We start from the raw sequence: 132,667 nt of genomic DNA on the forward strand, positions 1-132,667 counted from the left end.
TAAATATATATGGCTAAATCCAGTTGAGTATGAAAATAGGTTTTGAATATTTGGTAACATATGATGAACTCACCCCATGCAAGAGCTCAGTTTGTAAGTGTGTGTGAACAGCACCCAGCAGAGCTGCCCAAAGGAAGATTTGTTGCTCTGTTGTCACTAGGTAAGGATCACTAATAGCACATAGACAATGTGAGGTAAAAGTCAGTCAATTTTGCAAATCCAGGTAAGATTACCTTTCTGTTAACAAACTGTGCAAAATTACTCAGTTTGTCTAACCTTGAATTCCTCCTGGTTTCTGGGGAGATTATGTCCCAAATTCCTTGAACTATATAATGATTGCTATTGTATTTTATTTTGGTTGTGTGAACGTGAAGTAGGGCGGACTTGTAATACACCAGGGACTGAGTGGAGCAGCAGCTGTTACACTTTCAAAGAGCATTACTGAGCTTTTTATAGTTGGCTGCAGTTGACATCACGGCTAAATAGAGTCTTGCTCTAAAATATATTCCACCCAGCCTATGCAACAAGAAATCTGTGCATTGCTGGGAGGAGAGAGGGTCACAGGAAGCAATGCAATACCAGCAGAGAAATAAAAGCCTGGGAATGTGTTTGCTTGTTTTTCCTGCATCCATTACAAATGTCCATGAATATTTTTTTCCAGGAAGAGCAGAAACCTCTGGAGAAGAATGACAGAGTGAAATCTCTCATCTCAGGATTGGCAATCGAATCTGGCCCAGGTCAGCAGTGACCAAGAGCTGTAGTACCTCACTGTAGGTAGCTCTCTTAGTGCCTCCTGGATGACTGTCCACACCAAAAGAGGCCAAATGCTTTTACACTGTTATCACTGGTGCCACCAGGATGCTGCTGGGACCTGGGTAAAAGCTACTGTGCAGTAAAACTCATTGGAGAGGAGCATCACACACCCAGCCCGCTTCCTGGACTGGACCAGCAGCTTCCAAAGCTTTTGGGAGAAAGCTCTGCACTGTACTCATTTCAAGAAAAATAACAAAGCTGAGTTAGTTGAAACAAAGCTGAAGCTTATGCAGGACTCAAGTCCAAAATATCTAAATCCACACTGTCTTTGTGTGTGTCAGTATCTCTATTATTCTATAGCTGGACATACCCCATGTGAATGGCCTGGGTTTCCTGAGGTACTTTCACAGCTTTACATGCACTGCACCTCCTCTCTGTCTGTGACTGAGGACTCTGGTTTTCAGGTACAGTTTCTTCTGGGATCCTAAATGACCTCATGGGGAAATGTCAATATCTTACTCTTTGCCTGACTTCTGTTTCATCTTACAGAGACCCACTGTCCTGGCAAGAAGGGGCCAAGCCAGGGATATCTAGCCTACCTTCACCAGGAAAGACTGCAAAAGGAGGAGGTGGTGCGTCACCAGTTTGTGAGTCTTCCCTGGGTGTTGGTTAGATGGCCTGCCAAAAACGTCACAGGTGAGATGTACTGGCACAAGCCCTTTCACAATCTGACACTGTTTACAGTTTGTAGGGTGTGATGGCACAATCCCCCTTGAAAACTGCACAGACACAAGCCTCCTTTCTGCTGCAAAATGCATTACCCTCATAGCCAAATGAATCAGCATGTACCCAGTGCAGCAGCCAGGACTGACCAGCACTGTCTTCCCCTTCCAAAATGTCAAATTAATTTCTGCTTCAGCATATGACACCAGCAACCACACAAGTCTCCCAGCCTCAGGGTTGTTGCTGTCCTCTTTATGTTATGCTCCCCTTCCTATTCATATCAATGTTCAATGATCAACTCCCAAATGGCTCAAGAGTAAAAAAAAAAAGCCATTATCTAAATTATGGCTATTCTGCAAGTGCTCCAAAGAGCATTTCATCACCCTTTTTTTCACAATTCATGATTTTTACATGCCTACATGGAGAAAAACAGCAACCTGGACCCACAGAGCTGGAGAGGATTTTGCAGGAGTGGCTCTCCTTTTGTTGTGGAAAAAAAAGTAAGTATTTACTTTTGTGTGATATGGTCAATGGTTTCTCCAACTGCTGAAAACATGGGCCAGAGTTTGAGAAATGACCCTGGGAAGTGTGGACAGGGAAAGAATTCAGTGAGGCCTGGAATGAATGACCTGGTCTTTTGAAGCTTTTTGTGCCTACACATTTTACATAGTCCTAAGTAAAATTCCCACCTGAAAATAGCTTTTGCACTTTGGTTAGACAAAGGAATCTGGCAAAGCTGCATTGCTTCAAGATTAGATAAAGGGCTGGAGAGCAGGAAGCAGGAGTTCCAATCCAGCTTTGGAACAGGCATCTTCTAGGAACAACCCTGTGTATCTCTGCCAGTGTGCCATGCACCTTCTCTTCAGCAGTGGGGTCACAGGCAAGTTGCACTGGCATTTGATGGGTGTGTTTGGACAGCCCAGACTTGGTTATACACTGTTAATGTCAACTTGCTGCTGTGGAAATCTGAAACGCAAAGACTTACTTGGAATAAGGGAGGTCAGGTTGGGTAGATGATGAAAAAGTGCAACATTTCAGGGAGGATTTGCTTGGTTGGACACCTGCATGGCTCTTAGGAATTATCCTGGTCCCTAAAGCAGGAGTCTCCTCCATGCAGCCAGAGGAAAGATCACCATTTGGCTGAAGAGATGCAAAATCAAGCTCAGTGGGCAGGTAGGATCAGTCCTCGGTTTGTTAGGATTTTTAGTGGCAGCAGGTTCCCTGTTTATCCTGGACTGCTTTGTACATGCCAGGACTCTTGCTGCCTTAGTTGATAAAAATACAAAACCCAGAGAAAGGAGAGCTCAACCAAGAGAGATTTATAAAAGAAAATTCCTTATCTTCTCACTTCTGCCTTTATCCTGGCAAAATTTGAGAGAAATACAATGTTTTTGAAATGTTAGAAAATCATGAACACTGCTATGCTGGTGATGTAAAGCACCCAGGTGATGCTGTGATTGATGTGATATCCTGCCCAGCTGCACAATTTCCAGTCACTGTCATAAATATTTTGTCTTTAGCCATATTTCAGGCATTGTCAGTGAGTGACAAAAGAGGCCAGCAGCAGTGGAACTGAAAATAGAAACCTACACTATGATGCTGCTGCACCCTTTTTTGATCACTCAGATCTGCAGCAAACTCTCAGCATTCCCTTAAACCTTCTCTTACCTCAAATACCTTAAGTAAGCGGTATCTCAGCTGCAAAGATGTGACTGCAAAAGAGGAAAAACATTCTTGTAAAAATATGGGGGATGGCTAAGATGACAGTAGAGAGCTGCTGAGATCAACCCAGCCCAGAGTCACTCTCCATCTTGGATTGCAGTTGTCCCATCTGGAGTAATAAATGTATTTGCTCTTTGCCATGTGTCCAGCAGCACCGAGAACCTTCCAGGGGCTAGGGAAGAAAAGCTGTCAAGGAGAAAAGTCTAAAATCCCCCAAGTAACATGTAAAACAAACTTGGTCATATGCAAAAGAGAGGGGTAAGAATCAAGGGGACTAAAAGATAATGGAGAAAGAGATAAAAGTACCAATAAAAGGAAGGAGGGGAAGACCTTTAGTCATCAAAGGAGAGGATCGGATTTAGGAGGTGACAAGGGTGTGGCCTTGGCAAACAGACAAAGTCAAATAGAAAAATAACTCTGCCAGAAATAAAAGCAGAGGAGTTGAGCTTGAATAAAAGGGGAAGATAAACAGCTGTCATGTAAAATGGGAGGGAGAGAATGAGCAGAGCAGCTCAGGGGGGCAATGGTGCAGGCTGGAGGCTGGGACGTGCCTCAGAGAGAGCCTTTGCCAGAGGAGTGAGCCAAAAAACAGGATGCTATTGGACAATTTATCTGGGATGGGTAAGGCAGGGGGACGGGATAGTGGGGGAGGAGGATGGAGACACTGTTCTGCGCAAATACGTGGAGCTTCTGTGTGAGTCAGGCACCAGAAAACTGTGCTGTGGGCTTAAAAAGTCGAGATAACCCACAGAAATAATGCCTACTGAGTGTGTTGTGTGGCACTTCTTTTTAATTTGATTTTAAATAGCAAAGAAATATGAGTCAATTCATGCACAGAAGAGAATGACTTCATCAAATGGCATAGTAACCACTGCTCTTCCCAGCTATGATCATGTGGTACTGCTGATTTAATGATCAACTGCAAAACCCCAGCTCAGGTGAAACTTCCCACATTCCGTGCTCATGTTAAACCTGAAAATTTTCCAAACTTTACAGAGTCTTGAAAACCTTTGAAATTAAAGAGCCCAGAAAAAAATGCAAGAACAAAACCAAAATGGTTTTGTTGTAAATGTTATGATACATAAGACTAAAAGTCCCTCACCTCCAAAACTAATCAGAAAAGAAGGTGGGAAATATTTAGAATGAATGATTAGACTGAAGCCAGAGCACTGACCTTGGCACATGCCTGAGAAGAAGCAGGGAAGCACAGGGAAGCCAGGTGGAGGATTCTCCACGCAGTACCACTCAGAAAGGGAAAACTTGGTGGATTTTAATAGCACCAAGGTAGTGCAAAGAAAGACTGTGGGTCCATGTTCATATGGTAAGAGGCATCCAACCACATTGGGGCAGTTCTGGTTCTACGTATTGTCTTCTGGTTTTGAACCATCGAAGTAAAACTTGCTTCACATTTGGATCCTTTTCTCAATAACCGTGAGACACAAGCTGTAACAAACAAACAAAAATAATAACACTTACATAAAAATCCATCAATTTCAGCAGCTCATGCTCTCAGATACCAAACACTGCAAGACAGAAACAGAGAATCTTGTGACTCATTTATTAAGTTGGAGTAGAAGGAAGAGCTTACCACATGCAGGGGATGATGATAAGGGTTTAAGAGCCTGCCAAGAAAAGGTAGAAAACAATGCCCTGACAATGCTTGCTAAAGCTAAGGAGCCTGAAAAGGGAAGAGAGGGGACTGGTTTTTTTGCTGTTATCCAGTGCTGTTAGAGAAGGATGTGGCTTCTATGCAATCCATCACCCTGCCTTCCCCACTCTGTGTGTATATTCTGGCTGCACCCTGGCAGGCGGCCTCTCCCAAGTAGGTACTGAATGAAAAGGAAGAAAACATGGTCCTGTCTTTTTCTTAGCTCTTGTGTTCTTATCTTCTTCCTTCTTTCTTTTTTTGTTCATCTGCAGATATGTTCCTTTGCTTTCACAGCAAAATAATTAAACATTATTGGGAGTTTGGATAACGCAGTTATTTTGTACCCACAATCATCTGCACCAACAGTTCTCAGCAAATCCTCATTAAGGAAAATATCTTTAAGAGTTGGGTATGACCTTGTTCAGAGCATGTGAGTAAGCAAAGCAATACAGTAAATTCCATTAAAAAGAAGCTTTAGGTTCTCTCACAAAAGCACATGCTAGAAAATCAGAGGACACAGAGAGAAATTGCAGTAACAATTTGTTTAAGCCTAGGGTTTGCTGCACAGAAAACTTGGTGGGACTGCCCTCTCACTGCAGAAGCACCAGCAAGGGTCAGGTACATGTACTCTGCCATTCTTGGGAAGTCTCAAAACCCAAAGGCAAACTGAGGTTTAAGTATATTTAAATTCAACATTAAACATCCTCTGCTCTTTCAACCAGCCCCTCCTATCTCCAGGTAGCTTCCTCCCTATTGCTCTTTCCCTCTTCCCACTCCCACCATTTGCTCTTATCTCCCTCCCACTCTCAAATCCTGAATCTTCCTCTCCCTCGGATGGTAGGGAGACAGCTGCCAGCCATCAGGCATACTCTGCTCTTGCCCTGTTGCTGTGTCTGGGTCCTCTCTGAACCTGGGCATCTTGCCCCAAATCTGTTCCTGTTGGGATTTAGCAAATACAGCCCCTTGATCTTTTCATATGCATTTGCTGAGTTTTTACGCCTCCCTGCTGCCCCCACCGCTTCCTTCAAGGCTCTCTGTGTGTCTGAAGCTCTTATCAACTCCTCGGAGCAGAATACACGAATGGCACCACCAGGTCTTGAAGTCACGTCTCACACCTCTCAGGAAATGGCTCACCCCACCAAGTCACATCCCCCTCCTAAGCACAGGGCTAAAGTCACAAGATACTATTAGTTCCTCATGGCCTAAACCAAGGAGACACGGCAGCTGAATTTTCAAAGGAAAATAGATTGTACTTATATAGAGGTAATCAGGTCTGAGCCAAGCAAGGCAGGCGTCTTTCAGAGAGAACATAACCTCTTGTCACAGTGCATTTATTTTAAACCTCTGTCTGTGCACAGAGCTGCTGGGCAAGCCTGGTGATCTGAAATAAGCTGTGTTGCGGATTGATGTCACTAGGCTCTGACATCATTCTGACATCCCCCCAAGGCCATGGGCTTCATCACACTGGAGATATGCCCAAAGTACCTTCTGTACCCCTATCAGTACAAAACCACTGAAAGGGGTTCAGCCCAGCCCCTTGGTCACAGGTCACACTCAGGACACTGTGACAGCACCATCTCCTTTTTACTCCCCAGCACCCAAGCTGGAGAGTCCCAGTCCCCCCACTGGGACAGCCTGGAGCATGGCCAAGTCCCATTTCTGACCTTGCACTGAGACACTGGCTGTATGTACCTCACTGTGTCCCAGCTGGAGGGGAACACATTCCCTGGTGCTGACCAAAAACGCAAGCCCCCTCTTCCCTGTAGAGGACTCTGGCAAGGAGGGGCTCTCAGGGACACAGTTGAATATTCACAATGGACAGGCACCTTAGGCCTTTCAAGAATATATTTCAAGGTGTCTGCAAACCACACCAGAGTGAGGACTATACACAGCCCACCCTGCTCAAGCTCTTCCTTGTTAAAGCCGTGAGGACTAGAAAAATGACAGGTCTAAATTAACAACATGACATCATTGTAAGATCTCGGAACTCTACCTAAAAGCCTGGATGGGCCTCAATATATAGATCTTGTGTCTGTACATTGGGAAGACCTGATAAACCTCTAAAAGCATTTGGAGGTTGTAAAGAGCTTTGTCACAATGACCAGAAGCAATCAAAGAGAAATTAAGTATTCATATAAAGATTTCCTCTTAGGCAGAATGAAAAAACCTCAAAACCTAAGCCTAGCATGCATTAACAATTTTTGCTATCAGGGCCCTGCTAGAGAAGCTGTAAATTATATAGTATTTTCCTGCCAGCAGAAACTCTGGAGAATATGTAGTTATATAAGAAACCATAAAAATGTGTCTGGACTACAATTAATTTACTTTGTGAGCTAATTATCCAGGGATTGCTTCTTCAGGGACAAGCTTTCTAGGGATAGCTTAAACTTAAGTCTTACCAGCAAAAATGTGGTTTTATTTTTTTCTTAAACTTTCTCTAAATTAATGAAATCAGGTTTGTGTGACCACTGTCCCTTCTTTTGGTCAGTCTCCTAATACATGGAGATGGACTTTTTACAAGGGCATGTCATGATATGCCAAGGGTAAATGGCTTCAAACTGAGAGTAGGTTTAGATTAGATATTAGGAAGAAATTCTTTACTGTGAGGGTGGTGAGGCACTGGCACAGGTTGTCCAGGGAAGTTGTGGATGCCCCATACCTGGAAATGTTCAGGGTCATGTTGGATTGGGCTCTGAGCAATCTGGCCTGGTGGAAGGTGACCCTGCTCATGGCTGTGGGGCTGGAACTGGATGATCTTTAAGGTCTCTCCCAACTTAAACCTTTCTATGATTCTGTGATAAGATTTGAACCTTTTGGCCAATTTAAATTAAAACTGATGTAGAAATTGAGATCGCCAAGATACCAAATCTTTGCAAATTTAGTCAGGTTGACAAGAGACTGCTAAATCTCCTGAAAAAACCTGAACCTTGGGTTTAGTGGCCAGAAAATTCATGTTGAAGACAGCCACCAAAATGAAAAAAACAATAAACCTTGCTGGAATGACAAAAGACTGTGCACAATCTATGTCCTTGTAGAGTCCTAGAAGGAACAGGGTGATGTGACATCTGACAAGCCAGAGGAGTTTGAACACAGCCAAGGCTGTACAGCTGGTTACAAATCACTGCATGGCAAAACCCCTGGTGTCCCATTCCCTCCAGGACTGAGCAGCAGAACTTCTCACGTGTTAGTTATTTAAAGGGGTGTGTTTGTCTTGTCAGCAAAGCCATGACTGTGTGTCACACTGCTACCTACTCTTGCCATGCATTCTGGGATGCTTCCCAAGCTCCAGTTCCTCAAGTTACATAAGGCAGGATCTTAAGCTGCACATTTAAAAGATGACTCTGTAGCCCCAAGAGCCTGAGAGAACCTCCCCAGCTTGACAAGCAAAAGGCTGAAGAGCCAGCTAGCTGGAAGACTCACCACAGAGCCTATCTCCCCCTGCTTCTCCACCATCTTCATGTTTCACAGCCTGTCTTACCCTTGCTGGATGCTCAGAGCTGGCAGCAGTGATGTGAGAGTGTGTTCTCCAGCTGAAGCTTAAAACTGTTTTACTGCAGACACAGGCACATTTTGTATTGTGAGTCCTCTTGGCACAGATTCCTCAGTGTTGAAGCACTCCCAGCACAGACAAAAGCACAAGAAGTTTCTCTCCTGACAAATAAAGTGAAGATGAATGTAAACAGCTTCTGAAGCAGCCTGTAATTTTTGATATCAACACAAGGCAGTCTGCTTTTCCCTTAGAGATAGCTCTTTCAGTTTTAGCCATCTTAATTTCAAAAAGCAAGCCACTTCTGGACTTCTGCTTCTTGAGGGAAGACATAAAATCCACCTTTGTGCCCTGGTGGCACAAATAAAAGCAAGTCTGCAAAACAGGAAGGGACAAAATTGAATGTCTTCTAAATGCTTCCAGCCCTTACCAGAGTATGACTCCATGCAAATGCTGGCACCTACAAGGCATCAGAAACTTCCTTGTCAGACTGCAAGGCACACAAGAGGATGGAAAACTACTTGTCAGGCAATGGAAACTCCGCTGAATCCAGACACAGCACTTCTTTCTTGCTGCAGGAGGCACACTGCACTACCCCACAGGCACAGCTTTTAGGACATCAGTGGGATGATACTCTGTGGGAGCTGTGGAGAAGTATGCCAGCCTTGGGAGGGGAGAGAACTGCCAGAAGGAAGCAAGGAGCTGTCTTTCATGCCACTCTGCTTGCCTGGGAGGAGGCAGAAACCTCCTATTCTGATGTCCACCTAAGAGCACACTCCTTTACAGTTGGCCCACCATGGTTTTATTCAACCTTAGATCTGTTTCAGACCAAGCCAATACAGAAGGGTGACCACAAGGATCCCATGGATAAAATTACTGTGTGATGCTCTGAGCAATAGGAAAGGGAAAATATGAATCCTGGGCTCTGGTCTTGCTCCAGAATTGCTTTGCTTTTGCAAAGGTAAGCAGAAAAGAACTCATCACCAAGATATATGAACATGCTGGTAATAGCCAGCCAGCCCAGACATGGAAACTGAGGCAGACTAAACAGAACTCAGCACCTGCAGACAGGCAGCACAGCCTGACCTGCTCACAGCGGTCTCATCTACTCGCAGGTATGTCTGCTAGAAAATATGATTGTCTGCAGCCAGATAATGAAGAGACTGAGTGTGAGCCCCACACCCTGGGGCCCGTGTGTGTAATCCTGGGCTGCACCAAGGGCACCGGCTGTTTTGCCCACAATTCAGTCACAAAGGGTTTTCTATTCCACATGGCAGAACCACTGGTCACACTGCATCCACGGACAACATGGAAAGCCACAAAATGTAGCATGTGAAAGTTATTTTACTTCCTTTGTAACAATGTAGACTTTTAAAAAGTGTATAATTGTTACATCTCTGTCTCCTAATATAAGTTTTCAGGCCTGGGAAGCCTCACCGTTCTCTTCCTCACCAAGGGAAGCTTGTCAGCTGCTGTCACAAGACAGTATTGGAACACCTCTGGAACCATAAAGGGCAAGGAACCGAGGAGGCTTTTGGCCTGAAGGATGTCACAGCAGTCAGAGATCAAAGAGTCAGCCCATTTCCAGATTTATGAGTTGGGAATAGGTCTATTAACTCCCAGTACTCACTCTTTCCTGAGTATCTGTTCAATATACATTGATAGTTGTTGTAATGGGAAGTCTGACACTGAAAAACACCATGCTCCTGGGCAGTCTGTCTCAGTTTTGTCCTCAGCTAGCTCAGAATCAGATCCAGGTGGGGCAGTCCTAGAAGCACCCCAGATGGGACCCCCTCATTTCCCTCCTGCTCCATCTGGCAGTGTCCTCTCGCTTGTACAGCCATCCTGGGGATATTGGTAACCCACAGGTAGGAATCCTAGATCTGGATTGAAAAAACCCAACCAACAAACCTCAACTGTTGTTACTGTACAGTTAATTTAACTTGGGTATTCCCTGATCACACTGTGTGGACTGACACATGCTCAGCTAAAGGGAGGGCATCAGGACAGGGGTGAACAGTGGGGGGGCTGTGGTGCTAGCAGCTCCTTAAGCCTGGGCTGCTGCTGAAAGAAAAACACATGTATGTGTGTGAAAAAATACATTTCCTCAAAAATCTGCTCTGTCTGGCAGACTTAATCAAATCCTAGAAACTATGTCCTTATAATGGCATAATTCCAGAAGCAGAATTAAATCCTTCAAAAAAGAAACCTCTGCTATGTTTTCCAGGAATATTATTTGATGTAAAATACAACAAAACATTCATCATGTAAATGTAATCTGGAATAATTCTCCTTTGCTGCCACCTGTGGCATCTTCTAAATCTGCATGGAATCTACAGAGCGATTCAACACTTCGTGAGTTTGTTCACTATAGACCCTAAATAATGCTGACTGTGCCTTCTGGATCACCACTCACTTGTGCCCTTTCTCACCACCCTGACCTCTCATTACACTGCTAATTGAGAACGTTGTACAAATCTCATGACTCTGCTGTCTGCAGATTACAGCCCATGATTCTGGGAACAACCTAGAAACCTCAGGTATGAAAGCACCTGGATTGCTGCACATGTGAAAGCACAAAGGTACAAATGTTTTAGGAACAAAACTTCCAAGAACAGCTTTTAACAATTTAAACATGATTTTCTGTACAAAGTAACTTTTCTTGGGAGACAGTTGTAAAAAGTAAAATGAGGACAAACCATTTTAAATGCATTGGTGCTGTTGGGGTGTGCAGGTAGCGTTTCAGCACGAGATCTCTCTGTCTGGGAATCAGTTATTGCAGCAGCACTAGTGTGATGTGTAAAGGCATTAACAAGTGGTGGAAAAGGTGATGACACCAATGTCTGCCTCTGCCCTCTCTGAGCTGCTGTGGCTCTCCAGGTGCATTTAACTTGCATCTTAAAAAGAAAGATGTTTTTGCAGCAGCAGGCACATCAGGCAGCTGCACACCACCCGCACAGCTGGCAGCGAAGCACTGCAAGCGGAGCAGTAGCGGCCACTGGAAGAGATAACTTGTGTTTGCTTTATGTCTCACACCATGCACCATCCATTACTCGCCAAAGCAGTCAGTTGCTTGAGAGCATCTACCCCCATACCAATAGCTGGAGGGAGTGAACTTCATAACCCTATCAGCCCAGATGTTGTATCACCTATAACCCAGCCGCTGCTCTGGGTCCTCTCCGGGGTGCCAAACTCCCAACACCCAGCTGTTTTGCGTGCGGATGCAAAGCCCGCTCCCCTCTCCCTCCTGCTGTCCATGTTTCGGGCGGGGAGTCGAGGGCTGCCAGCCATCACCCACCCCCGTCAGGCACGCATAGGGCATCACTGTGTCCTCTGGGCTGAGCAAGGCAGGGGCCGCCCCAGTCGAGCACCCCACCGGCAGCCTGGGGCGCGGGGCCCGGCGGGGTGCCCGGAGCTCACCTTCCCCGCGGGGCCGTGCCGCCCCTTCGAACCCCCGCCCCTGCCGAGCCCCCTCCCCGGCTATAAAGCGCGGTGGGCAGGCCGGGCCCCCTCCTCGCCGCTGCCATGGCCGCGCTGCGCTTCGGGGAGCCCCCGGCGGAGCCGCCCGCCTTCCCCTCAGGCAGGTGGGCGGGGGGCGGCGGGCCCGGCCCGGCCTCGCCCGCCCTCAGGGCGCTTCCCGCGGCGGAGCCGTCGGAGGGGGCGCCGGCGGCCTCGCAGCGTCGGAAGCGGACCAGCTTCACGGCGGCGCAGCTGGAGACGCTGGAGCTGGTTTTCCAGGACACCATGTACCCCGACATCTACCTGCGGGAGAAACTGGCCGACGCCACGCAGATCCCCGAGTCCCGCATCCAGGTGAGGGGCGCCGGCCGTGCCGCGCCCGCCGCGCCGGGGCCGCCCCGCCGCGCTCACCGCCGCCCTCTCTCCCCAGGTCTGGTTCCAGAACCGCCGAGCCAAGTCCCGCCGCCAGCGGGGCCCGGCCCGCCCCGGCCCCGCCGCGCCGCCGCCGGGCTGCCCGCGGCCGCCCCGCTTCGCCGCCCTGCGAGCCCCGGAGCGGCCCCGCTGCGCCCTCTCCGGGGTGGCTCGGACGGAGGACGGCTCCGCTCCCTACACGTGGCCGCCGGCCGCCGGCTTCTCCCCTGGCCCCGGCTTCGAGGGCTTCCCGCCCGGCCAGCCCGGCGGGGCCGAGCCCGCCCCGTTCGCGGGGAGCGCCGCCGGCCCCTTCCCGCCGGCCCGCGCCTTCTGCGGGCAGTACTCGCCCGTGTCGGACGCCGAGGACACCAGCGGCTACTCGGAGTCGGGCTCGGAGTGGGAGGAGAACGCGCTCGGCGCCTTCCGCGCCCTCTGAGCGCCGCCGCGGCGGGACGCGGCCCGGGCGGGCACAGGTTAAATGCGCAGCCCTCCCGCCGGACCCCGTCCCGCACCGCGCTGCCCGGGCGGGGAGCAGTCACACACCGCGCTACCTCACCACTGCTGCTCTGCCACTGTTGCACTTTATCCGGTAGTAACTGATTTTACATATTTATTTAAGAAAGATACGGGTCGGCTCCATTAGCTGAGGGCATATTTTTACACTGTATTTAAAGCTTTCTTTTATCATGTTTAGTATATCTATTTCCCTTCTTTAGCCAAAAAGCTAACCTAAATCTACTGTGTTTTGGGGGTGGGTGCTGGTCTTAGAAAAGAGTGATGGTCTGTCAGGGTTTTTTGATCGAGGAAAATATAATAAAGGTTTACATTTTTGATCTGCTTGTGTGTGTACCTGGTGCAGGGGCAAGGTTCCTTACCTTGCCTGATGGTGGGGTAGAGAAGCAGTAGATATCCCATCTGCAGGTTCTTTTCCCAGGTCCTGGAGAGCTACGGCTGCAGTTTAGATGTCGATAAGAGACCAGAGGGGCATGAAGGACAGGTTACAGAAACTGCCTTAAACCTTCGCTGTCAGTATTTGTCTTAAATCTGCTCTAAACAAACACCCCCATCCCTAAAATGTCTGGCCTAAATAATACAAACCCCCAGATCTCAAATGCCCAGACTAAAGCCTCCAGTCTGCCACTTAAACCAAGGTTAATGTTAAACTAAGAGAAATGGGAGTATTTTGTGGATGCTGTAAGGGTACTTTCGCTGTAGGCAGGAACTACACAGAAGCTGTTCACATGAACAGTTGTAGGCTGAATGGCTCTGCACTGAGAATGGCAAAATCAGTAGCAACAGAAGTCTCTCCTCTAATTCAATTTATTGAGGAAGGACACATTATTCTGTACATATTTTGAGGATAAGGCCAATTCTTCCTTCTTACAAAATAGTACTTTAGAACCTAGCAGAGCAAGTTTTAAGTTATGGAAAAGCATTCGAATGCAAGAAGCACAGGAAAAATGATCCATGTACTGGTGGCAGAAATACTCTATATCAGGAATCATGCCCCACAGAATAAGGTTACTAATGAACAAAATCCCTCAGCACCACCCCATAAACATACCTGTGCTTGTGAGATCGGGACAGCTGAACGCTGGTTGGACTGCAAGCTTGCAAGGTGAAGTGGCATGGCAGGGCTGCTGACTATTATTCTCCATCAAAAAAACCCCAGAGCTATTATTGAAAAAAGCATGGACTTGGGTGCTGTGCTGGGGATCAGGAAAACCCCAGAAAAGAAGCACTTGCAGGAAGAGACAGCAAATGAGACCATGGTTTCTTGGGCACTCAGGGTAAATTCAAGTTTATGATCATAATAAATAAAAGTAACTTGTTCTGCTCCTGCAGACTTCAGGTAGGGTAGTTGCAGTGAGCTCTTGATACTTCCTGCTATGCTTGGAGCACACTCAGAAAAAGCAATTGTATTTGTTACTATTGCCAAAATTCAACATTAGCTCTGATCCAACACATCAGTACCCAAGGAGAAATGCAGCCTTTCGAAGAAAATAAAAGGTGTGTATATTCACACTGCCTACATAAGCGGGACAAATGACATATGGAAATATATGGCTTATCACAAATGACAGATCTTTCTATGATATATTACCCTGCAATAATTAAAAAAAAAACCAAACCCTACATCCACAGAAAATATGCTGGAGAGTATAAGTATCCACATGTAAAAACCATCATACTTAAGGAATCAGAGTTGAGATTGGAGTGTGCTGATTATTGCAATGTATTTTGTATCCAGTAGGATAAAAAGCTGTCATGAAAAGCAGGTTCCCAACTCCTCTGGTATCTACTAGTGTCTACAACTTGTCTCCTTCTCAGTTTGGGATATTTGCTACCAAGAAGGCCAAATTACCCTCCTGGTGTTTCGTACTGTGAAGTCCTGCTCCTCAAAAGCATTCAGTGCACGTGCTGAGCTTGAGTCCCAACAGAGCAGGACGGGATCAGAGCAGAGGTGTGCAGAGGGAGTAGCAGGCACGTGAGTGTACAGGTGCAGGGGGATGGTTCCTCTTTCCTGAGTTAGCTGTAGAGCAGATTACTTCCTAAGACTAAACTTATGTACCTTAAATTAGGCTTTGGCACCGTTCTCTGTTTACGTGAAAAGGGTGGTAGGAGAGGACTCCTTTCCGTCTTCTTTATCAAACAGATGGTAACACCACAAAATAATGAGTGGCATAATTACAAACGTAATTGCAGGGACCACTACAATGTTCTATTGCATTATGAGAGGTAAGTTTGCCTGGATAACTCAGCTAAACTACTCTTTACCATTATTTTATAGTACCACTTGCAAAATTTTTAAATACCTTTTAAAACAGCTACTCACCTTGTCCTCATAACATTTTATTTTCAGCAATTAGCTTCTCTTAAAAAATGACCTGAGACATCTGCAAAAAATTTTGCATTTTTTTGAAATATATCAACTCTCATAGGTCAATTTATTCAGTTACAAATTTCATTGAGAATAAAAGATTTATGCATTTCTCTTAATTAACGGAACAAATTTAGCTAAATATAAACTCTGCACTAAAGTTTTGCAGTGGCACAATACCAACACGGAATACAGAAGCATCTTTAAACTATACAAAATTTTAAAATTGAAAATAATCCTGTTTACATATTCTTTATACAATAACATATAAAAGACCTTATTTAATGAGGCATCTAAAAGAATCAAAAACATCTCTACAGCTATCTCTGAAAATCCATATCTGGAAACAATTCATTACACAGAAGCTTTACAAGACTATTTAAACAAACCAATACACACTTTTTACAAGATTAACATTCCAAAAGGTATAGGCAGGTTATCACTTCTTATTTTTGCAGTTTACCTCACTGGTTGTCTTCAATTATAAAAATCTTCATATTTATATATAGTTGGTATTGTTGAATAACCAGTAATCTAATTTAAAACTTGTGCAAAACAAACAAGAATTTGGAAAAACATTACGTTTAACCACTCACTAATATAAAATACCACCTAAAGCACTTCTTTTGCCCTGTGTGAAGGGAAAAAGCCATAACCAATATCTTTCTGGAAAGTTAACAGTTACATTTTTATATTCCTTCATTAGACTCCTTCCATAAGTTATGATAAATTAAGAGTTCCAACAAGACATTGACTGATTGATAGACCTGCCCAACATCCTCCATTTTACAGTTTATGTTTGCTGACTGAATCCTGATGCTGCTTCTTTAGATCAGGAAGGCTCAGGCTTCCCAAAGGCTGACCTGGCAGCTCTGAAGAGCTACACAGAGGCGTAGCTTTACACAACAAAGACCTGCCATGCGGCTACTAACTCCAGCCATTTCCTCTTCGGCACTTCTAACATACCAGGAGATCCAACAACAAGGTGTGCAGAATCAATCTGAACTTTTAAAAACTAAGTTCAAATTATATGAAAGTATGCTTTCAAGTTTACTATAATCAATGCGATAACTAAGCGATTACCAGTTAGCAAAACTACTGCATGTGATTAACAAATGGAGAAATCTAATGTAACGCTGGCCAGTAATGCTGGTTTCCTTAAGAAGCAGATATAATATATTTAAAAGGGTCCTTTTTGAGAGGTTTTCTCTTCCCTTGTCTTCTGGCAGTTAGGGTATTTGGTGAAGCATATAGAAAGGAAGAAGATTTTCCAGAATTACTTGCTGTACACTTGAAGTTTTCAGTCTCTGTTGGTGTTATTAGCTGCAAAAGCATGTAAGTTTCCCATCTGGCTCAGACCACTCTGAATATGTGCAACATGGATCTCAACATTATTCTGAAAACAACTATGGGAAGAAAAATAAAAGGAAAGAAAGAAATGTTAAACCCCATATGTAAGAGTTATATCTGAATACCTCTACAGTGAAAAATCAAATGTGAATGTAGCCAGTGCAAAAATTCAGATGAACTGGAGAGCAGTACATACAAATGCAACTTGACAGAGAAATATGGGAAAACACAGCTTGCACAAATAGCTGCAAGAAATCAAGAGTCACTGACTTGGGCACTTAAAGTAAAATTTTAATATGACCAGAGTTAGTGAAATTAAAGTATTATGAATAGATGCTAAAATGGCCAATAAGTACCATGAAATGGAAACATTATCACTTTCTTTGTTGGGTACAACCTTTACTTGAATTCCAATATGCAATTTGCAGGGTTGATTATAAAGAAGTTTCACTAATGTTTGAGGTTTGTTTTTGTTTTTTCTAATGAAAAATGCTATAAACCAGCATTTCTCAATAATTATATTGAAATCAAAAGGCCATCCTACTATCTTTGGAAAAAAATTTAAAAACTTAAAAATTTATGTGTACAGCCTCCCATTATTATGTAGAAATACAAGCAATAAGGATATAAAAAATTACTTAGCATTTAGGTTTATTTTCTAAATGGCACAACTTAGCAGCATAAAATGCTGGTCACAAATTGCTGGAGGCTGCAGGGTACTCTAGACAAGTATCACTATGCTCTTGCTATCACATTCTTGCTAATTTTTGCTATTTTTATGATGCCTCTGGCAGCTGCTGGTGACAGCTGTTGAAAAATGAGACTATCTAGAGTAGATTGGCCTTTGATCTGGCATGATATGGCTTTTCTTCTGTTTCTTGGCTTAAAATCTTGCCAATGGAAGCTGCTCAGAACCTCTAATTGTTTCACATGCCACCTTTTGATATTTACAGACAAGAGGTTGAGTATGCTAAAATAATACTGAAATTGTACTGTTCTCTGGTTTAAAAAACTTGTATTACCAGTGGGACTTCAACATCTGACAATGTTCTAAAATAAGTTTTTAGTTGTCATAAATTACTAAAGAACAAGAAAAGTTCTTAAGAAGAAGCAAGAAGAAAATCTAGCTATTGCTGCATCAATTTGGCACTTTTAAACTTTTTTTTAACACATTACTTCACTGATATGTTCAAACAGAAAACTGCTCATTTCATATTCCCTTTAAGAAGCCCCCCCCTTTTAGATGGGACCCTTAGTATAAGTAGAAGTTACCAGATTAAATCCCTTAATTATAATCAACGTTCACCTCTAAAATATAGTAAGAACTATCACGAAGTGTGTAATTAAAAATTAAATATTCAAAAAATAATACCTGATATTTGAGGAGTCTATTGAATTCTTAATGTCATTTAGTGAATCTGTTAGTGACTTAAATTCAAAGGAATTCAGATCGCCTCCTTCTGCTAGACACTGTAGAAGAAGAAAACAAAAGTGTTCTTACAGTTCAGCACAAAAACTGGCAGAGAAGCTACTTTGTGCAAACTTTTTACCTTAATTTGCAGTAATATTGCTGTAAGTCTAGAGATAAGATCAGTTAAATTTTCACTGCCCACACAGAGTTGTCCTGTTGACAAGGTATTTGCTTGTCTGACGACCTCCTGAGCTTCCTCTTCACATCTGCGCCTCAGATCCGTGGGCTGGTCAGCAGGCTGGAGGCCCTGGTCAGGAGCAAGCTGCGGAGATGTGAAGGGGAGAAATTAAGAATGAAGCTGTCCTTTGCATTTGATGGATATGTGAAATGAGATGATTTCAAAGACAGTTTGTGTGTGTACAGTACACAGCGTTTCTTTATGTATGTTTACTTCAGAACAGGCCACTGGTATCAGGAAAAGTGCTGCTCAAAAGGAGACAGAAGGAATCCAACACAGCTACCATCAGTTTCATTTCAGAGTGACTCTCACCCACTCCCTATTCCTAGGAAATTCTGTTTTCTACTTAGGTTAAGTAAAGCTACCAAGTACACAGAAATTCCAGCACAATCTTACCTCATAGCAATACTGTTGAACTTTATGCAAAACTTTATTTAAGTCTTTGTTTAGTTGTTCTAGATCTAGAACAATAGTTGCATATCTCCTCTGAAACTCAATGCCGATTGGCATGGAATAGGATTTCTGTGGAAAACACAAAGCATATTAAAATTAATGCAATACTGTACAGTTACAGATTTTGAACTCACCAAAAGCAGTTTTTACTTGAAAATAATACTGAGATGTTTGAAATACTGGTGTCAAATAGAAAAACATTACAATACAGAATATTAAAATGCAGTATTACCATTTATTACTGCAAGTAGAACTGTGTAGGTAACAGCCATGCTTTTATTCCCTTCTTGAAATGCTACAATAATCTGTGGTGGTAAATGCTACAGAAGATGACTGTGGTCTGACTTGCTTATTCCTCCAGTGGCTGGGCATGGCTTTTCCATACTGGTTGAGCAGAAACCCATCCTGCCAGCAGAGGAACCGTACAGGACAATATGGCCTCAACCACCTCTGCTGCAGGATGGGAGGCACATTTGACTAGTAAGTTATTGGTCATTTGAAGATGACTCAGTGCTACACACCTTTTGTTACAACTAACAGTTCTGCCAAAAAAGAAAGTCACTAGAGCTTGTATTTGGTAACAGTATTTTCTAAGCATGATTTTACACAAAAATAATAAATACCAAAATACAGTACCTTTTTTCTTATACTCTTTTCAGAATACAGCTTGACATTGTTTGGGTGATATTTATGAAATTGAAACAAAACATACAATATATTATACAATTTCCTCTCCGAATTGCCTTTTGCAAGAGAAGCTAGAGGTAGTTCCAGCCATAAGACTGAGATACAGGCACCTCCTACAATCAAAACTTGTAGCTATAGATTTCACACACAAGATAAAGCAAATTGCAAAGTCAAGAGCATCCATCAGGATAATCCTGGTCAAAAACTCAGAAGGTTTAAAACAGAGCTTTAAACTAATACCATAATTTCAGAATTCACTGGAAAGTAGCAAAAATTTGCCATACTTTCTGTAACATAAAAAATCAAATCTTTCAGACCTTCTCCAGTGACCAGTTCCCTTAGAGCAAACTGAACTGCTCCAGCTTAGCTGTGAAAGCTGCAGACAATTATGAATTCCCTGTCAGAGAGGAAAGGCTAAGGGCATTCTATGCTAGTGATAGCAAAAGAAATATCCCAGTACCAGCACTATTTCTGACCTGGGCACAACCCAAGACCTGGAAACACTGATGAACAGCTAAACTGACAAAAAATGGATGGCTTTCAGTAGATGGAAGCAGGTAACACCTCTGCTACCAAGGATCTAGAAGCTTCTCTAAGACAATCAGCATTACCTTTACCTTATTTTTATTGCAGGTCCTTTCAATTTATACTTGTTTATCCAAATGTTTATTGTTTTATGTACACAGTAATTTGTTTATAGGCTGCAACCCAGACTAGTACACTGATGTCAAGAAAAATTAGGCAAAAAATGTACAGTTGTACACATTAATAGCTCCTCTGAAAGCATCCCCTGACTCATGTCAGATAATAATGGCCTAAATTCAGTACCATTTCTGATTTTGGTCAGTTCCATTTATTTCTGTATTGTATCAGTCATTAAACAGGAGTCTTCATAAAAGGATTACTTTAAACTAAACAGCAGTGGTATTCTAAGAATTATCAAATGACAAATGTATGAATTATTACCAAAGTCTGACAACTAAAGTACACCCAAATGAACTCAAAGGATTCAATTCTATTCAAGGTCAGGGATGTTATTGATGTTGAAGTGAACTGGGGTCAGAAAAAGATCCTCGTTCAAAGAAAATATATTTTAAAGGAGAAGCAACACATACTCAGTGTCACAAACATGGATGGGATTGCCAAGGAACAAAGAGGATTAGAAGATGGGCTAAGAATATGGCCCAATAGGAAGGTTTCACATCTTCTATTTTTATCAGGACAGCCTTGAGAAGTAATGGAGGGTGCTTTATGATTGCTGGTTTACAAAGGAAATAGACAAAGGAAGAATTTCAAAGTATCTCAGAGTCCTTAGCCAGGTTACAATTGAGCTAAAATGTATCAAATTTAGCATCTATTTCTAGACTTCCCTTTTGCTTTTTTGCTCTTTCAATTTTGTGGAATAAGGAGACCAAGAAAAGTAACACTACAGGTAACTTCTGACTTAATAGCTGAGCTAACATTCAGGTTCTTTCTAGAGCAAAGATACTGTCATTCCTATAGATCTCCTTATCTATGCAAAAATACGAATATCTCAGAAAAAAAAATTAAGAGTTGGTAATTTTTCTTTATCAGAGTTGCAGGTCACAATGACATTTTAATCTTACTTCTCTTTGCATCTAATTTGTTACTAACACACAAAATTAAAAGACAAAACATTTGGTGTACAGGAAAAATAGTACAGTAACTGAAATGATAAAAAAGGTTTTGAAGAACAACACGGCACAGAAGAAGAAAATTACAGAGACACAGTGATGGGGCAGTAGGAAGCTGAGTAAGAGAATGTACCTAGCACATGATCATTGGAAGGCAGAAAGAGAAATCTCAACACAATAAATCACATCTTTCAACATTCAAATATTTTACCTGGAAAAAAAAATTAACTCTTTTGATTCAAGAAATATAAGGGACCCTTCTTCTCCACAAACCTTTAGCCTTCTGTACAGTGCAGAGACAACAGCTTAGATGGATGCTGGCAGAAGGCTGAGACTGAGAGTTTTCTTAATTTATAGCCATGAGTGGTAGAAGAGCCACTCTTAAAATCTTGATTTACTGATCGCTGATTAGATAAAGTTAGCAAGAAAAACTATTCTGCTGCTGCTAATTATGCTGTAGCTGCTGTGGTACTCTAACTTTAAATGCCAGTCAAGGGCTTTACACTAAAATCTCTGAAATAAGTAATTGCTTTAACCAGAAAGCTGAGGTAATAAGTATCTACCATCTGCAAAACAGTTTTAGCATAAATATCTTATAATATAAACTTGTACGCCAAATTCTCAAGGTACAAAGTATTTCCTTACTTTATGTGTTAAATGACATGTGCTATCCCGACGTTAACATTAATCAAAATGCACAAAGCATTCCAAAGCACATTGCTTTCAAAGGAGAATCATGTTTGAAACTACTGACCTCTCTGACTTGTCTTTAAAAATAATAAAGACATTTCATGTCATAGAAAGCAATAAAATACAGGTTTCATTTAGAGTAATTTTAATTACTAATTAAATTTATTTGCATTAGCAGTTAAAGTACATAATGTTTTAATAACTGAAAAGCGAACATTCTCACCAGCTTTTCTGCTTCTGTATTCATCTCTCTCAACTGTTTGATGTGTTCCTTCTTGATCATAAGGATTTTCGATAACCTGGTCTAAAACAAAGGAAATACTTTTAGAAAGAATAGGTCCTTAAGCAGTTTTGAAATGCTATAGAAATTCAAGACAAAAAACCATAACTGTTTCCTTCATAATTTAAAACGTATTTGTCAGTTGATCAAGTTAAAAAGCAGAAATTAAAGTTAATTAAAAATAAATGATGGATTTTCCAGAGATTTTTAAAGCGATTCCAAGTGCCCTAAATTGATGAGTGCTAAAATCCATCAGCTGAAATTCCCTATAGGAAGAATAACATGATTTATGGCCAGCTAGAGGCTGAAGAACCATTTTTTTTATAGGCTGAAGGAGAGTGAAGGGTGTTATGGTCATGATACCACAATTAGTATCACTCACCTTACTACACTTTTTTTCCCCACACAATTCTCAGCTGTGGCCTCCACCGAGCACCAGCCCTTTCTGTAAACTCCTGCAGTAAACCCTGGTATAGAGATTGGATCAATTTTATACAGAACAACTCTGGGCTTTCCATTTCCCTCTTTTGTAATAGGAATACCCTGTGTCTCCTGACCTGGGGACCTAGCAGGCTGAAGTGGAAATCACTGGGAGCATTTTCAACACACTCATCATTCTTAAAACTATTCATACTCTAGGGCCCTGAGAGAAATCTTAACTTCACTACAACCAGCAACGTTTTTATTACTGGAGTAAACAGAGCAAGAATTTCAGGTTTTATAACTTCCAGAGGGGTTAACTGCATCCTAGCAGTGAAACACGTGACTGGGAGAAATAGGAACTCCTAGTTCAACACACATCTGATTTACACATAAACCCTTTTGTGACAATTTTAAGTTCAGTCTTAATGCAGCCAGGTTGCTTGTCCTCACAAACTGTAATTAGAAAATTGTTCCAGGATCTCTTTCAGCTAATGAGGAATATTCTGGGAATTTCCATGCTAAATGCATTCTTTTTCACGTCATTGCAATTTGTTCAAAATTGCCAAACAGCCAAAGCTGTATTTCAGCTAAATATAGGTGTTCCCTCCTTATTCAGAGACAATAAAAGCATCTCCACTGTTCTTCCACCAGATTTATCACAACCCAACCCTTTTCAGTCTCCACTCACTTAAAGGGCCCTTCATCTCTTAAACTTTTTGGCCCTTTTTGTATCTTTTTCCATTCACTGCCATCTTTCCTGTGTGTGAGCATAGGAAGCCTTAACAGTATTCTGAACGACACATGTGGAAGCTAAACCTATAAAATGGCATCAATACTTCTCTCCACTTCAAATATTTTGCCAGATGCATCTTAAGAATGGATGGTGAGCCATGGTCAGAGGTACAGAGGCAATACTGCATGGGTTATCAGCTACTCATTTCTGTCCTTGTGCTGTCCCCCAGTGCCAGCACTTGCATTTTTGCTCTTTGCATTTTTCATGAAGAACCCAATCACAGAAGAGATAATGACAAGAAAGTAAATTCAGAAATGGCAAGAAAGAAAAGTAAAATTGTTACTTGTGAGCTGGATTGTCTCTCTGATCAAGTTTCTAACACACCACACAAGTGTTCATGTTGCCAATAAAACACCTGGGAGGAAGAGAAGCACTGTACACCATCTGCCACTGCTGCCAAAAAGTTACTTGTCAAGCTGTGCTGTCATCGCCATCCAGCAACTGCCTAACACATTCTTCTCTTTCATGAAGTTGATGAGTCCCCAAATTAATGCAGAATATATAATTTGTTCCCCGAATTTGCAAGGCATTTGATTCTTAACTTCTACTTTGACATGCAGACATATGTGAGGATGCACAGCGCTAGCTCTCCATTCGATGAGCTTGGATTTTCTATTATATTCATCCTATTCCAAGACATATTCCAATGATCAGGATAATCTGATTCTAAGATAGTATTTTCACTGTATCTCTCATGTCCACCAACTTACTTTCAGGGGTACATTTTATTACACAGATTGCTAGTGAATGCTACAGTTCAGTCCAGTCCTATTTATCTTGAGAAATTCTTGCCTAACAGCTCTATTTTCACCATAACTCATCCTGTTTACTGTTGCAATTTATAGTTCTCAGTACACTGGAAACAAATTTTTAGTACAATGGTTTTCCCCAGTAAAAGAAATGAAGGAACAACCCAACCAGAATGTTTAGATTTTCATTTCTGACTTCGTTTGTTACTCATAAGAGATGAGCATTTCAAAATGGAGTGTGTGATAACTTACTATGCAATATTTTCAAAATTTTCATAAGGAGAAAACAGTCAAAAATCGAGTACCCATTTTCAGATTGTTCTTCCTGCTTTTAAGCTGGGAAGATCCCTTCTTTCCTCACATGCAGACACCAGGTCACTGCTGTGCCCGTGCTGCATCACCACACTCCCTCTACCGGGCATGAAGAGACCCTGCCAACATCTGCTTTGTCTTACAGCGCTGCCTCCCAATCCAATTTTTTACCCCAAAACAAGAGAGGAAGCAGGGAGGAAGGAAAATAAAAAAAGCTGTATCTGAATACTTGGAAAAACGTTCTCCAAATCCTGGCTAGAATGTACAAACGCAATCTACTGATTTTGACCTGCCATATACCATATGAAATATTTAAGGATACATTACATAATGAATTGAGCATGCAGGACTTCTTAAAAAGAATATTACTCATTTATTGCTGACTTAATTCTTAATATCATGTTAATTTTTGAGTCAGTCTTCTAATACATTAGTCCACAGTCTCAGATGTCAAAAGATTTAGAAAAACTGATGACAGTGTAGAACAATGATTAAAATAGTTGTTACAAGTCCCAATGCTTGCTTACAACTTCAAGTTATAGGTAGAGAGAATATCCATAATATTTATTTGTTGTTGTATACATACAATCTTGGATTCACTTCCTCTTCTTCAAAGCTAATTTTAAGATAAGGGAAATAAGGGGCTGGGTTGAAACCTTATGAAAAGTGTGCTCTGTGTTTTCTGTTTTGTCCAAAATTCTTCCCATAAAATTGTTTCTTTGCAGTCTTAAAAATAACTGCTTGGCAATAGTTTCCCAGAAAGTTTTCTTGGAATCAAATGGTTTTTGACCATTTACTTCCTGAATCAACATCAAATCAGAAAAAGGGATTTGACTTTTTTTAAGTACCAGTCTATCAGAAAGGTCAAAACATCCTGAGCAGCAGTCCTTAACATAACAATACACCTGGACTAGTGAATACAGCACAAGCAATAATCAGCATTCACCATTCTCATGTATTTTACAGCACCAAATTTCAGTACCTCCTTAAACATCTAATTAAAAAATTAATTCTTAAAAGTAATGCTTCAAGTCCTTCCATAAATGTTTAAGCCCTGTGATTCATTCAAATAGACAAACACCAAAAATCTGTGGATTGATTTTGTTCAAAGTATTTTGAAAATCTTCAAGCAAAAATACCTATAAATGCGGTATCTTTGTAAAATGCTGCCATTTGCAATATAAGCAAGAGACCTATACTTGTAAAACTCAGATTTCCTTACACTGAGTAGTAATACACAGCCAAATGTGACTGACAAATCACACATTTTCATATTTAAAACACAGAAACAATATCATAAACAGATTAATTTGATGTACTAAGATGATGTAAAGCTCAATACACTTTAGTTATTTAGTCTCACTGATCATAGTCCCTGACTCCAAAAGGACAGCTGCAGATACAGTTTAGCTGCATAAAGACTGTATCTTTTGTGTACTTCAATTTTACCACAATTAATCTTATAGCAACTACATCTATTTTAAATTTTCTTAGCTAAGCTAGATGGCATGCCACCCTTTTCAAAATCAGCTTCATACAAGTTTCCTCTAAAGAAGCTGAATAGATGATTCTGTCAAACAAAATTCATAATGTTGAATGGCCCAAATGTTAGTGTGCCATGTGAACTACTGACATAAACTTATTCTTTTGACCAATTACACAAACTTTTAAAATTGAAGGCATTTTATTTCTCAGTTCTTGCTAAGCCAACATGAACAATTACATTCTTCCATCATCCTGGAAAATGCTTCAATGTGTTTTAATATTCAGTGAACCTTGGCTTCCTAACAGTCTGTGCTCTTCCTAACAGTCTGTGCTCTTCTGAACTGGTGCACAAAAACCACTGAGGAATTATTTCATAAAAGTGAGGACAAAAAAGTATTTTCTGTGTAGTGTTATCTATAAAATGAATGTTTGCTTGCATGGAAATGAGTGCTGCTTTTCTTCTCCAAGGACGTAGAACATTATATAACATAAAAATATGTATGATAATGCATATAGGCAAATGTTCTTTGCACAATGCAGGTATATATTAAGTAAATAAATTAGTCTTAAGGTCTGCATGTAGAAACAATTCTTTTTTTAAAAAGATAAAATGGTAGAGCTGGGTAGATAAGACACTTTTGATGACCTCTGTGGCCTGAAAAGCAGCATATTTCAAAGGTTATAAACAAGTGAGAAAATTTAGAAGGGAGGAATAAAAACATCACTTCATCATGGACATCTCTTCAAAAGTTAATTTGGCTATTACCACATCTGTCATAAATTAACAGAAGGTCACTGAACTGCAGAAGAATTGGCAGAATAAATACAAAAGGACAACAAACAACAAAATGAAGAGCTGCAGTTAACACTTACCACTTGAATGAGGAATTCTACTGGAAAGCCTCCTAGTGTTTCACTATCTGTGCCTGAAATTTTGTTTTTCCATGAAGATTGTCCTAATAAAGGATCACTGTCCTATAAAGGATAAAATATCTAAATTAATAGCTTCTTTTTAGAGTGTTTTGCTAAAATTTGATCTTGCTAAATAACATCAGAAAATTCATCTCAAAAACTTTTTAATGTAACAGCTTCAACACATATCAAAAATACTATGATTAATACCACTTGAAAGAAGTAACTTACTGTGATTGGAGACTGGAGTGAAGGTGTGTATGGCAATCGGGGAGGAGTCATGAAGAAGCGTGAAGGCCGTTGTTTCTGTCCAAAGGCAGCGATTGGCATGGTTTCATGAGGCTCATTACTCTGCCAGACAGGAAAAGGGAAAGGGAGGATGTACTTCAGGGTCTGATTAAGTTTTTATTTTTAACACATAATTTATTTCTGGGATATGGAGTAGCTGTGCCTATCCACACCCCAACCCATTCAGATAGAAAGATTAACATTTTGCTTCTGGTCTAGGCAGGAGCTTCAAAATCCTAAAGTGTTGCCGGAGTTTTCAAAGTGTTCTGGCATCACATCAAATAAAATCTGCATGAATATTTCCAAAACTGCTATTGGCAGACAAATCACAACAGGAGTTCAGCAGAGGCTACAAACTCAGACCATGACAGAGACTAGAATTATGTAGATCCAACACTACATACAAAAGGAAGTGAGGTCCTCCAGAAATCTTGCAGTCTAGGCTGGATTGTCTGGCAGGAACAAAGCCCAGGAGCTGGGAGATAATCTCCAGTTGTTTGACCAAAGCAACATCCCTCCCAGGTAGCTTCATTAGCACAAGTAATTTCAAAATCAAGTCCAGTCAACCCATAATGCTACCTTGCAACTTCCACAGGCCTTTCCTGACTTTGGCATATCACAAAGGGCCAGGTTTTGTTGAACATGGGTCCCATTGCAGAATTCTATTTAGGATCTTATACTACTCATTGTATTTATTCATATTGAACTCAGGCTATTGTAACTGCTTACAATAGTTGGTCTAGTAAATTATTCCACCCTGAGCCATTATGCTTTAATCACAGAGGGTTATCCTGTTCCGTAAAACCATAAACAGTAAAAGTTTATCATCCTGGAATTTCCCATTAATCTCTTACGCGTGTTTCTACTTTATGCCAATACCACCTGGATGCAATATTTTCTATTTTCTTATTTTTGATTAAAGCTTATCATTGTGGATTTTTTAAATTTCATTTTCTTATTATAGCTACTTTCAGAATGTGTAATTAGTACTTACAAGAACTTCATAATCTGGGACTGTGTGTGTTCCAAGGCCTGCCCTATCAAAAGTCACTCTGTAGGTAGCATTAAGAGTGTCTACAGCATCTATTTGTCCTGTGAACAGGCCATCATGGACACCTCGCAAACGGGCTGAAAAAAACAACAGGAGAACCAAGAATCCAAACATTACAATGCTATGATACAAATAAAAATATCTTTTAGAAGTAATTCTTTATATGTATACTTAAAGGATATAGATTAAATGGAAAAATAAAAAAAAGCAAACCCAGAAAAAAAAAGTATGTAATAGAAATATTACCAAATTTTGGACAAAATTTAAGTTTGAAGGTCAAATATTTGCCAAATAATCCTTAGCACTACACTTATGTCTAAGAAACTCCTACTATTTCATACCCAAGACCTTCTGACAGATCGATTTTGCAGGCAAAAGTCAATTTCCAGATGATTTTGCACAGCATTTCTCTCTGAACACCTCCTCTGATGACTGCATATTTAGCAAAAAACAGTGTGGAAGACAGCTCAAGGATACAGGTCTAGGAGAGAGGAGAGGCAGTGTGGTGCACACCTGCTCTTCAGCAAGAGCTAAGGGCAGTGGTGTTCAACACAAAAAATGCAATGAACAGCAGTGGCTTGAATAGGAGATGCTGAAGTGAAAAGCACCTGGACCAAAATCAGACAGGAGGAAGAAATTAAAATTTTCACAAAACCTGTGGAATGCTTCCAACAATATTCCTTCCTCAGTTATGGGTAAATTCTTTTAGTAAGGCAATGTCATGTTTAGCATACATGTCCAGATACACTGCAATATCAATTGTTTATCTGTTTCAAAACAGGTAGTTTTATATTTATGGAAAAATAAAGTTCAAGTTTCATATTAGGTCAGATTTTAAAATCAGACAACAGTCAATATTTTGAAATTAAGCATCTCCCTCTCACCAAAATTTGTTAGCTATATAAAAAACTAGACATGTAAAGAACCCTACAATTTGAACAGCAGAAATAATAAACCCAATTTTTTTGCACCTCAAAACCTTATCACTGTTTTAAAAATACCACTCCCAATGAACTAACAAAAAACAATATAATTTTTATGTTTTACATTTACTATAATTATGTGCACTAAGTGTATTATGACTTACTAAAATCTTTGCAAAATTCACTTGGCTGATTATTTTGTTTGTTTTTAATAAATTACCTGTAACTTTTGTTCCTATTACAAGCGGTAATGGAATTTCTTCTGGAAGATCTTTGAACTGTGAAAGATCTGCAACTTTCCGCTGCTGCAAAAGTCTGATTTTCTGCCGTTTCTGTTTTAATGCTGACCTCTCTTCCTCAAAGAATGCAGAGGAACACCTGTAATATTATTAGACAAAATTATATTTGAATTCATCATTGAAAACAAATATATATGTGAAGCCACATCAAATACATAGGCACAGTTTAAAAAATCAGTGAGAGAAAAAGAAAAAGCTTGCGGTGATGTGCTCAAGAGAAAAAAAGTCTTGTTTAATGTGTTCAGTCAATCTTACTCCTCAGAATTCTCACCCTTAAAATAAGAGTCTATTTAAAAATAATACTCAGGAATACTAGCTGTTGCTTTGGGATATCTAAAGAGTACAACTTTTTAGGATTTTTTCTGCTTATAAGGATCCATCTAGGATGGTCACAACAAAGCTGAAGCTGACCCCAGTCCACTCTGGATGCCAGTTCAATGCACCTGAGGAGGGCATCCTGTGAGCCCCTGGCTGCCAGCACTTATTGATACACAGGAGATCCCTTTCACAACGTGTGCTTATTAGCTCAATTAAACTAACTGAGTATGAAAGGGCACCAGACACAGTTCATAAAAGGGCACTTCTCTGTCTCATCTCCTTGCACCTGTGCACAGCACAGCTCAGTCCCAAAACCTCTGTTACACAGCTGAACTGTTCTGAGATTGATCATAGAAGTTTATTTGATCTTGGACTACTGTGTAAAATCAGATCATCTGTAGTAGTTCTTTTCCCTATTTTTGGGGGTAGGGTTGTTCTTAAAATGCAATCTAAAAGGTGGAAGGCTCACTCTCAAAGTGCTTATTTTTTATTAATTTTAATTTCTAACCTACTGAAGAGGTAAGATACATGAGGGAGATAAACACAAAGCACAAAGGCATTAAGGACTCAATCCTGTCTTTCATTTCTCACTAAAAAAAGTTTCTTCATTCCTGTGTCAATGAAAGAAGTAATTTTAAAAAGGTGCACAAATGCTATTCTAAGTCTGCCTGATTGCAGAAAGTTATTTATCAAACAATTTGCCACCTTTGTTAATTGCTTTACTGCAGTCAAATGCAGATTAAACATTTTCTGTGGAACTCATGCAGTTATATACTGATTACTGATCAAAAAGAAATTCTATTTTATAAAGTTATTTTAGAATGCTTGTCAACTCTGCTGCTGGTTCCCTCTACTACATTACAATTTTCTGATTTAAATCCCTTCAAGATATTCCTCAGTCATCTCCAACCCAGTACTAAGAAGTCAGCTCCTTCTTCCAAGTCTGCTTCTACTACTCTCCTATTATATGCTGACACAAACATTCTTAGGTTTTCTTCTGTATATCCCTCACTGGGAGAGGTATTTTCACGTTTCCCTTTCACGTTTTTCCGTGATTCCTCTTTCTGGCATTGTGTACAAGAAGACTGTAAGCACTAAGCTGCCAGGATGCTGAGACCATTTTGTTTCACACTGACCAGCAGTTTCACACTCTATATGCACACAGCAGTTGCCTTTTATCTTATACATGTTTTCTAAGTTATTATAAGGGGCATAGGTCACCTGTTTTCTCCCAGTGTTAATATAACGAGATCTTAGTCCTAAGTAAGACATGGGAAAAGAACATAAGAATGAACTGAAGCTGTGAGGTACTTTTGTCCAGTAATGCAGAAGTGCACTGCACTGAAGGTTCCCATATGAGGCTTTCCAACCACTATCAGCACAAAAATTACCACTCGTCTTTGTATAGCCTAGAAATTCTGTTGTAGATTGAGGCTGTAGGTGTGTGTGTCCCACTCAGAAGTTTACCACTGAAGAGCAGAATGTGTTTACCTGGAATTATGTACTATTCCAGTGGTTCTCATTAGGAATTTAAAATATCTGGACAGGGATGTGGCAGACATAGAGAGGGATGGTGGTTGGGAAAGCTATGAAGAGTTTACTTGGATTTTCTCATTTATTGATGCTACTGACTTCATATTTACTACTGGGGAGGAACAGGTGTAAAATAATGCTTGCAGTGGGCTGTGTATATCAAGTTGCAAAATGTAGGTCAAAACTTTTCAACTCCATTAAGGAGAAGAATGGCTAACCACAGCAAGACCACAAAATAGGCAAAAAAAAAAAAAAAAGAAAGAAAGAAAAGAAAAAGCAATACAGACTTTGTATTAGTCCTTTTAATCATGTCCAGGATCTTGCATCAGGAACAGCAAATATCACCTGATGTTTTTTGACTCTTGTTCTCAGAAATACAAATTCAAATGCTGATATACTAACCACTGACCTTGGAAGGTCCCTACAACAGCAACTACTGTTTTACTGATAGCTCAGATGGTCTTAAAAAGTCTCTTTCCCAAATGCTGTAACTATGGATGTAGAAAGTATTTGCAATATATTTCTGGCTTCTGTTAAAGGAAACCTCCACCCTAATGTTCCCCAAATAAAGGTCATCCCATCTTCATGCTATCCTGTGAAAAACTGAAGATGAAAACTATGGTACAGATCAAAATTGCAAACTCATTAGTTTTCCGTAAAGACTTCTTAAGAGGTTGAACATTCTTTTCAGTTTTTACCTTACTTGTGAGAATTTGAACTAACATAGGAATCACCACCATTATGTAGTGGCAGGACAAGCAGATCTAAGCTTAATTCATATCCACTGCTATTTCACAAGCCAAATTGAGTTTACACAGCATACACAAAACTATTACCTCTTCCTTTTTCTGGAGCATATCTTTCCCCACAGTCTACAGGAATCTTAAAAGCTTTGCAGGCTCTCATGAAGAATACTGCTGTGCCAATCAAACATACTATTGATGTGTGATAGGACATTTAAGGTAGCAGCAGACATAAGAAAATACTACAACATATTTAAACAAAAAAAATAGATGACAACCATGTGCGTAACTATCACAGAGACAATATTATCCTCTGCCATGAACACTGGGTGCAAAAGGTCTTAATTATTTTTTTAATCCCTCATGGGGAGATATCAGTGTTGACATGGTATATAGCTCTCTTCCATATGATGAGGATAGACAGAAGAAATTTCTAACAGAATGGTAAAAAAAAAAATATTTGCTCTAGAAATAGATGAAAATTGTCTTGAAAAAGCATTTAAACGACTTACAATAATTCAAAGTCTTTTTAAACTTAGGCCAAAGCCCACTCTTGAGATCTTGAAAGAGACTACCAGTAATTAAAAAAAAATATTAGTAAAGAAATTAAAAGCAAACAGGAATGCTTATTTTACGTTGCTATAAAGCAGCAACTCAAAGTTTGCATTAAGAAACCATCAGACTGTTTATGCAGTCAAATACTTTTACTTCAGAATTCAGGTAAAATGATTTCCTGCACATTTAGACCTTTGGTTCCTTTGGCATGAGTCTCTCTTTTTTAAAAAAATAACTCTATGATAGCTGAACTGAAAGCTCCCAAATGAAACCCAAAACCACTCTCCCCATGGCTCAAAAAAATAAAAGCAAAGAACCAACCCAAAGAACTCCTGAAAAACAAAAGGAAGTCTGCAACCCACCAGGTTGGATGGGGTTCTGCAATCTGATGCAGACAAGGTTCCCTGCCCAGGGCATCCCCTGACCCCAACTCCTGCTGGAATCAGACAATCTTTAACCTTCCAACCCAAACCATTCTAAGCCTTTGAAGTTTTATGGTCCACCAGGCTGCTGAATGAGGCAAGCTGATCTTTTAGAGAGGTAACCACTTTTGGCAAAAGTCAAATGAGAAGTTAATGACTTAACCTCCAAATAAACCATTTCTCTCTCAGTAGGAATCATGACAACAAAGGAAAGAAAAGCTAGCTAAGTTAAGCTCAAATCACAACAAGAACATATTTTCAACAGGAGCTATTTTCAAGCTGGCTCTGCTGCCTTTCCTTGACTGATGATTTTTACTCATGTTGTCTGCAGGTACAGAAGATGAAATGGTCTCCATCAGGCAAAATATAATCTGACTCAGTGATCTCTGAAGAAATGGATTCAGTGCCTTAGTGTTTGCATTTACAGAAATAAAAGGCTGATTGATTTATGAAACACTACTTATACAATGACATGGTGATCAAGTTTGGAAGGACCTCTGAAGGTTATCTCCTTCAACCCCTCCAGCAGAATCACCTCCAGAAGGCTTCCCAGGATGATGTCCAGAGAGCCTTTGAGTACATCTAAGTATGAAGATTCCACCATTTCACTTGTGCCCATTTCCTCTTTTCCTGTCTCCAGATAATGCTGGAAAAAAACCTGGCCCTACCTTCTCTATACCTTCCCTATACCTTCCCTTCAAATATTTGTACACAAAAATGGGATCCTCCCATAGCCTTCTCTAGACTAAATTGTGTAGGTTTTGTGAAAAGGCTGAGCTGAATCAGAGGGTTTAAGAATTGAAAACTCTAAATTAGAAAAAAGCCCAATGTCCTTCATTAAATTCTGGCTTCTTCTCTGCAATGTATAATATTTTTAATGGGTGAGTTCATCTTTTATCTGTCTTGATAGTCAATCTAGGAAAAGTTGAGGATCTATAAAATGATTTAAAAACAATAATAAAATAAACAAGGTGAAAATGTGCACTCATTTTCCCCATGAAAAGCTAGCTATAGACAAAAAAAAACCACTTAGTGAAAAATCGGCCAGTTCTTCCAGGCCAGGAAGCCCTGCAGTACAGAAGACACAATAACAACTTCAACACATCCTAGCTTGGACACACAGTTATCAGGAGTGGGAAGAGAATATTTCAAGCATAGGCTCATGAGAACTACACAGACACATGCAATTAAGGAATAGGGTGTGTGGGGGAAAGAGATGCTCAGAGAACATCTCAATAAAATGAGTTTTACTACTCTTAAGATATTGTTTTGTTCTACTATGTGAATGCAAATTTTTTTAAAAGGAACAATTCCAGTAACATCAAAACTACATGTAAGTAATAGCTGAAAGAAAAGAAAGAAAAAATTACCTCCGTGGTTTTCCCATTAATCGCCTGATTTTCCCCCATTCTACTCTTGTCAATTTTCTGGTTTTCAAAGTTGGAAAAGATTCTTTCAGGCATATACAGAAATCATTATCTCCTTCAAATAGTGGCCTGTTGAAACATAATTAGTCCTATGTTAACCACACTAAGTAAACTTTTGTCACAAGATTCCAAAAAACATCCATCATCAGAAACACATTAAAAAAAATTACTGTAAGTTAGTCACATGAACAAAATATTCCTATTCAAAGAACAATTTTAATTCAGCCAAAAACATCATCAGGCAATTTCCAGGACTATTGTTGTTTGATTCTTACTATCACTGACATTTAAAAATGCTCCATTCTCTAGTTACTACAGAGAAATACACGTAATTCATCCTGCTCTCTAATGTATACAAAGGCACCAGATGAAACTTCAGCAGAGTCAGCTCAGTGTCAAGAGGATACTGCAACACACTGAAGGAAATCAGAGAGTGAAATATTGAGAATAAAAGGAAGGACAATGTGGCACTGAGAAACAGACAGAAAGTACCTTTTTTCATCAATTTATTCACCTGTAACTCAGGCTCTCAACAGAGGTTTCCAAAATACAGGAAATTGAACCAACTCATCATTCTCCACAGCTGTACAGGTGAGACTTTTATTGTATCGTCCCATGACTCCATAGTGAAACACAGGATCAGTATGAAAGAAGTGACAGTTCAGAGAACAGACCTGCACAGCCCAGGAATTTCTCTCTGATGCTATGACCCATCTCTATCTCTGTTTTATGACTGCCTTTTTCTTTGTAGTACCACATCCTTCTTAGGCAGAGGAGACAAGGGAGCAGCAACAGATATGCCCATCTAATAGAAGGTTAATCATAAAAGACTATGTGCAACTGAAATAGACCCCCGCTGGTGAGAACAAAATGATAACTACATCCTAGAAAGCTGCTTTTCTCCACTCTTTGCAGGGCACTGGGATTTGGAGAGGAATATACCCAACCACAGAATAAAGAGGACCTTGGAAGCAACACTGCTTTCAACTGAGTGTCTGGGGTGGCAGGAGAGAGGAAAGGTGCACAGATATAAGGAGACTCAGGCAAGCGTGGAAGAGAATAGTTTTACAGTAGGAGGATCTGCAGCTGTGGCATGAAGTGAAAAGGAAAACAAAAAAGAATGAGCAATGAGGCTCAGGAAACAGACACAGAAGAGTATACAACAGTATAATTTAATCCATATTTACTATTGCTAACATAAGATATCTATATAAAGAATATTCAGCTTGGGTTTTTTAGTTTGTTGTTTTCTGGGTTTTTTTGAGAGAGATAATTTGTATTTGATTGTTCTTATTAACACTTGTCCTTAAGCAGGCAAACTCTAAACCTACAGCATCCACAGGATTAGAAGCTCTGGAAAATGGTGCAAGCAAGTTACAGGTGCATCTGCTTCTCAGGGCTTGTGATCACTGTAGTAGTAAGCAGCAGTTCAGAAGTCTCTGCATGCCCAAAATCAGTGGGACTTCATAGAAAACAGTCCACTGCCGTAGTATATAGAGAATCCAACTGGAACAGCTTCAATAACGTAATAACCACAGTTGTAGAAATAAAAACATTCCAAAAACTTACAGCAGACATGGCATTTTATTTGATTATTTCAATTTTGGATGCAATAATTTGATTAAAATATTTGGAGACTTGTACAGTGAGCCATACATACTTTGTCTGTTGATAGTTCTATGTTTCGAACTTTTTTAAGCTTCTCATTAAGCCTGGATCCTATGACTCTGAACAAAATATATCAAAGTTTTCCTTCCAAAGATATGCAGTCTCTTAGTAAAGTATGCTGTAATATCTTAACATGGTCCTATCTTATGAGCATTACAAGCTGTATTTGATTTGGAAGGCAAGGTTTTGGCAGAGGGGGGGCTGCAGGGGTAGCTTCTTTAAGAAGCTGCTGGAAGCTCCTCCCATATCCCACAGAACCAACGCCAGTGGGCTCCAAGGTGGAACCACCCTTGGCCAAGGCTGAACCAACTGGCGATGGTGATTGTGCCTCTGAAATAACAGGAAGGGGAAAAAAAATCCTGTGCAATTGCAGCAGGACAGAGATGTAAGAGTATCTGAAAGGGCTCTGCAGACACCAAGCCAAGGTCAGAGAAGGAGGTGCTCCATCCACCAGAGCAGATTCCTCTGCAGACCATGGTGAAGCAGCTCTGCCTCTGCATTCCATGGAGGGACCCATGTTGGTGCAGGTGGATGCCCAAAGGAGGCTGTGAACCCATGGGAAGCCCCCGCTAGGGCAGGCTCCTGGCAGGACTGCGGACTCATGGAGAAGAGCCCATACTGGAGCAAGTTTCCTGCCAGGGCTTGTGACCTCATGGAGGACCCACACTGGAGCAGTCTATTCCTGAAGAAGAGCATCTCCTGGAAGGGGTCTACACTGGAGCAGTTTGTGAAGAACTGCAGCCTGTGTGAAGAACTCATGTTGGAGAACTTTGTAAAGGACTGGCTCCCATGGGAATGGGAGGATTCCTCCCATGGAAGAAGGAGCAGCAGAGACAGACAAGAGGTGATGAACTGATCACAACCCTCATTCCCTGTCCCCCTGTGCTTATGCGGGGTTGGACATAGAGAAGAGAGAACTGGGAATAAAGCTCAAGAAGAAGAGAGGTGTTTTTAAGATTTGGTTTTACTTCTTATTATCCTACTTTGATTTGATTGGTAATACATTAATTTCCCAAAGTTGGGTCTGTTTTGCCCATGACAGTAAGTGGTGTGGTCTCTCCCTGTGCTTATCTTAGCCTTTGACCCTCTTGTTAGATTTTCTCACCTGTGTCCAGCTAAGGAGTGATAGAGCAGTTTTGATGAGCACCTGGTCTAACCAAGGAGAACCCACCACACCTGCATACATGGATAACTATCAAAAAGGATTTCAGAATTACCTGCTAAACTCAAATTCTAGTCTGCTGATAGACCTAAAGTTTCGTAGACAATCATTTAAGAATAAACTAACAGTTCTTGGTCTGTTGTAAAAATCATTATTAAAAATGTTACATATTAAAATTACTCCTAGAAATAAGTAGGGTTGGGGTTTTTTATTTTGTTCTTTTTTTTTTTTTCAAGTAAGGGGGGAAGAAGCATGAAAAGACTACTTCTTTCAAAGGAATTAAATCCTAGAGATGATGAATTTAAAACTAACTAAAATGGACATGAAATTTTTCCACTTCTGATGAATATATGCCAAAATGTTTCTCTGTTGCTATGACTGCCTTCTCAGTTAAAGAAAAAAAAAGCTGCAGCAATTGTGATTAAAATAGGGAGGAAAAACAGTAATTATTTTGTTTGTACATTCTGGAAAATAATGCTTGTTAACTCTGAAGCCATTCTTTAGAATATTAAATACTTGTGTTGCATCTATTAGTCAAACAGTATAGATTTTAAGATTCCATTCATCAATAATGTTTTTAACATTTTAGAAATTAAATTGTTTCTTTTAAACAATTCACACCACTGTGCTAGTGTCATTAAGAGAAAAAGTGCCAAAGACACTGAGGAACAAACTGCAGAAACAGTCCATGAAATACATTAGGAGACCCAAGAAGGATGCTGATATCTGGACAAGAGCTGAACAGTCACAGCCTGAAGCTCTGTTAGTGATCACAATTAAAAAAAGGATAATCAGCAAAAATATTTAATACCAACATTTACACCTTTTAGGAAAGCAGCACTTTATGAATAAGCAATATCCTTCCTATCTCCGCTGTATAACACAGATGCAATGGTTCAGAAAAGTCTAAGTGATCTGATATCTTCATGTTTCAGATGCTAAAAGCATTATGAATAAAACCTGGTAGAAGCAGAGGTCATAAAAAGAAAATTATATCCATGAAGGAAGGGTTTCCATAGAAGACTTTCTAAAGTTGGTAGTTACAAAGAGCACATACATTGCTCATTAGAAAAAAGAGAAACACCCACCACCACCAAACAAAATAGTTTTCAGTAACTAGTAATTTTACGAATAAATTGGAGTATCTAACCAATATATACGGAACTATGCAGCCCAATTTCAGAAAATTACTTGTTTCTATACTAATAAGAGATAATTATAAAACCAAACGTACTTATCTATATTTGAATAGAACCATTCGTATATGCACCACTTGTGAGCTTTGGGCAGTTTGAGCAGGTTACGAAGCCGCAAACCAATCTTCTGTGATACTTTCTTTTCTGGTGTGGACATTGTTGTACTAAACTTCTGTGTAGTAAAAAAAAAAAAGAAACAGTTAAACAGAATCTAATAATTTTCAGTATTCAAATAAACCAGATTTTCCTGGATAAAAGTCTGCAATATTGTTTCATGGCAATGTTTTTCTTGAAGATCTGTAACAACTCTTACTGCATTATATCAGCAATGCAATCAAACAGGACAGCAAATTTTAACAGGATCAATACCATTATCTCCAGACAAAGCTCTTTTAACAGAAACGTTTTCCAGCACTGAAAACTACATTATTGGTAACAACAGCATGGCAGTAAAATACATACAGACTTCAAAACTCTGAGGCCCCACCGACTGTCCCAGGTGAGTATAACCAGTGTCGCAGCTCAGATGCCAGCAACAGCACCCACCTGATTTGCACTAGAGCTTCTACTTTTGCTCACTCTTCTTAAGCTGAAGATGAAGCTAGGACAGGAATATAACATAACCAATGCTTTGAACACAGTATCTGCTTAGAAAATTGCAAGAGAAATGAGCAATCAAGTTTTAACTACATTTGAAAGCTATTTGATAAATCACAGAAAAGACACTATCTTAGATTGCTTGCATAATAGATAGACCTGTGTTTAAACAAGACCATAAAAAAATCATTCTGTGATTTTGTTCCAAGGATGGCTGTCTTAGCTGACAGAAAAAAAACCAACAAAACCTTTTCTGCAAAAAATAACAGCTTTTTGAGGCTATAGATTTGACTGGGTCTCCATCAATTGTTATCCCTCCCCAAACATTCAAAGGATTTTGGACTTTAGTAGCAGCAATAATAGGACAAAGCATACTGTAGGCAACTTGTTGGCTGCTGCTGCACTAGGTACAGGTCCCCTTTCTCCCACTGGAACTCCAGGAAACAAAACCCGGTGGGACAGCAAGATCTGTGAACTACAACAGCTGCAGTCCCTCGCAAATATTTATCTGGTAATCACTGGACCTCCAGAATGAGACACTGAAGCACAAAACAACTGGGTTTAGAACATTACCAAATCCTTCTACTCTTAAGAAATTATGGTAATGAAGAGAAATGTCATGGTTCTCACCTCTGGCAGAACAGACCCAGCTAAATGGTAAGTGCCAAGCTTTTCACATCAGACACTGCACAGCACAGCTCAGAAGACAAACCAGAGCAGTATTCAAATAGTACTTTTCCAGTGAGGTAAATTCAGCCTCGTAAGGTGATGGCACAGAGAAGTGATGTGGATGACAAAGGTACTACAGAGCCAATTCACTGAGACTAAGAGGTGCTCCCCTTTCTATCATAGCAAATAAAGGCTGACAAATTACATCTGCTTTTTTGTGCTGTATCAAGGAGTGGACAATCAAGTGGGAGACAGAAAAACAACCTCTTTGAACTGAGGACTTTAGCATTACAGGATCAAGAAGGTAAAGCTGGCCATGAACACAGGCTACAAACCCAGAGCAAGTCTCTAGCTTGCTGGGAAACATTAAATTCTATAGCAGCCTTCTCAATTATGTAATCAGTGCAAGAATTTGGCAGTTTTAAACAGAAGTTGAATAAATTTATGCTGACTACAGGAGATGAGTTTTTGCAGAAGCATGACGGACAGTTAGTCTGGAATCCCTTCTGGCTCTGTGTATTCATGTCCAAGATCACAAAGAACAGGTACTCCCATAAACAATCTGAGGAAACCAGTTGTAAGAAAGAAAGATATTAATCTCTTTTGAATTGTGGCTAACATCTAGCAACTGTTTTCTTCACAAGAAGATTCATAAACCAAAAATGCAACTTGAAAAGAAAATACATTCTAATTTTTAATTAAAAGAAATAGGCTTGTTCCCCTTTCTGGTAAAAGTATCTCCATACATGTATGTAGGTACCTGTGGAACCATTGCAACCTTCTGATTTCTTTTGGGTGACCTTGTGTTTATTTGTCTGTCATCTTCTTCACTGAAGAGTCGGCTCCGTTTTGAATTTCTGAAGGGCTGTATGGAACAAAAATAAAGAATTACAAGTAAGAAACCTGATTTGTCTGTTCATGCACAGAATTCACAGTGAGACAAATGAAATGCCTCTTCTCTTGTCACCTGTTGGTTTTCAGGCACACAGTACACAATAAAGAGTGCCTCCTAGCACTTAAGAGATCTAAGGACTGAGAGAAGGAGTTCAAGATTCCAGGCTTTTCCAGTGCTAACTATAACCATTACTATACTGCTGGCCCAATTTCACAGAAGTATTTAGAGCCTAACTCCCACTTGTTTCCATTAGAGTTAGGTGTCTAAACACTTGTGTATCTTAGCTTGCCTTGGTTATAAGTAGTACATCTGTTAAACAATTTGTTTTGAATTTTGGATCAAAAAAAAAGGTTTATTCAAATACTGTAATTTTTTTATATTCTCAGCTACACAGAATTTTAGCAAAAAATTTGTAATAAAGTGATGTGTGTTTGTTGGTTTTTTAACTCATTGAAAGTATCTACATAGCAAAATGCTAAGAAGATTGAATCTGAAGAAACTAAATCTTGAACAAGTTATGTGACAATCTCAGAAAAAAGAACTTAGAATTTATGCTAAATGAAATTTACTTGTGTACTGCTATAGCCCAGAAAGAATTAGAAGGCTGACTGAAAACAAGAAATGATATTTCAAGTGTGTCATGAAAAAAATTTATTTAGTTATTCCTTAACATCTGACCCTATAACAAAAGACTCCTGCTTTCACTGAGAACAAAAGAGCAACCTATGACTGGCTGTTAGCACTGAGGGGAAGCAGCTTTTCCTTTTCCTTCCATGAAGATCCTGTGGCCCAGCACAAGAGACAGACAAAATAAATCAACACAGTTAAAAAAAAAACTTCATTAACAAGCATTTGCACTTTAGAAAGAAATGTAATGCACTTGTGTCTGGTTCACTGCTTGAAAAGAGATATTTTCTATTATATTAATCAGTGGTAACTAAAATTCTGTCTGTTCCATGCCATCTGAACATGGGGCTTTAAAGGAAATGTCCCTCCCTTACTCTAATTATATATATATATATTTTATAAAAAGAACTACATTTAAGTAGTATTTAAGTAACAGAAGTGCTCTGTATGTGCTAGACACCTAAGCATATGCAGCACACAGAAGAAAACATTAATTCCTGGTAGATATTACAAACCAGGAAAGACACACGCTGTACAGAGGAATTATATACTGACAAGGTAACCAAATCATCCTGATCCAGACCAAGCAACCCTCAACAGAAACTGCCAAACTCTGCTCCAAAGAACTATCCAAAATGAGAAAAGTATTTCATCACCCTGGGCTGTCTGTGCCTCACACCAGAGCTAAACAACAAGTGTTGCAAGGAGGTATCTTCCACAGTGGCTAAATAGGTCAGGCATTTTCGGAAAGATTTTTCAACCAACAGTAAAATATGTCTTCAAAACTTTCAACATTCAGTAAACTCAAACTACTCCGTTACATCTTAGCAACATGGGTCGCTGCCAACATGTCAGATTATGCTCTGATCTTTCCCCCAGCTTTCTACAGGACACTGAGCTACATTCAAAGTTTGACTCGATGGCTTTACCACCTACAGCCACCACACCTAATGATTGACAAAGTATTTATACAGATGTTACAGCCAGTCACTTTGGGTCTTTAGCACATGTGATCTTGTAAGTTTGCAGTAAGGCTTGTTTCTGTGAGATGATGGGCATTCCTGGGAAGCAGCTAGAAACTGTGACATGAACTGCAGGAACTAAAGGGCTTCACAAAGTTCTCGTCTCTGTCTGGAACTGCATTTTCTAGACCTTATGCTCTCTAGCATAAACACATAGCAACATGTGTGTATTATGCATCTGTATGAATCCTACCAAAATAAATACCAGGGAGAAGATCACAGGACAATAAACAAACAGTTAAGCAAAAACAAACCACAAGACTGAAATGGTAAACACCAAACATCCCATTGGAAGCTGCAAGCTCATTTCATATCCCCAACCCAAGGTTCTTTAATGTAAGGCCTCCTCTGAAAGTTCTCAGAATACATAAATTTCACCGACAGTCCTTTACTTTTATTAGAATCTGCCCCCCAGAAGGCACAATGGTGGAAGTGCATTATGACATTTTCCCTTCCTTTCCTTTATCCTTCAGTTCTCAGCCATAATTAGAAGTGAGATATTTAATGAGATACAAAAATAATTGATCAGAATTGATGATTCCTAAGCTCAAGGTGGTAGATGCAGTACAAATACTTTACACAGCACTTGCTTTACAAAAAAAATACAGAGAGGAAAATATTTTGACCTATCTTGAAAGAGGTCAGCAATTTAATGTGTTTGATTATTAATTTATAAAATATGTTTTCATCCCTTATGCAAGTTATGCAAAGTGCTTGTGAAGGATTTGGACATTACAAAACTATAAATCTCAGTCTTTTCTTGTGATCCTTACATTTGATTCACTGTATGGTATTTTACTAATCCTGAAGCTTTTTATTGCTTCTTACCATTTCCACAGCAGAACCAGCATTCTTGTTTTTCCAACTGTGTGTTTTCTGCAGAGAATTATACTTTTCATTCCACGAACTGGATAAACTTCCCTCTGTTGTGAAGCAAGTACATCATTAATGTACATATGTGTATGTTTTAACATAACATAACCACGGTCCAAAACCAAGTATAACATCAGCAACTTCTGAAATATTTACTTGCAACATCCTTGAATTCAGTAACAAAAATTTTAGATTTCAGTATTTTTATTAAATAGTTCTTAACACTAATTAATAAAAAAAAAAAGGAGATTTTCACTACAAGGAGAAAGATAAACAATTATGTTTTACTTATGACAAGGTTTAGGTTTCTTGAAACCTCCTTTGCTGGAATCAATTACTTCCACAGTCAGGTCAACAAAAATCAACAGCTGAACTGTGGCTGTAACTGAAACCTGGGCAAAGCAAAGCTCTGCAAGCCACAGACACCATCTAGTTCTAGAAAATTATTAAGTGGGTGTACACCAATAAGTAAGTAAGATTTTATTGCAACAAATCTGCATTAGTTACAACATAAGGCCATACCCTCTTATTTGTGTAACAAAAGCCCTGTAATACATAAAGAAGCTTTAATTACTGGGCATATTAGAAATATTCAAAACCTGTATGAACGTTCATGAAGACAATTTCAAAGAAAAAAATATAAGCAGTAGGTTTTTGATTTAGCCCACAACTTGCTGACAGAGAACACCATAAAATTGTGAAATGCCTTCCTAATGTAAATTTTGTCACATGTACAGGTCTCACTAAGAATCCTTCCTGTATCTCATCCTCAAGAGATGAAAGATTACCCCAATCTTCTCATCAAACTTGATGCCTAAGCAGTACTTTTGAAGAAAAAACACATTTCAGGAACTTCACTCAGAAGAGCAGTGTCTAAATACACCACAATATATGTAGTTTCAACTGCCAAGGATTATTATTCTACAGAACTACAAATACCTACAATAAACCAAATCATATTTCAACAAAAAAGCCTGTGATTTTCTTGAACTTTCTGAAGCCAGAAACTAAATAAACAGATAAAAAATATCTATAGAATTTAGATATTAGATTAAATTTCTAATAATAGAAATAAATATCTGACCTGAAAGTCAGACTGGGTACAAGTAAAGAGCATGTTAATTTCTTACCTTTCAAGCTCACAAGTGCTTTTGCTGAAGAACCTGCAATATAGCAAAAGGTTCATATAAATCACAAGCTATTTCAAACCATACAACCTATGCAGAGCCTACTAAATCTTAATTAATTTTCAGGCAGAAAGTGGAATTTAATATTAAAATCTTTCACTGCTCAATGAATGAACCCAGCACATACTCCATGGCATTGAGCATAGAATTACACATTTATTACCAATAAATCTTGAAAGCATATTCACATTTTGGTTTTTCCCTTTAGTTTAATGCCTACAAAACAACTTTAGACATTATACACTTGGGTTTAACACAGCAAATTCTCAACAGGCTTTATGTCCAAACTACATTCTCTCATGTGGCTGCTTGTTTGATGCAGTTGCAAATGTATTTTACAACTGACAAGAAAACTAATAAACACTTCTTTATTTTTCCTTTTTCTTCCCACCATTTCAAAACTCTTCAGTGCCCAAGATTTCCAGGAAAGGAGTAGTTTATGCTCAAAAGGAAGAAGATGGATAGCTAGTTGCCCCCTGGTGGTTCCCCTTTATTTAGAAAGGCATCAGACTCAGATCTCAAATGCAGATAGGATTGTTACTTTGTTAAACTGTTCAAACAGTGTGATAAAAACAAAAATTTCACCGCTCCCCCTCCACTGCATCTGTAGAACCTCTGCAATGCTCCTGGGCCAGGAAAAACAAAACTAGGCCTGACTGCAGTGGGCCCTCATGCTCAAGAATTTTCGAATGTGTCTCTAAGAACGAGCTGTTTGAAGAAACTACATTAGCATAGGGCAAGGTATTTCTGCATTACAATGCGTCCCCAGATTAATGTTTTTCTCTCAAATCAACTTCATCTTTCCAGTTATGTTCCTGTGTGACAACCACTTTTCCCTCTCACTTTCTCTGCTCTCTCCTTCATCTCCTCTTCGCAACTGCTGCTTCAAGAACTTTCTGACTCCAAAGATCCAGAAATTCCTTGCAGCTGCTATTTATCTAGCTCCTTACCTCACGAACTTCACAGTGCCAGAGATACTTGCCTCTAAGAGAATACATTACAGGGAGTATCACAGAGCCAAAATAATTATTGTGCCTTTCCAAGGAACTGAGCATTTTGGATTAGGCTGGGCCATTGGAGAGAATACAGGTGCAGCAAAAAAAAAACCTAATCCCTTATGTTTTCATCATAGTGTTTTGTTTGCTGCCATCTTATTATGCCATCTGTTAAAAAAAAAAAATTAAAATTTCAATAAAAAAAAAGAAAGGAAAAAGAAACAAAGTTTCTTTTCCCCAAAAAGCTTAAAAAAAGTTTAAGTTATGAAACAGAACTAGCTTTGACTCAATGGGGATTTAGAGAGCTTCCACCCCAGTATCTCCCAAGCTATTCAAATCCACAACAGCAACCACATCTGGGATTACATGTCAAAACCATGCTGACACAGCTGGGCTGTACTGTCACACCTCTTGCACATTTCTTTTCTGACGCATCACCTTTGTTGTGTTGGAGATCTATCAGTGACTGGTACAGGAACACGATTCTGTGATGATCTGAGTCACAGGGAATTCAGCTCTTGAAACTAAGCTGTATGTTCAAGGTATCACAATTTTTTTTAACATTTTATGCTAAAAAATCCAATACCACACATTGTGCTTGCATAAATACACAAGTAGTCTGCTATCAACCAGCAGCTAATAAACAGCTGTGAAATAAACAGCTCTGAAAGGTAACATTAAGAACAGTGAAGAACTACTGTGTCCCAAAATTACATAAGGGATGGTGGGAAATGTGTGCAAGGGTAAGTACACACAGTTTAACAACATGTCATTGGGGATGGAGACACGGGAGCCGAGTCATCAGGACTGTCAAATGGAGGAGATGCTGCCTTTGCAGAACGGATCACCAGTCTGAGAGATCTCAGGCACTTCATCTGAACATACAAGCATTTTCCTTTTTTTTCCTCAATATCTTGTTGGTATGAATCAAGTTCAACCAATCCAATCCAGGGTGAGTATGAAAACTGTTAACAATGGAAAAGAAGCACTCAGCAAGAGGCAGCAAAGCTTTATCAGGGGCAGTGTCAATCTCAAAGCTGAAGTACCTGAGATGCTTTGCTAACCATGGGATGCTTCACCTGTGAGGGGGATGATGGGCCAGCAGAAGGTTACTGTGCTACTTCCTAGCTTTACAAGATTAGCACTCCAAAACAGCATTAGTTGCCAAGGAGTTTTCCACATGGGATAGTTAAGCCTCCATAAATGCATGTTAGAATAGGGCTGCTCATTTGTTTTCACTTGACCGTAATTAGCGGATCCAGGGCATCTTTCTTTAGGAATATAAGTGTTCAAAAAAATACTCCTGATCTATGGAAGTTCAAAAGTTAAACTAAACTATTTTACTGCAACAAAGTGCAGAAAATTAACATCAACACTTCTGTAGCTTAAAGCTTTAGAGTACATGTAGGATACCAAAATGACAATGAAGATGTCCATAAGCTTCAGTTTACCTCAAAGGTAAACAATATGACACAACATGGCTTTTCTTGTCAAGTTCTTCTACTGATTTTAGGGGCTACCTGCAGCAACACCAAACTCCAAGGAATATGGTACATGTCCCCACTTTTTCCATTTAGTTGGGCAGTACTGTCAATACTACCAGGGCCACAAAACCAGAAACTAGGATGATTATCTAAGCAATACTGTGTTACAATAAAATCCAACCAACATTTAATACAGATAGAAGTGTTTTAACAACTATAAAAACTGCCAAGTGATGCAGGATAGGTTAAGTTTATTAAAACTATATAAAACTTTATTTACAATAATGATTAGATTTATAATATACTAGCCTCACACTAAATGCCAGTAATCTTGTATACTCCTGTTCTGAATAACAAATATATAATCAGAGGCAGTCTTTTTAACCTGCATTTTAATTATAAGCAGAGATTAAAGTAGAATACACACATTTGAATGTAAATACCTATTATGACAATGACACAGACTTCATTTCCAGAAACACTTAAAAAACAAATGGGTGGAAAGCAAGAAATAAGACCTGTGAATCATACAGGCTATTACAACCAAAATCTACTTCCAGCTCCTCCAGGTTCAGAGGATCTCTAAGGTGACTTTCTTAATACTGAGAGTAAATAAAAACCTTTAGCTAGGGAGGAAGCACAGGCAGCTCAGCACAGCAGTGGCTCAGGAATTTGAAGGCCTGCTTTCAGGAGGATACACTGGCACACTGCTCCAGTGCAAACTGAAAATTACCTTAGCTTTGTCTTACTATCCTACTGAGTATGCTCTGCATATGTTGTTTAGTAAATTAATTACCTGAACACAGTGCTCACACTTGACTAAGTCTGTAAAATTAGGAAAAGATTCAGCAGAGATCTGAGCGATAAATGAGACATGCCCTATTGTTAAGAAAGTTAAGGCACCCCTATCTTGCTCTTCCCAAAGGTCATGATCTGCACTGACCAAGAGTATCTACAAAGCAAGATAATTCAGATGGATAAGTAGCTCTGCAGCCTTTTTTTTTTTTTTTTTAAGGAAAGGCATAACTAGACCTATTTTGTGAAAGATTACATTGGATAATTCATTAGCAATGAATGCAAAGTTTAGCAAATTTTATGTAACTATACCAAGAAAAGGCATGTTGAGCTCCTTGTAACTAAAAATCTTAAACCAAGTTCAATACATTTTTAAAGAGAGAACTGTAGCTAAAAAGGAAGCTTGAAACTGATGCACAGAAACTCCAAACAAGTATACCAGCATGTTTAATGAAGAATCTAAGATTATTATAATGGCCTTTCCTAGCTCTGGGAAAAACCCCCAATGATTCCATAAAGTATGTACACCACAGATGTGCAATAAAAATAACCGTGTTCTAGATTATGAGGTATTAAATAGTATCATAACAGGAAGCTCATCAGTAACTAAGAGTCAGGAATAAGTGTATTTATGTGTCTTGTAACACTTGTAAGAAATGTTTTTCAGGAAGTCCAGATAAAACTAAATTGATAAAAAGCCACCAAGGTTAAAATCACCCCAGGTCTGCCAAGCCTGGCATGCCAAGTGCACTGATGTTTTCATGTCTGGCTGGCTTAGAAACCCACAGGCTACAGTGGTGGCCAGCGTGGGTCCCTACATGTGGACAGCTCCTCCAGTCCTGAACTGCTTCTCCCTCTGAGCACACAGTCCCCAGGAATCCTTCCTCCAGCCCCAACCTCCTGCTCCCAGCTCAGGGGAGGACACACAGAGCATTGCAATAAAGACAACTTAAAAAAAACCTCCTCTATCTGCTCTAGGGGCCATATGAACTCTCTCAAAAGTATTTCAGATGTGGAGATAGGCTTTGAGGCATGGGAGAATAGTGCAAAAGCTTTCACCCTTTTCAAAAACAAAAGACAGGTTTAAAACCAAGCACCTACTGCCTCATTTGAAAGCACTACAACTGAACAAAAGAGTTTGACCACAATTCAATATGGGCAGCTGTGAATGCCCTGATGAACATTCTCAGTACTAAGATGAAGCAAAGCAGTTTAAATGTGGCTTCTCAACTGCTGATTTGAAAATCTAAACAGGAACACACACAAGCATATTATCTTTGTGAAAGTGTTCTCAGTTCAATAATGAATTTATAACAGCTAATAATTTTGAAAATAAATGTTACAAGTAACCACAGGGATGTTCTATAGCTACTGATTTCACTAATGTGTGGGCACAAAGGGGCATATCTAAATCAATACAGAAAATTCTAGGATCCAGATCAGCAATTATATGATGTAAAGCCTTTAGTCTCCAGATTATTACACTATTTTGTCTAAATTTGCACAGGTGAGCAGTTATTTTAACACTGGTTGCATGACTACCTCAAAAAGCTATGTAATTAATCTGCACTGCTGGCTCTAAAAATGGTGTGACAGAAGAAAGTCATGGAGAAGAAGGGCAAAACATGAGCCTTTATTATAGACTGAGTCATTAATCCTCCAAGAGATCATTCATCTACACAAGCACAGCACAAGTTGTTTCAGCAGAGGAAGCATCTCAAACAATTGGCCACTGCAAGGAAAGCTTATTCAGGAGAACTCTGAAAGTAAAAAAACACACATCAGAGGGAAAAGTGGCTTTGGGGAGTTTTTAAAGCTTCTCCCAAACTTTGGGCTCATTGAGGAGGTAAATAGATAAATAAATAAACACTAACTTTTCACTTCAAGCATGAGTCAGTATTTTCCTCATGTTATAAGCCCACTAATAAATTGACATATGTATATTTCCAAATCCTAATTTAACTACTGGATGGAAGTAGGTTTTCCAGCCATGTGAACCGTTCTACAGGACTTTTGTAGACAATAACCACAATAACAAAGCCCTCTTTTTGAAACCGTGTTCTCATAATGGACAATATGCTGACACCATGGTAACATACAATTTTAAAGGTAGGCAGCACAAATAATCCCAAAAATTATTAGTTGTGAGTACTGAATAGCAGCCACAAAGCTAACCCTGAGCCTTCTCCCAGATACTGCAATCTCACACACTTCTGCTGACTTTTTGTCTCAAACATCCAGACCACAGCAGTGCTGGGCTCATGGTCCCTTGGGGGTGGAAAACTGAAGTGCCAGAGGTGTGCCACAACCTCCTGCAGCTGTCTAGGAAACCAGTAGAGCAGAGGACCCATGAGATACAGCAAAAGGTTGTGTTGGGGTAAAGACAACAATTTCTGCTTGAAGTGCTGCCCTTATGCTGCAGCCTCCCCCCATATGATAAAAACCCATACAGAAAGATTCTTACCTCCCTTCCCTTCTGCTTGTCCTAAAACACAAGCCCCTAACCATTTCTGCCCCTATGAACTGTAACAACCATGTCTATCAATACATGGTATTTGGCATAACACTGACTTGGAATCTTATTGTAAAAGTTGAACCCTGACACCCATCACCCCTGGAGTCTGCCTTCTTTCTCCGATTCACCTGCTACCTGTTGGAGTTTGCCCAGGACGCAGCAGCACAGGAACACTGCACTCTGGTGCTTCACTGCTGGCAATGGCCCTGTGCCCCTCATCCCTGAGTTATCACCCTCCTGATAGAAATGGCAACTCCCTCTCCCTTTTACAGTGCAAGTCCCAGCATCCTCCTCCCTCAGACCAGCTTGTGCCAAAGGACCCACCAAGAAGCGCCTTTGCCTGTGCTGTTCTCAGCCTCCAGTGGGACCAGGACAATCTTTGGTCACAACTGCACGTGCTGCCTGTTTTATCAGAGCCTCACCTCAGCAGAAAGTTCACTTCACATCAGAGCCTCCCCTCAGCTTCACTGCACAAGCTTTAGAACCACGCAACCCACAAATCAGATTGCCATTACCAGTAGCAGGAGACAGGGCAGCATTATGTATGCTCCAATACAATCCACTGTTTCCCTCTTCTGAGACACAGAGAAAAAGCCATCTGGTCTACAGCACCAAGGCTGCCCACCATTTACCTCCACTGCAAAGTTACCAGGAGATAAGAACAAGGAAAAAAAGGCATTGACTAAAATTAGTCACTCATTGGGCACCAACCCAACAGCCTGCAGAAACAACTTTTTTTTGTCTTCAAAATATAAATCAAATTATTAGTATTTGAAGTATTTCTGCAATTGGGACTTTTAATAGTCTAGACTTTTTCAGCTAGAGGATTTGTTCTTTCTTCACCTTCATCCCAAATTACTATATGGCTCTCCCCTGGCAGCACAGGAAAGGCCTCAAACTACAAGAAATGAATGTAAACTTATGCATCATTTCAGGCTGTCAGCCTGAACCCTGTCACTGTTTTATATGGACAGAATAGCAGCTTTAGTGAAGAACAGAATAGTAACTTTAGCAGACAAAACAAGCACATATCATGGACACAAGTGTGTGCATTACATTCATCTCACTCCTGGGTTAAGGAACAGTCACTGCCCAGCTGCATTACAGAACCTGCCAGAGGGCCAGTAGGTGCTATTAGAATACTCTGGGACAAATTCCACTTCATCCAATCTGAATGTAAAACTGTGTGGTTCTTAACATACAGCAAAATGTCAGTTTTCTTATCAGCAAGTACGCTGTGTTTACCTATAATCCTTTTTATGTGAAAACTCAGTTATGGTCTGCTACTTTACTATAAACTGTGTTGGAGAAAATTCACAGGGGTGATGCATAAATCTCAAAGTTTCTTAGTCATAAACTATTCCAACTTTTCTTGAAACTTATTTTTATACCATAAGAATATTCCAAAACCAACTTTGCAATGCTTACTGCTATTATCCTTTATATATTAAGCTGCAGACTGAGGGCTGCATGAAGACAGTCTTAAATCAGTCAGGACTAAGTTTACATCTTCCTTTTAAGTATAGGAGTAGAAATGAAAGAACTATGTGTGGCAGTAATTAGTGTAATTTGAATACATCCAGGTCACCAAAACGGAATAGAATAGCAATAGAAGCACAAGGCAGCCACTCCTCGAAACTTTCACAGTTCTAGCAGTTCAGCAATGCTACAGAAAACATGAAGTTCCCTGTTTGATAGAAAAGACTTGCACCAAACTTAGGTAAATACAAACCATAAGGTCAAGGTCAGCACAGCAGAAGCTTACTGCCTTCACAAACAACTGCAGAGTGTCTACTTTACCTGCCAAGCAGAGACTGTAACACTGACACTTCTGGCAAGGGTCACCAGCATACCCCAATCCTAAGGGAAACTGAGTCACACACTCTACTACGGTGTCTGCTACAGGTGAAGTGACAGACCTGTCAAACCTTCCTAATGCCACTGCAGGCAATATAAGAGTGACAGAGAAGAAAAGGTTATTTTTCACACTTCACATTAACTTCTTGAAACACGCAGTGCTTTCTCTGGAAAATGGGCAAGGCAGATGGAGGAACAGTAACTTAAACATTGCCCATTCTAGTGAACAGGGAAAGTTCATTTAATAAGCAATAAACCGCTGCTAATTATTAATTACAGTCATGTCAATTGGTCCATGACTTGTATTAATCAGTCTCTAAATGTGGCACAGCGTCCATGACTGAGCTGCAACAAGTTGAGAGTGTCAGCTCTATCCATAATTTATGACGATCCTCCATAAATCTGTTCAGTTAATACAATGACACTGGCCATGTGGGCACATTAACCAATTTTTCTCCTGACAGTTGTTGGAGCCGTAACAAAGACCCACACTGAGCGGCCAGAAACAAGATTTCCACTCCAAGTCACCTTTCTCTGAGAGTCTTTGGATATGGTAAGAGTTGGTATCTTGATGAACTTGCATGGTACTAAACAAAAAAATGTCACCAAAAGATGTCTGCCCCATTCTGTGCACATCTACTGAAACTAGTTAATGCCCTAGTTTTGGCTTGGCAGGAGTTCATCGTTTGTAAGAGGACATATCAAGATGGCCTCTAGACATGTTTTACATTGAATAATCTTCTCTTCTGTAACACTCAAGTACTTTGTGCATTAATCCACATATATCAGCAATATGTCTGCTTTTTAGCTACACTTAGTTTTTATCGAATCCTTGTGTTCACTGAAAACAACACCCACACAAACCCTACGGAGACCACAGCACCAGTGAGGTTAAAAGACACCTCTGAGACCATCGAGTCCAGCTTTTAACCAAACACCACCATCATGTCAACTAGACCACAGCACTAATTGCCACATCCAGTCTTTCCTTAAACACTTCCAGGCACAGTGACTCCACAACCTCCCTGGGCAGTCCATTCCAATGCCCAATCACCCTTTCAGTGAAGAAATTCCTCCTCATATTAAATCTAAACTTCCCCTGCTGAAGCTTGAGATTATGCCCTCTCATTTGTTGCCTGGGAGAAGAGACCAATCCCCACCCGGCTATAGTCTCCTTTCAGGAGTTATAGAGTGATAAGGTCACTCCTGAGCCCCCTCTTTTCTAGGCTAAACACCCGCGGCCCCCTCAGCTGCTCTCCAAAAGACTCCTGCCCCTTCCCCAGCTCCATTCCCATTCTCTGGACTCTCTCCAGCACCTCAATGTCCTTCTAGCAGTGAGGGGCCCAGAACTCGAGGTGCAGATATCCAGAACTGCATGCATGAAAACACATGTTTACATGCTGTCTTCCTGTACAGCCAGGTTTCTGCTGCTGACACACAACACAGAGTCTCTGAGTTCTTCCCCGAGCATTCATCAGTGCCCCCTAGACACGGTGTGTGCACGCCCTGACCCCCCAGCCCTGCGGAGCTGCTCGCACCGTGCACGGTACGGGCTACGAATACAGGAGCCCTCCTTGCCCCCATGGGCGAAAGCCAGGTCCGGGGCGCCGGGCAGCTCCCCCCTTCCCCGGGACAGGACGCTCCTTCCCCCGCACTGCCCCGACCCCCGCGGGCAGGGCGGGCTGTCACCGCGTCCCGCCCGGCTCCCGCTTCCCGCCCCGCCCGCCCGGCAGGTGCCGCCCGGGAGGGGCGGGCGGGGGGCCCAGTCCCGGCACCCCCGAGGGCAGTGGGGGTCGCACTCTCGGGACGGAGCTCCCCGCCCGCCGCTCGGGCCGGGGCCTCGCCCGGGAGGGGCGGCGGCGGCGGGGGGTGGGGGGGGCCGGGCCGGCCCGGTTGCCAGGGAGGAGGCTCGGGCTCCGGCCCCGCACAGCGCTCGCGGCGGGAGGGAGGGAGCGAAGAAGGCAGGCGAGCGGGCGGCGGGGCGCGGCGCGGGTGTCCCGCCGGGACGAGGGGGCGGCGGGAGCGGGGGCACCGGTCCCTACTCACTCTCGTCAGGCAGCTGATCCAGCTCCGCCATCTTGAACGAGCCGCGCCGCTTTTTCAAAGGCTGCCTGGCGCGGGGCATTCTGGGGGAGGAGACGGGGCCGGGCGCGCGGCGGGCGCGCGCGCGGGGCGTGGCCTCCGCCAGCGGGCCGTGAGGGGACGGGCGGCGGGGCCCGCGCGCCGCTCCCAGGGCCAGGAACCGGGCTCGGCAGGGAGGAAAGGGAATAGCGCTGTCCCGGAACCTGGCGGGACCACACAACCATAGTTAAGGAGTCGGAGTGGACGTTATACTATTTCCAATCTAGTTGCAACTTCCTGCCACTAGCCAGGGCACCTTCCACTAGACCAGGTCGCTCAGAGACCCATCCCAGCTGGCTTTGAACATCTCCAGGGCTGGGCTAGGCAGAGCTGGGCTAGGCAGAGCTGCTCCGGGCTCACCACCTTGGCAGTAGACTTTGTTCCTAATATCTAATCTAATTTTCCCCTCTTTCAGTTTGTACCCATTACTCCTTGTCCTATCGCTACTCCTGTTCCTGACAGAGTCCCTCTCCGGCTTCCGTATAGTTCCCCTTCAGATACTGGAAGGTTGCCATGAGATCTTCACACAAACTTCTCCAGGCCTGAAGAGCCACAACTTTCTCAGCCTGTTGTCATAGGGTAGGTGCTCCAGTCCTCTTATCACTGCCATGGTCTGCCTCTGGACTTGTTCAAACAGTTCCCTGTCCTTCTTATGATGTGGGATGAGGGGGAATGGGGGATTGACAGTTCAAGATGGGGGGCAAGGGGGTGGAGGTGTTGGCTGTCACAACGGGTCACCCCAAAGTAGCTGTGCTAGCTTTGAGTCTTTAAGCAATCCCATTATATTATATCCATCCTCCTTCACTGGGTAATAACTTTCTGCTAAACTCTGCCTATTCTCCTTGTTGTTGCTTTTCATCAATGACTGCAGAGTTGAGGCTCCAGGAGGAGAAAGGGAACACAACAATCCCAGGACAGCCAGCCCTGGCCCTGCTGGCACGGTTGTGGCACTCCTCCCGAGGCAGCTGAAATGCTCACTGAGCCCAGGGCCTGAAGGTCAAGGTCTCACTTGCTCTCACCCAGTGCCAGGGAAAGCCAACAAACTCCACAGTGGGAGGCTGTTGCCTAACAAGCTCCTTGTCTTGGCCTGCCCTCTACCATCTCACCCTTGAAAGCTTTCTTCAAGAAGCAGCAGTGGGTTTTTTTGTTTTCTTAGATCTCTGCACCACAGCGAATTTTAAAGCTTCTGCATCAAGAAACATAAGCATGGAGATACCATCATGAACCCCAAGCACCTTAATTGCTCATGGACCAGACTCCTTACATAGGTTTGGCTTTGATAAGTATCTACTGTTATTATACCAACCAATATTCCTTTTTTAATATATAAAAATAAATATAAAAATGCAAATTTATCCTCAAAATAAATAAACAGTATATCTTAGTCAAAGCTAAGTCTGTCATATGTTAAACATATTGCCAAAAGCACAGTGGTGTAATCCAAAATGGATGCTATGCCTGGTTGTAGGCAGCTCTTTGAAATCACTTAGGTGAAACCAAAGATTCTACAAAATACAGAAAATGTGTATCTTGGGACATGGAATAGAGTTTGTGTTCTTAATTTGCTAATGAACTCAGATAACTAGCCACTATAGCAGGTTGAGAGGGGCAGGATATAGGTCACGTTATTAAACAACTTTAATACATAAATAAATAAAATCAATGCTGCCCTTGTGCTCAAGGGGAAAAAAGCCAGTTTTTAAGTGAAGAATCAGAGTGAAATGCTTTAGAAATTCCCTCCAGGACTTTCTATGTACATTGTAGCAGAGCTAAAAAAAAAATAACAGAAAATAGAAAATTCAAAGCCTAGCTTGCATTTCCAGCCCCCTTTTCAGGTCATTTTGAAAGGTTGTTTAAACAGCTTTCCCTCCCCTTAGCCCCCAGAGGACCTAAGACACTTCAGTCAGAGCCTTCCATACTGCACAACTCCACAGAAAGCTGCTACAGTAGACCATTGCAAAGCACTGTAGGCACAAAACTAAAGAAACTAGTAACAAAACACGACTAAATAGTAATCTCTGCTATTTCAAACACTGACCCCCACCCCCAAAATATTAAATACTGCACGATTTTCCCCTTTTAATAAAACACTTCCACCACCCAAAATGCCTGACATGGACCAGACCTTCCAGGCTCAATTAAACAACCTGTTAATGACACTAATATTTCTCTGTATTTCATCTGTGCTCCCCTTGTTCCAAGGGCTGTATGCTCAGCTAGGACTGGCGACACTGAGACTTCCACAGTTGGCAGAAGACACTGATCACCAGCAAGGTTTTTGCTGCTGTGCTTTGTAAACCTTGTCATTGGGTCTGGCTGCACTGAAAGCAGCATTGCCCAGAGCCACCCCAATGGTACAGATTTCCCTGAGCAAGGGCTTTGCAAAGGAGGGATGAAAAAGTGTTCTACAATACAATCACATTTCCCAACAGTCCTCAAGAGTGTGAATTTCTACAAGGGAAAAAAGAAAAAGGAATCAAAAAAACTCAGTGCCTTTCAGGGAGTCTTTGTAGACTACAACATAACTAGATGAAAAATGTGAGAGATTTTCCCCCTCCCCAAACGTCTCCTGCCAATCATCTCACAAATTAACAGGTGTGAAGGTAGAATTCAGCTCCCAACAGCATAATGATGATTATTCCTTCATTTCATTCCAACAGCTGCACTTGGAAAATATTTAACAGAAGCCATTACCATTTTCTATGTTGAGAGGGTAACAATCAACACTATATTATGGTTCCTGGATAAAGGACCTTTTACATCTTGGCCTTTAATGAATGCTGAAGTATCTCCATGTTCTGGTTTTTCGTTTGTCCTGTGCTCGCTGTTTCCAAGTCACACAGACGCCACCCCGATTGACAAAGCCCCAGCCAGGGCCATTTGTCAGCATGCACAGGAACACACAATGTTTTCATCAGTGCATCCTTCTACCATTCTGGCAAATCTGCAGTTTGCACTTAGGCGACGTGGAAATGACACAACTCTTCCAACAGACAGGCAGGGTGACTGAAAACATCCGTGCTCGATGCCAACAACCTGCCTTATGTGCTGCTGACTCACCTGCTTGGCACAGCTGGAGGGAGGTCTCTGACTGGCTGCACTGCTGCCATTCGCTCTTGCCAGGGTCATGTTAGGCAACTCTCCTAATGGTGTGTGCTGAAATGCTGCAGAGAGCACTGCCACGCTCCCAATGCTCCTCAGTTGCTGCAGATGATATTAAGACATGGGTTACACCACCTATTGACCAATGCATACAGAGTCCTGTCAGCACAGAGCAGGTAGTGCTGAGTCCAGGGGACAGCTATGCTGTCATTTATTCATCTCCCCTAGGCAGGCCCTGGCAGTAGGAAGCACAGGCAGAAGAGAGTGCTCCTTAGTCACTGAAGCACCTTCTTGTGAAGTCTGAGTCCTGCTGCATTAATCACATTATGAAATTAGACTTTTTAATGAGAGGGTGGGGGAAGCAGTAGTTTCCCCTTTGAGTTGTTGGGAAGTCATTCCTTCTTCTCACTTTGTCCCTGTGTATCTAATTTCTGTGGAAGTGACCTGCAATGCCCACAACAGGCCCACATGCTACCCTCACACCAAAACAAATGAAAATTATCACAGAAACTCATCTTGGTTGGGACCTACATCTGCATTTCTTCTCACAGGTGCCACTTAATCTCTAAAAAGACCATTTCTGGAGAAGCAGCCTGGCATTAATTTCAAAGTGAAAGCACATACAAGCTCTTGTTCAGATGCATGTACTCCACAACAGTAGAAACTATTTCTATAGGCATAACAGGAGCATGAGTATAATGGACTAAGTTAAGGGCCTCAACACATACATGAAAGCAATTCAGGCAAAACACTAAGTGGGATATAAACTGGCTGCAGTAACACTTCAGCAGACAATTATGTCATTATGTCCCCAGAATTCAGAGTGAGGTCTGTAACAGTCTCCCAGAAAACAAGCTGAAGCAGAGACCTCAATAGTTACAAACACTGCAGGCCTCATTTAAGAACAGGAATACAATTATTTATGGCATTGACAGTTTCATGTGTCCGGAATTCTTTTTCATATAGAGAGTATTTGTTTTGGGGTTTCCCCTGGCTTTCCTCTTATTAGAAACTGAAGGGGGGCAGGGGCAGAATGTCATTGTTTTATGGCTAAAGTATCAGGATGGGCAACTTGTACTCTAATTTTTTTTCTCAGACATTTTTTTTCCTGCATGAGCTCAGGCAAGTCACAAAGAATTTACACTGACAGCCAACCAGTAATCCTAGGCTGGCTTCTTCCATTAACTGCACAGACTATCTTAATGTCTGTGAGCCATTGTACAACAGAGCCTGCAGCCATGCTAAATAAAGATAAAATGGTTAAATATTTATAAATTGCTTCTTTTGGTAGTTTAACATTTAGATCAGAAGCCATCCCTCAACATGCCTCCCCTGAAAAAAGCACAGGATGTCATGGGACCTACTGTCTTGACAACTCGTTCCTTTCAAGTGCTTTTGACAGAAATGGGACTACCTATTCATCCAGCCCTGCTCTGTGCTCATACTCCCAAAGCAGTGCCGTCAGTGATTGTCACCACGCTGCTCTTCCCAGCCTGGCCCCGGGGAGAGGCTGTCCATACGCTGAGTCCGGCTGCACCAGCACCTGCTTCCAGGAGAGCGGATCTGCTCCCCGCTCGGACAAGCTGGCAGCAGAAGCAGCGCCTGGATTGACATCAGATTTCACTGCAGGATGGTCATAGGGCTCTCCTACAAAGGACACCTACTGCCTCTTCAGAAAGTCCTGTAAAGTCCTGTATCTTTTCCTTCTGTATTTGCGAGATTAGGGACAGCATGGGATGTACTTGCTTGTGCTGCAATTATAACTGAGCACTACATACACAGCACAAAGCACTCCTTGTGCTGCTTGGGTTGGAGCAACAGGGAACTTTCAGCCACCTCTAGTACAGGTGACAGAGGAAGCATCAAAAGCAGCTGCCTTCAACTCCTGGTCCCAAACTAAACTGTAAACTGCTTTTTTTAGAGGGGGAAAAAAAATCATCTATCTCATAAATAAGTCGAACAAGTTCTCATGTTCTCTTTCAGAGACTGACAAGATCGTACTTAAATGACTGACCAAAAGGGTTTTATGGAAGCAAAACAATGATTAGTCATTGGTTAAGCAACTTAAGAGGCAGAAGACAGGCTACTCTCCTTACTTCCTCTCAAAATCCATTATCACCAGCCTCAATCAATTTTTCCTGTTGAGCTGTCCTCAAGCCATGTAACTTACCCAGTCCTTCTACATCTCCTTCTCTCCCTGACAGCAGCTTTGTTTTTCATCACTTTTCACCCTCCTCCAGGGGTCCTGAAAAGACCCACACCATTAGCAACCACTTTAACTCCTTTTACAAAAGGCCCTGGGACACAACAACATTTTAGGAAATAGATCTGCTGGTTCCACACAGGTTACTGAAGACTGAAGCCACAACTGCCAGAATGAGCTTGAACTGTCCCCTTCTTGGGAAGTAGCCATCACTTTCCCTAATGCCTCAGGGAAATCGGTAATTTTTGAAGAGAATGATCTGATGTTGCTCTATGGTTAAGTGCTCCCATATAGCTCAATGACCAACTAAAAGTGAGACATAACAAACATCATGAAACATTGAAATTAACAGTTTGTATTGCTGCTTTGAGACAGGGAGTTCAAGACCACCAACAGTGTAGCAAGACACCTCACTCCAGGTCTTGATGGACGAAGCTTGAGCCCAAACTCAAATTATAGCTTTGTTAGGACATGAGTCTACAACAACCAACTTACATCATGTTGAAGGTAGGTATTTAAAGGAGGTTTATTGGGGCTAATACTAAATTCAAACAGCCACAAGCTCATTTTCCATGTTTACCACACCAACTGTTGACAGATAAAGTCTCAGTGGAAAGCCCAAATTTTAATTTCACCATAACTTCCTGAAACATGACTACAGATTTCAATATTTGGCATTAGATCCTTGAGAGAGATACCATGTTTGAGAACATTCTACCAAATACATTTAAATTATGACTCAAAACCAAAACAATTTGGAAGTTTTGAAACATAAAGCTGTTAGTATGAAATTAGCTTTTATTTTTTTTTACCTCAAAATAAATGCACATTTATTGTTTAATCAAGTGAAAACTGAAAAAGAGTGTCTTAAACAAGGGGGAACCGTAACAGAGCAAGTATCACAAACATGTTCAAGTTCCTTCTGCTCTTGGTCAGCTCTGTTTGGCTAAGAACAACAGATTAATTTCCTTTTTTCTTTCTTGTCAGTTTGGTCAATTAAAAGAAACACTTTAAGCACCAGAATTAGAAGTGGTATAAAACAAAACCAAGAACTCGTTCTCATCAGGATTCAGTTCCATGTATTGCCACACTTTTTATATAAAACTTTCACTAAGTGTTGTACTAATTAGGATTTAGTAATTTCTTCTGCAATTTAGCTCTTGATATCTTGGTAAGAGAAGTCTATGCATAAGCATGTCAGAAGTCAACGCTATAGTGTAACTACAGTATAACTCTAACAGGGCTTCTAAATACTGTTCACCAGAGTGATGTCTTATAGTTGAATTTCAGTTTCAACAGGTACTTCAGATTTACCTGAGCAACATCATACACAATATATCTGGGAAGAACGTTAAGGAATAATTACAGCAGTTGATATTACTGACACAGAAAAACCTCAAAACACGGTGAACTTCACCTTTGAACTTAAGTTACCATACAGATGCCTGTGTGATTAACCAGTTCTAAGAGATCAAACCACAAAGCTTTAAATCTGACTTTTCTATGAATCTGAAAATGTTTTATACAATAGTTAGGAACAAGCAATTGAGTCATGTGGAGAATAGTGCAGCAGGAGTCCTGAGTAACAGGCAGGTGAACTTAGATATGGGGCTGTGGCTCCTGAAAATTATTTTTTGTCAGAGTAACACACATCTCTCTTGTTATCTAAGCAGATGAGTCAGGTGGCTTAAATAGGAGCTACAGTTTCAGACCCAGCATTTACAATTATAATAGCAGTTCTATTGCTACCTTCCTGCACAAGGTCATTAATGCCCTCTTAATTTCCCACTAAAAATCCAAACTGGAATAACAGAGAAGAGCTCAACAATGATTGTCAGTGTTTGCACATTCTTTTTTTTCCAGAGACAGTCCCAGCTCATCTATTTGTTTCACAGTGCTTTAGGCCTCAAACTTACCTCTAATCCCAAAGTGTAAAACAAAATAAATACACATCATGTTACCTCAGCTAGCTAGTATCAACTGTATTATAGCTCATCATCTGATAGATGGTGTATTTAAGAAAACTTAAGATAAAACCAGTATTGTCATGAGTTGTGTTGCCCAGATCCTTGCAGGAGGAAAACAGCTCACCAAGGCCAAAGGCAGTTTCTACAAACCCAAAGATTGCATTACTGGGTTACCTGTTTCACTGGCAGTGAAGAGAGTGACCTGGACCTTAGACATCACTCATTTGTATGCTTATGACCTCTTGTGGATTTAAAGCATTAATTGATTTGGAGGTACTTCTGCCTGGAAAGAGACTTAATGGCTACATCTCTGATGGGCATTTAGGGCATTTACCTCAACACTTGCAGAGGTCTGAGGAACACAAAAGATGTGCTGAGAGAGGACAAGAGCACAGAGCTTGCTCCCCCACCTCCTCCTGCCCAAGCTGGCCTACCACAGCACCATGAGGAAGAAACCAGACTGGAGTGATGAGAAACCACAGGCTGCATTCCCCTCCCCTCGTCCTGCACATTTCTGGGCAAGACACTACCGGGCAGTTTTGCCTGACCACTCCAATAACTTTTGGAATGGTTCCTGTTGGGGAACAGCTATTGGTACGTGTATTGTTTCCTTTTTTTTCAGAATGACAATGTAAGTGCAACAACTGTAAAACCATCCCCCTTGCAGAAGGGATTGTCTGCAAATACTCCCCAAAGCAGATCTAAACCAAACAAAACACAGGCAAAACTCCTAACTGGCCTTAGTGAGGTCTTGCAAATGCAGCGACACTCAAACACCGTGTGCAGCCAACGTAACAGCAAAGGATACTCATTATACAGAAGACAGGTATCATTAATTCCTGTGGAGATCCCATTCCCTAAGGGAACCTCTACACCACCAAGGGTGGTAGTGGCTGTGGGATCAGGCGCAGTTTTGCCCAAGCCTAGAAAGGGAAAACAACATTAGTTACAAATCTAGGAGGCAAACAAAGACTTTGCACAAAAAGAAAATGATCCAGCCAGCCAAATACTACTTCACATAAACTTTCAAACTGAGTGTAGAAGAATCTTCAACAGAACACAAAGAATACTGTCTGTTTATTCCATTCAGCATCACCATACTTACAGCAGTTGTATTCTGCTACATTAAAAATGAGAATTTTAGACTTTCAACTGTTAATTGTCTAATCTGTATGATCAAAGCTAAACCAGAAGAGATCTGTAGCACTTATATCCTAGCTCCATTAATGAAAACATGCACATTGCAGCATTTTCAGACAAGTACAACAAACCAATTCTTATTCTCGTTAAAATTTTCAATATAAATCTGATTTGACATCCATAAGAACATGAGTAGTATGTACAGAAAAAGGTGAAAAATCACTTTTTATTCTGTTTTAGGCAACCTATTTTTTGAGCCTCTCAAAATGTATAGTTTAGGATAAACCACTCATTACTGAAGATACTGTTCTTCACTCTCACATCTTGGTACAGATGACAGTCGTGATTACCATTTCTTTTGAATTAGATAGCTAAGTCTTTTCTCTCATCTTCTTTTCCAATATATGGCACTTTTTGCAGACAGAAGTGTAGTAAGGGCAGTTGTTCCATCTGAACTTTTATTCTTAGCATTTCCTTTCTGTCTAAGCTTCTAAGCCACTTTGAAAGCTAAACAATTACTCTTCTGATCTATTAATCTCTCTTCTAAAACACAGTATAGTTATGATGAAAGTGAGTAAGAATTTGGAGAATGTACTTTGTATTTTTTCTCCAGTGTAACATCGAACAGAAGTTTCCTCCTGAACTTCACAACTTTCAGTCTTAACACTCTGAGTGTATTAGCTTGCATCTTAAAACACAACATACACATCCTGATGCAATTAAAGGGCAACATTATGCAACTTCTTAAAGGAAGTACAGCTAAGAAGTGACAATAGCTCTCTTTGCTAGGCAGAGCACCACAACCAAGTCTGCCATCAATTACAGATTACCAATGACAACTACTAATGCTTACCTTTGACACTGTGTTTTCCCTTGGGCAATTTTGTGATGTGGGAAGCATTCTTTAGTTCATACCTAGACAGCACAAAGAACAAACAACAGCACTTTACATTAGTCTTAAACTATCTTAGTGAAAAAAAAAATCACAAAATTTTCAGGCTTTATTTATGATGAGTTAATGTAAAGTTAATCTAAATTCTAGTCTTCAGGAACTCAACAGCCCTTCTTTGTCTTGATTACTAATTTTAATGATGTTAGCATTTTGTACAAGATTCAGCTAGATCTGCAACAATAGCTCTTATTTTAAGAAAAAACAGATCTTGTTTCTGAAGAAAAAACACATGCTTTTTTTTCACACTGCAGAGAAGGCTTGCAATCTTAGCATCACCTTCTATGAGGATGTATTAAACACATTTGGCAAATACTCTTCATAAGTTACGTACATATTTCCAAGGGCAACTTCTCCCAGTAGTACTAAACCTATGGGATCAGCTTGAGATGTGTGACAGTAGTTTGCACTCTTGGATACCATGTCTGCAAAATAGATGCCCTTTCCGAACATGTAGCCGGTCTGCAAGAAGGAAATAAACAAATAAATAAATACATTTGGGGCAATAAAGTAACACAAAGGCAGCACTGAATCCATCTGGCTCGGCTCCCAGGAGAGCAGAGCTGCAACTGAAGCTCTTGTGGACACCAATGAGCAACCCACTTGGGAGACACGATGTTGTTTAAATGGTGGCAGATAACAAAGGGCCCTCCCCACACAGAAATTCCCTTATTTGGTTGTCCCTGACTGTGGCCATCTCTGGGCACAGGGATGTAGGCAGCCAGAGAAGCTATTTCACCTACCACAGGAGCTTCAGGCGGAGCTATCCGCAGACCCTGCGAGAGGATCCCGGCGAAGTTGGTGGTGCGGGAGCCGTGCCACAGCAGCTGGCGGTTGTGGAGCTGCTTGAAGGGCTTGTAACGCTGGCTCTCCCCCTCACGCTCAATCCTGAAGATCTTCAGTTCGAAAAAGGATAAGGAGGAAAAGGATAACCAAGGAAATAAACCATTAGCTTCATGCAACTCATCAGAGGGGAAAAAAAAAGTCATCCAATCTGCAATGTACGTTGATCTGCTATGGAAATTGATTGGGATGGGTTTTAGTGTTTGTAATTGGCTGTATCATGCTAGCAAAAAAGAGGTAACAGCAATCACGTAGTACTTGTTATTGATTACTTCTCCATCTCTTCTGCATTTTCATGAGGCTCTATTTTTCTGAAAAAATCATTCAATGAACTAAAGCTTAATCTCAGATAATTACTCCTCCACCTTCCCTTTGAGGCAAATTAAATTAAAATAAAAACACCAAAGCAAAAATACCTCATTAGAGTAATCTCTGCCTAGACTTTTGCTATTCTAATTAAAAGAAAATGTTCTACCAAATCATCCCTTCAACAGAGAAAACTGGGTAAGCGACTCAAAAATATAAGGCAATTGCAAACAAGCAAGTCAACTTACAAGAGTGTCTCCCTGAAACCTAAAGTCTTCTGATAAAGTTTTCATAGCTTTAGTTACTTTCCCATGAAAACCTAAGTTGTTTATCACATTCCTTCTAGGAAACGTCTTTTGATGGATGTTTCACATGACCAGTGTGCTTGGGAAGGTGGTAGCTTAATTATCCAATCCCTGGTCATTGTCAAGAATCTATAAATACTAGAGTCAGAGAATAAAGTGCTTCTTTTCCTGTTCTAACACTGAGAAGCGTTTGTGTGAATCATTTCATGTCCTTTAGTGACAGGAGAGTCCATCTTCCCAAAGATAAACCCCAGTATTGCCCAGCTTACATCCACGACTTTGAGGTCATATGCGTTGTGCGTAGCAGCGTGAGTGTTCTTCACATATTGTTTGATAATCTTAGCTTCTTCTGAATCTTTGTCAACAACCTGCAAAGAGGCAAATGAGAAATTTCCTCAGCACACAAACTAGCAGCCATCTTATAACGTGACAACATCCACCCTATGCCTGCAACTGCCCCCTTTAAACCTCCTCAACCATTTAAGTGGAAATACATTCCTAGCTAGAGAAGATGCACAGATACACAGACAGCCACAGAATGTCTGAGACAATGAATGGAAGTGAGATGACTTTCAATGCCACTGCTCAAAGAAGGGTCAGCCAAGGACTGAGTCCAGTCAAGTTTTCAACACTTCCAAGATCAGAGCTTCCATGACCTCTCCGGGCAACCTTTTCCAATGTCTGACCACTGTCAGAGTAAACAAATTAAAAAAACCCAAACAAACATCAAGAACAGAAGTTTTTTTCTTTTGTTTAAACACAAAATCCTGTATTTCAATTTGGGCCCATTGCCTCTTGTCACTGGAAACCACTGAGAAAAGTCTGCCTCTGTCTTCTTTTCTTCCTTCTCCCATCAGGTATTCCTAGATATTGATACAATATCCCTGAGCTTTCCTTTCTCCAGGTCAAAAGAGCTCAGCCCTTTCTGCATCTCCTTGAACACATGCTCCAGTTCCTTAACCAATCTCAGTTCCATATATCTATCCAGTTACAGTTTGGGTGATTTGTTCTACTCCAAACTAACAGGACATCAGCTTGTATCCACAGCCACTCATTGCCTTTTATTTCCTTTACCTTAATATCTGTTTTAAGTTTTTCATAGTTGATGTCAATTGGGTCTTTATCTCCATCTTCATTTCCACCTCTGAGAAGGCTGTAAGCAACCTCAATATCAAGCAAATTGTCCAGCATCTGCACTTTAGCCTGAAGATTTGAAACAGGTTATGTTATGTTACTTAGGCCTTTGACATGTTCAAAGTCTGGGATACCCCAAATTTAAAAAGTGTATGACAATCACTGGCCACTGGTGCCATCTAATAACACAACAAAACTGCCTTTAAATATAAATATATATATATATACACACACCCAAATGTATTAAAATATACACATATATACACTTAACATCTCTATCTTCTAACACCTTATGCATATAATTATTTACACAGATACATGTACTTAAACAAAAAGGTATTCTGAAGAAAAACAAGCTTAACCTCATGAAAGCATGAGGTTAAACTTGTTTTTTTTTCAGATTATCTTTCTGCTTGTAAGGTTTTAACGCTTACTTTAACCTCTGCTTTTATGAGGTTAAGTAAGTGTTAAACCTCACACAGTCTCTATGTTAGATGTCTGACATCAAGACCCGTTGCCTGCAAATAACATCTTCCAACATTTACAAAAAACAGTTTTTAGTCAATACCTGAATGTATTCCAAGTTATTTAGGAGAGGTGGTTTCTTCATCCCAAAGTCATGAGGAATCAGTGTATAGAAGCGGTTGGAGAGGTCCAAAATCTGGGATTCTGAACCACTGTCAGAAACTGCCTAGACAAGACAACAAGCACCAAAGAAAATTACTGAGTAAGTCTCCATTGCAATAAAAACACACAAGACACTTAAGGACTAACACAGGAGCAGCAATGCAAATAGTGCTTATGCTGGAACTCTCATAGGACTAAAAAGAACAATTCTATTTAATTGTCTTGGGTGTAGCAAGTCACAGTATTTGTATATCACAAAAATATACAGAATTGTGTATGAGAAAAATTTAATGGGGATTATATTTCTGGAGGGCAAAATAAAGTCTTCAGGATACCTAAGTGGTGCATATCCTTGTCAAGGTTCTGAACTTAAGAACTTCCTGTATCTATGCTTTGCTAGGGAGCCTGTGACAAAAAATAAGTGGGTTATGCCGGTACATTTCTGCAATCTGTAAAGGCAATACTATGCAGTGATTCTGGAATGGTTCAGATCACGATGTGTAAATACAGCAACGTTATCAAACCAGACTCTTTCCTGTGTCAACTTAACCTTTATTCTCATTCTCTGACAGACTTCTCTGGGGTGGAAACACTAGCTCACTAATTGATCAAGGCACCAGCTTCATTTGCTCAGCTGCCCTTTATGTGTGGCATGGCCTAAAGTTTGTGCTACAAAAATGCTGAAGACACAAGTACTGCCCATGCTGGTACAACAGTGAAGAGACTTAACTGGTTAGCCACGGAAGCCACATCCTCTTCTCCAAAGAGAGAGAAAGCACAGATCTTTATATGCACACCTCAGCATCACCACAGTGAGCCCAAAACAGCTTCTGAATTCCCTTTTTGCTCTAACATCTCTTTTACGCTCACCTGCTGAACCTCATTCAGGATGGAATATGCACTCTGGATCTGTCGCTTGCTCAGTTTTCCCAATGGCATCTTCTGCAAGTCAATCTGATAAAGATATAAATATTAAACACAATTTCACTACATTTAAACCGCTGCAGCCTTCCCTCTCTGGTTTCTAGAGAACCAATTTCTCCACGCTAACAGGACTGACCAACAAAGTATGGAAACATTTTAGACTCTGTGGATTGAGGAATTGTGTCAGAAGGACACACTATTGAGAACACATCCTATAACCAAAGGAATACTACAATAGAAAGCTAAGCACAGATGCTAGGGCAACACAAAAAACAGGATATTAAGTATCTGAAATAAAGTTTAATATTAACCTGGTGTCAGATGCATTCCTTAATCAGTTAAGTAACCATATGCTTAAGGCTGGCAAAGAAGCAAACTGAACAAAGTAATTCTTGTTCCTAAGATCATCTGTGTCTCTAGGTACAATCCAGACACCCCTACTGCCCTGAGAATCAGGCCTTTTGATATTGTTTTCATAATTTCTAGCTACTTTACCGGGAAAGTAACTATAAACATAGATGTTTATACATTCCATTAAAGATATGCCTTTTGATGGATGTCTCTCACAGCCAGTGTGGTTGGGAAGGTGGTAACCTGACTATCCAATCCCTGGTCATTGTAGAAAATCTATAAATATTGAAAGGACAGAATAAACCTTCTTCTTTCATCACTTCGAGCTGTGTCTGTGTGAATCATTTCTTGTCTGACAGTGACACACCACCTTCCAACTTTACCCTACAATTGTCAAGATTCAAATGGAAAGATGCTGAGGTGCTTCGTATTCATGAAAAATGAGCCAAAATCTGTCAACTAAGTTAAAAGCTATGTCTTGGTTGCCTACATTTATCCACTTACTTAATTTAATATTGGCTTTCTTTCTGTATTGATGGATCTTGGGATAGTATTGGAAATCGTTACATTGTTAAAGGATCATCCGAATGCAAAAATGTTCACAAAAACCAAGCCCAGTGGAGTCTTTTAGAAAGATTATACATACACCCTCTAGACTCTTGACAGTACTCACCATACACTCTGCAGGGCAAACTAATTTTTACTGAAGTTGATTTAAGATTCAGCTCATGGACAGAAGATCCTATGAAACCATGCCTATCACATACTGTTCTGGCTACGTCCCACACTATTTATCCACTATGGAGCTAGGAAACCCAGGTGTATGTAAATCTTCTCTGCAAGATGAACTCGGAAGGCTCTTCCAAGCCAGAGACTGGGGTGAAAGCCCTGAAGTGATTCTGCATGGAGATTGCATGTCCTGAACTGGGCTTAGGAGAACTTTCCTTTAGTGACAGCTAAGTGTAGATAAAGCCAGATACCAAGAAAAGCCAAGATGGGCTGCAAGAGGGAAGACAGGCTTCAAAACTGATCATATCCTGGGGAAACAAGAGGCACAAAGACAATATTATTCTAATGAAAACTGATCTGCAATAGATTTGTAACTCCCAAACTTTTGGGGCCAATACTCTCTTGCTGAGTACCACCTGTATTATGTCATTATTAGCTGAAAAATCATGCAGGAGATGTAGAAGTAAAATAGGTCACTTAAGTTGGATATGCAGAAAAGCTGCAGACACCTATACTAACTGTAAGTTATAGAAACATGTGAAGTAACACATATAGTCACTAACACACAAACTCTAACATCTATAAAATAAAACATCTCCCAATCATGGGATTTAGGAGCACAATTCCAACAAAGCTCACAAACAGCCAAAGGCCTGGAATTTCTGTCTCCTACAACCCATGGGAGGTAGACAGAATCCTGTAGAGCTAAGCTTTGGTTTAAAGCTAAACTGCATCCAAAGTTTTATCATCAGATGTGCCAAAAGAACACAGCAGCCAGGGGCTGAGCCTAAAACAACTGCACTGAAATTATCACTAGATGCACTGAGCGGAATGGCAAGAATTAGCTCTGCATCACAGATGTGTGCACCAGGATTGTCAGAAGAGGCAAAGGAGGCAAGGGAGGACACAGCACTAGAGTTGACTCAGTCCTCTAACAAGCCACTTCATGAAAAGTAATGAGATAAAACAACGGTAATAAACTCCTGTATGCTTGGTGAGGTGAAATTCTTGAAAGCTAAGTTAGAAGGAGGAGGATAAATGCATCAGATAAATCCATGTCATGCAATGGAAAGACCAAGAACTTGGAACACTGTTGGCAAAGCAAGAGGTGCCTGGATGGAACAAAATATTCAAGATCAGGCTAATTAAAGGAACTAAGCAGTTGTTTCTGAAGGACACACAGAAATCTCTAATCAGGAAAAATATTATTTCCTCTAAGAGAAAACAGCTGTTCAGCAGCATCAGTACAGGAAGATAAATCTAATAGGAAGATTGGCCCATCTGGAGTCTCAGTTCTGCTATAGATCTGCAGATGGTGTGAATTAACATAGTTTCAAGAGAGTTCTACAAAACCAAATGACATGAGATGATGAACAGTTCAGAGTCTTCAGCCAGTTACAGTTACAAAAAATTATTCATACTTTACAAGACTTTGATGTAAAGTACCACTGGAGATATAGGAGAACATAATTAACCCAAGATACTACAACACATTGGGCAAGCCATCTGAAAGCTTTCAGGTAAGTTGCAGAAAGTGGTACAAAGCCTGTTCTGAAAGGTAGGCACACCAAATAATGATACACAGGGCAAAGAGCAGTTGCTTAAATGTCAAGTCTTAGGCAGGATAACTAAGTTGTCTGAAGAAAATTGAAATTTGTTATATAGAATTAGTTTGAATGGTTGCATTAGAACAGCAGGAGCTCTGCACACCAGCAAAACAGTGCAAGGAGGAGACATATCATGCTACCAAACCATTCTCTGAAAGCTTGCCAGAAGGATGGATGATCAAGAAGTATGGAGGAAAAAAGAATAGATGAAAATAAGAATTTTATTAGAACAAATGAAAAATACAACCAGAACAATCTCAAGTCCACCCTGTGCAGAAGATCTGAACTTTGACAAGATACTTCCATTAGAGTATGTATCAACTGGCAGCATTTCTCTAGTCTGAGGTTGCATCTCATTTGCTACCTAAATCCACGGTAGTCCTGCACTTCCCAGCCCCCAGTTGCGGTTCCCTGCTTAGAAAAAGAGTTCACAGTGTCATATGACCAGCACATCAGTTATCTGTGTTAATACCTTAAGAGCATTCAGCAAACAGCAGTCACTATGCAGGTGTGATTGGAAAAAGACCCACAAACAAACAAAACCACGCAATGATTACTGCTCCCAGGACTGGCAGGCGATTCTCTCATAGGCTTGTTAAATCAAAGACACTGATAGACGAAAAACGCACCTGTCTTCAAAGAACTGCATGTATCATTACTAAGTTACTACTTCCAGGGCTTGGAAAATTCCAGTCAGACTCTTGCCTTTGTTTTAAGACAGATCTAAAACTCACACTTGGCTTTTGGGAAGTATGAAGGACTTGGGATTGCCCAGAACTTGCTTCTGTTTGTGCAAGCACAATGGAAGGTCAGAAGGGAGAAATACGAATGTGTGTAGTCACCTCAAATTCCACCATTGCTTTCTTCATGCTCTCCACATCAAAGATCATCTTAATAAGATCTTGGATTGGCTTAGCAAGTTTTGATTTTGTCCCTGCACCTACTGTCAGTTTCCTGACAGCTTCTTCATCCTGGAAGGTAAAAATAGTATCAGAATTAGCAAAATCACAAAGGATAAAAGTAACAGGCTGGCTGCCATGGCAACAACTCAAAACCAATTTAGTGTGTGCATACTATGACTAGCCTGAAGTTCATGGGGAGCGTGGGACATTGCTCTGACAATCTGGAACAAAATAGGCTTTAAAAAAATCACCTATTCAGTAATTTGGCAGATATTATTTCAAGAGATGGCACTATAAAAAATAAGCAGAAAGTAGAATTAAGGGAATAGGAGCTCTCTTTGAATTGCTGCTTCACCTCAAGCAGGTATTAATTACTTTTTCTGCAAGCTTTCTGCTGCATAGAGACTTTCATATGAAAAAACGACTGTTTACTTTGCTGCTTTTATGAAAAACATATGTAATAACTAGTTTCACCAAATTTTTGTAATAAAAACTGCCATAGATGTACACAGGAATCATCAATTAGCCATAATACCGTCTTAATGTCTTCATGGAGAGAGCATTACACGAATAAATCATCAGCCAGGTGCTTTGAGTAACACATTATACTGAGACAGACACTTTGCCACTGCAGTATTCAAATTTCCAGAATAAAAGCCAAGCTTTGAGTGCTTTGCACTGAAAGATGACATCCATTAATTTAGCCACAGAAAAACAAAGTCTTGAAAATATGTGCTCTGGCAACTTTATAGCTATTAACAGTATTCAACAATTTAGTCTGAAAATAGTTCAAGTGACAGGTATGCCCTTAAATAAACACACAAACCCCTGGAAAGAAGGAAGAGAATTCTTATTTAGCTTATCTGTCTAAATAGCCAAATCTTACTGGCAGTGAATAATTTCTTTCTCAGCCTGCTCAGTACGTGCACTGAGTGGAATACTGCACTGGAGTTGCTACAGCATTTGGGAGGATTTTGGAGGCAGCAGACAGATGAGAAGCATCTATTTTAAATTTTAAAAGATTGAGTTTTCAGACAGGACGTATGTGAACTGACTGCTGGATTAAGTTCAAAATAATATCCTTGAAGTTACAGAGTAAATAGGAACAAGCAGTGAAGGGACATCAGATTTGAAACAGAAAACTGTAGTTTCCCAACACGTCTATTTTAATGAACGGTACTCCTTGATCTACAGCTTTCCCCTGTAGCAGAGGGAAGATGCAACAGCTGCATTTTAATTCCCCTAGTTTGTTAAGTGCAAGTGACTGAAGAGCAAGCACAGAAAAAAACAGTGACAGCAGGAAACCTCAGCAATGCTCCACCTGGGACACGGGCATTTCAGGGTTACCTGTCCGTAATCTATTTCCAGTGGGTAGAATTTTTTTGGATATTTAGTGAAGTTCTTTGAATGCCAAGAATTGCCAGTTTTCTCTTCATACAAATTCAGGAAGTGTTCAATGGCATCTTCTTTTGATGGCATCTGCTCCAGCTTGTTACTGCCAATTACAGTGCCCACACGGCCCCAGGATCGGAACACCCAGTATCTGGAGAAACGGAATGGGAGAAAAAAACAGGCATCAGCTAGTCCAGTGCTATCTGCATGCCATTAATTTTATGGAACACACTCTCTCATTGGTGACTGTAGGAAATCAACAGAGGAATCACCATATGTCCAAGAACTGGCATGAAAAATGCCCAGAATAAATGAGTACACAACAGGAAAAGAGAGGCTAACATCTCTTCAGGCATAATGTTTTGTAAATTATATTAATGTTTTGTAAATACAAATCTTCATACTATATGTCATATATTTGAAAGACAAAGACAAAGCATCTTAAAGCCTCAGGCCCCAGAGTTCAGTATTTTAGAGAAACCAGAAGTAAATCAAGTATTTGTTTGTACTACTGACAGCACCTTGGGTGAGCTCCTGTAGTATTTATGGGGATACAATCAATCAACCCTTCATATGTCAGGTATGAAATGCAGGCTCTGAAATCCTTCCACGTACTGAATCCCAGACTTGATACAACCTCACACAAATGAGACAGTAACAAAAGCTTATTAAAAGCACAGTGAAGTGCAATAAATCTGGAGCTGAACCACAGTTGCTGCTACCCTGGACTTCTGTGTCACATGTTTGACAGGGACAGTTTTATTTTAAAGAACCTTCTCAGTCTCTTCATCTAATCAGCAATGCAACCACTGGACAGCTCTGCCATGCAGCCAATGAGACTGGAAAGCTAAACACACAATCAGCTCCTGACCATTTAATGCATTTTGTTATGCTTCAAGGGCACACAATTCAGGCTAACACTGTGGTAGAACAGCCAGAACCTGGTTTTGTTTCCCAAGGTTACAGCTCTGCGATTAGAAGAAAAAACTATGTTAGAGAATATGGGGAAAGAAAACCCACTTTACGTTTTGTCAACACCCACAAGGAATGTCTCCATGCAGAGCAGAGATTTCTCCATGGGTGGCTTGTATGGTAGGCTTGGAGGAGTTAGTTTGGTTTTGGTTTGGCTTTTTTCATTTGTGTGGTAGTGTTTTTCTTAAGTAACTATACCATCCATTATCTTCCCAAAGACATTTTACTCACACTTGGCTTTTGGAATGTCAAAAATCCAATATTTATTAGAAAAAAGTGAATAAAAGTATTTTAAGGGAAAACTAAACTCACCTGTTCTCTCTGTCATCCTCTAGCAGCTGCAGTTTATAATAGGAATTTGTTCCTTTCACAATATCTACTAATCCCAGGGTTGCACTGAAAATTTTCCCACCTTTTTCAAAAACATGAGCAGAATCCTCCAAACCTGCAGAGAAGAAAAAATTAGAACACAGAGGAGGAGGTTACTGTTTTAGCTCTCCTTCCTGCATTTGCACTCATCCAAATGTTTCATGCAGCAGTGTGATTTAACAAAAATACTGCAAAAAGAGTGACCACACAGCTCATTCAAAACTACTTGGAACATGTTTTCTTTTAATGAATTGTGACCACATACCTTTAGTGAATATTCATTTTTAGTGAATATCAATCCTAAGTAGAGGAAAAGAAATTGTAACCTTTGATAGAGGATGATCTAAAATCTAGGATCTAATACTGTGTGAGCAGCTGAAAGAATCCTCAGGAGAGATGCAGTTCTGCAGGTGTCACACTAGCAAATGGACTGAAAAACAAAGGCTGGCCTTGGATACGGTACAAATTGTCAGAATATCCATGCACCACAGGTTTGGAGAGCAGCATCAATAGATGCTTATGCCAAACCTGTGTCCTCTGCTGGCTGGGCCTTTACTCACTCCACTGACAGGAGATCCTGAAGCTGAACAAGATACATGCCTTAGTTTAAGTGGTCCTTCTGAAGAAAGCTGCACTAGAAAATCCTGGAATATCCAGCCTTGGATATCAATCAATATACTATGTTAAAGGTTTAAAAATTCATGCTTCTCAATAAAAATTCATGGAACCCTCATCCTTTCACAGAAAAACCCTTTTGCAAACAATCATGCATCCTGAAGACTGTGGGTGGTGCAGACACAGGCACTGTTATCACTCACCAGAATCAGGGTCTACTGCTGCTCCACCCTTCACTGTTAACTTCATTTTCTTTTCAGATTTGCTAGGTCCTGCAGTGAAAGACAGTTAATTTTTTTCTTAGGTGAGCAACACAGTTTGACTTGAATAAACCTTAAAATTCTCAATTTGCATAATTATCACCCTAAGGTGAATCAGATTCCTAGTATATGAGCACACCGACTTCAGTGACTTTTTTTTAACCTAGCTCTAGCAGCCAAATCACAGCCCCCAACCCATCAAGTAAATGAGAAACTACATTTCCCCAGATTTTATCTATTTATTTCTTTTCTCCTGGCCCCAAGATGTTGACCATCTAATTTTTTACCTGCACTGCAGATAAACACAACCACAAATGTTAAAGTGGGATTTAAAAACCTGACAGGGCATGGGGAGTGTTTGGATTCCCTGGGGATGCTACTGTGGTGAGACAGTCTGGCAATAACACACCCAACTGTATGACTGAAAGCTCCACTTGGAGGACACAGAGAACAGATTCTGAAGAGAAGTGAGCAAATGTGATGGTTTTGTTCATCATCCAGGGCTAATAATGCAAACTCTCTATGGCACTGGTGAGCAATGCCACCAATATTTTTCCTCCTGTTATAAAAATATTATGTTTTAAATCAAGTAGCACAGAGACTCAGTGCTCTGGACCTCAGTATTTTCTCACTTGCCAATACTACCTGAGTAGTGTCTATCATTTTGGTGTCCCAGGACCTCCTTGGGGAAGCAACACTAACCCAAGCTGGTAGAGAAGCTCATGTTTTATGAGGAAGAGACTGAACTGGTGGCAGGGAGCCCGGGAAGACTGAAGTAGGGGAAACAAGAACCAGTTCAGGAGACAGTTCCATGTTTACTTAAAGCTAGTCTTGCCCTGAAGTCCATTATATAAACTTATCATGAGAAGAAAAAGGCAGAAAATTCAAGGAAAGGGTAAGGACAGACCATACCCAGGTTTGCTTTGTGCATGCACAGTACTGAACAGGCCCGTGGATAAACAACCGCTTTGTTCCTCACCTTGTTCTTCTTTGACCTTCCCAGCGCTCTTTGTACTTGGGGGCTTGCTGATCTTCCCATCCACAGCCATTTCCTCGTGCTCCATTTTCACCTCTGCACCCCAAGGTGAAAGAGCATGGAGAGACACAAGATCCTGGAAGTCCTTGCTGGAAGATTTCACATCCTGAAGAAATGCCTCTGAGACCACACGGACTTTGGCCTCCTTCACTTCTTCCATCTTCTTGCTCATTTTCTCCACATCCTCTGCAGAGGCAGTACAGGAAGGGGAGAAAAAATGCATCTGTGAGGTTTTAGACCACAGACTCTCCTTCTGGCCATGATTCAGGGTTCTGTAACACTTAGTTAAAACACAATTCCACTACATTTTGCATTCACCATGTTCTTTGGAGAGCAGAGTTCTCTGGTTCAACGATGCAGCTTGGGCTAGAACAGGAACACTCCTGTTATACCTGGCCGGTCCAGTTCTCCCTTCCCCAGATCTCAGCTGGAGCTGGCCTTTCTGATGGATGGGAGCAGATATCCCACCTCAGCAGTCAGTTTGCACAACTCCAATGCAGAGCAAGAGCAGACTCTAAGCTGCCAGCAGAGCAAACAAGTGCCCTCAGTCACCCACAGTCAGCTCTGGGGATTCTCCAAGGCAAGCATGGACACAGCCCTCAGCACCCCTCATCCCAGCAAAGGTGGCTTGCACACCACCATGGTCTGCACACAAACCCCAGCTGCCATTGACCCACGAGAGCATTAAGGCACACAGCCTGCTGGGTTAAATTGCTGGGTGAGCAAAAATCAAACAGCACACATCTGTCTACTTTTCCAAGCACACTCAGGCCATGTGTGCACACAAAACACTCCCCCTAATCCAAACACTGATCCCCAGACAGCTCTGAGGACAAGTGTCCCTCTGTAATCTGCTCAGCTCTGTTACCATTGCTACCAGTAAGCACAGCATGGCTGCTCACTCTGGGTGCTGATGCACAGGGTGGCTTTGTTAGCTGTTGTCGTCATCTTTCCTCCCAGGTCCTCCACAATGCCTTTCACCTCCTCCTTGTTCTTTGACAGCTTCCCAACAACCAGGATCTTCATGTTGGTCAGTGGTTTGTCTAAAGGTTTGGAAATGACACGTCAGACACAGGCACAGAGTCCCCTGGACAAACAGCAAGCACGAAGTGACAGAACCCCCCCTTCTCTGTACCATCAGCTCAGCTGGCAGGGAGATGAGAGGCCAAGCAGGTCTGACCTGTGCTAAGCTAGCAGGACAGAGTTCCCCATCCCAGAGGAAAGGCAATGAAGCTCAACAGCTGCCAACAAAAAGAAGGGATGAAGGACAGGGAAACGGTATGTAGGCTTATTTGCCCTCTTCTTAATTTCTTTTTTTACGTAAAAAGAAAAGAACCGGTCTTCTTCAGCACTGTGCTACTAGGGACTGTGCTTTGCTTTCCTTCTCTTTTGGTGCCTGGATAGCATGGGAGAAATTCCCTTTCTGAGGGGCCGCAGAGAGAATTATCTCTCAAGCAACACTGTTGCACTCGACAGTACAAGGTTCTACCATGCAAATGCCATGAGAAGTCAGGAGCAAACTGGTGACCATCTGAGGCTCCATCACATCATGTTAACATTTCAATTCAGGCTGGTCCAGGACATGGCAAGTGTCTAAGAGCATATTTGCACTGCTATAAGGTAAATGCTGACAACTCTAATTGACCAGCTGAGGGTTGTGCTTCCTCTTCTCCCCCCAACTCAGATTAGTTTGGCTGTTAGTGAACAAAGCAACCTGGCTTTAAATCTGGTCAACCTTTTGAGTTTACTTTCAGAGGACACTGGGGCTGGAATCAATTTGCTAATCAAATTAATTACTTTGATACCTTGTCTTCATTGCTAAAATAACATGAACTTGCTGAAGTTAACTGTGCAGAATTACTCACACCTTTTTAACCAAGTAACAATAACGGCCTGCACCCAAAATTATGGCCAGAACTAGAAAGGCTGATTAAGAAAAAAGTCAACATAGCTCTTAACAGACAGGCTTTATCACCAAAGCATATAATTCATTCCAGCAAGCTACAGGGAATTTCTTAAATCCAACCTTTTGCCAGCTGGAGACAGCACATCTATTTTGCATAAGGGGAGTCAGTGATCAGTAAAGCCAAATCTCAGTAGACAACTTAGAAACAAAACAAACCCCTGAAAAACCCTCTTGCCCTCAAAACCTAAATTTATGTAGAATATCTGGCATTATGGACATCCCTGGATGGTCCCCAAAAAACCAAGTGAGGTGGCATTTTGAAGCAGGCCTCTCCTGAGACACCAGTTGCAACATCAACCTTTACACTTCTGATTCACTGCATACACATCATTACCTCACAGTCAAGAAACACTCAAAACAATCTGTGAGTAAACAACAGAACCTCAAGCCCATGACCCCAGACAACCCAGCATATCAGGGCTTATCTTTGCTGGGAAGATGAAGCACAGAAGACACTTTTTTTTATCAGGAGAGCTCTGCTTGCTCAAGAGCAGGAGACCGGTGGGACTGCTCAGGTTGGCATGTTTGTTTGGCTGGGAATGCCAGCCTGAACATCATCCTGAACAACCCATGCCCAGCCAGACCCTCACCTCTGGGTGCAGACATGGTCTCTGACAAAGGAGCAGATGCAGAGGGAGGAGGTGCCGAGTTCACAGCTGCAGCATCCGGAGGGAACACCCTGTCCTGCTTCTTACATTTAAATTTCTTCAGGTAAGGAATTTCCCGGAACTCCTGTGGGATGGAAGCATAAACAATTTTAAACAAACAAACATTATTGTAAGGTTTAAAGGATAAATTGAACACTAGCCAGATGTTGGTATTTATTGCACGTCTTGGAAATTATTTTTGAGACATTCACACTAAGGTGGACAAAACCTCACTTTACTGACTGAGAACACAAAGCTGGAAGGGGGTAAATGATGAGTTTTAAATCAAATCAACAACATCTCTTTCAATTTCGTGTTACTGGAAAGAATATGATTTATTTATGCATTAGCTGCCTGCTCCTGAAGGGATGTGGCTGTGACAGAACTTGCCCACTGTCACAGCTGCTCAGCGCTGCAGCACACTCTGCTCTCCGGCATCCTGCACTGACTGTGGCTTGTTCAGTCAGTTCAGAAACATGCTTCAGAACACCAGATATACAGTAAATGCTCTCACCTTTGGGATTACCCAGTCTTTCCTGTTGGGAGTCTGTGTTTTAGCAACACACTTGGTCCAGGCAGTGATATCTCCTGAACAGTAATAAGCATCACTCTTGAACACGAACTGCCCCTTGCACTCCTCGCAGGGCAGCAGAGCTCCAAACGCCATCCCATCTGCTACTCGGTCCAAGATCTAAAGCAGCAAAGAACACAGAGCAGGTCATGGCAGGAGGAGGCTGGAAGCACACACACTGCATTACCCTGGGCTGCATGAGAACACGACAGCCAAGGGGCGTTGGAAAGAGATGATGTTTAGAGTCCCCTCCAATCCAACCCTTTTTATAATCCTGTGGGTCAGGAGAACCTACCTACCACACAGCACCTGGCCAGGCTGCTGTGCCAGAACAGCCAAGGAGAAGATGAGCTACTGCATCTGAGCACATGAGTAGGTAGGTGGGAACGTAGGCTCAGACAAGTCCAGGTTTTCCTGCCCAAGAGTATTCCATGACCATTTTGAGTCTAGACACTTCCCACACTCCAGCCCACACTCCTTAAAAAGAGTCCTGATAAATACAAATACTTAAAGCAGTATGTGGCTCTGAAAGAGAGCAGACTTTCACAAGTTATACAGACCAAAATGGACTGTTTCTAGAAACAAAACTGGGAAAGAATTTGTACAATTTTTGCTTCATTTTGCATAATTTAACAGTTGAGGGAGGCAATGTGAAGTGCCTTAACTAACCTGCTCATGAAGAGCCAGCACCAAAATAAAATACAGACCACTTTGAGCGTAGCAGAATAAAGGCACTACACCACTTCTAAGGTGCTGAATTCAGCATCACTCACCACCACACCACTCTTCACAAGCAAGTGTAACAGCAATATCAGAGTCCTGGGATAGAAGGAGTGGGCTTTGCACCAAATTTCTTTCTTAAGTGTTACATTAGAACATTCTTCAGACTTGTGGACTTTGCAGCAATATTGGGTCAGGTCAGCTTCACCAGTTCCAAGACCCCCCACACATGCAGAGCAACTACAACCAACTCACAGCATTCTCCCCTGAGGGGACCTCCTGCTTGTTGGCGATCAGCAGCTCTTTCAGGTCATTGGTGGAGCAGACCTTCCTCAGCTCATCTTTGATGCCCCAGATCAGCTCTGTCTGCTCCTGTTGACAAAACCCAGCAGGTAGAAAGCAATTTATTGCAAGTAGCTAAGGAGTCTCAGACTGCAGTATGTGCACAAGGTTTTAACAGGCTCATGTTATCTTAAACACAGATTGTGAGATTAAGAGCTCCAAGAGCCAGTAACTTTACCAAAAGGGAGAGTCACACATTTTACCAAACACGTAAAACACAGGTTTTACAAGGTCACATCCTTCAGATGTCAGTGCCCTTACTTCAAAAGCTCTCAACATCCTTTGCAAATTTCACTTACCTAGCTGACACTGAGAACAGTGGGGATGCAGCTGCATTTGAGCCTTCCATAAAAATCAGAAATGCTGGTTGCCACTGTTCTTTTTTTAAGATAACTAAGAATTAGAGAAATTTCTACTAGATCAGACACCTGCAGTTGTGTGAAGGAGCATGCATATTCTTTTGGGCCTTCCTACAGAACTTAAAAAATATTGGGAAGCAAAGAAGCATCCTAAAGTATCTCAGATAGTTTCTGAATGTTATCCACTGGCTACAGTCAAAAATGCAGTCTGCCCTGGAAGAAGTGGTTTACTGGGTTAAGTGGCGCAATTTTCAGTGTTAGTGATCATGCTTAATGAAATGCTGTTAAAAAAAGTGAACCCAAAGTTAACCTTGATACACAAAGTGCCTCCATTTGTCCTAAACATCTGCATTGCAGCAGCAAAACCTTAAAAATATATTAATTGAAAATTATGGTGCTGCCACACAACAAAAAATAGAACTTTTGTACAAAGCCAGAGCCAGCACTTTTCTATGACTACATTAAGACTTCAGTTGCAGCAAAGACAATTCATCAGTTTTTTTCCTTGGGAACTTTTAATAAATAAAAAATTCCTGAAGCTCTAATGGGAATTCTTCCCACAACATTCTAAAAAGTGAAAGGCAGAATGCTGTGATCTATGACAATTTGTACCTAAGAACAGCACACCTCTCTCCAGAGACTGAAAAAGATTTGACTTTTCATTAATCTAGTTGCGCACTTTATCTCTGTTTAATTTTTATGATGAGCTATTTATTATTTTCCAAGCTCTTGTGCAATAGTGCTTGGGCTCCAAGCTTCTGCCACCACAGCCAGATGATACAAGAAGGAGCTCAGAAGCAGCCTCTCAGAAAAAAGGCATTTAACCTAATCTCTTTAAATCCAATAAGCCCAAGTCCTAGAGAACATCCTTCCTGTCTTTCGAGAGAAAGGGGCAGGGTGAATTGCCTAGAGCAACGCCTCAGCGACAGGGCACCTCCTGTGCCAGGATCATCTGTGCTGCCACCTCTGTCTGGGTACAAGGTACTGCCTTCTCTAGAGGGAGCAGTGAGGGCACCCTTCAGTCAGTGCCTCACACTGCACTCTTCCAGCAAAGCAGTTCTTGGGTTGCAAGCAGCTAAAACTCACCTTCAGCTGTTTTTGCTGCTTTGACTCTTTCTCTTTTTCTTTTTTCTGCTTCTTTTTTGCAGTCACGTTTCCATCAACCTCTTCTCCTTTTCTCTTTCTAACAGATAAAAACAAAACAGAACCACACACACATGAAAGGAAGTTATTGAAATGGCTGTCCAGCACTCGCCAGAGCTCAGATTACTGACTGCCAATAACTGCAGAGGCTTGAATATCCTCGGCTTTGGCAGGCAAACCCATTTTTCAAATTCCTCAATGCTAGATTATAGACGTGCACTTGGCTCTGCAATGTAAGCTACCTCAATCAGGTCAGGTACTTAGAGGTTTTTCACAGGGTAACTATGGCCTGGCAGAAGAGCATGTGCAAGACTGCAATATTCTCAGGCGTATTCATCTACACCTCTATTAGTTATACCAAAGGCATACCTAAAAATCACTGGACAGCTTTCCAAATCTGGGGAGGTGTAGCAATGCAGGTTAAAAGACCACAGTGTCTTTCAGCTGAATCAACAGCTTGATCAGCTTAGACAGTCCGTACTGAAATAAAGGACAGCAAACACGGTAACTTGAATGAGCTAGCACACTGGGAAACTAGGTATTCCATATTTCCCATCTAGTTTCTCTTTAGATTGGAATTAAATCAGGCCTCTGAAATCAGACATGTGCAAGTTTCTGCTTGGAAAATGCTTCCAGGCTCACAGTGGTTTTGTGACATACTGTTGGGAGTTGTGTGCGTAGAAATTTATTGCTATTTGCTAGGCCTTAGAGCTGAAGGGAGAAGTTACAGAAAACACTGCTCAGGAAGGACTAGAAAAAGAAAGCCAAATGAAAACTGGGGGATTTTGGCAGACTTCAGAGTGACAAGGGACCTGAGAAGAAGGTTTTGTGTTTCCAGAGTCATGCCATCCCCTTTGTCTGCCTGGAGTGTGTGTTCTCCTTGTGAGGACACCAAGGGAAATTCTATCCCAGCTGAGACAGGACAGGCCTGCAACTCGAGGCAGAGCATAAATACAGCTTGGATCTCACACTCCATTTTGACAGAGATGCTTTCTGGTACGAAACATCAGCCAGGTTTCTCTTTAAGACAGCCTCTCAAAACTTTGTAAGCTGTGGTTGAGGGTTAAGTCATGAAGTTGACATTCTTGATTGCTTTTCTACATACAATTTTAAACAGCTCTCTTTCTAGGACTTTGCTCTCAATAAGACTAACTCTGTATGACAGCTATAAAGCTGCTGCAGGAGGATGTCAGGAGGTACTCTCCTCCCAGAGACTCCTGCATGAGACCTGCACATTCTGGTAACTCTCCTGGCCGTAAAATTGGGCTAAGTGCTCACTTTATTTGCAGTGGCCAGAGCAGCCCACTATTAGCACCTCTGACCAAACAACAGCTCAGAGCACTTTTGAGGGACTGGTTTTGCAGAAGATTTCATCTTCCAGCTGCCATCAGTGAGCAGGGGTTGTGCTGTACATTTTCCTGCCTCATGGTGGGGGGAAACAACCACACTGTGCTGCCAGAGAAAAACTTCATCCTGTGTTCTAAATCAGGCAAGCGGCAACCAGCGTGGCAGGACTGGCTCCAGCACACACAGAACAGTGCCTCCAAAATTCCCCAGGCCAAGCAAGTCCTCTCTCCTCCTTGGCTGCAGCTCCTGCAGGGAACAAGACCAGAGTCCACTGAGCCCCACCAAGAAGACAATGACTTCCCTAAGTTTTAACAGAGTCAGTGGTACACAACAGAGCCTGTGAAAAACATACCAGCCTGATTGCAAAGTGTTCTGCTGCAGCTTTCCAAATTGGGGGTTTAATGATGTCAGTGCTTAGAAGGGGTGCCCGGCTCTGTGTATCTGCAGTGCCTGCTGACAGTCAGGCTGCCTCCAGCAAGCCAGCACTCACTCCCACAATGTAACTTGTCTCCTAGTCCCCAAAGGGAGTAAATCCAGCACAGCAGCCGCTGGAAGGTGATCACTCTGCGGAGAGACCCTGTGACCAAGGGAATGCGTCCAAATTCCAGCAGCAGCTCACACTTTTGGCAGCTTCCCAGTCAAGAGGACAGCAGATGCTCCCCCAGACAGGGTGAATACTGTACCTGCTCCAGCCACTGGAACAAACCACAGGGTGGGAGAGATCTTCCCAACTGCAGGGAGGCATAAAGCTATTGGTCACCACCTTCTCTTCTGTGCCCAAGGCTAAAGCAAACACTAATCATTTCATATAGCCTGGAGAAGGGAATGGCAAAGCTGAATTCTTGTGTCTTCCGAAAGCAGCACATTTTAGAATAATCTGTAAACTACACCCTCACTAACACACAATAAGGATCTTCCATCCTTGGGCCACAAAACCATGTGTTGCCCACAGCAGTGAGGTGCTACTGTGTGCACCTTTTCTCCTGCTGGGGAAGGGACAGCCTTCCACCTCTGACAGGTACAGCCCAATAGCTTGCCTGGAGGGACTGGTATTTCCCAGACTATACAAACCACTTCTCACCTTCATGGAGGACACACAAGATTTATTCAAACTACAGAGAAAATGAAGAGGGAAGTGAACTGTGGCCTGGACCTTCCTGACCACCAACTCTATTTTTCATGTTTGCCTCTTCTCCTCCCTACAATAAAAAGGTGGGAAGGACAGTCACAGCAACCCTAGATAAAGCAAACAGCCCATGCAGGGAGGAATAAGAACTCCCTTTTCACCTCCTCCCTGTAGAGCACTGCCAGACTGTTGGTGACCTGAGCACTTAGCATTTGCCTCAGGTCACCTCTGCAGCTAATCCAGTGCTGCATGACATCTCCAGAATGACACTTTGCTCCTGTCCTGGACAGCAATTCCATCTAAACAAGCGAGGCAGAAAATACAGGAAGTACTACAGCTTAGAGCAGGAGGACAAAACACACACTACCAAAGAAATACTATCAAAAGAAGCTCACAAACTGCTACTGCATTTCCTACATCAGCATACAGGCATTCTTTCCACACAGAAGCTGCAGGCAAGGACACAAGATCCCCCTTTCCCAGGTCTGCAAAGTGCTGGTGCTTAGGCAGGAGAGCCCATAGCCCAAGGGAGGGTTGCATGTCTCACCCAGAACTGGCTGAGGAAAGGAGCCAGGATCCTTGCAGTAAATCCTCCCATATTTGGCCTTCACAAGGAAAGGATTTTCCAACTTACTATTGGTAGCTCTGCTCCACACGTCACCTCTCCCATCTGGAAAAGGCACATCTCAATGCCACTCTTACACAAAGGGCTGACAGGGCAGTCCCAAAGTCTGAGATTCTCCTCAGAGTATGGGCTGGACATGCAGTAGCAGCACCTGAATTTGGATGTATCACATCTGAATTGCACAGACTTCTGAGTTAAGATATAATTTGAACACAGCATACGTAGAAATATCTTTAAAGACCATTTTGAGAATCTCACTTGCAACAGACATTTCAACATAATTTCTGCAAGAGGCTGTAATTTTTGTTGTTAATTTCTGTTATCTCATCAAATGCACAAGGTGAATTATCCAAATGCATCTCATTCAGGTTTCTGGAGTGTTCTTCCTTTGGCTTCTCTGTAACTCCTTTGCTGTCTTGGCAGCAAAACCACCAGACAGATAGCACACCACACCCCTTCACTCATGCTGTTTATTTACGCCATCAGCCCAATTGGTTTGTTTGACAGGCAATGATTTTTCCAATTGACCCTTACCACCCTTGGCTCCAGCACAGCCCTAAGAGCAGAAGGTAGTGGAGCATAAGAGCTAGCCAGCACCTTCATGGTTGAGGTGCTTGTTCAGGCAGTGCTTAGAAAGCAGGAAAGATGAGACATCCTGCTGCTTTTCTGGCGTGAGGTCCTGGTTCACATTACCCTACATCACCAGTGCAAGCTTTTTTCCACTGCAATTCTAGGCTTTTATTTACACAGTGACTTGGCAAACTACTTTGTGGCCTTTCTTTACAAAGCCTTCATATTTTGCATAGCATCCCAGAAGTGGCCCAGAAAAACAGAGTCAGGGCAGACAAGAGAAGCACTTACACAGTCAAATCTCTAGAGCTTTGCTGAGGACATGGGAGAAAACTACAAATAACCCTATTAAACTCACTGTTCTAGGACAAAGCAGAACTCACATCTCAGCACAAAAAGCAAAGGACTACTTGAAAACCTGTAAGTGCATTAAAATACTGCACTTCTGCTTACACCAAGCAATGCACAGAGAGGTAAAATCCCTGCACGGAAAGACAGCGGGCTGCCCAACAGATGCACACATCTCTTGGTCTCTGCTACTTCAGCTGAGTGATGTGAACAGAAAAGAACCTGAATGGGCTCTAGCCAAAGCCCCCATCTGGGGTGCTGCAGGACTCTCCCCACAGCACCCACACTACTGCCAAATGCTTCTGGAGCAGTGGCTTGCCAAGCAACTGCACACCACACACATCAGCTGCACACCTGAAAAACCAAGACTGCACAGATCTGACATGGCCACAGCTTCTCAGAACAGACATCAACTTCACTGGACACTTTCATGGTGAATCTTTGCAAAAAGCAAATTGAATTCAGTCTAAAATGTACACAGAGAAGTCCAATGTTTTCCAATGAGAAGATCTTTTCTTTTTTTGTAGGATCCAGAAATACCTTATGTTCCTTCCTCCACGGGGACAATGCAACACTGATTTTTGTTATGAAGCATGACTCCAGGCAAAGTCATTTCAAGAACAAGTAACAAAAGCCTTCATTAACAAAGTAAGATTCACAAAGCTAGCAAGTCACCTGGAAACACTTCTCTGTCAGTACAAGTTCTGTCAAAAGCCTCCACTGAAAATCTCAATGCAAGGCCATGAAATTTCAGACACACTATAAAAGATTCAGCAAACAAAAGCATCCAAGTGTAAGCACTACATGGCCAATAAACACCATTATCAGATTCAGTGCCTGTCACAGATCAGCAGCTCATAGATAAAAGATGTCAAATCAATTCTCTAACAAGTGGTTTGAGCAGAGAAACCATCACTGATAACAGTATCACACAAGGAGACCTAGAGCCCAGTATCCATTTGTACTATGCAGGCATTATTTTATGGTTGAAAGCCCTCCAAGTCACAGCTGCAGGTCTCTGCATTTCCTCAAGGCAGTCACAGGGGGCAACTGGACTGCATGTTCCCAGGGACAAGGAATGTCTGCCTGACATTCTGCCTGAGGTCACAGGAACGACCAAGCCCTCATACAACTGATATTCTTTTAACAGAGACAACATCCCACACCATTTATCATGGATACATTTAAAGGCAATGGCTCCTCCAGACAACACAATTTCTTACACTAATCACCTACCCTTCACTCTTGGTAGCTGGGAGCTGCTTCTTCAGAGTTTCTTTATCTTCAGCTTTCAAGATGCTGAAGCCCAGGAGCTGGGTGGCCCCGTAGGCTGGGAGAAAGCCCAGCTCCGCTCGGCGGCTCACAAAACAGTCCGGGTGGTACCAGTTATCTATCATTCCCAGCTGCGGCTTTTCAGGATGCACCATCTTCTTGGAAATCCGGATCTGGCCCTGAGGTAAAGTGACACAAGGGCAGTTGTTAGGCCATTCTGGAAGGAGCAGGATGTTAACAAGCTACCAACATGGTACTTCCTAAAAACCTGTAAAACAGTAACAGTTCCTCTATCAAAGTCTGCAACTTTTGTTCAAACCCTTTTACAACAGCTCCTCTGCTTTCTTCTGTACTCTTGCTAGGTTGAAAAAGTCACCTTTAGGGGGTAGTTTTCTGCTCAAAATCCACTCAAACTGGCTAACCCTTTTGTCTTTATTCCAACTTCCAGTAAGCTTTAACAAGTAAATCTCACATGAACAAGTCTCATAAAGACAATTAACTTTATGTCCCTACCACTCAAACACCAGTGCTAATATGAACTTACCCTGTCTTACTGCAAATTACTTTTCAGATGTCCAACAAGTAGCTGGTTTGCAGTGCAGTAACAAGCAGGAAAAGCTGCAGTTAATGGTGGCTCTCTAGCCACTGAAATGGTGGTGAGCAGCATTCCCAGCCTGCTCTAAGACCCAAGTGAAAGGAGGGATCACCAGGCTTGAAGCCCAGGCTACCATGCCTGAGGGATGCCTTTGCTGTCAACTGTCCAGGGCACAGCTGCTCCTCAGACACAGAAATGCAGCTCTGCAAGTGCTTTCCATATGCAGGAGAGACAGGAAGCAATTATAAAAGCCACTGTTTGAATTAAAACTGGTGAGAGAAAAGATGAGATGGAGAACATTTTTACCTTTTCTATTTTCTGCTCACAGCCTTTGCAAGTACTTCTGTTAGACTTGGCATATTCTGCAGCAAAGTCATTTAGACTCTTCTCAGCCTTACCACCTCCTTCCTGTTCCCCTCCTTTTCCTGGAGAACAAAGCAAATAGAGAGTTCAGCTTTAATACACATTCCCTTATTTTCTTATTCTCTGTCCCAGATTGATAGCAGTCTGCATTAATAAACCTCTGGTGTTCCAGCCACTCATTTATCCAGAATTTGAATACAGAGCAAGACAAGCAGTCCGTGCTCAAAGCACCAAAGAGCCACCATAACCATGCACTGAACTGAAGGTACTATTAAAACAACTTTGTACAACAGCATCTGTTAGCATTAAAGAACTGAAAACTAATCATGATAACAAGAAACGTTTTGTCAATATATCTGCCAACTGACTTGGCTTTTTCCCCTCACTGATTTAAGATGCTGCACAATACTGTCAGCATTCCAGTCCTGGAGTGGGGAGACACCTCAACAATTCTTCTGACATCACTTGCTGAAGCAACGTGGACACCAAATCACCATAAAAACAGCACAACAAAAGCGAGCACAGTTCCAGATGAACCTCCAAACACCATGATGCTTCTGCCTACCTCCTCCAGGGCCTCCAGTTTCAATGGATTTCTTGATTTTCTCCTGATCTTCCCACCGAAGCTCAGGGAAGCCATCAATGTCTGTGTGGGACACAATTCGAGCCCGCTTCCAGAAGCAGCTGTAGTGGTGCCAGTGAGGGACTTTGCCATCAAACATGGGTGACTAGCAAAAAAGCACATTACCAACATGAAACAATTCAAGCAGAATCAAGGGGAAAAACAAAACAAAGATAAAAAGGAATATCTGTATAAACACACGTGATTTCTTCCTTTTATTTTTCTTTAAATCAGAAGATGGATACTATTTAGGACAAAGTCTGAGAAGAAAATCTAATAAGACAGACAAGCTGCTGGAAAGATGTTCCCAAAGGGGATAGACATGGAAGGAGCATTTAGCTAGCTTAACCAGTTCATCACCCTGCTTCCCAGCCCATCTGTTTTACTGAAAAAAAAAAGGTCACAGACTCAGCATGGCTGCACCAGCCCCTGTGAGACTGTGCAGCACAAGAGGCTGCTAGCCTCACTCCACAATCCCTTTGAGAAATACTTCTCTAGCAAACTGTCCATTCTCCTGGAGAACCCATGTCAGGCACAAGATAAGAAGGGCAGCTCCAAGGATTGTGGCCTGAGGAAACACCTGAGTGGCCTGCAGGAGGTACAGACAAAATTCAAGGGAAACACCAGAGCCAAATTAAAGTTCTGCATCAGAGGTTGACAGCAGGCCACAAAGATGATCAGAGGGTTGAAGAACCTCTCCTGTGAAGACAGCCTGAGAGAGTTTGGGATGTTCAGCCTGGACAAGGCTCCAGGGATATCTTATAGCACTCTCCAATACCTGAAGCTGGCCTACAAGAAAGCTGCAGAGGGACTTTTCACAAGGACTTGTAGTGATAGGGTAGTGAGGGACTGGGAAAGGTTTTCCAGAGAAGCTGCAGATACCCTATACCTGGAAGTGTTCAAAGCTCTTTAAACAGCCTGGTCTAGTGGGGGGCATCCCTGCCCATGGCAGGGGCTGGGGACTGGATGATCTTCAGGAACCCTTTCACACCAAACTATTCCATGATTCATGATCAGGACAGAAACATTGCCCAAGTCCTCCTTGAAGTGCAGCTCCAGAGTGCCCTGCCCCATACCAAGCGTTTGTTTTACAAGTGCTCCACTTGTTTAAAACTCAGACACAGTTGGTATCATCCTGGCATCGCTTCAGTTACCCACCAGGCAAAATAACCTTACAGTGGCTTGGCTCCAAAGAATGCACACAAACAACTGCTGTACTAATAATACTCAGTGCTGTACAATTATTATTACTGATGATACAGAACTAACGACCTAGGAAACCCTTCCATGTGTCACTCACTAACAGGAGGGAGATCTCCAAGCCAAAAACAATAGCAGAGCTTCGTGTACGAGTAGGAAGAAATAGGAAAGGGCTTCAAAGACCATAGCATGGAACCAGGAGTGCTGAGAACCCAAATTCCAGTTGGAGTCTTCCCACAAGCCAGGATTGGATACCCAGTTACTCTCACAGCACCACAGCAGCCACCCTGCGGTTGCTCTCAGTGTGTCTCTAAGTCACATGAAATTTTGGCAACTTGGACACCTCTGGACTCATGTCTAGAGCTTTGCAGGAGGATCCAGGGCTGTTCCCAGCACAAAGGCTTTGAGGGGACAAGGCACTGGGGTGTACAGAAGAGAGCAGAGCTGGCTCTATCTTTAAGACAACCATACAAGCAGTGAGTAATCTCCTCAACATAGAGTTTCAGTTTCAGACACTTTTCTCTGTGTGGACCTCTAGGCAAGCTGGGCCTTGTTTACACAACTACTCTCAGCTCACCTATCTCTAGACCATAGTTTCCTAAACAAACTAAGGAAAAAAGAGACTAATTTGCTTTCACAGTGCATGTTCAGATAACAGAAACCACTCGGTTCCAGCTGGAAGCAAAAGGCAAAGCTGTGCTGGTCCTGCAGGGCCCGAGCGCCTGCCCTGTGCCAAGCACCCAGAATCCCACTGTCATTGAGAGCTCTTCACTCGAGGAACCAAAACAAAAGGGAGGTTACAGCAGACACAGCCAAGGCCTTGGTCTGTATCTGCCTTTAATTTCTTCAGCACAATTTGCAGAAGAGCTCAATGCACTGACGCTGGCACAGAGGCTGCGGTGCAGGGGATTTCCCTGGGAAAAAACAAGGGACCCGCGTGCTCCGGTGAAATTCAGGCAATTACAGGGTGTGCTCTGCTGGTACAAAAACTAGCAGAGGGCAGAGGAAAGAGCAAGCAAATTCAAGAGGTTGTGGGGTAAACAAAAATACAAGTGTTTGGTGTAAGACCAGCCGTTTTGGGGAGACATCTGGCAGTGGCTCTGTGAGGAATGTCATGATCCCCAGGAACTCGCTCCATAAACCAAACTCTAGAGAACCAGAATACCCCTGGCCCCCGCGCTGAAGAAGGGCAACCCACCTCACATCAGCCTCGACTGCGGGGCAAGACAGGAAGGGGTAACAAACGTAAAGAAGCCGAGGAGCAGCAGCCAGAGCAGGGGAGAAGGAGCAGCTCCAGCGAGCGGCTGAAGGCAGCCGGGGAGACAAAAGGAGAGGCAGCAGGAACACGTGCGAGCAAACACTGCAGCTTGGCACCGCACGGTCCCACATATTTCCCAGGCGAAGGAGGCTCTGGGGAACAAAGGCAGGTATTTCCCCTCCGGGGCAGCAGCTTGGCCTCCAACCCCGGCAGACCTGCCAGCCCCGCCCGGCAGCCAGCAGCCCCCGCAGCACGGGCGAGGGGGACCGGGCCCTTCCTCCCCGCCCCGTACAAGCGGTGCCTTTCCCAGGGGCACAAGCGAGCTACGTCCTCCAGACCCGGCTCCTCCACAGCATGCACGCATGCATGCATGCATGCATCCATCCATCCATCCGCAGCGCTTTGCGCTGCCACGTCCTTGCTCGCCTTCCGTAGACACACGCGTATGCCTTTGCTTACCTTTCACAGCAACACCCCCAAACTCAGCCCGCCCCCAGCTCGCTGCAGGTGCCCCCTCCCCTCTGCCCTGATGCAGCCAGCGGAGATGGAGCACCCCCTCCCAGGACAGCGCCGTGTGCCTCCCCTGCGGAGCGGCGATTCCCTCCGCATCCTCCCGCAGCACGGAGGGATGCTGGGTCCGTGCACAGCTCCCAGCCCCCCAGCGCAGGACGGGGCTCTTCCCTTCCTTTCAAAAGGAAGCCAAATATTATTTTCCCAAAAGGCAAATAATAGCATGAAGGCGGCGGAGAGCAAACAGTGCGTTCGCCAATTGCGGTTCAGCTGTTTCACGCCTGCCATATGCCAGCCGCTCTGCGAGACCACTGGGGCCCGGCCGCTCACCTTGCGGCCCCGCGGCTGCCCCAGACCTCTCACAGCTTCCAGTTCCTCCGTCCCGCACGCCAAGCGCGCACCGAGCGGGGATTCCCCGGGCCCGACACCGAGCGCTGCGAGCGCCAGACGCTTCCCAGGGCAGGGAAAAGCCGAGCCGCGGAGCTCGCATCGGCCCCCGGACGGCAACAAAGCGCCACGGCCCCGGACGGTGAACTTCGCACGGCTCCGGCTCCAGCCGCCCCTGCAGCCCGGGGGAAGCGGCTCCCCCCGCCCGGGGAGCGCTGCGGACACGGCAGCGAGCGAAGACATCTCTGCTAAGAATAGGCTGCTCTCGCCCCCGCAGCAGCGAAAGGCGCGGCCGAGCGGCTCCGGAGCACCGCGGCGGGCCGAGGGAGCGGAGCCCCGGGCTGGCCCCGCCGCCGGCGGTACCAAACGGTGCGGCCAGTTCAGCCCGCCCGCCGCCCGCGGCGGCCCCGCCACGCGGTACCTGCACCATGAGCGCCAGGCGCAGCGAGTCCTTGGCGATGCTCTCGCCGCACTTCTTGCAGGAGGCGCGGCCGCTCTTGGCATACTCGGCCCGGTACAGCTTCTCCGCCGGCTCCGCCATCGCCGCCGCTCCCGCCGCCGCGCCCGCGCCGCGCGCCCGCCGCGACCCCGCCCGCGGCAGCGCCAGCCGAGCGCCGAGCGCGCTCCCCCGCCTCGCCGGCCGGGCGGATCTGCCGCTCGGGCATCGATTGGGCGTGCCTGGAGGTTCCCAGTGTGTATCAATGGGAGGCGGGCGCGGCGGCGCGTCTCGTGCTGCGGGGCCGCGCTGCGCCGTGAGGGACCCGGGTTCGGGTCCCACCGCCACCCCCGCAGCCCCCCGCATCCCTGTCCCGTACCCGCACAGAGCGGGCTCCCGCGTCTTGGGAGAACCTGAGCCCAGCAGCTCTCCCGCAGACATATACTGGCAGCGTGATGCCGCTTCCAGGCGGGCGGTCCGGTGGTGCCCAGCAATAGGATCAGGAGCGATGGTCCTAAACTAAAACACAGGAAGTTCCACCCTGATATGAGGACGAACTTCCTTATATGAGGGTGGCGGAGCACTGGAACAGCTGCTCAGGGAGGTCGTTGGGTCCCTCTCTGGAGACAGTCAAACCCCACCTGGACACGTTCCTGTGTCACCTGCTCCAGGTGACCTTGCCTTGGCAGGGGGCTGGACTGGTGATCTCCAGGGGACCCTTCCAACCCTGATAGTTCTGTGATTCTGTTTCCTCCAGTCCCTGGGAATAACAGTGTGGCTGCTGACAAAAACAGAGAAGGAGCCCTTCAATAAAAAATCTGCAGGATTTTTCCTCACTCACAGAAGATAATTATCCTCTACTATCAGCAGAGGGCATTGGCTCTGCAGCTTCTCTGGAGGAAAGACGAGGAGAGCACTGAAGTTACTCCAAACCATTGCCAAGTATTTGTCATTAATTTTATAGAGATTCTGACATTAGGATTCAACTAAGGCAGGATGTGCAGCCCCGGGTGGGCTTCAGGCAGCTCGCAGATGTCACTGAGAGGCGCACAGCAGCATCTCAGGAAATCTGAGATGTTGACACGCCTTTCATCCTGTGCCGCCCTTCTCCAGGCTGTCACACGGGTGCTGTGCACGAACGCAGGGTTTGCCTTCACAGGGAGCCCCCCAACAGCCTGGGGGTGAGCGGCGTGCCCGGGAGGAAAGGATGGCTCCTGGGTACATCACTGCGGATTGGGGGAAGGAGCAAAAGAAATCTCTGCGAAGCGCTAGATGGTGCTGCGAACACACAGACACCCAGGTGCTCCATACAGAGGAATCTTGCTGATTACTCCTTCCAGGAGTTCCTGGCCCAGACACCAGTGGTTCAGAGGCAGATCAGTGCATTTGGTCTCACCCTGGGGAAAAATGGGGAGAAAACCCAGGAGAGTTCATCTGAATGACCTGGACCCCCTCCCACTGCCTGGCACGTTTGTCAAGGGGTTTGCCCTGTTTGAAGGGGACCAGCAGAGAGGCGTGGAGTGGCATTCACCCGGTTCAACAGAACTGCTGCCACCCTGCTCCATCCAAGGGCATCCAAATAGCAAACAGTTAAGGGCTGACTTGGAAGAGTTGTCCTAAATGAAGTCAATGGCCTGTTTAACCCTGATCCTGCCTCTGCCAGAGGCTGACATAAGAAAAGCCAAACAAGCACTACTTGATCTCCCAAATATTTCCCAGCCTCATGAGATTGGTGGCTTAGAGATTTCCTGCATGCCATCATCCTGATGGGAATTTTTCTTCCAAGGATTTGTCCAGCTTCTTTGAAAAAACTCTTGTTTATATGTTATTTATTTATAGTGTTTGAGCAAAAGAGAAATGACTGCTCGTTGGTGTTTCCTCTGGCTGGGGCCACTTTCACTCCTAAGAAAGGCAGCCCTGCCCAAACACTGAAATGCTGCTCTGCAGCTTGCAGCCTAGGAACTTGCAGAGGATCTGTAAGATGTCATGAAGAGCCATACACAACATTCACAGACTTGCAAGCATGAAAACAAGCAAAGAAAGTGACTGAAACAAATGGCTCTTCTGAGCTTAACCTTTTATTTTCAGTTATGATGACATACTACATTAATACGAGTCCAAATGGGGTTTAGTGGAATTTCTTTTTTGAAAGGGGTAGGTGGTTCTGCTTGAAAGGATCAGCCTCAAAGCTCTGGGCACTTTACTTTTTCAGCCCTCGAGAATTCCACAGGAGTTTTTCTTGGCTACAACCTGTGTGCTGCTTTGAATCAGGAACGTCTATGTAGAAGGAATTACATTGTTATAGTTCTTATTGCAGTGTAATTTCCTCTGTAGGCAAAATGTCATCCTGATTTGTGGTGTCAAGAGTTGCCAAATCATGTTAGTCCCTTCCATAAATCTATTGATCACAACAGAGCTGCCTTGCTCTCTGTCTTCCCAAGTGTGACATGTGGATCACAGCACATCCCTTCCTCTCTCCCGGGGCTGTGGGGGACCAGTCAGTGCTAACACAAACAGCACCAAGGATACCAAGTTTTGTTACAAAACAGCTGCTTTGGCAGCAGCTGAGAGAAGTGGCATCTGCAAGGCCACTCTTCTGGGTAACAATCCCTTTAAGTAATTACAGTATTTCAAGAGCCCTCATCTTTGGCTGCTGGGTTTTACAGGAACCTGCATGCAGCAGGAGCAAGGGCAGTTAAAGGGGGTAATATTTTTATGATCCCTCACATGCTGTCTACATCCCTTTCTAACAATATTCCCATCTCAGTGGACTGATGACTTCTGGGATCCTGTTGGATGACAAGTGCTGCACCAACATTTGAGGGTTTATTTTCCCTCTCTGTTACCAGGGTAGAACTCATGGTTATCCCCAGAGGTGTTTTGATTATGATTATCTCCATATACTTACACTGAGATGCCAAACTGGCTGCTGGTGTTCACAGAGCAGCACTTCCCAGGAAAACCAACTCCAATCACACACACACCCATGAGCTCTCATAGCTCACCGTGCTGTGGACAGGAGTGTAGTGAGGCAGGGGTTGTAATCAAAAGGTCTGATTTGCAGGCTTCATCACAAATGTCAGGATATTTGGAATTTTCTTAAAGCCTCTGTTTCTGCAATCTCACCTCTAGGATGCCCCCAGCAATTTCTGGCTCTCCAGAGGCAAACTGCACAGAAACAGTAAAGAAGAAAAGAGTGGCCCAAGAAACCCCATCTCTGTCAGTTTTTAGTGTCTCAGACTCTGAAATTCAGTGTCAAGCATTCAGGCTTGTGACTTCAGGGCACCACAAAGAATTATACTTTCTTTTCTGGGCCATTTTGCATTAGATTCCTCTGAAAGGCAGAGGAAAGTAGGTCAAACTCCTGGGACAAGGAAGACATAAGTTATCTCTTCAGTGTCACAGGACCAAATGCTTCCCCTCAGATTGTGCTGACAGAACCCTAAGCACTGAATCTTCCAGACTGTCTTGCTTTGGGCTCCGTTTCTGACACATGCCTGAGATGTCTCTCTGCAAGATTTCTACCCTGCCAAGCATCTCACAAAGGGTGAGAAAATGTTGGGCATATATAGGGAACATGATCACTTACCACCAGTGGGGCAGTCAGAACTGTTCTTGCTCAAGCCTGGATTTGTTGCTGCAGGAGACTTTATATTATCTGGTCTTTGTTATCAGATAGCTGGAGAGTTTTGTAACAAAAACTGTGCTAGGTTATCCTGTTTATATGATGACCCACTTTCTTCATGCCACTGCACATAATCAGCGTGGCTGGGATGACCCTGTTTGCATGCAGGAAAGAGGCTACAGGCAACCACTGCTGTGGCTCAGCTGTGCCTTCTTGCTTAAGCAAGTGATCATCCCATTAACATCCCTGAAAGGGATGTGAGATTGTGCACTCCCCATCTAACTGAGCATCTTACTGTCTTTTCTTTCCATGGAATAAATCAGAGGGCTCATCATCCTGTCTAAGGGTTCTAAAATATGTATTGAATAGCTTAATAACTTCCCATGGCTCCTCTCTCCTGGATGATACAATCTCTTTGGCTGAATATAGAGTGTTCCTGCAGGGCAGAGGTGACGTTTTGGTGCCCAGAGCTGGCCTCCTCCTTAGTCCCCCTAAATAATTTTGCATTACAGACCAGCACAGAGCTCTGTGTGAAGCAGCTCTGATGGTTCCTCTGTTCTTTAGAAAGGTCCCTTAAATAAACATGCTTATTTGGCTTTCCAGATGCCCAGGAAAGTAGATGTAGGAAGAGGCGAGGGAGGAGGGGTTGATAGAGGAGAAACAGCATTTCAGACTGCCTGGAAACATGACTGAGTAGCTTTCTCTCAGTAAATTCAGTGGTGTGACTACATATCCTGAGTCTGGGGAAGATAATATTCCAAAGCCAGTGGCAGAGCCAAGTGCAGCCACAGTACTTGCCATAGTTAGTACCTGGGTGCTTGCCAGGCTTTGAGGTTATTCACCCTGACATTATCCCCATACAGGAAGAACCATGCCATTATCCCTGTTTTACTGTCCCCATGTGGCAACTGAGACACAAATCACTATGCAATGAAATTAGAGAGTGGGAAATTAAAGAAGGGTAAAAGGAAATTTGTTCTCATGGCAGGTTAATTAAACTAGAGCCTACAGCCAAAGGCAGATGTTGTGGCAAAGTACTGCTGAAAGGAATTATTTAGAGTTCTCCTAACTTCAAATGTTAAAAGGGACATAAAACAGTGAGCTTTGGAGATAAAGTCCATACCTAATTTATGATGACAGTGAGGAGATGTAACATGGGGATGAGATGATCTTCAGTCTCACCAGGGGTTCTTCATTTAAAATGCTTAGCCCAGTGAGCTGGAGACAGAGGAGCATTTGCTGAATGGGCAGCTATGGTCCCATTCTTGATTTCTGCTACCTGCCAACAAGAATAAGAAATCACACTCAAGCAAAAAGCGAAGTCTTCAAAATGCTGAGCTAATTCCACAGCCATTCAGTCAGCCTTTGGCAGAGCTTGTGAGAAATGATGACAAACTCCCCATGGGCTACCTGGCTACCTTTTTTGTGTGGATGCCGCCCATTAGTTTGTTCTCCCACCTGTGTTCCCAAGCTCCATCTTTCCCCTTTGTAGTGCAGTGGGGCTGTTAATCTTCCTGCCTGTGTGGATGCCACTTGTAAAAGGCTCTGCTGCCAAAGGAAGGAGGCACCAGCTGCAGCACTGAAAATGTTCAAGAGCAGAAACAAGGAGAGAGATTTGGAAAGTTCATGCTCAGAGATCTGTGTGTGCCAATCCCAAGGTACAGCCTTATGGAGGATTTTAATTAAGGATGGAAGCTTCCCCATCTGAAGTTATAATCCCAAATACATGTTGTCTCCACTTGAAGCCAAGCTGTGACTCCTGACTAGAGCAGCCCAGGGTAGATGGCCACGTCCCTGGGGTGGCAGATACCTGCCCTACCTGTGCCAGCAGTCTGGGTATCCTCTGGCCCAGAACAGCTGCCAAAACACATATTGGGCAGCACAAGATACCAGCTGGAGAGTCTGCATATGGTTCCCATTTTGGGTCCTTGAAAATGAATAAAGAAAAGAAAAACAGAAGAGCCAGAGGGCTAAGAGGGACAGAGTAGCCAATGAAACTCTCAATAGCATTATGCTATTGGGCTAAAAAGAAAATGACATTTCTGAAGTCCCATGGGTGCTCTGTGGTAGATTGCGGCTGCACAGGCCCTTTGCAGAGATACCACAGCTTCTGAAACAAATCCACCTTTGAAATGGGGTTTTCTTACCGCATTCTGTTAAAGAGCAGTGAAACATGTCCAGTTGGTGACCCAGCTAGTCCCCATAATTTATCCAAAATCTAAATTCCATCAGATTTTGATGGACACAGACAGCTGAGACCTTGCTTTCCTGGCACAGCTGAAAACAAACTTTACTTTGCTTGTACCCACGTTGGCTCCTTTTGTCAGGCAAGGGTCTGAGGCATTTGTTTGGGTGCTCTGCAGGTCTGCCCAGGTGAGCAGCAGGATGTTTTTTCTGGTCTTTGAGCATCCATTATGTGACTGATTCCAGTAATTCATTAAGTGCAACAAATTAGTGGTGACAGTGGAGGCTACACTACCCCATAATTCATCTCCCTTGCCTCTTGATGAGAAAGTTTCCTGTTACACTAGGCAGACCTGTCCTCATCACTCTCCTTTAAAGGCTGTCTCTCATTCTGTGTTACTTTCATACAGAAATGTGTCCAGTCCCAGAAGCTGTGAATGTTCTCTTTCCTCAATTGCCAAAAATCTGCCAGGTACTTCTTGCCTATAGACCCCTGGGTTTAGCTAAGAGCTCAGCAGTGGTTACACTATTTGGAAGTGCTAAATATTTCTTTAACTTTTGAAAAAGTCAATCTAACTCCTCTGTAACCCATTGCTTTCAGAAAATTTTGAACTGCTTGTAAATGACAGAACGAGGAGCACTGACTACTTATCTAATAAAATTTGCCTTCTGAAGTATTTCTCAGCTCTATTAAAATCACACAACTTCATGACAATAAGTATCTCTCTGTGTGGATTTGATATTGGCAGTCTTCTTTTGAATTGTATATTCATGATGGGGAATCTTAGTTTTCCTTTGTGACTAATTACTGTTAGGAGATATTCTGATTAAAGGAGAATTGGTTTCTTTCTCCTAATAAAAATACACTTTTTAGGGGCATCTGATACATTCATAAATATGCAAAATATTCAGTCCCTAATCCAGGTAGCTCTCATTTATTCAGGGATCTAATTCTAAAGACCCCATTTACACAATGGATGGCACAGGGAGGGAAGGCTGGCAGCAGAACCCAGGAGCCCTGGGTCTGCTCTCCTCATCCTGGAGAGCAATGTCAACACTGAGGATCCACACTCCAGTGTTGCTCTAATTAAAGCAAACCAGCTACAATCAGATTAACTTTATTTGCACGGTTTGTAGACAAACTATGCATAAAACACACCACAGAGAAAAAGCACACAGAGCACTGGTAATAGATGGCATAAAATAAAGCAAGCAATGATGAAAGTGACTGCTTGATAAACACATCAGCCTGGCCAAAGGCAACACATTTCAGGGGAAAAATGTTTGTTTTTAGTAAAGCTGCAGCAGTCTCTCCAACTACCAAGTGAACTTTACAGAGGATTAGCAGTGCTGGAAGCTGGAGTCCTCTTTTCACCCAGAGAAAAACTGCATAAGGGCAGTAAAAGGCCAGCATTGCCACTAGTATATCCTATATCTGGGCACAGTGACCTGTTGGTGGAGGTAGGAGGGGATGCACCTCTTGGGTGAGGTTGCAGGAAGCCAGAGCTGCTGTGCTGGGGGTGCTGAAAGGTGGAACATCCCCTCCTGTGAGAGAGCTGAGACCGGGTACCCGCCTGGGGAGGGTTTAGCACACGTTCAGCTGCTGGCAGCTAATTTTAGACACAATCAACTTTCAATTACAGGGAGCTTAGATGCCCCTGACTTCCCCCAGCACTGCTGGCAATGATCCAGTGCTGTGGAGGGCAGCTCTTGCCCTCCTTGACGTGCTGGCTGCTGCTGCACAGCAGCTGCCTTTGGCACTTCCCAAAACAGAAGGCTCCAAGTTTGCTCACCAGGTCTTGTCTACAGGTACTGCCTCATCCCTGCTTTACTCTGTCTGAATAAGGGAGTTGTTCTCACTCTGCTTTGGCAGAGGCCTCATTGCTATTCTCAGCCTCCTCTGGTCACATCTCCTCTGCTGATCCCACGGTCTACAATTACATTTCACAAACTGCTTTTGGAAAGAGCTGTCCTCCTTTACAGTGTCAGCTAACTGCAGGGACCAGTAATCACCAATTTCGCCAAAGAATTGCCAAATCAATGACCTTTGGGAGAAATCCTGGAGTCTTGTGGTCTTCCTCCTATCAAGGCTGCAAGTATAGCTGCTAATTTGTTGCCCTGTGCACACCTAGCTCAGCGGCTGCTCATTAAGTGAGACCCATTATTGTTTCTGCTGATGGCAAGAAATGCTCAGACCCCCCCACTGAACTGAGAGTCTCTAGGAATAAATGGGATAGGATCACTTCCATTATCTCCTTTTCAAACATGAAGAATTCAGTGACCAAAACCAGCAGGGGATGTGTAGCAAGGAACTTGCATTTCCTAGGCAAGGGAAAGCATATCAAAATCAATTATCTAGGGCACAAAATTGTTATGGTTCTCCCAAAGGAAAATACTATTTAGCTTTATCGTTCTGCAACTAGTGTTAATGAATTGTCATGAGTTGTGTTTCTATTCACATCCATAGGAATTAAAATAGGCCAGAGTATGACACAGAGTATACTTCTCAGGACAAAATAGAAAAACAGAAAAGGAAAATAAATGTATAGTAGTACTTTGGTTTCTACCAGCTTTCAGATGGCATAGCTTTCATACTGTGTCTCAATTTTTGGCCTCTTGACACCTCAGAAATTCCTGGCCCTGCTGCTGAAACAGGCCCACCCTAGTCCTCATGCAGCAATGTTTCTGAGCTTGCTCAAGTGCATGTCTAGAGTCAAACATTCTGTGCCTGTCTAGAGTCAAACATACACTTGACAAGTCTGCTGGATCCTTAAACCTGACACCCAGCACGTATTTCCTTCCTAGCTTTGCATTACACACAATTTATGGAGGTGGCTCTAGCACCCAGAAGTGTGAGCTTCAGCAAGAGAACAGACTGACTACAGTTCTTCAGATACAGAGTACAGCTCCCAAGAGACCTCTTACAGCTCCTTAAGGTTTCATGTTTCACAGACATCACTCTCATGACCCCACGTTGCTGCCATTGCCATCAGGTGACCAGTGCAGGCAGCCAAAGAGCTGCCTTGAAGTTGAGAGCTGCCCTTGAAGTCTGAGCACAGTGACAGAATTGCAGCCTTTTACTCTGCATTTGGCTTTGACTTATCACACCTGCCGGTTCTAAAGGGGATCTGCATTCCTGAGGGGATCAGCACTTAACATCACATATCAAATCCACCTGGAAGGACAAAGGGACATCTCAGACATGACCACCACAAAGCATTGGGGCAGTTACAGGGTTTTTCAAAATAAATTTGGACAATTGATTTGGAAACTTCTTTGGAGATGCTTCCCTTTGGCTCCTCCTAGTGACAAATCTGGTCTGAATTCCTTGATCCGTGCAAAGCTGTGAGCTATGTTTGACTCTCAGATCAAACATGTTTTTTGTACATTTTTGATCCTCAGTGAACCAATCATCTGAGCCAGTAGATCAGACTAACTCAGCTGGAGATGTAATATCTGAAGTCTCAGTCTGGATAGGCATCCTGCAACTTTGACCATCTTTTTTTCATGTGACACAAACTCTTTTAATTGGGAGTGTTTAAAGAAGATGGAGCCAGACCCTTTGTAGAGGTGTACAGCAGAAGGATGAAAGGTGATAGATTTGAAACAAAAAAGAGGTTGTAGTTTTGACAGGAAGAAAAAAGGATTATCATGAGTGTGATGAAGCAATTGAACAGAGAGGCTGTGGGATCTCCATCTTTGGAGAAAATTCAAAATTCAGCTGAATGAGGCCCTGAGCATCCTGCTGTTGCTGGACTAGATTTGAGCAGAGGCCAACGGTGGTCCCTTTCCATTCACCCCAGCCTGTGACTCTCTTATGAAGCCTGTTAGCAGCACATGGAAAAATAAGTAATAATTTCCACCTTTTTTTTTTTTTTTTGTTTTAAGTGGAGCAGCAATTCTTGTGTTCCTGGTGAAGAACTGAGGGGGTAATATGGCATTTGATATGCCACCAAGGAGAAAGAGATGTAAACTGCATATAAGCCTAGAGACCAAATCCTATCAGTAGCTGAAGCACATGCATTGAGCTTAATGGAATTTGAGGCTATCCATCATTTTGTAATATCAGTTTTTAAGAAAGAGAACCAATATGAGACCTTCACACTAATGTGCATGGCAAAATGTCCAGCAGGTTCAGTGAATGCAAGCAGGGGTGGATGCCTCAATTTTCAAGCTCAGCATACGCATTGTGGTGGAATCTGACAAAGATGTGTGCAAAATGCTTCACCCCATCCTGTTTTATCACTAAAACCAGAATGCCCTCACAGAAAGGTGATATCATGGCTTTCTGAAGGGAAGCTGAAATTGCAACCATTTCCCTTTGCATCCCTCCCTGGTGGCCTCAGCAGTTCTGGATGGCTTTCTGATTTCCAGTGACTTTTACAGCAAAACCTATTTTCACACCGGGTTTCAAAACCCGCTCAAACTTTTCTTCTTCATGGGGAAAGACACAAACACCAGCTTGTCTCTTTTCTGTCAAGGAACATGCAGTGTCAGAGTATGAAGCATCAGATTCTTTATTCTCGATTGATGCTAATTAGTGTAATTAGAAGAGAAAATTCACCAGGTTTTTGAAACAGAAATTGCCTGAACTCAGAATCAGAGCAGCGTTGTGTGAAGGAACTGGCCTGCCCGATACAACTCCAGAGGTTTCCAAATGCTTCTTTGGACATCTCATTCTTGGGTGAGGAGGAAAGCCCATTGAAAGCAGCTTCTTCAGCTTGCTTTACAAGCAGCAGAGCTCTAATCTTCTAAGAACTTAGAAAAAAATCCCCACAATTTCAGAAAGCGTGTTTCTACCCTTCTGAGCCTGACCCCTACCCTGATGCTCTACCTATGGATGCTGTGCTCTGTGTGTAATCAAAACTGGATGCATCAAAACAAGAGCTCCTACTTCTCCGTCTGGCGAATCTTGTCCACAAAACTGAGATCTAATACAGCATTCCTCCTATGTTTGATGCAATGCTTTTGGGAGTAAGAAATGGTCACCTCTGACTTTCAGAAGCAGGGTTTTTGGTGTTGGCAACAGGAAGTAGTGAAAGAGGAAGATGCTACAGAGAAACATATCAGCAGATAAGGAAGAGGATAAATAGGAGGAGTGTGAAAAAGAACAGAAGAGAAACACAGAAAAAAGAGAACTGTGAAGGACAATGGAGCTGAGCTGCAGACTAGCACTTCCCCACATCTTAGAAATAAATCTGAGTCTGGGGCTCAGGCTCTCATACCCTCTTGAGTTCTGAGAGATCCTCAAGATCTGAGACCTACATTTAGGGCTGGTGACTGGTTTTACAGCAGGTCAAGACAAACTTCACATCTCACTGCAACTCCACTGTGGAGAAATATTCCTGTGAGCCCAGACAGAAAGCTTGTGGCCTGGACACAATTCTTCTCTTGTACTCTCAGATATTCTTTTTTTGTGATATGAAGCTAAATTCTATTGCTTAATGGTAAAGATCAAATGGATTTGTACTGAACAGACGGGAGAGGTATTGCATAAGGACTTGTTCCTGTGTTCTTTGATTAGCCTGCCTATTAGCCTTTATCTCAGACTCTTGGAAACACCAGCTTTCTATCAAAAGGAAATGTCACTACTTTAACTAATATACTTTTTTATTTCCTTTGCAAGAAGCTCTAATTAACTTTTTTTTTTTTTTCAGTTCAGCACAGCTTAAAAAAGAATATTTAATGTCAGGCATTAAAGTTTCCATATTGGCTTGCAAAGGAAATCTTGACTCACAGATATTCTCATCAAGAGAAATAAAAGGCAGACTATTCCTCCCTTCCCTGCCATGCAGGAGAAAGGATTTGTCTTGGTGTAGCTCTGGTAACCCATTGCACAGATGATTTTATACCTGAAAGGAGCTTTTACCATCCAGTCCTTCTTGAAAGGCTCTGAGGGATGGGAGATCTGCCTCCAGCACCCACTACCTCCAGCATTCTCATGCTCCACTCAAAAAAAAGCTGAATCTGGCAGGCCTGTGGTTCTCCCCTGTCCAGAGGTCAGGGAAAGCTGCCAATCACATGCAATCAATGTTTTTCATTTTTCCCTAGCTAAATAATTCTCCATTTTTACATATCAAGCAAGAGTCATTAAAATTGCCTTGCAATACTGAATGCCAGGCCCTCTGAAACAGAGGACTTAAAATGATAACAAATCTGTTGAACACTTGTTTAAATTTGTGTCTCTGCTTAAACTCCTGTACTGCAGGCTTCAAGTGTAAGCATATGCTTTGAGAAAAAGCAATTCCAGTATTTGTAGAATCAGGGCCATAGAGGCACTGTTCCTGCTCCATAACAGGCCACATAATCTCCAGATCACAGCCATCTCCTGCCACCCCATGGCAGCCTGATGGCTGATGAAAGACCTGTATGAGAAATATTATTCTTAACCATTATTAGGGCTATTATGATTATCACAATATAGTTTGTAGGAAGGCACAGACTGCCACATGCCAGGAAACTCAAATGGATTTTATCGAGTACTACATTCAGCAGCAAGACTTTGCCAGATGGGAATAGATCCCACTCACCTACCGATTATCTTGTCCACCTCCATGTTATTGAGGGAAAGGTCTGAGATTGTGAGCTGAAAGAAGCTATAGTAATGCAAAGCACTATCAGGAACCAGGCAACACAGCTGAATAGTCAAGTTTTTCTCAGAATGGGGGCACACAAATGTTAACAGGAAGCCTCAAGTGATATCCCTTTCCCAATCCTGCCTCAGTGTGAATTGGTAATGTGAAGTGTGAAGACTTCCATCTGAGTTAACATTTTTTAAAGCAAGCACTGCTTTTATCTAGAGGAATATCTGATCTTTTCTGGTAATATACTAAACCATTTACTGCCTGTGCAGATTGTGGAAGGAACATTTGAATACAGCTAATTACTAAAAATAGCCCCATTTTCAGCAGCAGAGGAGCTGGCAGTTCTTTCAAGCCACGTTAAAAATACTGCTTGAGTATGACTTCAGCAGACATGCTGCTGCCTGTGCGTGCTGCCAGAGTGAGTGGGACTGCCTTATCCCTGCTTGGGATTTCCTCCAACACGTGACACCACTCGTGGGTCCCACGGCTCAGAGGCAGGTGAGCTACGAGGTCTAAAAATGTGACTGCACTGGCAAACACTGTGCCTGTGGCTTCCTCCTGACAGATCTGCATATTTTCCAAGTTCAGGACATATCTCTGGCTATTAGGCCAGGTTGGATGGAGTGCTGAGCAGCCCTGGTGTAATGGGAAGTGTCCCTGTCCTTGGCAAAGGGGTTGATCTTTAAGGCCTCTTCCAGCCCAAACCATTCCACGGTTCCAACACTGAGTGTTGGAGTGAGCAAAATGTTACTCATGTCACGATCCACAAGGTGGGATTCATGATGTGGTTCTTTTATTTGATCTTAGAGTACTGTCGTGGTTTAAAATAGTAATTAACAAAAAGGGGAAAAAAGGAATTATTTATTTCTTGCTGTGAGATATGGATTAAAATAAGAGCAAACTAGGCATAAAACTTAAAAGGAATAAAGAAGAGTTTATTGACAAACTACAAGAATAAGAACACCAGAATAAACTTTTAGAAAAACCTTTTCATTTCTCACTGCTCACTATTTTTTTTGTTTACATGACAACAGAGACAAAAACTGTATAATTTTGATGGTTTAAACAGTTCTAATTCTTTCCATAGTCTTTTCCTCAGTTTCTGTAGAGAAACAGAAGTTCCTTTCTGTTAATTTATGGAGTTTGTCACAAGAAAACTATTTTTGTTATAGTTTCTCGTTTCTCTGATATCAGCTGCTCAGAGCTACTGTTATTAAAGCCCACCCCTCCCATTCCACATCACTCTGAAAATGTGTTATGGGTCATGAGTTTGAAGATAGCATTTTTAAGGATAAGTTAGTCAAAGGCAAAAAAGTATTCTTCATCTGCTTCTGTGAGCTTCACTAAGAAACAGTTTTTCTCATTGCCTCTCAAGGCTTCAAATTTCTCAGCACTTCACTATACCACAATTACTTCACTTATTACTTAAATTTACACTTTGAACACCTTATTCCTCTCCATACTCTATTATGAATTAAAGGGGTTTTTCTCAAAACTTCATTGTCCATTTCCATAGTTTTAACAGAAAGATATTTCAGCTTAATTAAAGCATCTCCTTAATTCTCTACCTTTCTTGAAGTCTCTTTTCTTTCTTGCCACTAGTAGTTTATAAAGTCTCTTTTCATGTTGATTACTTTCCTTTTCTCTCTCTGGATGAAAAGATTAATCTGCAAATTTCATCTGGATAAGAAAGAGTTAAAATCTTGCTCAGGCTTTGTAGATGGTTCTGTGATCTCTGCCGGAGCAGCAGCTGAAGCTGTCTTTGATAGAAGATTCTTCATGGCTGCTCTGCAGTGTAGTTGCTGTCTCAGCCTGCCGCAGGTCCAGAGCTTTTCTTCTTTACTCGGCAGTTTCCTAGTAAATTCTATTACAGCAAAACCTGCAGCTAAGCCAGGAACCGGCTTGGCCCGGCTTAGCCCGGGGCAAGCCCCCGCCGGTCCCCATCTCCCGGGCGGGAGAACGGCAGGCCCAGCCCGGCTCCCCACCCAGGCCGCATGGCCTGGGCAGAGAACGGGAGGCCAGCCGGAGCTCCCCCACTCTTCACAACCAGGAAACAAAGAAGCCCTACAGACTTCTGGGTGTACACTTTAAGGTGGGGTTCACAAGTTGATTCTACTTTTCAATGGCTAAAACTGCTGTCAATTCTCAGCAATGACCGATAATTGGTCAAGAGAAAAGACTCCCAGGAGACCCCAGCAACTTTAACTTTCTTAAAGGTAAAGGAACTTTATGACAAGTACAAAAGGTTGTCAGCACACCAGGGACTCAAACAGCAAAACACACTTTATTGAGTGCTTATCAGAACTAATGTGATAGAGGGAAAAGAAGAGAAAGCAAAGCATAAGAAAAAGAGAGTAAGGGGATTATAGCTACCAATGTCAAAGACTGCTCAGCTGTCCATCGACACAGAGTCTTCTGTCCATTGGGGAGATCTCAAGGGAAGGTAAGTTTGGGATGTATTTTATAGTCTTTTACAAAGCAAAGGGCACAGGGCCAAAACCAGAGGAGATTGATGACCCTTGTGATGAAACCCATTGCGCAGGGGGGCAGGTGTAGGGTACAGAGCAAACCACTTCTTACAAGTCTCTGCTCGCCAGCAGGAATGAGGGCAGTGTACCGTGACAGCACAGCAACCACCTGTAATCACTTGGCAAACATCCATCTCAACTGGACCAGAACCCCTGTACCAAATACAAGTACAGGGTACCCTGTACATCTGTGATATTCAAGGTCTTAGTGTCCTTGTGGCGGTCGTGAGGCAGATGAGGGAAACTTAGGTATGTCTCTTACAACTTACGAGGTGGGAACCTTCAGGTTCCTTTAGTGTGCAAGCCTGGGGATCTGCAGACAGAAAAATGACAAGCTGATGGCTTGCTGACATCTGCTAATGAGGAAGAGTGGCAAGTCCCATATGCTGAGAAGTCCAGCCAGCCAGTGATCTCTCTGGGCTGGCTGTTCTCCACTGGTAAGGGAAAAAGGCTGTGACAAACCAACCACGGACATTTTTGTGGGGGGACACTTTGGTTAAATTAAAGGTTAATAAATATGTGGAAAGTCTTTGGATTTTAGAGGGCAGACAATTTTCTAAACAATACCTCCATTTCTAATCTAAAATCAAAAGATACCTGTATTTTTTGGGTAGAAAGTTAGAGTATACAATTTTCCACCACGATTAGCAGGAAGCCTTTGAAAAAAGCTGGTTTGTGCTACTTAAGATGATGGAACTCGTGCAAAAAGTGCAAGTGCTGTGTTTTTAAATTCAAAAAATTGTAGTTCTGTTTCAGTACTGAATCCTGTTTCTGAAGTTGCTCCTAAGTCATCCTTGGCTGCTCCAATTTGCCAGCCAAAGAGACACAAAATGTACCAGGCCCCAGGGACTGTTAATTAAATTTAATGTTGCTTTGCTGCCTCTCAAAAGTACAGGATTGTAGGCAGAAAGGTGTAACTGATTCTGGGCTCTCCGTGTGAAGTATGGGCTGGGAGTTGTTTCCCCCAGCTTGTGCTATTTCCCAAAGGTACATGGAAAGTGCTTGGTGGGATCCAGCAAAGAGCAAAAGCTCCAGACAGACCAGTAAAACTCAGGGTCCCAAATGAATAGTGTGGCCTTCAAAACTGAACTTTAATTCTTTCTGCAAGGTGTATTCGTATATTTGATATCATCACAACCCAACATCGACTAGAGAGTAAAGCTTTAAAAGAAAAGAAAGAAACAAGTTACAAAACATTTATGTTACATTTACCAGAAAAGGAATTCCTTATCTTCTACTCAGTACAAGTTCCAGCTGAGCATCCATGTTTTATGGGACAAAAAAAAAAAAAAGCCATTTTAAGAGATACTGTCTTATAAATAAAGACCAGATCCAAGGTTTGGATAGAGTGAAAGGACTGAAAAAGGCTGCTGTTGATGAACCTAAAGCCAGAAAGAAGCTCAGACTAAAGCTGAGACTGGATATGATGTGTGGCGTACTGCTGCACAGCCACTCGCTGGAATTGCGTGTCAGAACTTTTTGAATAAAAGATGTGTTCTCAATGCTGGGACTGTGACCAGCTGCCCTGCCAGATACCCCACCGTGAGGACCACGTGCCTTGCGTGCAGGACTGGAGGAGGAATGGCTCTGACAAAGCAGGGAGGAATTTCTGCTAAAGTTGTAGAGACATCGTTTTTCTAACAGTGAGGGGCTAAACTTCAGAGGGCAGACAAACAGCACGTATTTCAAAGTCAGAAACATTAATAATTAAAGAGGGAAGCCTGCAAGCTCACAAGGGATTTTGCTGAGCAGTAGCAGAAGGGGTTTGGGAGTCAGGTCTCCTGTGACTCTGCACAAAGGCTGAGCTCCAGGCTGTAGGTGCATCACTCTTCTACACCGTGAAGATGAGCCTGGCCTAGCAGCACTCTCTGCTTATTATAAGGATTCTTGACATATTCCTTGCGTTCTTCCCAGAAAATCCACACTCTCTGCCTGGTAAACTTTCTTACATTAGTTGAAATGACTAATTTAGACTAATTTAGTTATATTGATCACTAATTAAACCTAATGATAGTTGTTGCTGCTAGCTGAATACAGCAGCTGCCCAACCTGGGTGCTGCAGGAACACAAACAACCTCTGCTCCTGCCTCAAGGACTGCTTCTCCTTTATTTAATATGTAAAAACACCAGGATTTAAGTATTAAAGCTCAGGAGATTAATTCAGTAGTGCACTGAAACTGTATTGCAGGCAAAAATTAACTCTGCCTCCCCATTGTTGCACAGTGACTGCTCACACTTTCTCCTTCCCCTACTGCCCCTTCCACACTCTGGCAGGGTAGCAGCCTTTCCTTTTCTGGTCATATCCCAGACACATGGCAGTGGTGCTGGGAATTTAACACTCCCATTGCTGCCACATGGATGCAAAATGTTTTATAAATATGTTTGGGCTGACCAACCCTCTTAGCCCCCTTGAGCCAAGAGTACAGGCACATCTGTGGTGTTTGGGACTGAATAAAACTCTTCCAATTCAGATGGGGGCAGACAGAGCTCAGGAGCACTGTCTCAGCACTGTCATGTGCTTTAGGGGACAGGCAGATGAGCGTTCTCCTAAAATAACACACATACATCACGCACGCACACATTAGGCATCTCTCAGTGTTTCCCCTCAGCTGAGATTCATTTTGTCCGTATTGCCTAATTCCTTCTCCCTAAAAATACCCACCCTTTCCAAGCCCATCCCACGTGCTGCAGGCTACTGAGTCCCCAGTTGCAGCCTGGCAGTGTGCATCACCAGCAGAGCTCTGGTCCTGCCACCCTCCAGGACTCCAGCATTGCCTCTCTGCGCACGGCTGGGCTCGGAGCTGTCTGAGGGCCAGGTTTTGCTCGCTGAGCAGCACACTACACCCTCACAAAGGATTTTCGTTGGTTAATTGAAAGAAATGTGATGATTAGAGAAGATTCCATTAATAAATTAACACATTCCATCAAAGGATCCCAAAACATTTCTGTCAACACATACTTCATCTCATATCAGCTGAGCAAGGCAAAACTCAGTAGGATCTCCTTTGCAAAGAGGAAAGCTGAAGCCAAGAGCCCACTGCACGCCAGTGACAAAGTCAGGACCCTTGAAGTCTCTGTCCCTTGCTCCAACTCCTGGCTGATTTCCTCCTGGTGACAAATCAGTTGCATACGTGCTATAGGAGATGACAACGTTATATAAGTACGAAGTAGCAGGATTATGGGTGTGGGGGAGAAAGATCTCCTGGGGAGAGGGGACATTTTGCATCAATCACTCCCTCCCCCACAGCCACCCACCAGCTGCAGGGATTTTTCAAAGCACTAAAGATGATACCGTTTGGTACATTTTAATCAGTTTCTTACCCCATGGAATTAAGAAACGTTGCTTAAAAAAAAAAAAAAATGTAGACACAAAGCAATTAGGTGCTCTGTAACCTGCAAAGGAGATACACTTATGTGACAGCCTGTCCACTTCAGACACCACAGCTACTGCCTCATGCCTCATCTCACCCTGCTGGACAATAGCTAAGTCAAGTACTAGGGCTGCAATTAAAAAGTGACAGCAGTTTGAGTGAAAAGTAAAGCAGAAAAGCCTGGGAAAGAGCTGTGGCAAGGGGAGATGAGATACTGATATATACATTTTGCTAAAGGAAATGAGGAAAACCAAACTCTGTCCAAGAAGGAAGAAAGTGTGCTGGAAATGGGCTATAGAAATGATGTTCTGATCCAAGTTTGACACTAGAAAAAACCTTGGTGATACAGGTCAAAATTGTGAGCCATTGTCTTCTTCTACTATTCTTCTACTGAACAGTGAAGATCTTTGTCCCTGTCCTCATTTCCCTCTCAAACCTTCAAATATTTGTTTTTCTGTGTCAAGCCACAGACAGGGTGAGAAGGGAAGGTGCTGAGGCAGCTCTCTGGGCCAGAAGGGAACAGCACCCAGGGACTACTGCTGTCACAGTGGTCAAGTCTGCACAAAGCAAGAGCCTTTGGGCCACTGCTCCTCTTTGTTTATGTTGGAGTTGTGCCTGAGAGCCTCTCCCTAGAGGGGAGAACACCGAGGGAGTAGAAGACAAATCAGAGAGGGAAGTCTGGCCTGCTGCAAGCTGCAGCAATCCCTTCTGGGCCATAAATCTATTATCTCTAATTTTAACAAACCGCCTGAATCTGACAGGCATGAAACATAATATTGTCTAGGCTAGCTGTGCAGCCACTAAAACGTATTTCATTTTTCTGTTCACTGGACAACTGTAAGAATAAAAGAAGTACCCTCACAGGCATCCAGACCCTCCACCTGTCTCAGATCACCTGAGCCTGGACACCTTGCTGCAGCCTGCTCAATTCCCTGCTCCGTCCATCGGGATGCAGAGCTGTTGTTTGGGGATGCTACAGGTTGTAGATCTGCAGAAGTTCACTCCATATCTGCTCTATGAAATTCATCCCCTACCAGCCTCATGAAGTGCACCTTAGGCTGTATTACTGTGCAATTTGGTGATCATTTTTCCTCCTGTCTCCATGCTGGCCCACAGAAATGGCACAGTGCCCAGGGAGGGCTTCTACAAGCTGGAGGACACACTCCTTAAAAAGCAGCCAGAGTGAATGCTGTAGGGTCAGATAAATCTTCTGAACAAGGATGCTGTGAGTAGGGCAAACCAAGCACCTGCAGGGTGCTTGGGGACCCACCATGGAAAACACGGCTGGGGAAAGGTGCTTTGGAGAGCACCAAGTGTCTCTGTGGGGATTCATCCCATCCAAGACATCCAGCTGAAGTATTTCAGGTGAAGACTAACATCATTAAGCTCCTCCTCTTGTCAGCTGAAAGGCTCAACTTACCCCTGAGAGCAATTTTGTCCATGTGGGACCACCTCAGGGTACCTGAAAATTCTGCTTGCTCACCTGAGCTGCTGTAGCATGGCTGGTTTATGCCTATAACCCCTGTAAACTTGGCTGTGGACCTTCAGCAAGCACTAACCTTGGTCTTGGTTAACCTTTGTCTGGTCTTAACAGAAGCCCAGCAAGAGTCCAAGCTTCCAGCATCTCCCTTTGCAAGGGGAGGAAGCAGACTCAGCAACAGGCTCAGCCCATCTGCTCCTTGTGCTTTGGTGCTGCAAAACTAGGAAAACATCCTCCCAACACTGCCAGGAGCACAGAGCAAAGGGGATGTAGCGAGGGATGGAACACAGGCATGTGGGTGCCAGCCCTGCTAACTGCAGAGGGGAGGCTTCCTGACCCATGGAAGAGAAAAGGAGTCAGCCTGGAGCAACATCCAGAGTGCATGCATGCACTGTGCCATCAGAAAGTCTTCCCAGATTCCTCTGACAACACAAACAGCAAAGCAAGAGCCAAGCACAGACCTCATGACTCTGTGACAGAGCTTGTGGCTTGAGAGCAGCAGCTGACAGAAGGGAGTGGGAGCTGCATGGCAGGGGCTGGTCACAGCACACGCCTGTTGTGCCAGAACACAGGGATACAGAGGAGCTGCTCTCCGTGCCAGACATCCCAGACACATCTGGGCCATCAATCGGTCAGGAAACCTCTCCCAAGGAGCCCTCAGCAGCAACATGTACCTCTCCTCCTGGCACAGGTACCTATTGATCCCCCAGCCAGGTGTGGTGAGAGAAACAAAGGTCCAAGTGTCCTGTTTCTCTGAGAGGCAGCAAAGGGGACATAAAAATAATGAAGGGAAACCTCTCAGGCCATGCTAAGATGGAGTGAGAAGCCGGGGCAGCAAGAAGGCAGCAGTCCTGTGCAAGAGAGTAGCTCCTCAGGGAGCTCCTGGCTGTCATCCCTGGAGCTGGACACATCACAGGCTCTGATTTTGTTGTTCTCCAGTGGCTTCTCAGTGCTTTGTGCCACATATTGGTGCTGTGGTTTTGCCAGTCTGGAAGCTGGACTGCTCTGCCCTCTCAGCCATCACGGTGCAGCACAGCACAGCACAGCACTCCTTCCAGCAGCTCAGCATTTCTGGCTTTACCCCCACATCTCATCTGCTCCCCTGCCCTGCTAGTGACTGAGCTGTTATTAATGGACTTGAAAATCTGCCACGAAAATCTCCTGGCCCAGATTTTGCTTGCCCTTTGCCCTTTTGCTGATTAACTCCAAAAAGCCTTCTGAGAAGCTTGCAGCTGTTGAAATGCACATCTTGCACAGCAAGATGAAATCTCTTTTCTTTCTTTTTTTTTTTTTTTTTTTTTAAACAGCAATTGCTTGCTTTTAGTAAATGGAAGAGTAATCTAGAAAACGCTTGACTGTTAGGCCCATTCTTCCTTCACATATCAGTTTACACTGCACAGAAAGCTGTTATTAACTGATAATGGTTCAGTTAATATCAAGTGCTTGTGATCTCACAATACAGTTGCCAGCAAATGGGCAAAAGCAAGTCTGATTTATCCATCTGTTGTAGGGAGCATAAAAGGGAAAGCTGCCTTTGCTAAAGACAGAGGGGGCTGCAAGTCAGACATGTAGAAAATATCCTGACACTTCTGTCCAGCTGGCAAGACCTTTTGTGTTTGGGCTGGTAAGAAAATGGCCAAAGGAACGTGTAACTTGGAAAAGGATGCTTAAAGATCAAATTAAACTTGAGCATGGCCAGGCATAGACTAAAAAAAAAAATCTTGAACCTTAAATCAGATTCTGATTAGCACTGGCTGAAAGTTGACATGAAATTCTGATACGTGGGGTTCTCAAATGCCCATGGCTCACCACCACTCCTGAAGGAATCAATCTTTCCTTGATAAGAAGCCAAGGCTAGGCCACTTGACATTATGTATTCTGTTCCAAACTATCCACTGGATCAGAAGGAAGCCCTGGAGTACCTTGAACTGCACTGCTAGTGCTTTGTGCTCTGTTTTATTGGCAGGCCTCACTTCCCTGCTGTGTCCACATTGGATTTCATTTTCCCTTCCAGGCTTGTGGGACCAAAGAGTTTATAATACAGAGCTGTTCTGCTCCTGGCAAAAGCCAGCAGCATGGAAAGCAGTTGTAGGCTGTCCTGTGTTTAGGCTGTATTGATTAAGCTACAATCTCTGCAGGAAGGGAAGAATTTCATTTGGTGAATGCACCTGAAGCCATCCTGGAAGGCTCTGATGGGGTCAGGGTTCAAGCAGTGCAGGGAAAATCTTGAACAGTGTTACCCTTCACTCTTCACAGGAGGGCAGTGACATTTCAGCTTGGTGCCCAGACGATGAGCCCCCCCCATCAGGAGACTGGTGGGATAAAACAGGAGGGTACTGGGTGAGGCAGTGGGAAAGACAGACAGCAGACAGCTCTCTTAGTTCTCATGCTGTGAAGGTGCTCTTACAGGACAAATGTTTTGCATTTACTGCCTCTCTACGCCTCACTCACTTTTTCTTTCAGTTTCCAGCAGTCCTGCCTGTTGTTCTACCCCAGAGTGCCTCCCTTTACCCCCACTAGAGAACAAATTTACTGCACATTTCTTAAAACAGAAGACCTCCACTGAGGGCTGGCTGCTCAGCCCTGGCTGTCCTGGTCCCTTCCCCATCCCTCAGACACCTCCAGTGCTTGCTCCCAGCAGCTGGGGTACCTCCTCAAAGCCATCACTGCCACTTACCATGGTCCAAGTGCCAGTCCATTGCCTGGGATCCACCCAGATATCCATTTAATCCTCTAAGGAAGAGTCCATGTGAAGTTTATCAGAGATTTTGCCGTTTAAAAAAATCAAGAGCAGACAAGCCCAAACCGAGAAACAGAATACTCAGTCTCCCATTTGGCTTTTTTTAGGGTCCCTTGCAGTTCAGCCTTGGGCTGAAGCTTTGTCCCTTCACTAGCTGACAAAATTCCCCAAATTTTCCTGTACCTGAAAAGACCTGCCCTCATAAGTTATTTTCCACCACTTGTCAAAAGTTAGTGACAAATCTTCCTTCCCCACAGGTCTTCTCTCACAGCTGCCAGCTGCTCTTTTCCTTGGCTGGACACCAAATTTACCCACTTAGGTACTGCTGTTCACAGGTGTGACAAGAGTTTATCAAGTCCCATCAGGTCTGAAGCAACCTCAGGGAATTCAGCTCCTGTTTCTCACCTCTTGCCTCTCTCTCATCCCTGTTGAGAAAAGCTTTCTTTGGCAGTGGCATGGAGAACATAACATTAAATCTGTGCCCACAGGGATGAGGTGAGAAAGAGGAAAATGGGGGCCAGAACTGTCTTTGCTGGGGCCTGAGGCTCAAAGGTGGCACCACTGGAGAAGTTGGAGGACTGCTAATTGAAGGGTTTCTGGACACAGGGATTTTAGACTAATGCTGTATTCAAGGTTAGCATTTAATTATTTATCACAAGGGAAAGGAAAAGCCCTTTGAGGCTTCAGTTTCTGTCCCCTCCACATTTGTGCTTCCCCAGGAGAATCAGATTTTGTGGTTCTTTGTAGCTCATTGCACTGGCCCTGTCTTCCTTTGCAGTGAGCTGGGAAGGTTTTCCTAGCTCCTTGCACGTGGGGATGGTCATTTGTGGAGGGTGAAAAGATGTTTACTGTCTTTGATGGATTACCCGGCCCCCACAGACAGCAGTAGCAGCATTCTCCTAATTGTTAAAGCTGTCATCTGATACCAGCTGGCTTTCCCAAGCACTAACCAGCCACCCTCTGCAAGTGACTGAGCAAATAAAACAGTTTCATATGGTTGGTCTCCAGAGAGTGACAAATCTGCCCCTTTGTGCCATCACGCAGCAGGAGGGAGTTGGAAGTTACAAACATGTAGGTGGCTTCCACCTACACCAAGAGAGAAGGGGAAATGCCAGTCTGCCCCTGGAGTGATTAATCCTGCAAATGAACCAGCATTTGTTTCATCCTAAACAGGGATGAGTTTTCTTTAATTAACATTGATTTCCATTAAAGCTGATGGCTCAGATTAGACCTGAGAGCTCATTCACCAACTCGCTTGTCTCTGTGGAAGCAACCAGGTGGAACATTTGTGCCACTGAAGGATGGAAGAGGCCTCAAAGATCTGCAAAGGGCTAGCACATCCCTCTCTGAAGAGGCTGGCACATGGACTAAGGGCTGCAAAAATAGTTTCTGCACTGAATTTTAGGTGCTTACCTCACTAGAGTCTTCCCGTGAACCTCACAGAAACTATTAAAGTCTTTCCAGGCAGCTGAGATTTGAGAATCACAAAACTGTCAGGCCTCTCAGTCTGGATCCAGCTCAGTGTTTTTATAGTGCCCTCTCACATCACTGATGCAGGTGTGACAAAGCATATCTGCCTCAGGGGAAGTGCTTTCATCCAGCCTTCTCTGGTCCCAAATCCTGCAACTCCTCTTGGGACCCAGGGGCTACACCAGGAGTAGCCATAAAACACAGAAATGAATCAGAAGTGATTGGAATCGCAGAGAAATTGAGGAGATGGAAGGAGGTGTGTATGCATGAAAAAAAAAAAAGCAGTAGGAATTGCAATAGGTAAAGAAAGACCCACATTTGATTAGCAGCACACTCCCAGTGAAGGAATTGGGAATGAATCTGGCCCATTGCATATCTTCACCCTTGATCTTGCAAAAGAGAAGAAGAATGAAGTTTGAATTGAAAGAAAAAAAAGCTGCCACAAAAAGCCCTACCACCAGCATTTGATCACACTTTTGACAATTGATGAAAATATTTCCTTCTGAATTATCAAAACAAGAGCACAGAGCAAGAAATAATCTCAAAATGAAATGAGATTGAAGATTACAGTGGTGTCTCTGGGAGGCAACACTATGATCTGGTCAAGTCACTATACCCCAGATGAGAGTGACAGAGTTTTGCCAAATGCTGCAAGCAAAAGGCTTGTCAGGGCAGAATATCTCGTTTTGTTAGAAAATGTGGTCTTTACAAAGTATGAAGAAAAGAAAGCACAAGATTTGAAGTGGAGTTTTAGATGTCTCATCTTACAGAATACTGGGATGCAGAAGCCTCTGCTGCACAGTGACAGAGTCCATCTTTAGCATTGGTTCATGGGGATGAGTGTCTTTAGGGCAGGAAATTACCCTGATATCTTTCTGGATGTCTGGTTACTGAAGCATGCCTAACAAACTAATATTTGAGTGAAAAAACATTGGATTCAACTCAGAAGGAAATCAGCAGGAATTCATGTGAGAAAGTCTTTGTATTTCTTGCTAAATAACACACACACAAAAAAAGGATCAAACTTCTTCAGCAGCTTTCTGTGGTAGCTTTTCCATCACTTTCTACTGGCAAATGCTATAAATTATATTCATTCCAGTGTAAAACACAGAATAATAAATTTCTTTCAAATGCTTCATGTAACTAGAAGAGATGAGACAAAAGGAAGCTGTATTTTGGTATCTGTCTCAGGCAACTGTCACCAATTAACTTAGTCCCTTCATGACCTGATTCCCTTATCATCACAACTTTTCAGTGAGGGCAGACTGTGCTGCTCTCCATTCCAAGGGCCCCCAAGGAACCATGGCAGAGAGATAAGGGGCTCTTTGCATTTCCCATTCTGATTCCCACCAGGTTAAAGTCATGGCAAAGAACTGCAAAAATAAAAAAACAAAACAAAACAACACCTCCTCATCTCTGTAAGGCAAGAAAACAGCAGGGTGCAGTCTGAATTCTACTGAAATAGCTCAAAGTTGAACTCCCCTGCTCTCCAAGTCAGTGACTTTATGCTGGCTTGCTTAACCAAGACAGGTCCAAGGTTAGGGTCACACGTGAATCCAAATACAGAGTTTCAGGTCTGCTTTGGTTTATTTGGACTGGCTGATCTATTTCAGTGTTTTAGAAAGAGCTGGTCCTCTCAGTTCTGGCAGGAAAAGAAATAGCTTCCAAAGGTTTCCTCCCTTTATGTAAATAAGGTGCAGCAGCTGATGGAAGCAGCATGATTGCAACTCTATTTAATTTCAGTACATGTAATACATGTCCCTGTTGGTTATTCAAAGTATATATAGTGCTGTATGCACCTGGCAGAGTAAGAGCAGAATCTATGATTATTAGTCCCCAGATACATGCCTAGTTCAGTCATTTGCCCAATTATATTACCTGGGTCTGTGCTTGAATGAAGAAGAGAATGGCTTTGGCTTTGTTCATTCATTCATTCTTCATTCACTTCTTGGTGTTCAAGCAAATCAAATCCTTGATATGTGCTTGCATAGGCACAACAGGTTTTAAATTAACTCACCTGAGTGTATCAGACCCAGGCCAAATACATTAATTCCATGATCAACAAAAATGGAATAGAATTACCCCTGTATTCAGCACTGGTGAGGCCACAACTAGAATATTTGGCTCAGTTTTGGACCCCTCACTACAAGAAAGATATTGGGACACTGGAACATGTCCAGAGAAGGGAAACAAAGCTGGTAAAGGAGAACAAGTCTTAAGAGAGATGTCTGAGGGGCTGGGGTTGTTTAGCCTAGAGAAAAGGAGGCTCAGGGGTGACCTTATCACTCTCCACAACTGTCTGGAAGGAGGGTGTAACCAAGCGGGGTCAGCCTCTTCTCCCACCTAAAAGTGACAGGACAGGTGGACACGGTCTCAAACTGTGCCAGGGAAGGTTTAGATTGGATATTAAGAAAAAAATATTCTCAGAAAGCATTGAAACAGGCTACCCAGAGAAGCAGCAGAGTTCACCATCTTTGAAAGTGCTCTAAAATTGTGTGGATATGGCACTTGAGAAAATGGTTCTGTGGTGAACTTGATGGTGGTGCTGGGATAACAGCTGGGACTTGATGATCCTAGAGGTCTTTTCCAACCTTTACAATTCTATGATTCTACCCTTGGATCACCATGTTCTATCAACTCCAGCCCCTCTGAAATTCAGAGCTGACAAATCACCCGGTGATCACAAATCATACTATACAGGAGAATATTCACACACATAATATACACAAATAATAAAGTAACAAATAAAATCAATCAATCAATCATAGGCAGGAAGAAAAAGCTAGGCTTATGTAGAAGGTGAGATTTGCCTTAATGAGAAACCAACTGTATAATTACACCTAACTACATAATGAAATCTTTCCTGATTTGTACAGCTTTTGCCTATACTTCCCAGAAGTTAATCACTCTTTACAGAAATGTGTGTGACCGTTACATTCAAGTGCAGTTTGCATTATTTATTTTAATGATATATCCAATTAAAAAAAAAAAAATAATGCCTCATTTCACTTTCCCACAGAGCACCTATGAAGAGGGTGAATGTTTCCATTTTTATGTCTGTTTTATGCTGATTCAGGAGGCACAGACTCACTTTGCCAAAGGTCTCAGAAGATAAAGGGTTACAGTGGCTCCTGCTCCAAGCTGGCAGTCTGTCAGCGAGAGAACTCAAGTCCCATTCCCAATCACACATAACAGTTGTTTTAATTAGGTTCTCCCCCTTCCCCATGAATTGTCCAGCTCATCCAGAAAAGGCCATTTTGCTTGTGATAACCTCATGAAAATAATCTCAGCTTCCATAGCATCATTTCTCCCTCACTCCTGGGAAAAGGTCAGGGTAGGAAATATAATAGGAAAACTGTTCCCAGAGCATTCCCACTGCTGGGTCACTGAGTTTCATAGTCCATGCTAGCTGACTTCTCCTGTGATGAGTAATTATTTGGAGATGTCACTGCAAAAATGATCTACACTTAAGGCATGGCTTGCTGCAGACATGATTTATTCTTTCAGAATCACCTTGTTATTATTGCAATTAAATTGTTCCTTCCCTACAAACACAGCAGTAGTGGCAGATTTTCTGTGAGCATTTCTGTAGGCAATCTTAGCATAACAAAAGGACATTCATTCAAGAGCTGCGTGTTTCCATCAGATTTTAATCTCCTGAAAACAAATTTTCAAAGCACATTTCCAGCACAGCTCTCTTTAACCAGACAGTTGCTAGGGGAAGTAAAAGGCCTTCACAGGTAAGTCAGCAGTTATTCACAGGATCTGACATTCACTTCTTTTAAAGCAAAGTGTTTGACTCTTTGAGTCACATAAAATATTTTTGATTGGAAAAATAAATTAGGAAAAAAGCCTCCAAAAGCAAAATAAAAAAAATAACAAAATCCAAAGATAATCCCAAGGGGAACTGAAATCACAGCCTCTCTCACAACTCTGCTCAGAGCTGGCCTTGCTCCATTCCTTTTCCCAGCCTATTGCCACTGTGAACCAGGCAAAATCTGTTCCTCTTCTTCCATGGAGCTGAGGTCTCTGCCAGCTTTGCTACCTGAACTTAATTTTTCTGTGGCCAAATAAATGCCAGAGCTGATAAAAGGAAAGCTGCAGGACCACGTAGGGGTTGAGGGAAGAACATTCCCTTCCCTCCCTGGCGGCTGTTAGGTCACTGATGGGAAACTGCACTCCTAAGTGCCCTCCACATGTTCCTACCCTTCTCTCTCTCCAGGGCCCTATTCAAATACCTTAGCCAGGAACTGGGCTCAGGTGGCTCCAAGCAGCTCCCCAGCTGAAAACCAGTTGCCTGTACAGGTCTTCAATGATGCTCTTCCAAGTCCACCTCTCTGTGTTCCTTATGTGCTCAGCCCTAATCATGAATTTATGCCCTTGTGCCTCGTGACCCTTTTTTGTTAATATTAAAAGGCCACTTGTTCATGGATATTTCCTAACATGATGATGGCCATATTCTAGTGTGGCACTGCAGTGTAACCCCTAACATCATGCTGGAGTCTACAGCAACCTGCAAACAGGAGCCCAGAACTGCCTGGCTCCTCCTTTTCTTGGGGAAGAGGAATTTCCCAGCAATTTCCCCTGTTTGTTCTCTGTGGTGGTTAAGAGATGTAGCTGGAGTAAGAACCACACTTGTTGCAGAGCTGCTCTGATAGGGACCTTTCTATTTGTTTTCCCTACTTGAGTAAATCAAGTAACAAAGGAGTCATAACCTTTTCCAGATGGACAAAGGTCACCAATGCTCCAGGGTCACAGCCAGCTCTGAATGTATGATCTCTTCCTTGGAAGTCTGACACAGCTCTATAAAACAGAGGAATTGGTTCTATACTTCTGCAACATAAGAGGTTAACTAATGTTTACAAGGTTCTTTGAGACTAAATGTGATATATGTGTAAATTTTATTATTTTAATAGACCTTCACATTGTACTTCACATTGCTATTTAGTAATATTATTTTTTCTAGGCTATTTTCAGCAGCATTTTCCATATATAACTTGAATTTATTCTCCCTACACCTATTTAAATCATTGCTACAGGAAAGGCTGAGGGCTTAATAAGAAATTTGAATGGTACCTGTGTATTTTATCTCAGGTGGCAGATCTGACACCTCTGAATTAGTGCAGAGCTTTGTATTACAGTCTGCTAGCAAGGTCTGTGAGGTTTTGTCAGATCTCATAAACCAAACAAGGTGGATCCTTGGATGGAAACCTTAGAAGAACACCCACATGCCACGTGAAGTAATATTTCACCTTCTGAATCATCAGTCTTGCCCCTGAGTCATTTCTACAGCAGGAGTTCAGCTAGGTGGCTGAGGTTCTTTGCCAAGAGTTATTATAGTTACTACCATTCAAAATACATGCAGAGGGAGTCCTTAGCATCTGTGGTCATTAAGGAGCTCAGAATTATTACCCCACAAAGAACAAAGGTATTTAGGTGTATCAGTATTTTTCACAGGTAGCAGGCAGTACTTTATCTTAGAAAATCCTGCCAGCAATTTCACTTGGATTCAGTAATTTTGTCATTTTGTCTGCCTGCAACAATACCAAACCTACGAGGTTTTATTTTTCCCAGGCACTCAGGAATAACTGCTGTCACAAGAGAACCAAATGCTGACCCATCCAGCAGCCTCCTGGAATTTCTAGGGAATGTGGAAGGGAGCTGCAGGTGCCTGATACACCTCTGAGCCTGGCCCCAAAGGAGTGGGAGTTCTGGAAGCAGCTGAGCACTGCAGAATGCTCTGAGCTCACTTGTACACTTGCACACCTAAAGGAGTGCTGATGCATCCAGTGCTTGGTCTCTGCACACGCTCCTGGCGTGCCCAGGGTTTGAAGTCGTGATGCATTCTGAAAATGGGCTGAGTCCTTGGGGCCCCTGCTCTTAGCAGAGAGGTGTGCTTGAGCTGCCAAATCACAACATGTGCAATTTCATGTCTGGATCTCAAAAACGCCCACACAACACCCTTTTGCACCTGGAATCTGGGTTTAAGAATCATCTTCATTTTTTCATGTTATTATCTTAAATCCTATTTGCATAGTCCTAGTTGCCTTTGTTGCTTTGCAAAACTAATGCAAAATTCACCCACAAATATTAATCTTTTTGCTTTAGAACAACAAATGGTAGCCTTCTCTCAGTGTTTCTGTAAGCCCTAAGAGACATGTTCTCCCTGGTCCATTCAACCCTTTGATGGGAAGAATTACATTTTCCTGTACAGAGCCATCTATAATTTACCTTTAATTTGTATGTATGGTACGGTTTTGTCTGGGGAGCTTGCTTCTGCAGCTCATGTAATTTAATATTTCAGGAAGATTAGGATAAAAAATGGCTTGTAAAAACTCTATGACAACTTCATTACTTAGCTCTCTTTCTAACCATGAATGTTAACCCAGGCTTCTTGCTTGCCTCCCATAGGTACAATGGCTTTTTTTTTGTTTTGTTTTGTTTTTGATTCTATAAAGGACCTTCCCTTATTAACTTGTTACTTCCCTCAGTGACAGGTACTTGACCTTTTCCAGGTGTGAGAGCGTATCAGCGTAGATGTAAAACATAAGATATTTCTTCAGTAAAAATTGGTGATCAAAACCACGCTTGGAATAGTGACTGCTTATTTATCATACTTTCCCTGAAGAGCCTCAAAGTGTTATCAGTAAAAAGCCTGAGAAAGCTGTTTTGTCAAAAACTTGTGAGACTGAGAAAACATAATTGCTTCGTTATGTAAGAACGGCTTTTGTAGCTTCTGTTGCCTTGCTATCTAACAGAGACAATGCTTGTGGTTTTAGCTTCTCAGCTCAGCTTTGGCACTGTGAATTGTTCACCAAAATATTTTTATTTACTTTTGTACCCATCTGACTTGAATGGTGTCATCAGACGAATGCTTGGTATCACACCAAGGGGTTTAAAAGTTACCGAGCCCGAACCAGAGATCCCCACAGTGCTGCAACAAACAGTAACCAGCTGCATGCACACACATCCTCTGTTCCAACATGACAGGAATGAGTACAAGTAAGGCACTTTCAGCAGGTCACTACAAAAATCAGGAGCATGTCATGAACAGTTGCTGCCAGAAGAAGCTGGGAGCAGGGATAGTAATTTTTCATCCACGTGATCATACCCAAACGATGCCCCTTTCAGCAAAACATGGTTTTGGGATTGGCAGAAAGGAAATTTAGGCATATCTTGCAGGTTTATACCAAAATTAGATGCATATTGACTTAAACTGTTTGGGAATTATTACTAGCCTCTATCCTGTCTATGTACTTAGAACGAGGCACCCAAATCTTAGCAGTTCCCTAGAAATTAATAGGATAATAATAATGTTTTGGCTTCTAAAGATCTGTTGGTCCCAAGCTGAGAAGAAGAAGTTGCCAGCTCACATGTCTCCATGAGTCTGGAGTGAAAAATAACGAGGATGATGGCTCACCATCTGTTCAGCAATTGATATGGAGAGGTTGGAGATCTCAGCCCAGTTCTTAGCAGATGTCTTTCCGCAGCTTCCATGCCCACCGAGGACGTGCTCACCCGTATGCACTCAGCTGTCTGGAGAAGACTCAACACCAGCACTGCCTACACATTGCTCTTCCACATGCACATCCAAGTCCTTCCTTGGAGGGGCAAATTCAATTTCCAGCTGCCTGAATCCCATGTCCTGCTGACACAAGGAAAAGCATTGCAGCAATTTGGCTCAAACTTCAGCCACAGAGCAGGTTGTTCCAGGCTCCCACTGACATGTGTTACACCCCTTTAACTATGCCCATGACAAGGCACTAACAGGGAGAGCTTTCTAATATCTTGTTCCTGTTCTAACAACCTATTAACACCACAGATGAGAATTTTTCTGCTGGATGAATTCTCTGATTCCAGTTACATGTTCCTTTGCCGCATCTGTAAGCTGCGCCAACTTTTGAAACGCTTCAATTTCACTTTAGAAAGACAGTGCACCTGCAAATCTTAGATCCTACAGGGGTCTGCATTCAGAGCTTCACCAGTCTGCTGTCTACAGCAAATTGAAAAAAAGGCTGTTGATTTAAAACTACAGCACAGGATATGCCTTCCAGATGAGTGATTTCATATTTGATTGAGCATTTGCTTTTCTCACCTACAAGGTTTTGATTGCCATTAATCTTCCTGGATGTAGTGTCCTGGATCAAACTGGCTCAGACTTCAGCACTGACTTTATGCAGTCAAAGGCTTTACAGGAAAACTCTGTGCTGGGAGGTGTGCTCACAAACACAGATACCTTTTCCCTGGGCTAATTTAACAAGCAGATGGAGCTCCCACCTTCAGTCTTCCAGACTTGGGGAGATCAGCAGGCCTATGCAGAGGACCCTGGGGAACCTGCTCCTGTTCTCACTGGAAATACTGAGAGGGGAGGTGGCTTTATCGTCCCTTGTCACATATTGCAGCCAACCTAGAGGTGTGTGCAGTGGGGAAATGGCTCATCTTTGCCTGATGAGTGAACAGGAGAGAACCAAGGGATGGTGTGGGAAGAGGAGAAAAAATTGGCAATATATCCTGTTTCTGAACAGAGAGGCAGCTTGTATATGACCAGGAAGAGAGAAGTCAAACTGTGGAAAGAGGTAAGATGGAGAATGAATGGGAAGCACTGCTGTCCTTGAGTTACAGACTCTGGCTGGGGAACACAAGCAGCTCCTCTTCTTTGAGCACCCTGTGGGCATCACTAACAACAGACACGTCTCAGGATTTACATCATCTACCCTTTTCTTTCCCTCAGATATAAAATTGGATTCTATTAGTCTTGAAAAATGCACTGAGAAAAACTGGAAGTTCACGAGTTGCTGGCAGCTCATGGCTGGAGACATATCCTGAAGAATCACTATTGATTTTCTGTGTTCTCATACTCACCCCTAGGCATAATTTCTTGGCCACTGCCCAGGGACAGGATGCTGAGCCAGATGGACTTTTACTCTGAGCAAATGTGGCCTTTCTGATGTTCCCATGTAAAGTATGACAAACTGTTACTTACAAAAAGCAGTAAAATTTTTAATTTACTGCTGACAAAAACATCAGTTTAATATCCATTATCTCCACCCTTAAAAGTCCTGGTACATGCTTCTTATTTTGTAATGAAAACAGGACATCAGACAGGTTATTTACACTAGCTGCTTCATCAGCTGTTGCTTCTAAATTTTCTGATTCTTTTCTAGTTTTTAAGATTAACACCACAAGGAAAGGTAAACTGATACTGCATTGAAGAGCCACCAGAAGAACAATTCTTGTAAACTTCTATGAAAAGTTTGGAGAACAGCCTGGTCACCAATTTGTTCTTTGCTTTGAAGACACTGAACACTTTTTAAGTTTTATTTAGCTTCTGTGTAAGGTCCTCCCCACAGAAAGCCACATCATTTCCTGAGTTTACCCAGATAAAGTTTTGAGCAGAGGTTTCTTTCCATTACGAGAGCAAACCTGATCCTGCAAAAGCAAGCATAATCCTCTCTGCATTACTATTAACTGCACTTTAGAGTACTTGTAAAAACATATTCTTCTAGCCAGGCAGTCACAGTAGAAACAGCTGTGGGTCATGTCAAGTACTGCTAGAGAGATAAATTAATTTTATCTTGTAAAATATTTCAGAAGACAATCACAACTCCCAATTAAAAAAAAAAAAAAGAGCACTTTTGGTTTTGAAGACTGAGCCAATTAATATTTAAAAAGCAGATGGGTCTCAGCTTGGTCCTTTTAATGTAACTTGGATTTACTCTGTTGAGCAAATGCCTAATAACTTTGTGGGTGTTTGCTTAGAAATGGCATTTAGTTCAAACACTCGTTCAGTATCTGTACTTTAAAGGGTCAAGTGGAGCTGCTGAATTTAAAAGAGAAGGAAACTCAAATGCTTCATTTGGTCATTTAGAAGAGGTGGAACTTGGAGAAGAATAAGGCTAGAGTGGTAAGACTCAGGAATGTGGCAGAGACAGCACAACTCATGCACTGATGCAAACAGAGGTACCTGATGTGCAAAGCATTGCTCACATTTCTGAGTCGTGTTAGAATGAGACCTGCTGGCTCCTGAGTTATCCGTAAGGACAAGGTGAAGAGCATTTCACAGAATCAGTTAGGTTGGAAAGACCTCTGAGATAAATCCAGCCTATGACCAAATACCACTTGGTCAACTAGACCATTGCCCTGAGCCCTTTTCTTAAAGGCCTCCAGGAATGGTGACTGTACCACCTGTACTGTTGGAGAAACACTCTTTTGAACTGTTATCCTGTGAAGTTCACTTTGTGCCATTAGAGTAATTAATCTGCCCTAGAGGAGGTTCCTGGATGGAGAGTTCACACTTGAATTCAGCTTTTAAGTGCACATAGTCATGATCCAGAGTTCCAATTCAATCTCAAACCTAGTTTAGCATGACAGTGGACAAAAATCTTCAATTGTTTCAGAGCATCCAAGTGAGAAACCCGAACCCCTGACAGTGGTGCAGTGTTGCTCAGTCAGAAGTGGGTCAATACACAGAGGCCTTGCAGCAGAGACCTTTGTGTTCCTTACAGTGAGCCTCCCTTACACTGCCCAGATATTTCTGGCTAAGTACAGATTTCAGAACGCATCTTTACATGAAAAGAAATGAGAGGATAATTTCCATCCTGATATAAATACCAGCTGCAAGTCAGTTTTCTGCCTCACTGAGAGATTCAGTTATGATGCTGCAGTTCCCCTTTGCTCATGACAACGCTGTGGAAAACACTGGCCTCACCTTCTCCACGCTGCCTGAGCAATACAATAAACATAGAATGTTTTGACAGCATCTCCTCTGAACTCTGGAAACAGAGTTTGCTGGAAACACCTTAAAAAGCAAGTTGGAATTCTGAGTTTACAGAAGGAATTCTTGCTCAGTTTATCTGTTCTACGTGCTTTTGTAAATCTTATCTTTACTAATGAAGCAGCAAGCACAGGGGAATGAGCTGGATTTTGTCCTGTCTCTGGCACTACCAGCAGAACTGTCAGCTCAGCACTATTTGTAGATTTTCTCTTGCTTGGCTGATGTGAGGGACAGAACACGCTTCTCGGGCAGAGGAGGAGTCTGTGGGTCAGATTCTCTGCTGCAATACAGACTCAGGGATTTCAAAGCAAATGTTATGGCACAGTCATGCTTCAAAAGTAATGGTGAGCTTCTATACTCTTTCAACTCAATGTTTTTCAGAGTAACTCCTCAATTTTTAAATTTTAAAAGATAAATTCCAGGGCTGTGGAGCCAAATTTCTCACTAATGTAGCTTGAAGCAGCATCAATTTATATATACTACAGGAGATCAATCTCTTTTTAAAGAGTCCTGCTGATTTTTATCTATTATTTTCTTTTAGGCTTCTTACAGAATTATTTTTAGTTAGCATTTAAATGGAATTTCCTGCTCTCTGGAGGAAACCCCAGCCTGACAAAAGGCTGTCAGGATCCTACCTAGCACCTTCTCAGTACAGGGATCAAGCTGGCTGCATTTTGGAAGTAGTTACTGATTTTATTAAAGAACCTTATGGAGCCCTAGCAGGCCTGCCAGCTGACTACATGCTTTCAGACATTTTTGACAAATCAGTTTGATTTTTAGTTCCTCTAGCATATTTTCCCATTGTCAGCTTCTTATGACACACAGATCACTACTGATCACAGATTAGGATCTTTTCTTTTGAAGGTTCATACACCTACATCCCTTCTCTCCTTTCCTGTACATTCATTTTTGTTAATTTCTCCTTTTAATCCTGATAGGCCAATGGCACCAGCTCTGTGTTTGCTCTCTCTCACTGCTGATTCACAGCACAGTCAGACATGGCAGCACCGTAACACAGGACAATTTACACCCAATATTGGAACAGATATTACAGCACAAGGAGAACTGTAAAAGACTTCTCACCTGTAGCTATTACACAGATCAATTTATACAGGAACACTTCCTGAAGCCAGGCATGAGACAGTCTAAATTAGAGATGCCAAAGGTCAGCCCTCTTCACAATTCAGTGCCCCCTCGGTTACATCTGGAATCAGTGGTGGCTGCAGATATGCTGTAGATGCATAAGGGTCCCCCAAGAGAAATCTGATATGGAAGACAGTCTCTCAGGCTGCCAGTAATTAAGAATTTCCCCTTACAATATAATACCAGTCACCTTAAAAACTTACATTTTGGGGATATTTTGGAAGGAGAGTGGAGGCAGATACACCTTCTGCAGTCATAAGTAAATGTCAACACGTTGAACAGGATATCTGCAGTGTGAGGTTTGTCACAGTGCTCAGAGCTGATTCTGGGTAATTTTTGAAGAGAATTCAGGGTCTGTGTTTGCAGAGAAGGTTGAACTGTAACAGCCAGTGCCAGGATAAACAGCTGAGACTACAACTCTGTTCCAGTTCTGATTTTGCCTTATGGAATACTTTGCATCATTCCCAATGCCACTAACAGTCACAAAGAGAGGGTTTACAGCAGAAATGAGAATCCTTTTTCTTTTTCTATTTTATGTGTTAATGTGGCATTAAAAAAGAAAAAAACAAGGAAAGATATAAAGGTAAGAAAGAAATAATACTGCTATTCTGAAGACACTTTAATTCAGCATCAACCTGGCAGCTATGAAAAAGAGGGTCTTTGGAAGCTGCCATTATGCTGCCACCACCACCTATAATGTTTCATAATGGCTTTAACACAATGCCTCTCCAGGTATAAAGAAGCAAATGTCACCATTCCCAAGGGAGAAAAAAAAAAAAAAAAAAGCATTGATATTTTTTCAGGAGGAGGAAGAAGGTTAAGCAGAACATTGGTATTCATGTCCCTTCCTCCTTTCTTCACCTCTCCTTTCCCACAATGACTTAGGGTATTTTATATACAAAAAGCCCACTATTTACATTAAGGAAAAAACACAGCCTACCTGCTAGATAGCAAACACACCCCGTATTTCAGAAAAGCAATAATGTAGGAAATGACTTATGTGTGATTCAGTCTTGTGTTCCACCACAATCATCGCTGCAGTGAACACAGCACAGAGCATCACAGATTTAGCTGCAGAACACAGCTTTTAGGCACAGTGTTGCACACTGAACTCCCCAGGCCCAAGAAATCCATTGGGACAGACCCTCAGAAACCAGCTCTGCAAGAGCTTATAATGCAGAGGAGGAATCTGGGGCTCAGCCATCTGAGCAGCAGAAGCGCCAAAGCTCAGCATTGGCCTCTGCTCTTGCAATCTGCTGCTCTGTGGTGCAGCAGCAGGATGGACTGAGCAGGAGGGTCTGGGGTGGCACTGCTGTGCTGTGGCAAGGCACAGGTGAGCCAGGCATGTTCTGGGCTCAGGCAAAGGCAGCAGGTGAGCTGCCCAGCTCAGACATTCATTACTACCCATGTTAAAAGCCCCTGTGGGGCGCATTAACAGGAAGGGATATGAATGAAGCCCAAGGTTGCACACACCATGCTTTGTGAGAGCCTAGGACACCTTTTTCTCACTGCCATCCCATTGCTGCTAAAAGAATAACCTGTTCATTGGTGGCTGTGAACCAGGTAAGCTGCCTTTCATCGTTTCTCCCCCAGGCTGATACGGTTCATACTTCCCCCCCTCATTTCCCCAGCTCCTCTGTGCTGAAGTTCTGCTCTTCTTCTCTGACAAAGGGGACTCACACCCCCAGCAAGCAGTGCCATACCCGTTGGGCCTGCTGTTGCTAAGAGACCAAGTGAGAGAGGAGAGATCCTACCCACTCAGATTCCCCTACAAATCCCAATATTCCTCCTGTTGCTACTCTCCAGCCCTGCTGAGATGCTGTTGATGCAACCTTGGTATCCAACAGATCTGTATGGGTTTTATGGGACATTTTCTCCCACTGACCAGCGCTACTGAGAAAGTCCCAAAATAGGATACTGCAGTAGACAGCATGTCATTAGGGAATTAGCACAGTTATGGATGGAAACTACTCTTGTGGGAAACCACCAAGGCCAGAGATCTTGCCTAGATCTAAAAGGAACATGTAGATCAAGATGGGTCCACAAAAATGTCCTTGGAAAGCCAAGCTAAAAGTGGGCCATTAGAGCTCACAGCAATGGCACAGCACAAGACTGGACAGGTCTACTGCATAAAGTGCCTCCAAATGTTATTAATTATGATTTTATTCCAGTGTTCAGACTGATTTCCCCCCCTCCCCCCTAGAATGCAGGGGAGTTTACTCTGACAGTACTTCTGGCAGGAGTCTCTCTCAAGCTTACAGAAAGGCTAGCAAACACCAAATAATAACAAATCTTATTGACAAGGGAAAAATATGGGGTAAGTTTTAAAAACTCTCCTGAAGTATTGTCATGTTTCTAGGCTGACAGAGCTATCAAATCACTTCAGTCCCTGACAGTAGTGACAGACTTTTGCAGACTTGTAATAGTTCACAATTTCAAGGCCTGTTTGCTGCTTGTGTATTTCAGGCACACCAACTGCAACTTGCTGGATTCTTAATCCTCCATTGAACTGGAGACAATGATGAGTATGTATGGAGAGAGTTCAACCATCACACCAAAGCCATGGAAATATGCCAGTGGGCATATTTTGAGACACAGTCTCAAGAGTTTGACATTATTGATCAAAGGTGTATCCATGATACCTTTGTACGTGCACAGAAATCGCTTAGGTTGGAAAGCTTCCCTAGCTGAAGAGGAGGAATAAGGACAGTAGGTTATGGAGACAGAGAGAAGACTAAAGAAAAAAAAAAAAAAATTCAAGGTTATGAACTGGCCAAAGAGCTCCAGATTAATTTTACAGAGAGAGTAGAGCTTGGGGTACAGCAGTGAAACGACTTCTGAAGTACTCATGGGAATGCTGTTAATAAATAAAAGGAGCAAAGAGATTTGGGACCAGTCTGTAGGAAACTGGGAAAATACAAGCTTTTACAAGTTTAACTTTCCACTCATAAGCAAGACAAATAGATGGACATCAAACAGGTCACCCTAAGAAAGGCACAACTAGATGGCAAACTAGCCATCTGCTCATGCCTTTGTCAACAGGGCTGAAGAGATCACCTCTCTTCATATAGGTATTTATGCAAAGTGATCAAATGTTCTGTTGATCTTCCCACAGAGACATGTTTTCCACACTTAGATAATTTGAAAGCGATTTTAAGGACTTCTAGTATTAAAGAAATCTGTTTTAGAAATGAAAATAACACCTCAAAGTTTACAATAGTGAGTACTCCTTTTCTGTGTGCTGGAAGGCAGTTTGGGATCAAAATCCCATGCAGACTACCTGAGGTGAACAGAAACCTCTGGAGACAAAAATCAGAAGTGTAAAGTAAGCTGATGGGAAAAGCAGCAAGTGGAGGCTGGCAGAACTACTCTCCCTCTGACAAAGAAGAATTACAGAGAGCTGAGAACATGGCATTTGAGGGGACAGCTCTTCCACAAAGTAGAAAGGTAAATTATATACAGAAGGAGCAGACATGGATAAAACAAGTTTTCTCTGCAATGTTTATAAGGAATGGGGAACGTGGAGAAGATGCCAAGAACAGCCATACATTTTCAGGAAGAAAGCAGAAATAGTCAGAAATTGAGATAGTGCCAGAAATAGTTATAAAATTTTTTAGAATGCCACAAGGCTGACAAAACATCAGGGCCAGATGGGATCTGTCTCAGAAAAATCAAGCAATTAACTAAAAAAAATTAAAAATAAAAGGAAAAAAAACTCAAACAAGAAATACAAAAAAATACAGCAGCATATGAATCAAAGGAGTGAGGTCCATCATGCTTCACCCCTGTCACTTTCACGTGGACAACTGAGTGAAATAAGCCCTGCCTGAGCTCAGTAAAAGCCATGCTGAATGTGCCAGAGGAAAGTAAAACTCCTGAGGATACAGCTTCTTACAGGGACAAACTTCAGAGTTGCAGCCCTTTGCAGCCACTTGCAAGGTGTCCATCTCAAAAAGCAGCAAACACCTTTGGGGAAAGCTGCTGTCCACAGGACTCGGTGTTGCTGCTGAGTAAGAGGAATGTGGAGACTCTTTCAGGGACGAGAATGTTAAAAAACAACCAGAGTGACCAGAAATTAGCAGGACCTGGTGGACTGGGGAGATGCTGATGCATATTGAGGTCTATGAGGAATCCAAAAACTAGGAAAAACCCCACAGCATCACTTCCACAAAAAGAGGACTGACACAGAACAGAGGTGTTAATTAAGGACACGCAGGAACAACTCAGGAGGTTATGACTTCATTAACGATAATGACTAAATGGAGAATCATACTTAAATCTGTTGAGCATGGATTTTCCAGTTTAATTGGGCATTTGAAATGCTTTTTTAAATGCAGTGAAATCTAACAGAGAAGTCTATTCAACACAGAAGTGCACTGGGGCAAAGTTTCCCAAGCTACCAGAGTAAGGACTTCACAAGAGGAATGTGCACTGGCCTTGCAGATAAGGCGCTGGAGTGCTTGGGCTGAGATCATATAATTGAATCTCTCAGTCTCTGGTGACATGGCTGGACAGTTCACTACAACCATATCAATAATAAGTATTCCAGCTGCCTCAGCCAGCATTCCTACAGAGCCCAGGAGAATCAGATGCTGCAGTGACATTTTTGCCAGCTATTTGTGATGCAGAGCTCAGCGCAGATTTCCTCAGCAAAGAGCCCTGGGCCTCCTCTAGCACAGAAAATCACTTTGGGATGGAAAGTACCACTGAAAACTGCAATCTCCCTCAAATAAAGTGACTAAGATTGAATTAGGCAGTTTTATTCAAGAGTAGAAAACTCCAGGCTGTCCTCTCTCCCTCAGCCTTTGAAAACCAAAAGCTGCTACGACAGTCTTTCCCTGAGCTCACCATAGTCCTCTACCCAGCATCTATCTAGCTGCTACC

General features: G+C 42.6%; 3 protein-coding genes and 1 long non-coding RNA gene across 5 annotated transcripts; 1 reads left to right on the top strand and 3 right to left on the bottom strand.

Annotated features, from left to right (window-relative positions):
* Positions 1–3,985: 3,985 nt before the first annotated feature.
* On the bottom strand, positions 3,986–12,233 carry LOC131577736 (uncharacterized). Its single transcript, XR_009277270.1, has 3 exons — positions 12,096–12,233; positions 8,325–8,497; positions 3,986–4,641 (listed from the first exon to the last, which is right to left on the bottom strand). It is a non-coding gene; the product is annotated as an uncharacterized LOC131577736 (long non-coding RNA).
* MIXL1 (Mix paired-like homeobox) lies at positions 11,859–12,759 on the top strand. Its single transcript, XM_058835784.1, has 2 exons — positions 11,859–12,146; positions 12,223–12,759. The coding sequence occupies exons 1-2, from the start codon at positions 11,859–11,861 to the stop codon at positions 12,637–12,639; spliced, it is 705 nt and encodes a 234-aa protein (XP_058691767.1). The 3' UTR covers positions 12,640–12,759.
* A 2,355-nt stretch (positions 12,760–15,114) lies between these two features.
* LIN9 (lin-9 DREAM MuvB core complex component) lies at positions 15,115–53,748 on the bottom strand. Of its 2 annotated transcripts, XM_058836641.1 has the most exons (16): positions 53,670–53,740; positions 44,960–45,140; positions 43,921–43,953; positions 42,746–42,840; positions 40,134–40,238; positions 38,146–38,279; positions 34,025–34,150; positions 29,005–29,162; positions 27,805–27,938; positions 26,754–26,873; positions 26,484–26,585; positions 21,792–21,872; positions 18,480–18,605; positions 17,985–18,167; positions 17,807–17,904; positions 15,115–16,490 (listed from the first exon to the last, which is right to left on the bottom strand). In XM_058836641.1, exons 2-16 carry the CDS (start codon positions 45,030–45,032, stop codon positions 16,385–16,387), a joined length of 1,674 nt encoding a protein of 557 aa, XP_058692624.1. In that variant the 5' UTR covers positions 45,033–45,140; positions 53,670–53,740; the 3' UTR covers positions 15,115–16,384. The 2 variants fall into 2 exon arrangements, with proteins under 2 accessions (XP_058692624.1, XP_058692623.1); XM_058836640.1 differs by lacking the exon at positions 44,960–45,140 and having other exon boundaries at positions 53,670–53,748.
* A 5,797-nt stretch (positions 53,749–59,545) lies between these two features.
* On the bottom strand, positions 59,546–92,069 carry PARP1 (poly(ADP-ribose) polymerase 1). The gene is made up of 23 exons (XM_058835968.1): positions 91,870–92,069; positions 88,037–88,199; positions 87,415–87,533; positions 86,478–86,692; positions 81,169–81,265; positions 79,637–79,753; positions 78,605–78,781; positions 78,034–78,175; positions 76,380–76,520; positions 75,421–75,663; positions 74,385–74,453; positions 73,510–73,642; positions 72,181–72,376; positions 70,774–70,902; positions 67,191–67,274; positions 66,262–66,384; positions 65,634–65,762; positions 64,829–64,927; positions 63,849–64,001; positions 63,440–63,567; positions 63,010–63,071; positions 61,825–61,939; positions 59,546–60,388 (listed from the first exon to the last, which is right to left on the bottom strand). Exons 1-23 carry the CDS (start codon positions 91,987–91,989, stop codon positions 60,307–60,309), a joined length of 3,036 nt encoding a protein of 1,011 aa, XP_058691951.1. The 5' UTR covers positions 91,990–92,069; the 3' UTR covers positions 59,546–60,306.
* Positions 92,070–132,667: the final 40,598 nt, after the last annotated feature.

This window comes from Poecile atricapillus, chromosome 3, assembly GCF_030490865.1.
Source record: "Poecile atricapillus isolate bPoeAtr1 chromosome 3, bPoeAtr1.hap1, whole genome shotgun sequence".
In the NCBI taxonomy this organism is placed as follows: domain Eukaryota; kingdom Metazoa; phylum Chordata; class Aves; order Passeriformes; family Paridae; genus Poecile; species Poecile atricapillus.

What these genes read in the sequence shown, in the direction of transcription:
- MIXL1 (XM_058835784.1), top strand. Translation starts at nt 11,859, where the DNA reads ATGGCCGCGCTGCGCTTCGGGGAGCCCCCGGCGGAGCCGCCCGCCTTC. An exon ending in TCCCCGAGTCCCGCATCCAG is followed by an intron (nt 12,147 to 12,222) that starts GTGAGGGGCGCC and finishes CTCTCTCCCCAG; the next exon opens with GTCTGGTTCCAGAACCGCCG.
- LIN9 (XM_058836640.1), bottom strand. Translation starts at nt 53,748, where the DNA reads ATGCCCCGCGCCAGGCAGCCTTTGAAAAAGCGGCGCGGCTCGTTCAAG. An exon ending in TAGAATTCCTCATTCAAGTG is followed by an intron (nt 21,873 to 26,483) that starts GTAAGTGTTAAC and finishes CCTTTGTTTTAG; the next exon opens with ACCAGGTTATCGAAAATCCT. An exon ending in ATAGACTCCTCAAATATCAG is followed by an intron (nt 16,491 to 17,806) that starts GTATTATTTTTT and finishes TTCTTCCCATAG; the next exon opens with TTGTTTTCAGAATAATGTTG.
- PARP1 (XM_058835968.1), bottom strand. Translation starts at nt 91,989, where the DNA reads ATGGCGGAGCCGGCGGAGAAGCTGTACCGGGCCGAGTATGCCAAGAGC. An exon ending in AGCAGCAAAAACAGCTGAAG is followed by an intron (nt 79,754 to 81,168) that starts GTGAGTTTTAGC and finishes TTTTGTCAACAG; the next exon opens with GAGCAGACAGAGCTGATCTG. An exon ending in AACTTAAAACAGATATTAAG is followed by an intron (nt 64,928 to 65,633) that starts GTAAAGGAAATA and finishes GCCTCTTTGCAG; the next exon opens with GTTGTTGACAAAGATTCAGA.